At 47.4% G+C, this 112,175-nt stretch overlaps 4 protein-coding genes across 8 annotated transcripts; 2 read left to right on the forward strand and 2 right to left on the reverse strand.

Annotated features, from left to right (window-relative positions):
• Positions 1-298: 298 nt before the first annotated feature.
• Positions 299-6,535, reverse strand: RAD1 (RAD1 checkpoint DNA exonuclease). Its single transcript, XM_045848298.1, has 6 exons — positions 6,400-6,535; positions 5,754-5,989; positions 4,785-4,893; positions 3,169-3,427; positions 1,298-1,396; positions 299-977 (listed from the first exon to the last, which is right to left on the reverse strand). The coding sequence occupies exons 2-6, from the start codon at positions 5,946-5,948 to the stop codon at positions 794-796; spliced, it is 846 nt and encodes a 281-aa protein (XP_045704254.1). The 5' UTR covers positions 5,949-5,989; positions 6,400-6,535; the 3' UTR covers positions 299-793.
• A 23-nt stretch (positions 6,536-6,558) lies between these two features.
• BRIX1 (biogenesis of ribosomes BRX1) lies at positions 6,559-15,675 on the forward strand. Its single transcript, XM_045848297.1, has 10 exons — positions 6,559-6,844; positions 9,920-10,031; positions 11,122-11,165; positions 12,845-12,915; positions 13,181-13,230; positions 13,331-13,404; positions 13,562-13,612; positions 13,751-13,852; positions 14,850-14,978; positions 15,233-15,675. Exons 1-10 carry the CDS (start codon positions 6,686-6,688, stop codon positions 15,500-15,502), a joined length of 1,062 nt encoding a protein of 353 aa, XP_045704253.1. The 5' UTR covers positions 6,559-6,685; the 3' UTR covers positions 15,503-15,675.
• A 3,094-nt stretch (positions 15,676-18,769) lies between these two features.
• On the forward strand, positions 18,770-42,200 carry DNAJC21 (DnaJ heat shock protein family (Hsp40) member C21). Its single transcript, XM_045848400.1, has 12 exons — positions 18,770-19,123; positions 25,568-25,661; positions 27,220-27,343; positions 27,657-27,779; positions 28,141-28,445; positions 29,371-29,522; positions 31,549-31,636; positions 34,235-34,393; positions 35,340-35,382; positions 36,733-36,905; positions 39,628-39,703; positions 40,221-42,200. The coding sequence occupies exons 1-12, from the start codon at positions 19,027-19,029 to the stop codon at positions 40,383-40,385; spliced, it is 1,599 nt and encodes a 532-aa protein (XP_045704356.1). The 5' UTR covers positions 18,770-19,026; the 3' UTR covers positions 40,386-42,200.
• Positions 42,201-57,562: 15,362 nt separating this feature from the next.
• AGXT2 (alanine--glyoxylate aminotransferase 2) lies at positions 57,563-97,451 on the reverse strand. Of its 5 annotated transcripts, none has more exons than XM_045848287.1 (14): positions 97,298-97,451; positions 90,044-90,132; positions 88,455-88,639; positions 84,456-84,579; positions 83,114-83,208; positions 81,452-81,545; positions 80,738-80,831; positions 76,798-76,898; positions 75,783-75,875; positions 71,192-71,324; positions 69,686-69,777; positions 68,162-68,311; positions 65,344-65,442; positions 57,563-59,335 (listed from the first exon to the last, which is right to left on the reverse strand). In XM_045848287.1, the coding sequence occupies exons 1-14, from the start codon at positions 97,389-97,391 to the stop codon at positions 59,276-59,278; spliced, it is 1,503 nt and encodes a 500-aa protein (XP_045704243.1). In that variant the 5' UTR covers positions 97,392-97,451; the 3' UTR covers positions 57,563-59,275. The 5 variants fall into 5 exon arrangements, with proteins under 5 accessions (XP_045704243.1, XP_045704242.1, XP_045704244.1 ...); XM_045848286.1 differs by lacking the exon at positions 57,563-59,335 and adding an exon at positions 60,316-61,218 and having other exon boundaries at positions 90,044-90,129; XM_045848288.1 differs by lacking the exon at positions 57,563-59,335 and adding an exon at positions 60,316-60,608.
• Positions 97,452-112,175: the final 14,724 nt, after the last annotated feature.

Below are 112,175 nucleotides of genomic sequence, written 5' to 3' on the forward strand. Positions count from 1 at the left end.
GTCTAGGTGATGCTGATGGTGTCGGTCTGGGTGCAACGCTGTAAGAATCACTGCTGTAAGATACATTCTCTACTGAGTCACGTCGTACACTTGAAACTAATATAATGCTACATGTCAATTATATCTCAATAAAAATGCCTCATATTTAAAAAGAGAAATAAAATGTGTATTTCCTAATTTAAAAGAAAGCCCTGACCAGTGTGGCTCAGTTGGTCGGCCACCGTCCCGCAAAGCAAGAGGTTGCTGGTTCTATTTTTCAGTCAGGGCACGTCCTTGAACTGCGGATTCGGTCCCTGGTCAGGGTGCACACGAGAGGCAACTGACCGATGTCTCTCTCACATCCGTGTTCCTCTCCCTCCTTTTCTCCCTCCTCTCCCCTCTCTAAAAATACATAAATAAAATCTTTTTTTTAAACAATGTATTTTGCATTATTCAAACTAATAAGCAATACCATGCCTTTGGTTTTTCTAACAGTAAATAAATAAAAGAACATTTCATATATGGCTCCATCAAATTTTAAATTTCCAGACTTCTGAAATGTCCTACTTAAATAGAACAAATACATAGAATTTATTCATCTTGGCTCATATAATCCCCAGGAGCCCAAAGACAGAACCACAGGACGGCCCGGAACGGGACAATCTGTGACTCTGTGACAAAACACGCGGTGACCTGGGGGCACAGGCGCCTGTCCCTCCCGGGCCCCGGCCCTTTGGGAGCCCAGCACGGAACCACGGAGAGCGAGCACATGACCCGCTGCGAACGCAGCACACGCCACAGTGCCGGGTCGTCCTCAAGGCTCGGACTCGGGGAGCTCCTCGTCAGGGCAGCAGTAGTACTCCACAAAACAGACCTGCCCGTCCTCGTTCCTGATCATGTACTGCAGCGAGAGGAACCCCCGGTCGTCCGTGCGGACAGACACCTTGCAGGACAGGACCAGCGCCTTTGTAGAGGGTTTCAGCAGCGAGATCTTGTACCTGCGGGAGCGCAGGGAAGCAGCGGTTATTTGGACGCACTTCCCGCAGTGCTCGTGGCTCCACGGAAAGGACATGAGCCAAGAGCTACCAGGTAGCAAATACACGGATAAAGTCTCATCCTTGTCCAAGTTGCTAATATTTTTCTTCATTAAAAAAAAAACTTATCCATCATAACCCCAAATCCTCAAGTAAACCCAGCATCCCACTATTAACTTTTAAAAATGCTACACTTTCATCAACAGATTGAAAGTTTTAAAAAGTTATTAAAAATCTGGTATTTAACCTCATCACCAATGGTAAGCTCTGCACTAAGAACTGACCTGTTGACCTGGGTCTGATTACAGTGGAATGATTCCATCAAATCAGAGTCTTTGGGATAGTCAAGGTGGGAGCTTCCTGCGTTCCCAAAAGTAGACAACCTACAGCAGAAAATGAGGAAGTCGTTTACTCATTCCAGCAATAAGAAGCCACATTAGAACCCAAATAAAGAGAGCACTTCTGTAAGAAACTCATTTTAGTGAGTGAAACAGGTATGTGAACAAATGTCGACAATTCACTGTAGCAATCGCCCTGACACAGACCCCACAGGGTGCTGTGGGGTACAGGGGAGCTACAACCAGTAAGCAGCGTTGAGAAACACCAGTCTCAGAGCATCCAGGTGTGTGCCTCGATTTCATTACCTTAACCCTGCTCTGATACTGGCCTCCCCTCATCCTCACATCAGAACTGTGCAGGGGAGAGCGAGCTGGAGTGACAGAAGACCCCGATGGGGGTCCTGTTCCCCACCCTCACTGCCACCCCAGGCAGCGACGGCTTCTCTGTGTCTCAGGCTGCTCCTCAGGCTGGCTTATAGCTTTCCTCACTACCGCCGTTTGCACGGGGCGAGCACGACAGAAGGCCCGGGTGCCGGCTTTCCCCCGGACCCAGCTTTTCTCTCTTCCAATGGAACCTTTTCTCTGGGTCCTCTTGTCCCCACCCAGCCATGACGATGGCCCCCAAATTTAAATTTCCGGTCTAGACCGATCTCCTGAGCTCTGTATCTATATATCCAACCACTTTCTGGCATCACCGGCACCTCAGATTTAACAAGCCCAGGAAAAAATCCCAACTCCCCTTTCCCTGCCACCAGGTCATTTCCCACAGTGGAGGCGAAAGGTACCCACGAGCCAGCCAGCCAGCCATGCTGCGGGACAGCCCTCAGTGGGGGTCCTCTGAGATGCTGCTAAAGTGCCAGAACTTTCATTCATATCACTGTTTAAGGGGGTGCCACTAATTTCCATTTTGGTTAACATTTTAACAGACCTTGAACCAAATTTTTAACTGCCTAATGCCACGGGAAGGGCCTTCAGTTCTTCTAAAGTAGATATATTAAAGAACACTTTACTCATTAATATTCTGAAATATTTCAAAAGAGAAGCAATATTTAAATCCTCTCTCTAAATTGATTCTAACCCCAAGAATCTTGCCATTTCCTAATTTGTGGGGTCAAAATATCAGGGGCAGCTTGCGAGCTGCCGATACTGGATTCCCGCTGAGCGCTGCCCTCCCTTGGGACGCTCACCTCCGCCGACCCTTGCTAAGTGCTCATATGTTGCTTCTCTAAGTATCTGTGTATGTATGCTATTTCAGTACTTAATGTCATGCAATTTTGTCTCTCTATGCTGTTTCACATACTTCCCCTTCCCCTTGATTTCAAGCTGCTCTTTCTCACAGTGCCAAACAGAGTAGATACGCACAGGGGAGACCATCAGTAGACACTCAGTGAATGAGCTGTGGATGGAAAACAGCTGCTTCCTGTTACATCCTGTACTAGCTCAAAAGGAAAGAAAAGAGGTACCGTATAATACGAACACTTTTTCTGAAGTTTAAGCCCAGTGTCCGTCATGCTGTAACTGGGTCTGTAACAGTTTAACTAGTACAGCAGTCAAGGACCCCTAGTTTATGAGTTAGGAGCCTGCGCTACTCCTCCAGAAACCAACACTACCTAACTATGAAGCTGTTAGCCAGTGAATTACTCTTCCTGGGTCTTAAGTGTCCTGATCGATAAAAGTGTGAGATATGAGTAAAAGCTCTCCAGAGTCCTGAAAATTCTAGGAACGTGGGCAATGACGAAAGCCGTGCATCCTCAGCAAATGCATAAATACAGAGATGGAGGGAGCCGAGTCGGCGACCAGCGCACTGCCTTCGGTACCTGAAGTAAGGCTTGTCAGGGGACATGGTGATCTGCAGGACCTCGCTGGTCATATCCAATTCGGAAAACGCTTCACGGAGCCCCTCTGACTGCAGAATAATTTTATTGACAACGTTGGTGCTGCAGAAATCGAAATCCAGAGTCTCCTCGGGCTCCTGAGTACTGATTTTACAGACCGTCACCACTCCTCCTTCCTCCAGAAAGAGCATCAGCGGGTAGCCGTAACCTTGGTAGCACATGCGCAGCGCCGTTAAATTCCCTGCAGTGGAAATACATCATACTTTGGACTTCGCTGTATAGCTCTGGGTTGGGCTTACCCTCAGATGATACATAAAACTCCCCAAGAATACTTGAATTCCGCCCAATTTCTAGCACATATGTATGTCTCCCTCTTTTCACAAGGGATCACATCTTCCCTGATGACGGCTTTACGTAGACAACTCCAAAACTAACTGCAAGAAAAGTGGGAACGAAATGTAACGTGACCCGGAAATCGTTTTCCGGCTTGCCAAAACACTTCAAGAAAAAACAACAACAAAAACCAAAAAACCCTTATCGATCATGCGTACACACAACGTGCAGGATGGAGGGGCTACGCGCCCGACGCTGCGGGTCGCTGAGCTGCTGCAGCGGGGGCGGCCCTTTCTTGGAGGCCCCGTCTGGGCGGCCGCGGATGGCTCTGACACTGCCTGCACTGTCGTGTCAGTGTACTCACGGGAAGGGTCCTTCGGGTCTTTCTTACTGGGAGACGTTCTTCACTTTTCCCCAAATTTTAGGATCGAGGGGGAGATAAAGGGGGAACGGTTAGTGGTGGTTAGGGTTTTAACACTGCAAACCACCAGACAGAGGGAGGAATGTGACAGGACACTCCAGCCCCCTCCCTCCCTGAAGGATGGAGAGACGGTGAGGGAGTGGGGGAGGCGGATGCTATTACGAAAAACCAGCTGCATTGGAAAATGTATAATTAGTACTAATGGAATTGTCCATATAATATTAAAATGTATTTTCTAGAGAATCATAACTAAAGTTTCCCTAGCTAATCTCATATTCCTTTCCTGTGAAATAATATTCTGGGAATTCCTTGTAGTTTTATACCCACAGCAACCAAATTCCTGATTTCTAAAACATCCTTAAGAAAATAAAATATATACATATTTTATAGGAAAGCATTTAGAAAAATAGACATAATTTATCCAAAAATAGAAAAGAAAATAATTTTTTGGATGCAGTAAACTAGGGGAGTTAGGAGAACTGGTTTCCCTTTCTCTCTACCACTACCTGTAATTATGGACCTGTTAGGAAAAAGAAGCAACCAAAACATATTTCCACAATGTTAAAGATATTTAAGACATGTTCAGTCTTCTTTTGGTCAGTTCAAATTTAAAAGCTTTGTAAGTTAAAAAGAGATGAATGTAAACACTTTTGCAAAAATAAAGGGAACCACAAGCACCTTTCAATACTGTATAAAGTCAGAATCCATGACTGTAACCATGGAAAAATGATTTTGCAATTCATTTTCTACACAAATGTTTCTATTACTTATACTCTAATAACTTTTCTTTTACTGATCACTCTGGAAAATGTTTTCATGTCATTATAATAATAAAATGGTTCACCTGGCACAGGATTTGATCCAAAAATAGATAAACAGTCTAAAAGGACAGTTAAATTAATTCGAAAAGTAACAGGCTCTTCCTGAACTTTAAACTCTTGAAATATTCCAGCCTGTAGAAAAAAGTAAACATGAAAAAAAAATAAGTATATTGAAGAATGAAACTTAACACAAAAGGTTCTAGATTTCATTTTGTATGTTAAAAAAAAACACATTATACTAACCCCATGAAAGTAATTTCTGATGGTCAATCAACACACCTTAAGCTTTTTCTACGCTCATCCATTAGAGTAACACTACTCAATAGTCGAGGGTGGAACAGGGATGTTGGTCTCATGCAAAGGCTTGCAAAGGGCCCTTCATCTAGTTTCTTGGACCTGCTGCCCTCCATGTGATTCTCCCGCCTCCTTTTGGGGCCATCCCTACAGCACAGGCCATTTGGAAAATAGCCAAACAGTGTGGTAATGCAAAAGTGATAGTTTCCCATTTCTTTTATCCCCGAGGTCATACTGTGCCCTTAGGTGTTAAAAAACATGCTGAATTATATATGAAATCTGAACCATACAGGTATGACTTTGTAGGAACAAAGAGATTACATTATAACCAATACAAGGAAAGTGTTTTTTAATAAGGGCAGTAGTGGTAAAGATCATATAACCTGCAAACAAATGTTCTGGGCTCTCACTGACTGTTGGCCAATCCCTTAAACCTTTCCTCAGTTTCCACATCTGTAAAATAGGAGTAATAACAGAGCCTACCTCCTGGCACTACTGTGAGAGTTAAATGAGTTAAACATATAAAACGCAAGAGTATCTGGACTCTTAATAAATCTTAGACATTATTATTCTTAACCATTATCTCTGTAAGAACAAAAAAAAATTACCTATTGTTTTCTAAGTCGAAGACCTTCGGAACTCACCCCCCTAGGTGAGAAGTACCCTCTGTCCCCGGCTTACGGGCGTCCCTTACGCACCTGGATAAAGGCGTTCGCTTGCACACACTTGGCGTTTTCCACTGTCACCTTGATTCCATTTTTGGTGGCGAAACACGTGGCATGGTCCCGGAAATGAATGGCCTTCAGGACCGTGGAGAGGTTCCTGACGTTGTCGAGGCTGGCCACCAAGCCGCAGTCACTCTGCTCGGGGGCCCGCTGGGGCACGAGCGGCATGGTCCCCGAGCGGCCGGCCCGCTCCCGTGGGCTCCGGGTACCTGGGCGGATGCACAGTGAGACCCCCGCCAGCGCCCGCGAGGCCGCGCGGCGACCGCGCCGGGGCGACGTGGGGGGCCTGGACGTGGCACCTGGCGGACCGGGGACGGAGCCCCACCTCTGCCACTTAACTGCAACTTCAGGGAGATAGCAGTTTCCTCGTCTTTAGTAAGACGACAGTGATACAGGACAAGCTGTGAACCGCGCTCACAGGTAACCAAGGAGGTAGCTCTCCTTGGGGCTGGTGTCGCCACGCCAAACTGGGCCCGGGTCGGAGCTGTCCCGCGCCCCCCACCCCGCCTCTTAAAGAACAAGGGGGCGGGCGCCGAGTCCTCAGAAGAGCCACCTTGAGTCCCGCCCCGGGGCGGCATCTGTTTACGGGTCCCGGGAGCCCAGGGCGCGGAAACCCTACCTTTGCCGTGGGATCTGGACGCCTAGGAACACTTCCCGGCCAGGTCACTGGGAAAGCGGACGGCAGCTCTCGGGGAAACGCGGAGCAAGCGGAACAGCTCCCGCCACTCTTTTCGGATCGGCGGCCCACCTCGGCCACCGTCACCACAGAGCTAGCCGACGCCTAGAGAGGCAAGCGTGCAGCGCCACCGAGACCGGAAGAAGGCTGGAGGAGGACAACAGAGACCGGAAACGGGAGCGAGCGGCGGCGCCGGAAGGAAGGCCCACGGTGGAGGCGGCCCAGCAAGATGGCGGCCACCAAGAGAAAACGGCGTGGGGACCTGGCGGTTCCAGCGAAGAGGCCAAAAAGGAACGAAAAAGGTGCCAGGCCGCCAGCTAAGCAGCGCGAGAAGGCAGAGGACGCAGAGGAAGAAGACAGAAACCGCATCCCAGGCCCGGTTTGCAAGGTACAGGGTGCTATCCCCGGGTTTCACCTGAGGCCGCTGCTGCTTGCGCCTCTCTTGGGATTATCTAATCACGGCTCCGCGGACTGCCGAGTTGCTCGGGTGATGGGGAGGCTGCTTTCCAGCTCTCGGCTAGACTGGTCACTGCGTTTACGTCTAATTTTCGTGCACGTGGCTGTCTCTAGGAGGCGGCCAGCCGAGCGACTGCGCGGGCTTCAGAGCTCTTACCTGGCTCACGGGAAATCGCCTTGCGGAGTGCTCAGTTCTAGTGTTTGGTTTTACAGTTACCCCCACACCACCCCCTTAAAGTTATTTTTAGCTGTTGAACATCGCCCTTAACAGTGGCTAGTTCCCATGTTCTGTCACAGTCCACTACTGTCAGTCAGGGATCCTGAAGCCTGTTACACGGTCCGTTAAAAAGGTACTGTCCTTGGAACTATGACTTGAACTTGTTTAATTTTTAACTCTCAAAGGATAACGGAAGCTAGAGTAGATGATTTGAGTTTTATTTGTGTTCACCAAACCTTTACAAGTGGGCATTCTACGAAGTTCGGTTTCCCCTGCTTTGGGATTGCAAAACTAGAACGTGACCTCTTTTCTTCATCCTGAATGTTGGAGTTTGGAAGGAAACTAAGGATTCATGTAAATTGATAGTCTTTATTCAAAAAAAGGTAAACACGAGTTCTTGGACCTAATTTTCATTCAGCTGAGAGCTTCCTAAGCTAGATGGAATACTATGGAGACGTGGAGTGCGTTTGAGTTAGTGATTTCTGCGTCCCCCCCAGCTTAACTTGATAGTGTAGCACGCAGTCAGCTATAACTGCATGACCCTGTGTGACGTGTTGGCAAACACGAGGAGGGGAGTAGCTCTGAGGAGTGAAAAATGAGTGTAAATTCTAGTCTTGCTATTAATTAACTGAGATTCCGAGCTCTTTTCTCATCTGCATAGTAAGAGGAAGGAAATACGAACTTTTGGTGAGGGATCTAGATTTCCAGTAAATGTTAGTGTTCTCACGCTTGCCTTAAGGACCTAGAAAGAAATAGTGTCAGTGATCTGACTCACGATATGGAAAATTCTACTGAAGTGCAGAAGATACAGATTACTTTTACCCGAGGATAATAGGGTAAGGGATCATGAAGCAATTACTTAGCCCTTGACTGGATCTCAGGGGAAGGGCAGAATTTCGATACTCAAAAATGAGAGTGGTATTTGCAACCGCCTCTGTTCTCTGACGCCAGCACCGCCTCTAGCTTCCGCACTCCAGCCGAAGGAGTAGGGGGTAAGTAAGTAAAGAGGTCTCTGTGCGGTGGTTCCCACAGAGCAAGCTGCCTGCCAATCAGCCTGTTGTAAAGCACCAAGGGAGCGAAGGGCTGCCAAAGCCGCTTGCAGGAGTGCACCCTCTACTGGAGGGGTGAAGAAACCTCATCATTCCAGGACTGGCACCGGGGCACTTTGGGAAATTAGATTGGATCAGAAGTCAACCGAATTTCTGGTTAGCAAACTTCCCTTCTAGTGTCTGGTGTGACAAATAGCTCAGGACTTCAGATCAGATCTGCACTTCCAGAGTGCAAGTGTTGGTGCTTTGCAGGAGGCAAGTGAGGCCTGCCTGGTTGGCCTTCACGAAGACACCAACCTGTGTGCTGTCCATGCCAGAGGTGTAGTAGTTATGCCAAAAGACACCCAGCTAGCACGCAACATACATGGAGAAAGTGCCTAAGAATCCATTATGATGGGAAACATTCTTAAAAAAATAAAATTCTCTTCTTCCTCATCTTGTTATTGGTAGTTTTGAACGTTGTTCTTTTTCCATGGGGTCAAAAGGTACCTAAGGATATGATTGCAAGTGGAAAATAGGGGACAGAAATCAGGTGTTGGCCATTTTTCCATTTTTGCTTCTGAGTGTTTTAATATATATGCAGGGATATGTAGTATTATGAACAAGTTCAGCAGTTTGACTTTATAACAGTATAAATAAACCTGTTAAATTTTTCTGGACAGTGCCAGCATTTGGACTTTTTTTAAACAAGTGAATTTCTTATTGATGTCAACTAAATGGTCTTTGTAGCATTTTTATCATGCAGTAGATTCCATGCATTCATTGTGCTTTTCTGAGTTGTCCTTCATACAAGTACGTTTTTCATGCTGTCTGCCTTCTGTGCTGTTCCTGTAAGTTTGCTGTTAAATACATTAAACTGTAAAAAGAAATGAGAGGGAACAATACAAGGGAGAGGGGAAAACTGATGAGAGGTGTTGAAGTTTGGGAAATTCTGAAAATTTAAAAAATAGAGCCAGATTGGTTAAAGTGTACTGTTGATTGGGATAATATGAGGTGAAAATATAAGTCTATTTTAGCATTCAGTGTTAAAGCTGTGTCATTTTGGACTTTGTTTTTCTGTTTAGAAAATCCTGGGAGTTAGGATGTGATTGGAGCTGCACTTTGAGTTTAAGCTGGTGCTACTCGTCATATCTATTGGAGGAGCTCCTGGCTGGGAGGCTGGGAAGGAGACCTGCAGTTGGTGCAGGTTATACACGGGTCTGAAGGAGGGCAGTGGGAATAGGAATGGATTAACAGTAGTTGCAGCGAGAAACTGACAGCATTTAGTAGTGCTTATGTGAGAGAACAGGGCAAATGGAAGAGTCAGGGCCTAGAGGACTGAAATGATGGTGATATCATCATAAAAATCAATAACAAGGATATTTACCAGATTTAAGGTTTAGTATTCTAGAGAATTTGAGGTTAGTAGGACTGGAGAGAGTTCTTTACCTTTTTGTAGAGCCGATGGTTGAAGCTATGGGCATGATTATGAGGGCTCTCCTGGAGAGAACAGAACTATAAGAAGCTGAGACAGAACCTTAGAGTCAGGAGGGGGAATTGGAGAGATTGAAGGAAAGAGAAACAAAAAGGGAAAGAAGCCAAAGAGTGTTTCTGGGTGGCAGTTGGGGTCAGTGAATGCTACTGACCGAATTAAAGGTTCAGGTGAGGGTGGTGTGGCTTGCTACTTGGAAGCTTTATCTTTAAACAAACAAGGTTCACTTTGCCATTTAAAATCTTCTGTTAACATTTTATTTTTTTCCAGGGCAGGTGGAAAAATAAGGAACGGATTCTCATCTTTTCTTCCAGAGGAATAAATTTCCGAACAAGACATTTAATGCAAGACTTAAGGATGTTGATGCCTCATTCCAAAGCAGGTGCCTTTATGTCCTCCTGTAAAATTGATGTTTCTAAACTTGCCTGTCTATATATTTCCACTTTCATACTTCAGTTTTCCAGTCTTGTGGGGTAAAGAACCACTGCTCTTCCTCAGAAGTGTGGTTTTTTTTGGTGCTAAGATTTGTCCTGTTAACATTTTGTCAGAAGTGCTTTGCAAGATTTATTAAGCGTTCTCTTCCTTAAACAGATGTCATAATTACTGAAACGTTCTTAAAGGTCCAGAAATGCCTTCATTATATGTTCTCAGAGGTCATGCATGGCTTATCTTTTCAATGATTCAGGACTGCCATGTATTGCTTTCCGCATTAAAAACACAAACAAAAACTGTTCTAATCTGAAAATTAATGGCCTTGGAGTAGGATTTCAGGAGGCTCAGTTGGGGCTCAGCCTCCTAAATGCCAGGCTAATCTTCTTAGTGGTGGGGGGGTCCCACCTGCAAAGTGATGGACGTCCAGCACCAAGTTTGCAGTGGGCGGTGCCCTCGTGGAGGCGGAGCTGTCTCTGAGCCTGTGCAGGGAGTGGCTTTGGTTCTCCCCCCCCAGGTAACAGCATCGCTCTTTAGATCGGTGTTCCGCAGACGCGGGCCTGCTGTCTATCTCAGGTCTCTGAAACTAATAAGAGGAATTTTAATTTTTGTCGGTTTTGTTTTTTCTTTTGTTAATCAAAAACAAATTTTTCGAGTTTCCTTTGGCAACTGTGACTCACAATTAAATTTTCATCACTACAAAGTTTAGTTTGAGTGTTTCTTAAACTGGAGTCCTAGAACATGGTATTCAGTTGTGAGGATTTTTCTACTTTCGAAAGGGATGCACCAAATACGTAAATTCTGAGGAAACACTGCTCAGGTCATTATAATTCTTCAGGATTATTTTTAACTGCATATTTTTACATTTAAAGAGAACCAAGATTTTTTTAAAGATGTCATGTGTTTTCAGATCTAATCATTTTGAATGTTAATAAAATCTCATTTAAACTGAAGATTTTAAAAGTAATTAGAAACTATGTGATTTGATTGAAGGTGCTTGGAAATCTTTTGTTTACTTGCTTTTTCTTTTTTTCTTTTTATAGATACTAAAATGGATCGTAAAGACAAGTTATTTGTGATTAATGAGGTAATTTTAGAAAGTAAAGTAAAATATTCTGGGAACACTATTTAGGAACAAAATATTATGGAACATGAAAGCTGCTTCCTTTAAAAAGTCAATTATCCAATGACTTTTTTTAAAAATGAAAGATTTTATTAAATCTTCACTAATCTGCCTTCTAAATTTCAGTAATACTCACTGCATCTTAATTTGGTGCTTCAGATTATATAGTTTCTTGATCATTCTTACATTTATCTTGTTTCAACAAGCATATTGATTGATGTTTCCTGAGGACAAGAACTCTGTCTCAGTCTTCTCATTATGTGTAACACGAACGTATACCGCTAAATGCACACTTGGGTACACATAAAAAATGATCAATTAACAGGTATAAAATAAAAAAATTCATTAAAAATATATTTAATCCCCACCTAAGGACATGCTTCTTGATTTTAGAGAGGGAGAGAGAGAAAGAGAGGAAGAAAAACAAATCAGTTGCCCCTTGTATGTGTGCTGACCAGGGACTAGACCTGCAGCCCAGGCATGTGCCCTGATGGGGGTCAGACTGGCGACCTTTTGGTTCACAGTCATCAAATATTTTTAAAAACCCACATTTTGCCAGTATCAAGTGATGCATGTGGTGCTTGCTTTTAAGGTATTACAAAGCAGTACTGAGGTTAAATTTTTCAGAGTGTTGAAGAGACTGACCTTACATTTTAAAGCAGATTTTTAAAAACTTGTAAGAATTTTTGAAATAATTTTTTTTTGGCTGTTAGACTTTGATTCACTAAGCACATATTTTGAACCGCTGCTATATCATGGCATTACTCTGTGTGCTGTGGAGACAGTGTTTTCCGGGACAACACGCCTGTCATGTGGAGCATACATTCTGCTGGGGGGGGGGGGGGCAGGCCAACAGCGAGTCCTGGAATTTCACGGGACTGCAGGAGAAGTAAAGCAGGGCGTGGGTTTCCAGCAACTGAGCTTGGGCTGGAAAACAGCGTAGTGTTGCTGTGTTTATTCTAAGAGCAGCAAGAAAAAAAACATTGTACCTACGAATTTTTTAAGTTGTCAGGTTTAGAGTTTAGAGTTTCTGAATACTACATCAGAAAGTTATGAATACCACAATAGTACATACTTTATTCCTGCATTGCTGTATATTTCTCAAGTGTGACTTTGTAAACCTTCAAGGTGCTGAAGTCTAATTCAAATTAAAGCACAGAAATGAGAGTATAAATGAGGAAGATACCCCTTAATTTTCTTGATCTTAAGCTTAAAAAAACGGAATAGTTAAAAATGAGAATAACTGCTATAAAGGATGTGTTTGATTCTGTAAGGACTGTGTTTTCCTAAGATTCGTGGGGCTGTTGATGGTGTGCTTCATCCCTGGGCGGTCTGTTTTCATCTCTGTCGTGAGTGCAGAGGACTGGGCGGAGAGGTCCCCGGCAGCCGCAGCCGGAGGTGGTGCTGGGCGCTTTCAAATGCGGGGCCCAAACGAGCAGGCAGAGAGTGCAGTCGGCCTCGGGCAGAACACCTCCGAGGAACGTGACAGTTTTCTTTCTGTGACCAAATACAGTTAGCGAGATTGAGACCTTTGTAGCTCATTAATCTACTTAAATACTTTTGGGAACACGTAGGTATTACTTTTATTGAGTTGCTTTAGATCTCATTACCTACTTCATTTTTCTATACTTTGCTCCATTTAGGTTTGTGAAATGAAAAACTGCAATAAATGTATCTATTTTGAAGCGAAGAAAAAACAAGATCTCTATATGTGGTGAGAGAAGGTTAAGATTTGGGTGGAACTTCTTTAAAGTGGGTTTATGTTCTGTACCTCTTGCAGATGCCTTTCAGCGTTTTTTTTTTTGGAGAAAGGCAGGGCCAGGGGATGAAGTAAACTCAGCGAAGCTGAAACCTTTAAGGAAAAATATACGAATGTTATGAACACATTATTGTGTGATTTAACTATAAAGAGGGAGTAAACATTTACTACATCCTAAATTCTAATTTATAGAAAAAGCTTCCTTTATATTTTTTTTTAGGCTTTCAAATTCACCTCATGGACCGTCTGCTAAATTTCTAGTTCAAAATAGTAAGTTGACTCAATTTAAAATTTTATGAGAAAATTGAAAATTTGGGGGATAACTGTGCCAAAATTATAACTTTTTTTTGTTGTTGTCTAATTTTCCTAGTTCATACCCTCGCTGAACTAAAGATGACTGGAAACTGTTTGAAAGGGTCTCGGCCCCTTCTGTCTTTCGACCCTGTAAGTTTCTCCTTTAGTGTAGGAAATGTAACTTTCTTCCTCTGCGTGGTTGTTTTTCGTGGATATAGTTGTATGCTTCAGTTTAGTTAACATAAAAAACAGTTTTAAACAAACCACTTTGCTATTGTCAAATAATATGTTCACTTTATTTTTATAGGCTTTTGATGAATTACCCCATTATGCTTTGTTAAAAGAACTCTTAATTCAGGTAAATATCTTAAAATATTTCTGGTAATATAGTATAAATGTGTGTCTTCCTTTGGACTTTTTCTTAACTCAGTAATCTAAAATTGAACCATGTTGGATCGTAGAATAGGAGCTAACGTATCTTTTTCTTTTTGACTAGATCTTCAGCACGCCGCGGTACCATCCCAGAAGCCAGCCCTTTGTGGACCACGTGTTTACGTTCACTGTCTTGGATAACAGGATATGGTTTCGAAACTTTCAGGTAAGCTTTAATGAATTTTTAGTTACACTTCAAAATAATTTAGGACAAACAGTGCCACTATATGTTTAGTTTTTGTAAAAAAAAAAAAAATGGAATTGTCTGAAGATCCATGAAGTAATTGAGTTCCAAATTTTGCTAGGTGCTGTAAAGTATATAGTGAAATGTAAGTTTCTCTTATGAGGTTCCAACCTGGGGCAGGGGTGGGTGGTTAAGACTTAGAAAAACATAATTCTGTAGAAGGCGTTTAATGAGAACTCTTAGATGAGTCACACAGTGACTCAGTCAGAAGGGGAGGTGGTTATGGAAATCTGGAAGAAGGAATTTGGCAGGATAATAATAATAAATCTGCAGAGGGGGGAGAGGTGGAAGAGAACATCAAGACAGACTTTCCGACAGCATATGAAGCACACCGGGCTCTTCCTGTGTTGTTATATTGGATGCCTTGCAGAGCGAGTTGAACACACTCCCTTCTTAACCTCTGAGGGCAGGCGTGCGGGAGTGAACAACAGTGTTAGCGTTCAAAGTTCAGAAGTTGCCTCAGTGGGTAGCCATTCAAAAGGCAATTTGACCCTGTACTGTACTTTTATATACCTTTAATTTCTTTTGAATTATGTTTATAAAGACGACTTATGGATTGATTAAATTTTTAAAGGGTTCCCTATAGTTGTGCTTCAATACATTTTGTTACAGTAGTTGCACTTTTGAAAATTTATTTTAACCGCAGGTTTTCAAGAATCCTGCATTATGAGAAGCAAGATATGAATTGTAACAAATTCAAGCTACTCAATTTTAAAAGGATGCACTGAAAAACCTTGGTATTTCCTCTGACAACTGCCTGTAACTAATCCATTTCAGGAAATACTGATGGTTTGGTACTTTCACTTCCATCTTAATTTTATTTTCAGTTTTTTTAGGCATATTTGAAATGAAGTTATAGCCATTATACCTTTTTGGTAGTATATCTAAACCAAAATGAAATACTTCTTTTTTATTAAAGATCATAGAAGAAGATGCTGCTCTTGTAGAAATAGGACCTCGCTTTGTCTTAAACCTCATAAAGATTTTCCAGGGAAGTTTTGGAGGACCAACTTTGTATGAGAACCCTCACTACCAGTCACCGAACATGGTAAGCTGTTTTTGTTGGTTAGCGGTGTACCGTGTCCCAGAACTCGTCTGGGCGAAAATCATTCTGTCAAGCAATTACTGTTCTGTTAACCGTGAAACTGAATTTTGGTTTTGCAGCATACAGTTTTGCAAATCACTTTTCTTTCTAATGGTTTGGGATTAAGAAAATCGGGTTCATAAGTTAATGTACTTGCCATGTATTAAATGTCTATTCGTACTTCAGAAGCATCTAATTTTTTTTTGTTTTGTTTCTAGCACCGGCGTATTGTAAGATCCATGACAGCTGCAAAATACAAAGAAAAACAGCAGGTTAAAGAGGTGCAGAAACTGAGAAAGAAAGAACCAAAGACGGTTCTTCCGCACGATCCCACTGCAGATGTTTTCATGACGCCTGCCGAGGAGAAGCCGGTAGAGATTCAGTGGGTGAAGCCAGAGCCAAAAGTCGATCTGAACGCAAGAAAGAAAAGGGTTTATAAAAGGCAGAGAAAAATGAAACAGAAGATGAACAGTCGGAATGCAAAATGAATCACTGGATAACTAAAGTTTTCAGTTATTTTATATTTATTTTATATGCAGTGTGTAAATAGTTTCATTATTCAGGACACACCTAATTAGTGTGGCATTTAAAAGGAAAAAAACTGAAAATCTTGTGGCTTTAGTGCTGTTTTTCTAAATAAAATATCGCCAGAACTCACCAATTTCTGTCTTTTCAAAGTTTATTTGGTATTACTAATAATAACTTAAAGGTGTAGTCCTGACCTCTTGGATGACAATTTTTGGTTGAGCAAAGCTGAAGTTTAAACAGATGTATTGGGTCATTATTTGTAAAACAAAGCATCAGGCACTTGGAGAGTGTAGACTTGGAGTGTAGAGTGCGGGCTGACTTGTAGGAAGGGAAGCATCTTCCTGAAGTTTGAGTCCCTGACTCACCAGTTAATGAGGCCTTGGAAAAGCCAACCTCTGATCTGGCTTTCTCACTTCCGAAAAGTAGAATAAAAAGTCTTCAAGTTTTGAGAATCAAATGAGTTATTACATGTGTTGAAAGCATTTTATTTTAGAAGCAATGGGTATACATTACTTATTAAATTGATAGTAAAACAAAGAAAAATGGGGTATTAGTCATAGGGTCCTAGAACATTTGAATTTCTCCCCTTATAAAAGTTACTTGAAGCAAAGAGAGCACTGGCTTCACCATCTTAGAGGGAGATTAGTAAGTGATAGAAGGAGAGTGGGTGCCAGTGGCCGTGAGCAGTTAGGTGGCTGCTGAGGAGATGGACAGATTATATGCATGTATGTATATATAACTATACATATATCTAAACTAATAAAATTGGGTCATGCATGTGGTGTTCTGTCATCCATTTACTTTTACACATTTCCCATGTCCATGTTCTATAATACGGTTAGTAATCGCACAGTATTATACTCCATACTCTAGCTATATAATCAGTGCTTTGTTGCATATTAAATAGTAATATCTTTTTTTTCTTACTATAGGTGCTTGCAGCAAACATTTCTATACATAAATTATTTTGTCCAACTCTTGGAATTTCCTCTAAGTGGAACTCAGGTCAGAGGTTGTGAATACTAAAACATTTTGGTTGTTCCCCTAAATAATATACCTCACCAGGGGTTAGAGCCTTCATTTCCTTGTACCCTTGTCAATGATGAAATGTCAATTGGATAGAAAAAAAAAAACAATTTTTCTTTTGGTTAGGGATTGGTTTTCTTTTGTGACTAATCTTTGTTTTGGGGTGGTGGTGATTTTTTTTACTAGTTTGTAAGAGCTCTTATATAGTAAGGTTATTCTAGGTATCTTTAGTTCACTTGCATTTTAATTTTGCCTTTATTTTAAATGTAGGCAGGATGAACAATTTTTCATTATATTTTATTTTCTCTTAATTTTTTGCTGAGAAAGTACATAATGGGTCTATCTTGAAACAGTCTAATGAGGCTACTTGAAATCTAAATGATGCAGGTAATTCAGGTCAGGTTCTGATATACTTGTATGTGGCCAAGGAAGGCCAAATCTGTTCAGCAGGGGAAAAAGCCATTATTTTAGGCAATTAAATCTGGCCTTGGATGCAAATAACTACATTCAGGATGTTAATTATAGGTTATAAACAACCTGAATCAACAAGTTGTAAGTTTGAAGGCAGTATTTTTTACTTAATCTATTTTGATGTGTGTGCTGTAGTTTTCATGGAATTTCTAAGTTAACTTTGATTATCAGTTCCCACATATATATTCCTGTTCCAAATTACTTCCCTTCCATTTATATAAATGAATGAGAATTCCTCATCTCCTACGTCCATGTTCATTTAGAAGCTAATGTGTTTAATAAGGATGTTTCTTTAGACTGAAATTTATACCCAGTGTGATTGTTAAATTTTCTAGGCAAAAATAGATCCCTTTTCCTCAGGAGAAAAAAAGGCAAGTGTCTCAGGTTATAAGCAAAACCAGATGTAGTTAAAGAAGAAGAAAGTCCTTTGTCACTTTCGTCCCCATGCCCCACCTCCCCATTTCCATTCTCAGATGAGGGAATGTTCACATTTTTCCCCTGCATTTAAACTTCTCAGTTACTATGCATTACCACTTTTCAAAACCTTCCATAGTATCCTCCTCTGGAAAACAGGCAAATGTATGAATTCCAAGTAGAGATTTGGGTGGACCGTGGTGTGTGGAGGAACTGGAGGTGTAGAGTTGGTTGGTTTTGATTGTGCAGGCAGCAGGATGTTCGGGACAAAGGGACACTTCTTAAACCTTGGGTACCCCAACGCTGTGCAACTGATGCGGCAGAGCCAGCCTTTCTCTGACCACACCTGGCTGACAGATAGAAGCGCCTAGCTGATGTGTGTAAACATTACACACCACAGTGAAACGTACTGGTGAGTCGATGTATTTTAATGACAGGATGCTATTTAGACACCTGATCAAATTATTTGGAACAGCTGTCAGATCTTCCATCCTGTAACAGTGTATCTGTGAGATCAAGGAAAATCTGTCATTAAACACTATGCCTTAACTGAATTCTTAACTGAAGCAAATTGGGAAGTGTAGGATGAGAGGCCTCCCCCTTCCGCCTCTCCTTCCCCCCAGGTGCCTTACCTTTGCTTTGCCTTTATCCTGAGCTCCGAGGGCCCTTCTGCCCCTGTAACCTGTTTCCTGAGCTTACGCAGCCTGGCTGCCTCACTTCTACTATCTCTGTAATTTTCTAAATAAGCATTCTCTTACAGTTTGAAAAAAAAGTGATGGGTGGATGGGTCAGCACAATTTCATCCATTCTTTAGTATGTTATATTAAAGTGTTGATATTTTCCTCTTAAATTGAGCCAATTTACTTGCTGTTACTCCTCATACATATTGGTCAGAATGGAAGATATTAGAGATCTCATTAAGTGGCAACTGTAGAGAACTGGAGAGTTAAAAAACTGGTGTTTTTTAATTGTTCAGTCCAACCGAATCCTGCTGGTGATTAGTTGTGCAGGCTCGAGCAAACCACTGGCCTGCTTTGGGCATGAGCTGCCTCCTATGTAAAAATGTGGTTCAGTTGAGAAACTACCAGAACCACAACAAGACGTTTTTCACTATTTTCTGCCACCTGTCAGCCTTCAGGACGGCTGACCAGTTGATGCCATTCCCACCGACCACCCTCTGTGCCCCTCATAATGACAAACACTGTGGCCCCGCCTCCCACCTGCAGCGGGCCCGCCCCTCCCGCCGCGGCCCCGCCTCCTGCCCGCGCGGAGGCCCCGCCCCCCGCTGGGCTTTTTCCGGCGGCGCGGAGTCCACCCTCCTCCCTTGCGGAGTAGCCGCCGCTGGCGCCGCCCCCTCCGCGCATCCGCGTGCCGCAGCCCGCACCGCCTGTCTCCGCCGCGCGCCTCCGCCGCCCCGCGCCGCCGCCGCCGCCGCCGCCGCCGCGCTCGCTGGCTGGCCCAGTGCGGGCGCCCGGCTCCTGCCACAGGCGAGGACCATCGGCGCCACCAGCACTTTGACCCGGGCCTGGGTCCCAGCTCCGCCCCGGGCCCCCGCCCCCAGCCTGGCGGGGCAATGAAGTGTCACTACGAGGTGCTGGGGGTGCGGCGCGATGCCAGCGAGGAGGAGCTCAGGAAGGCCTATCGGAAGCTGGCCCTGAAATGGCACCCGGGTAACTACTCTGCCACCGCCGGGGTCCCTCACAGCCCCCGGCCTCGCGACCTTGTTCACCCCTCTTCCCGGAGGAGCTCCAGGAACCGGGCTGTGCCTCGACTTACCGGCCCTGGAGCTTCCCTTGCCCAGGAAACTGTGCCTGAGACCCCGTCCGGCCCAGTCCCTGGCCAGGTGGCCCCTGTGTGTTCCTCCCAAAGCGCGCCCTCTCCTCCCTGCCCGTCGCTGGGCGCAGCCCTTCACCCCCCGGCTTCGCTCGAGCTCTGGGCACTCTTCTCCTTCCCAGACACCCGCCCACCTCTCCCAAAGGTTCGCGGTTTCCCGCACCGCCGCTGGATTGGGAGAGACAACATTCTCGAAACTTCGCTTGCTCCTCCTACCCTTTCGCGAATCCCGGGAGGCAGGGGGAGAGAGGAGTTCTAAACCCAGTCCTTCCTCCGGCTTGTGCCGGGCTCGCGTCCCCTGCCGCTCCTGTTCCTCGGCTGCCCTTACTGATCGCGGCATCCCCGCCACTTAAGTGTAATCTACGCCCCTGTCTCATTGAAAGTACGGCAGTTACCGGGATCACTCTTCCTTGTGAAGTTTGTATGTTTACTTAGAAGTATTCCTCGTTTGAATGTTTCATTTGATTGTAGTCCAGGCCTGTGTGACTTTTGTGCAATAGTATGCTCTTCCAGACTGGGAAACTGAGGCAAGAGTGGCTTTCCTATGAGCACTGATCAATAAACATGTTTCTAGTCTCCAGTATGTGCAAGTCACTACACTGTAGATTCTGAAATGCTAAGGCAGACCTCAGTCTTGCTGGGAAAACATGCCTTACGCGCATGAAAAGTTAAACACAAGTGCCAGCCAAGGAGCTCAGTGGGATGTAATTGGTGATCGGAGTAATAGAATAATTAGTAATGGCCCGGGAATTCAGGAGGAGAGGGAGTTTTCACTGTGTGCTGAGAGGTGGTGAGGCCTTTCCCTGGCAGAGAAGCCTGGGTTGTGGCTGGATCCTGGGGGCGTGGAATGGGAAAGAGTGAACTTAGCCACAAGGGGCAGAGCACGGGGTGGATGAACTAAAGGCAGCCCAGGGCCCGGCTGGACTGAAGGCAGTGTTTGCTGGAAGTCTGCAAACGTGGGTTGAGAGAAGAGCTGTTGGGAAGGCCGGGGACCCAAAGTCAGAAGGTAAAGAGTGTAGTTGATGGGACAAGGACAGGTAGGGGTTTGTCCCTGGAAGTTGTAATGCTGACTGATCAACAGGAACTCGAAAGACCTGATCAGTATTGGAAGGGGAGAGGTAAATGAGCTGACTGTTCATCACGGCAGGAAGGCAGTAGCTGTGTCCACAGTCAATATATCCAGACAATGTAGAAGCGTTAGAAATCGAGTTAGGAGTTAGAAGAAAGTTAGGAATGCGTGACTTTGTGGGCGGAAAGGTGTGGGGAAGAATATTCATGCTTGCGACCAAACACATATGTAATTTTGGTGACCGCACTGAAACATTTTCGAGGAGTAGTTCCGAGATGAAGTTGTAAAGGGCCTTGAATGTCGGGTTAAGGACTGTGAAGTTGGCGTTTGCAGTAATGCAGGGCTGAGGCTGGTTTCATTCAGATGCCCTTGGAAGGAACGGTGAAGGCAGCTGAGAAGACTGACGAGGGGCGGAGACGGAAGTCGGACAGAGTCCGCCTGGGAAGGTGGGGGCCCGGGAAGGTAGGGGCCCGGAAGGTAGGGGCCCGGGCCAGGCTTGGGGTCAGCGGGAGGGGCAAGGCTGGGTCAAAGAGATGTTGTAAAGGGAAAATGACCACATTTGGTAATTTGGTGATGGACTGGAAATCGGTGCAAGGGAGAAATACACAAATATTACTAAAATATCAGTTAACTACTTTGAAACCAAACCTGTTAGTAACTTAATGTGAGTATTTTCTCTGAATGCCATAGTCCATAGCATCCTAAACATCTTTTGGTTTGGAGATGCTTGTACATTTAAGGGGTAAGCACTCTCCGAGGAGATGCATGGTTTTGATACGCTTTCCTGGCTCATTGGCTTGTTCGTCTGTCATTCAACAAGTGTTCGATTTCATGTGCGAGGTGCTATGTTAGATGTTTCTGAGGTTAACCTATGGGCTTGGCTTCCAAGAAGAATGTGTAGCTCAGATAGAAAGGTTGCCCATGTTTCATTGTAGAAAAACAAAAGAAAATACCTTTATTTCTTTTTTTGAGGACCTGAGAATAATTCCCAGTAGGCTCAACAGTACTGCCTACGGAGATCACACCAGCCTCAGTACCGCATCTGACGACTCTTCCCCAGGCCCTTGACTCTGTGGACGTGCCCGGCCTGGTCCCTGCCCTGCCTGGTCCCTGCCCTGCTGGCACACGCAGCCTTTGGGGTGACACTGAGAGGGGACAGGCTACTTTAGGCCGGTGAGATGAGGGCAAACAGAAGGTGCTTATGAGCACGTACACCCAACGTGGATTGGGCTCATTTGTGAGGGGGGTAGGTGTGTATCCCTAGAAATGACATCTAGGTCGAGACCTCGGTGGGATACAGAGCATTCGGGTGGAGGGAGGCAAGAGAAAGCAGGGCAGGGTCCAGGAAGGGGAGGGAGGTGAGCATGGCTAGGCTGGGAGGAGCTGGGTTTTGGAGGTCCTGCTGAACTGGATTGGGTAGGTTGGATTTGACCCGAGGGCACCGGGAAGCCAGTGAAGAGCTGGAAGCAGGCGAGATGGCCGTAGTGGGGAGAGTGGATCGGAGCAGGCAAGACTGGTGGTGGGGAGACCGGGAGGTCAAGAATAAATCATATGGGCTTTCCACTTTTAAAATGAATGCTTTTTCACTTCTTGCTCTCATGCTTTTAGATCTCAGTTCAATCTTTTAGTCAACCAGGTCAAGTATATTTAAGTGAAATAAAAAGCCATACGACCGATTGGAAAAATTATCTCAGAAAGAAGCTTCCGTAAGAGATTAGATCTTATTTTCAGGTGGTACGTTGGTGGGTTTTGTATGTTCAGAGCTTTAGCTTTATTCCAGCTTCTCGGGGAGGACGGAAGGGGGTGGACGACCCGGGACAACAAAGCGCAGTGCTGATGAAAGGGAGAAGCCGCACCACCCTCCCCACCCCAGACGGCTCCTGTTTCATTTGCTGGCGTTTCTGCCATTCTGCTTTCATCCGAATGGTGCTTCTTAACTTACCCAACAAAGTTTCTGTTAGAGTTGGTGCAGACATCGAAATCATGGCTTTTTGCTTGCATTCTCACCTTCAAGACATGTGAGGATTGTGTTTAATCTGCCTATGACAGGGAGCTGGCCATAGTGGCCCCCAAAGTCACTCTACTACCCTGCACAGTATGACATCCGGGGGGCCTGTCTTGGCCGCCACTTGATGGGAGCTTCAAAGAGCTGCTCCATCATCCTGGTCCTTGCACCAAGTGGAAGCCCTTTAGCCTCAAAAATAAGGTGTTTGTCATTTGAGGGGGGGGCTCCACTCACAGAGCCCCCTTGACTGCCATGCATGAGAATAAGTCTACCAAGACATGATCTGCTTGGGGAGGAAAGGTGGCCGATCTCTCAAAGGAGAAGGGCCAGGGGCCTTTTACTCAGTGGGCTTTTATTGGGTTCAGTTTGCACAGGAATACAGGTAAAGCTCATCAATCATTGTGAAGCAGTAAGGATCAAACGATAGATAATACACTGAGAACTCTGAGGGCTTATTCTGAGTCAGGGTCAGTTAGCTAAAGAGCTATAAAACTTTGGAAAACAAACTCATTTCATGCTTGGACCCTTACCAGAAAATTGAGGACATTTTTACCAAAGCAGGTTTCACAGGATTTTATGCATTTATTCCTAAGCCTGATCGCCTAGGGGAACCCACCCTTTCCAGCACAGGACTTACCGCCCTCTGTCATTGTTTCAGGTTTAAGTCTGGCAGGGCAAGTAAGGCAGCCAAGAGATTAGGAGACTTCTAGCAGACAGAATCAGGACTCAGGCTATGTCAAAGCCAAGGAGTGAGGGCCCATCACCTCCTTTTTCTATAGCCCCCCAAGTCCTTTCCTGGGGGGTCCCTTTGTGACCATGCCTGTCTTAGGTCGTCCCTCCGTTGAGGAATCTTACCCGTCATTGGCTAACTGGTCAAGCTCGGGGCAAGCAGGGTGAGGTAAAGGGGACAGAGGCAGTGCCCCTGCCAGGGAGATAAGCTTTGTCTCCTTAGTGGCTTATGATCCCAAGGTCTCTTACTCAGCCTTAGCCATGGGGGAGGTTATAGGTTCTGACACCAGGCAGGGCGGTTCCCAACAGTCACTTATTTACTTTTTGTATTTTATCTGTTATTTATCTTTATTTTTTTATTTTATGTTTATTTTTATCTGTTTATTTGAAGAGAGATGTTTACTGCTCTCTGGCGAGGAGGTGTGGAGGCAGGCAGGTGCGCCCCAGCGCAGCGGGCCTCCCCCGGGAGCGCCGTCCGCATGCTGCTCAGCATCTCTGGGACAGGGGACGGGCACTCTCTCTCCTCGTTCAGGCGGGGGCTGGGGATCCCAGGCTGCAGAGTGGAACGGGTTGGCGGGGGGGTGGGGGGAGGAGAAGTAGAGATAGGTTGTGTGCCACTTGCCTTTTAAGGAAGATTCTTGAAAAGCTGTCATAGAACAGTTTTATGGCTTAGTCACACAGTCATGCCTCAGCTTCACAGCAGACCTGGAGATGGAGTCTGTTCTGGTACCAGGTGCCTGCCCTGGACTAGGGTTCAGTTATCACTGGGAAAGGAGGTGGACTGGCCATCTCTCCCTCAGGCCCACAGTCCACCTGCAGGCATTGTAATGCCCTGGCTTTGGGCTGGACACAGGGGACGGGTTAAGTGCCTACGATGAGTGCCACTAAAGCCTGTCCCTTTCGTCTGGAAAACAAAGCCTTTCCTGGGGACTGTCACTTAATGGGCATGTGTTTACATCTGATTGGCTGAGATGGGTCACCTGACAGCCCAACTTCAGGGAGGTCTGGGGAGGGGAGTTTTTAACTGGGTACCCTGCTGCTGGGAACAGGGTCAGGGTTTTGTGAGGAAGAAGAGAGGAGCTGCTGGGTGGGTGACTGGTGGTATTAGTAGTGTCTGTCACAGAGTGGCAATCAAAATCCGAAATAATGACAGTAGGGCACTGAGTGACCTCTGTTACCTAGAACCCAATTGTCAGAGGACACAACAACATGGAATTTGGGAATATTAATTAGAAATAACAGAAAACCTAATCACAATGGCTCAAATTAAGAGTTTGTTTTTGTTTTGTTTTGTTCCCCCCTCCACCCACCACAAGTGGGCTTGGAGGAGGTGCCACTGGTACTGTCTCAGTAACGTCGCTGTGAACCCCGTGGCTTTTCCTTCATGGGCTCAAGGTGGCTGCTGAACCTCCAGCAGTTACATCCACATACTAGACAAGAAGAAAGAAGAGGGAAAGGAAATACACTACTAGACTTCATCTCATTGGTTGGAACTTGTCACATGGCTGTTCCTAGCAGCAAGGGAGGCTGGATAAAGTAAAATCCTTGCTTATCCAGCCTCCCTAGTAAAGGCTGTAAGAGAAAAAGGGCAGGGGTGCTGGATGATCTAAACATTAGTGTCTGCCACAACGTGGAATAGGTCCATTGTATAGTCACCGATTGGCTTGTGAGCAGTTTGAAAAGCACTGAAAACCTTGTCAGCTATAATTTCAGAATGCCTTTATGTCATGTTGTTGCTAAACGCTAACGTGATTGGCTAGGACGATTAAACTAGAGCGGTGAGAAAAGGAAATAAGGAATGCTGCCTGCCTTTGACCACATGTGAAGTAGCGGTGCGCCGTCGGAGGTGGGCGTGTGTGGTCCAGAGCAGAGGCGGGCCGGGAGGTGGCCGCTGGCTGGCCTCCGATGGGCTGCGCTGCGGAAGTGGATTTAGACTGGCCTTCCCTTACTTCTCGCAGACACCTAGGCTGCAGGGATGGAGATTGTTGTCCTCCTCTTGGTTTGAAGGGACCACGACTCCGAAATAATGCTGAGAGTGTTTTTGTGTTAGAGCATCTTAGCAAAAGGTGCCAGGGTGAACTGCTGCACTTGCGAAAGCACCGTCACCGTCAGCTGTTGCTTGGAAGACCACCCGATGGCGTTGGGACCCGTGCAGGGGACGGACCCACCAGCGGGAGGCAGGGTGCCCTCGAGGGCCCTGTTCTAAGGCTGCTGAGGGGTTTCCGCGTGGATGTCCCAACTGGGTGCTCAGGGAGGGCCCCAGGCTCAGGAACAGGCACAAACTTTCTCCCTGACTAGATCCGTGCGTCCTGACGCCCGCCGGTCATCCAGCGTCTCTTGGCTCTTCGCTGGTCGTTTTTCTTTGTTCTGCACACTCCTCATCTGCTTATGGCACTTGGGACGGGCAAGGTCCCTTTTGGGTTTTGTCCTGCACCAAAATGTTTTGATGACTAAATTTCTGTGGCTTTGTTTCGACAGATAAAAATCTGGACAATGCCGTGGAAGCAGCTGAACAATTTAAATTAATCCAAGCAGCATACGATGTGTTGAGCGACCCCCAGGAACGAGCATGGTGAGTGTCATGCTGTCCCCCATCCCAGCGCAGTTTCTTGGGAAGAACTGTCAGAGGGTTTAAGAAAATGATACTTGAATGGTGTTTGGTGTGTTCTGAGGCTCTGTTACCTACTTGTGACATAAAATGCAGTATTTGGGTGGGAGGGAGCCTTAGAGATGATGAGCCCAGTTCCCTGGTTTTGTAGCTGGTGAAACAGCTCGGCAAGGGTAGGTAGTTTTCACTTCGATACTTACGAAGTGACTTACGATACTTACTTCGTAAGTATCGGAAGTGACTTCTCATCTAGTGGTCCTCTTTGGTGTATGACAGATTTTCTCATGTCAGACAAGGAAGAAAATTGACTGTCCTTAAAAAGCAGATACAGTGTTTTAATACAAGAATGGTGATATTTTCCCTACAATTGCTTTATATGAAGAAATTGAGTTAAGCTTCTACATCTGTGACAAGTACTTTTACTAGTGCTGAGCTGGTGATTCAATATCATTTCAAAATAATTAGTTTGTTGAGAGTTGGGAGTTTGCAGAGTCTTGATGGACTTTTTGCTACAAGGAAACAGGTTCTAAGCCCTGACGTAACTGCAGGACCGTGCTGTTCCCTGCTAGAGCAGGCGGGGGCTCGAGCTGCTCCGCACGTCTCCCGTGGGTGGGCTGCCAAGGGAGGAAGGCTGCAAAGAAAGTTCTTACCAAATCGTCTTTTACGTGGAAGCCAGAGAGACTCCTAAATTTCTCTCCTCCCAAGGAACTTGGAGATCTGGCCTCAGAAATGCTTTTTGTCTTCCTTTGGGAACTTTGAGATTCTTGACTGACTTTCTTTGCTCCAGCTTCTTCTCTAGGTGGTAGGTTGTTTTCTGGTCCCGATGCTTCTCTCGTCTCCCCTGTAAGGCCCTGCCTGTGAGTGCGGCTGTCATCTGGTGGCAGCGGTGTGGCCGGCGGGAGGGGGCAGAGCCCTGCCAGGGCTGGGAGGCCTGGTTTGCCGCTCCAGCTGTGCCGCTCGCTGGCTGTGGGCAGCACGTTGCGTAATGTCACCGAGCCTCACCTTCCTGTTACATGTCGAACAGCAACAACAACTAACTTTGCAGAGTTGTTCAGGGGGTGGTCAGGTGTACATGAAGCTACTGGATTGCTTCTATAGACATAGCAAGAGTCTTATTTGGTACGTGTTGGTAAATTCTTAGATCCCAAATGTGTGATTAGTCTGTGGACACGGTTATGTCCACTGCCATCCTGTTCAGTGATGTTTCTTTCCTGTGAAAATGCAGGTACCTTCCCGGGACAGTCCTGGGTGTTCCCTGGCTGATTCCGTTCCCTTGCTCATGTGGGCTCATGCTGTATAACGCCTGTGGTGTATCAGAAGTTGTCATAGTTTTTCATCAGCAAGTTTGTGAGAGATTGTCTTTTTGTGTTGATTTTTATTTTGTTAAAACTTTTTGGTTGTGGGTTGGACACATTAAGATGTGCAATAACAAACAGCATCTCAGCTGTTTCAGAGTAGGAAGGGCTTCCGAAATCTTCCGTATTGGGCCTCACGGGTGATGCTCATTGTTTCGTCTGCGCAGGTACGATAACCACAGGGAGGCCCTGCTCAGAGGTGGGCCTGACGGCGAATACCAAGATGAGAGCCTAGATTTGCTTCACTATTTCACCGTTACCTGTTACTCTGGATATGGGGATGATCCCAAGGTAAGGGATGGATTCTCTGGTCATTTCTTACCAGGCACGTAAGGAAGACTCAGATACACAGAGAATTCCATAGTAGAATGTGAAACAGTGTTCATTTATGAAAACTAAAAAAAAAAAAATTGCCTTCGTGCTTAAACTAGGAGCACATTTTTAAAAACCTGTCATTGAAACCCACCTGCACTCACAGTGACAGAGCTCGGGGCTGTATGTAACTCCTTATCAGAAAAGGGTCTCATGTTGCATTTTGGAAATCTGATTCTGTGATTAGACTACAAAGTGTTAAGAGTTTGCGTGTCTCATACATGTTCTTTAGGGCTTTTACACGGTGTATCGTAACGTTTTTGAGACGATCGCGAAGGAAGAACTGGAGTCGGCGCTGGAAGAGGACGCGGAGGACTTCCCGGCCTTCGGAGACTCTCAGAGCGACTACGACACGGTGAGCAGGCGCTCGGCCCTCGTGCACGTGGCCTTGAGCAGTGTGTCTTTCCCCGCTTTCTTACTTAAAACGTGGATTTGTGTTCTCAGTCCCATCCTGGGACTTTCTTCCTCTCTCTTCCTTCCTCTCTGACTTTTCCCTTCTTGCTGACCACGGTCCCATCCCATTAATCGCCTTGTTAAATTCCTACCGAAGAGCGATTTATTTTGTGGAAGCCTGTCTCCTCCTCCCTTGATTCATAGTAGTGTTTTATACGCAAAGGACAAAACATGTTTTGCATCACGAACAGTGGCTGCCTTACTTAAAAAAAAAAAGCCTAACGAAAACACACTAGCATGTCACCTGTTGTCCGCGTCACTAGGTGGTCCACCCTTTCTACGCGTACTGGCAGAGCTTCTGCACGCAGAAGAGCTTTGCCTGGAAAGAGGAGTACGACACCCGACAGGCTTCCAACCGCTGGGAGAAGCGCGCCATGGAGAAGGAGAACAAGAAGACGCGCGACAAAGCCAGGAAAGAGCAGAACGAGCTCGTGCGGCAGCTGGTGGCTTTCGTGCGCAAACGGGACAAAAGGGTGCAGGCTCACCGCAAGCTGGTGGAGGAGCAGAACGCGGAGAAGGCGAGGAAGGCCGAGGAGATGAGGCGGCAGCAGCAGCTGAAGCAGGCCAAGTAGGTGACGCGGGGCCGGCCTCTCCAGACCCGGGCCTGGGCTCCGAGGAGGAGGCGTCAGTGGCGCGCCCTGACGTGGTGCTGTGGGGTCGGGTGGAATCCTCGCCCTGGCTTCATCTTTTTAAAAAAATCCAAAATCCTGACATTGTACAGTGGTTTTTCATCTCCTGTGTGTGTGGGGGGGATTGTTTTTGAATTGGATTTTTTTCTTGAGGGCATTCATACTGGAGATCCTTTACAGACCCTGTAGAATGTGATAGTAGTTCACGGTGACCGAGTTCTCACTCTGGACAGGGCTGCGCTCAGTGCCTTTCTCACCGAGGTTCTAGAAGTAAGTGCTGGTTCTCGTCCTCGCTCTCTGTGAGGAAGCGAGGCAGACAGGCCTGAGATCACGTGGCTAGTCAGTTGCAGAGATGGGACTTGAACCTGGGAAGTCAGCCCAGTGCCCTTGCTTTTAACCACCACACAGAACTGCCTCTTTGTCAGTATATAGTGTGTACTCTGGGCCTTGTAGGTCATCTTGATGCCTTTAAACTTTTGTTGTTGTTTTTTTTTATAGCTACTGTAAAAGCATTGTGCCTAGAGCATTATATGTAGCATTCTTTAAAAATCTGCTTAAAAGTTCTATCTGTCCCACCCCTCATCTTTTGAAAATTATCACTTGACACTTATGACTTAAAATTACTTGAACACTTTTAATAAGTGGCTAAGAGTTTCATGTTTCAAAACCCATTCATTCTCTAGTCAAGCAGTTAAAGTCACCACAACAGTGAGCAGGTGTAAAGTGGCTGCCCCTTTCCACTGAGCGCAGCAGGTGTTAAGGTTGTGAGCTTTGAGAGCCCGGGAGGGAGCCGCTCTCTGGGGGACGGACCCTGGGCCTGGGAGTCGGGCGCCCCCGTGCGGAGCCCGTGCTGTCTGTGTCTAGGCTGGCAGAGCAGTACAAGGAGCAGAGCTGGATGACGGTGGCCGACCTGGAGAAGGAGCTGCAGGCGATGGAGGCGCAGTACGAGAAGGAGTTCGGAGACGGCTCCGACGAGGACGAAGTGGAGGAGTGCGAGCTCAAAGACGGACAGGATGGTAACTTCTTCCGTTCGTTAAGAGACTTGAGGAAGTGTTTTACGCACGGGGGTGCACTGAAGACGCTCACAGGTGCTGGTGACGGGACAGGGCGGTGACCCAGGAGGGTGGAGGGAAACCCAGGGAAGACCCGGGTTCCGGCCGGCCGCTGCCAGGCCCGGTGCTGCCAGAGTTCACGTGCTTGTTTGTTTGGTTTTTAAATGAAGCCGGGAATCTGGATTTTTTTTTCATCCTCAACCTGAGGACATTTTTTTATTGCTTTTTGGACAGAGAGATAGGGAGAAAGAGAAACTTCCACTGAGAGAGAAACAGCAGTTCGTTTCCTTCTCATACATGCCCTGACGGGGGGTTGAACTTGCAACCTGGATACGTGCCCTGACCCAGAATCACACCCACGACGTTTTGGTCCATAGAACGATTCCCTGAGCAACGGAGACCGGGGCTGGGAATCTAGATCTTCATGTGCCGTCTCCCAGTTTTTAAATTTGTAGATAATGAAATTGAAAAACCATATTGTATGGGCCAAGGAAAGGTAGCCTGTCGAGGTAGTCTGATTCTGGTCACTGGATCAACACACTTTTTTCTGATCACGTTTTTAACAGTTTGTGCTTCTGGCTGCATAAGTATATTGACACATGGGCATACTGACAGGTACGACCGATGGGTTCTTTCTAGAACTGCAGTTAAGTGGCCGGTCAAGGGTTAGTGGCTCTTCCCAGAGACCTGCTGTCGCTCGGGAGCCTGTGGGTGCCCGCGAACCCTGCCGCTCGGCCCCGACTCCCCGACTCCGAAGGGCCCCCGGTGTGCGGGGACCCTCACTGCCGTGCTGCTTCAGAGACAGACCAGACGACAGCGCGACAGGCTTTTGTTCATCCTGAGTGATTAGCAAGTGAAGTTTTATATTGACGAATAAGAAGTAGTGTGCGTGAAAGTGATTTGAAAATTATGAAGCACTTCCTAAATGTGAGGTGGTGTAATTATGTAGAGTTTTACAGTTTATAAAGTGCTTTTACGTGCAAGATCTTGCTTAATCTTCTGGGAATAGCCCTTAAATGTGTACTTCGCTCATAGCATTGGGTACATTTCACTGATGAAGAAACTGAGACTCCGAGAAGCTGTATCACACCTGAGAGTGTGTGGCCATTTTTAGATTCCTATTTTGGCTTTAAATCCAGCATTCTTTATTAACTGTTCTTTGATTAATCAAAGTTTATTTCATGTATATAGTATATTGAAAGTATACACGTAATTGGAAAATAATGTCGTATACTAAGCATTGGATGTATTTTGATCATCTATAATTTTAATGAGAATGTCTTTCAGAGTCATGTCAACATCACTTACTACAAAGAAGCGTTCTGTAGAATACAGAAGAGCTGCCTTGAGATGTGTATTGGCCCCATAACAAATCCCCAATGGCCATCAGTATACTTTTTTATTTCTTACAAATATGGGGATGTGGTACTATGCAAAGACTTTATTGTGCTTTTTAGTTGCTTAAATTTTTGGACTAGACTGATAGTGATTATTCCATTGTAATGAATCTTCAGGCTTATAAAAAAAAATCTGTAAAGGCAATGTTAAACTTTACATGTAATATGCTATTTTACAACCTAATAGTGATGGAGTGTTGTGAGCTAAGTTTGTTTAAGCATTTAAGAGTAGATTGCAGTTCCAAATCTATTTGTAGAGGCAAACTGAAAAAAACCTTGTGGTGGAATTGTGATAGTGACATTTGATTTTCTGAACTTAGTTCACTCGCAGGGTTTTGAGAATTGTCTCCTAAGTAGACTTAATGAAAAGAACTTGAAAGGGAAAATGATTTATTTACCTTCTATAATTTAGTGCTGCTTTTCAAGGGTCAACTCAAATCCTGATAACATTGGGGTTTCTGGGTAAAGAAGTAAATATTTTATTTCCAGTCTGTGTGCACTTTTAGATCTGTGCTCAGCAGATGCAGTTTGTTAGCGTGTTTTGGTCTGTGCTCTCGTTAAACACGCTTCTTGCTGTGGCGTCCTTCTCGCAGGCAGAGACAGCGATGAGGCCGAGGACGCAGAGCTCTATGAAGAGCTGTACTGCCCAGCCTGCGATAAGTCTTTCAAGACGGAAAAGGCGTAAGTTTCATACCTTCGCACTCTCCTGTTCTTTTGATGCGAAGTGTAACGCTTTGAAAGCCCCCAAAAGAAAATGCTTTTGGGAGCTGCTCACTGGCTCTCACGTGTCATTTGGGGGGATTTCTGTCCAGCGGCGGAGGGGGAATAGTCTGTACCAGCGATTAAGCCTGCTGAGCGGATTCTCAGTCCCGCCAGTATTCCTGTGGAGTAGTTGCTTTGTGAACACGCATGCGGTCTTCAGACAGAAAGGCCGCTTCCCCCACTCCCCCCACCCCCCGTGGCGGGCAGGCCAGACCAGCGCTCATGGTCTCGCTCTGTTGCTGGTGGCAGACTCACTGCCCGCCACCACACTCCCACCCAAGGCCGTTGCTGCCAACCCGGGCACCTTGAACGTGTCCTGCTGCAGGACCTCTGTGCTGAAGTGGAGGGACTTCATCTGATGGGAACAGTGGGGAGGAGAAGTGTTAAATGGACACTGTTACAAAGAGTGTAAAGGTCATGGGGGAAAATGCAGGATCAACAGGGGAAAAGGAGCCGAACACGCGCAGTAGAGAGAAAAGGAGAAAATGAGGGGCGGGGGTCGGAAATGGCCCTCCTGGATGACCCCACGGGAGAAGGCACGGAGCAATGAGAGCGTGGGGGAGGTGCGGAGGTTGGAAACAAGCGAGGAAACGAAAGCCACAGTGGAGGAGATTTTTAAATTACTGTTTGTTTGAAAAGAACGTCATATGTCCAGGCAGGTGGCAAGAATGAACAGAGTGCCCGGTCCGCCCGTCGCTCAGGGTTTCCCCACTGGCGTGTGCTCCGTCCCTCCTGCCACACTCACAGTTTGCCTGGATAACTGAGAGTGACGTAGGTAACGCTCCGTCACCTGTAAATACAGGACTTCAGTATATGTCCTTTGAGAGTAGGGCGCTGCCTTACAACAACCCGAGTGCGGCTGTCACCTGGGGGGAACAGTAACCCGTGCGTGGTGCTCACCTCCCTCACGGCCCGTTTCCCGCTCGCGTCACATGATTCTGCATTCACGTCCCGTGCGGCGTCTCCCTCACCCCGATGCAGGTCCGGTCTCGGGGCAGGTCCTGCACTGGTGGTCTGGTTAATCTGGACCAGTTCTGTGTCTGTGCCATGGGTGTGCCAGCACACTGGCCCTTTACATTTTTCTAGTAGGGTTTTTCTCACTGTGGCTTTGTGTCCTCGTGATCGGGGTCAGGTTTGGCACGCCCAGCCGAGATGCCGCCTAAACGTGCTGCTCTCGGGGTCTCCCACGGGGAGGCACATGCGTGGGTGCGCCCCTCACTGGTGGCGATTGCTTTGTTCTCCCAGCCCAGGGGCTGTCCACTTTGCTCCTGCAAAGTGAGCGTTTTTTCCTACAACAGTTTTTTCTTCCAGCGTGTTTCCCCTGTGGGGAGACACTTCAAAACTGTGCGGACATCTAGTCCTCATCAGAAGCTCCTTCCTAGGTTCAGCGCCCACCGAGGACCGCGGCTGGCACTGTCCTCACGGTGACCAGGCGGTGGCAGCCCGGCGCTCCCACGGCGGCAGCCCTCCCCCCGCTTCCTGCTGTGCATGGGAGCCCCCCCCCGCCCCGCCATCTCCCCGCTGACCAGTCAGTGGTCAGTCTGAACTTACGGGCTTTCTTCAGTGTTTCGTAATTCATCAGTGCCCTTTCCATGCGCAAGTCTTTGCAGCAGTGGTCAGTGCACGTTCCTTCAGCTGGCTCCCGTGGCCTTTTGACGTGTCCCGGTCACATTTGTGAGCACTTACTTAGTGGCACAGGATGTTCCAATTTCTCTGAGGATCCTCGATCTGAAGGAGAATGTGAGTGGCCAAGGAAGTAGCAACCCGAACTAGAAAAAAAAATTTGAGCAGACCCAGTGAAGCTGGCAGACACACAGGCTCCCGCCGTCTGGTGGGTCTCACCTTGCACCCGACGCGGAGTCCGCTCTGTTCCGTGCGGTGCCGCCCAGCGGCCGGGGGAGCACGGAGCTCCGCAGGGCAGAGCGGTGTCTGAGCTCACTCTTGCAGCGCTGGGAGTGGGAAGGGAGGCCCCTCCTGGGGCGGGGAAAGACACCTGTCAGAAGAAGTAAGAAGAGGTGAACTACTCTCGTTCAATACATCAGGGCCGCACGTTGCCACCTCTCAGACGCGGGGTGTCTGTCTTCCCAGGAGAGTCAGAAGGTGGTTTTGTGGTTTCCCAGTGACCCTGCCAGGCCCGTGGCAGGGCTGGAATGCGTAGACACTTAGCGAGTAATTAGTGATGAAGAGAAAACAGCGGAGAAGCCCCGAATTTTAGGACCTGGACAATAAAATCAGTAGTGAATTTGAGGGGAACAAGTGGGAGAACACATGCAGGCGCCAGGACAGAAGGAGGGGAGAGCACGGGTGCAGGAGACAGAATGGAGTGGGGGGCCCGGGCCCCAGGGGCCCAGAGCTCCCGGCAGGTGGTCCTGTCTCTCTGGAGCGTCCCTGACGTGGCGCTGCGTTCACGTTCGCCAGGAGGCAGTGTCTCGGACTTGGTCGCACTTGTCCAGCAGCGCTTCTGGGCACCTGGGATGTAATGCTGTTGTGGTCACTCATGTCGGGTTGTTCTTTCAGCATGCGGAATCACGAGAAGTCCAAGAAGCACCGGGAGATGGTTGCCTTGTTAAAACAACAGTTGGAGAAGGAGGAAGAGCATTTTTCAGGGCCTCAGACGGATGAAAACCTGTTGAATGCTAATTCTGAGGAAGAAATGGAGGATGCACCAAAGCAAAAGTACTTCTAACAATGTCGTATTTATTCTCACATGTTTAAACTCAGTCACCTTCCAAGTGCTCTCCATCTGGTGTAATAGACCTGCTGAGATGTTTTTTTCCACTGCTCGAAACAGTTGTTGAACTTGTCGGTTTTAATGCCTTTTAGTGCTTCTGCCATTTTTTGTTTCACCTCTTCCACATCGGCAACATGGTTCCCTTTGGGGGCTTTTCTCATTCGGGGGAACAGAAGGAAGTCGCTCGGGTGAAGTCAGGTGAATAGGGAGGGTGGGGCACGGGGATCCTGCCATTTTCTGGTCAAAAGCCGCTGACCACTCAGCAGGTGTGAGTAGGTGTTCTCACACATTAACCATCATGCAATGGGCGAACACCGTGAAAGAGTCTTCAAAAAAATTTCACTGGAGCTGAACGCAGCCTCTCACGACAATGCCAGTGGGTCCACTGACACAGACGGGTTCCTAGAGTGCCCACCTAGTGGGGGAACACCTGTACTACAAGGGGCCCGCCCTCCAGAAGGTAGTTCCAGGGGGTTTTTTTGGGTCCCCCCTCGTACTTACCGCCACACTGAGAGATTACATTTAAATGCTGTTTTATCTCAAAGAAATTACTGTATTATGCTCATTTTCTGCATTTCTTCTAGTTAAAGGGGACTTAATAGTACTGAAATGGGTCAAGACATGTCAAATGTGATTTTTACAGATACTACAACTATATTAAAAGAGTTCTGTACCTAGGTAATTGATGTGCTAATTACATCAGTTGAACCACTTAAAATTTTCTAAGGTGATAATATCAACATTTTCTTTTCATTTTAATGCTTTATGACTTATATAATTTTAATATTTTACTTCTCTCTGTATCAGTAGTATTTTATTAGTATTTTTCTTTTAACTACGTAAGTCTTCACAGAGTCAAGTAGTTGAGCTTTGACTTCTGTTTGTTCGTAGGCTTTCTAAGAAACAGAAGAAAAAGAAACAGAAACCAGCACAGGTATGTTAAAATTTTATTATCGTGAAATACCAAGTATAGAGTTGTAGTGCCTGTTTATTCAGTACGATCTCCCTTAAGGAGAGGGACTTCTGCTCTGATTTTATGATGATTGTGAAACAGTTACAAGGAGTTGAGAATATCTTCTTTTTTTTATCCCCCGTATGTATATGTAGCTAATTTATTATTTATTTATTTTTAACCATCTTATTTATTTATTTATTGTGGGGGAGAGGAGAAGGGAGGGGGTAAGAGAAGGAGAGGAACGTCAGTGTGCGAGAGAGACACCGACCAGCTGCTCCCGCGTGCCTGCAGCTGGGCACCAGGTCCTCAGCCCCGGCTTGTGCCCTGACCCGGAATCGAACCACAGACCTTTCAGCTTGTGGCGTGACACCCAGCCTACTGGGCCACACCTGTCAGGGCTGTAGCTAATTGATTTAATTACTGTTGCCAGTGTTTTTAAAACTTTGGCGTGTGGAATTCCCCTGATACAAATTAGCTGAGCGGCCACATTAAATGTCTGGATATACGGCATCGCAGGACTGATCGCTATGAAGTCAAGTTTGCTCTGCCCTCAGCAGAGTTGAAGTTTTACACGGGGAATATGTGGTTAGAAACTCACGATGACTGTGACTACTGAAAGAATGCTTGTTGGTGTTACTCAGAAATTTAAGTAGTTTAAATACTTCATACCTGGCGTCCAAATTCAGGAATTACAGCCCTCCCTCAGTATCTGCGGGACGTTGGTTCCAGGACCCCTGGGTGCTCGGGCCCCTCCCACAGAGGGGCATGGGAGAGAGCGCGCAGTGTGCCCTGCACGTCTCCAGGCTCCCATCCGTGGGCAAGTCCACGGGCATAAAACCTGCGGACTCAGGGGGCCGGCTGTGCTTTTAAATAAAAAGGCATTGTGTCGACACATGTGACTCAATCTTATGGATGTTTTTGAACCTGTAAAAACAAAATGAACTTGTCCGTTTTATTGAGGATATTTTGTGGATCTAAGGGGAATGAAATTGATTTCCATGCCATTTCCATATAATCTAATTATGTTAGCTTGTAGTATTAAATGTTACAGTTTCTTAATAACTGAAAATGTTTTCAAGAAAACCTAGGTAATGCACTAATAATTTTTTCATAGAACTTTAGATTTGGTTTATTTATAGAAATGGTTATAATACATTTGATAATCTTACCTGTTCTACATTCCAAAAATGATTTGTGACTCCAGTTAATCACTGTTAACGTGGAGACTTGGAACTTCTTGCTTCAGTTATAAAACCACATGCTGCAATTGTGCATAACTCGTATTATTATAGTGTTTATTTTGTAATGCATGCATGTTTATTAACCTAGGATTGCGATGTTAATTTCAATGAAAATGAAACTGGAAAAGGACTAAAAGTTGAACCAGAAGATACCAGTTTAAATCAAGAAAGTGCCAAAGAATTAGAAGATAGTCCGGTAGAAAACGTCAGTGTCACCGAGACTGTTGAACTGTGTGATGACCCCAAAAACAAAGCAAAAAGGTAAGTCAGAGGGGCACGTGGTTTTCTGTTCACTTACCACTGTGGAAAGGATACCTTTGCGCATCTCAAACAGAATCCTCTTCGCCACGATGCATGGTGCGGGTTAGCTGCGTCCGTCACTGACGCCTGCGTGCAGCCCCGTGGACACAGATGAGGCGTGTCGGAAAGGGCGTGCTGGGGTGATGTCCTCAGAGACATGTCCAAAACGTGGCCATAGTCAGAAAGAAGTCACTTTGATCCAGTTTTTGTTTCCCTTGTCCTGCTGAGGTTCTGATATTGTCCTGGACCAGTCGTCCTTGACCCTCCCAGGAGGCCGGGGCTGCTGACGCGTCTGTGCCCCACTCACCTGCCGCATCGCCGACCAAGTCTGCAGGCTGGTGCCCGTGGTCGCCCCGTGTCGTGCCCCCCGCCCCGCCGCACCGTGAGGTCATCGGGGATGTATACCCACGGCCCGGGGCTTTCCTGCCCGAGGGAGCCCTGCCGTCCGGGGGCCGCACAGGCTGCGGTGGTGGGCGAGGGGACGGCCTCGCTGAGGGAGACAGCGTTCTCTCTCCGTGACACTTTGGTCCCCGTCCTCTGTTCCTCTGGAGCAGACTAATACTGTGCTCTTGGAGGAAAGGCCTGAAGCATGAGGAGCCTCAGGTGGCTGTCGCAGGACCGTGTAAGAGTGCAGGTGACCGAGGAGAGTGGGAGCCTGCCCAGAAATGCTCCACACTGGGGCCGCTGCTGGGCAGCGGAGTGTCCTCGGGCCTCTCAGGGCTGAGTGGTGGAAGGGAGGGAGCCCCGGGCAAGGCCCAGAGCAGGGCTGTGGCTGTGAGGGAGACGGCCGGGACCGCCCCAGACTGGGGGTGCGGCAGCGCAGGGGGGTTGGAGCCCGGCAGGGGCAGTCGGACACCACTCTGGTGCCTGGTGTTTGTTCCCGGTTTGCAGATGAGGAAACTGAGTCTCAGGTAAGTGACTTGCCCGGGAACAGAAGCTGGTAAGGGGAAAAGCTGGCATTTGATCCCTGTCCGCCTGACTCCTTGCAGGGACCCAGGTAGCTGGCTCCATGGGGCCTCGGTGACTTGGGAAGGTCCCTTGGGGGCTGCTTGGTGGTAGGCGGAGGGATGGGCCGGTGGGTGGGGCTCCAGACCCCTGCCCATCACCTTCATCTAGAGCCCGAGTTTTCTCATTTGTTTTCCATGTTACTTCTATGTGGGAGTTTATTGGAGGAGAAAAAGGGTTCTCATTGCTAAAAGTAAGACTTCGATTGAAGTGACTTCTTCACTGCTGAGGCGTGTCAGGCAGGCCTGGGGTATACACACACACACACACACACACTCTCACAAACATACACTCACACTGCTCACACACACACTACTCACACACTCTCACAGACTCACACACTCACAGACACTGGTGGTGTCCGGGGCCTTTCTGTGGGGCGCCGCGGCTGCTGCTCTGCAGCGCCCTGCCGCTGGCCGCCTGGCGGGAGGGTCTTCAGTAAGAGCCGTGTGAGCGTCCAGGGTATCTGTATATAAATACAGCTCTTAGACACGGGCTCCCGGGATGAGCTGCTGTCTTTCAGTGTAGGATAGAGGGTTCTCCAGGAACGTTATCCCAAGTTTCCTTGGGTGCATTTGCGGCATATCCGATGATATTTTGTAGTTTAGTGACTGTTCATCTGTAGCCTTTTATGCCATTATGTCCTTTTCGTGATGCTGTCAAAGCTGGCCGAAAACCACGTGCTGCTGTGTTTCCCCCTAATCGGCGCCTTTCACACGCGCGGGCAGGCCTCAGAGGGGGGGCAGAGCGAGTCGTCGTCTTTCTGCCGGTGGAGGGTCTGCCTTCAGTGTGTGCGAAACACAGCATCCGTGGAGTGCAGTAAAGTGAAGTATGCGTGTGTGAGCCGTTTAACTTAATTCCGACTCTAGGTTTCTGCCCGGAAAGGATTACGGCAGCATTATCATAACGCATTCCTTATGTGTAACCCGCCCTGTCTGTGCTGTAAGTACAGTTGCACTCAGCTTTGACCCTCAGACTCTGGTTGGCACAGCGTGGGAAAGGACAGGACAATTGAGGAGAGTTAGCGTGCTCGTGCAGCATCGAGGAGAGGAAGGTTCCGGCGTTGAAGCCGCCGGGGAAGAGGCTGTCGGCACTGGCTGGCGGCCCAGGAGAACACCCGCCCGGTCGGCGGAAAGGGCGTAGTGTGTTAGTAGAAGAAAATGCTGTATGTTGGACAAATTTAATTTCATGAAAAACACATTGCAGCATCTTTATTTTTCTCATTGCACTTTGCCGTGAAACTGCTGGAGTGTGTGTCATAGACCACATCAGGCTCAAGAAGTTGTGTTCGGGGGGATCACATCAATGCCAAGGCCGCTCGTGAGTGGGGCTGGTTGGCTGTGAGGTGGTAGGCATGCTTCAGTAAACGCAGTGTTAGTGCCCTGCTTTTTAACAGAAACACAGAGTAGAGAGGCTCAGAGGGGTCTCACTTTAGCTTGTGTTTCAACTCTTTTCAGTAAATTTCTTAATTTTTGTGTCAAATTTGATGCATAATGTGATTTCTAAAGTTACTCTTTAAAGCTGTCTGTTTAAGATGTGAAAAGTAACGTGGCCGTTAAAGTTAACGAGTTGACCTTTCAAGTCCATGCCATTCTTTGGAACCCTCCTGGGAGCAGAGGACAGTGAGAAGGGGTGCGCGATTACTGGATTACTTGGAATTCTTTCCTTTGTTTCCTAGTGTTCCTAAACCCAGAGGAAAGAAAGCCAAAGATACGAAAAAACCCGTCAAAGTGCCTGCTGAACCACAGACAATGGTAGGTCAGACTCGTGCTGACGTGTGTGCAGGGCCCTGGTGCCGAAGCAGTGTCAGCGGGGTGGTCCGCCCGCTTCTGAGAATTGGGCGCGTCCGGTGGGCCCTTCCGCGCCCAATGCAGAGGTGCGGGCCCGTCGACACTTTTCCTTGACAAATGTAGAATTTATATGTGTGCTGCTGTCATTTTTTTCCTTTAAAGTTAAAAGAAGCACACTGGACATACCGCTTTGTATGAACAGTTACTATCCTGTTCTCCATTACTTTGAAATCTAAAGCCGTGGTCTCGGCCACGTGGGGCACGCGGTTGAGGTCCCAGAACTCTGAAGGTCGATGGTGCTGCTTAGTGAGGCTTGACCTCCAGGCAGGGTCTCCTCTGTGGAGCCCGTCTGCCGGCTGGCCGGCCGTTTAGTTGAAAGGTCTTTACTTTTCAGCTGTTTGGTACTTAATCTCCACGTGAAAACGTACATCACTGCTCTTCGATAACACTTGCTTTCATTTATGGTTTCTTCTTTTCTCAGAGCGACGTTCTTTTGAGCTGCACAACCTGCCATAGTGAGTTCCCTTCCCGGAATAAGCTCTTCGAGCACCTGAAGGCCACCGGTCACGCAAGAGCACCTTCGTCGTCACCTTTAAACGGGGTCACCAGCGGTCGGAGCAAGAAGGAGAAACGGAGAAACAGATAGACGCTCTGCCGACCCGTGCTCTTCCCACTCGTCTCTAGACTTGGAAACCAAAACTGAACTGACGTCATCTAAAGAGTTAAAATTCCAGTGGTCTGCAGCTTATTGCATTGTAGAAGATTATTTTTATCTTGTGAAAACATTTTCTGTTTAATATATATATTTTTAAACATTTCATTAGTGATGGAATTTTACTTCTGCCTCGGGAACCGACTTGAATGTCTCAGAGCAGGTGCCTGTTGTGAGTGCCCATGCTTGACTCCGTCGTCTCGTGTGGACAGAAATGTACAGGGAGAATTAAATTATTTTGAACATACAAATGCCCCTTTATTTTTATACTGTGGATTTCCCATGAAGTATCTTTATGTGATTCGGTGCTTTTTTTCAGTGACTCCAGATCGTTTTAAAATCGTCACAGGTTTTTTTTTTTCCCACCTGATACCATGGCTCCAGTAACCCTCTGAGTAACCTGCTGTTGATTACTGTGTTTTTTCCCCTCAAGGACAATGAAAGGAAGACACGAATTGAACATCTATGGTTGTGTTTCAAGAATAATGTCTCTCCAGGATATCATTATGTTCATTTAATTTGAAAATTTTCTGGTAATTATCAACAAGATGCATCTTGGTTTTCCGCTCTGATTGGAGTCGGGGAGGTGGAGGCAAACCCGTTTATCTGGCGCGTCCTCCTTAGGCACCGTGACAGCTGCGCGGCGTGGTGGGCCGAGGTGGCGGATGGCTTAGGGTTTATACCGACACTTTAACAAGGGACAGTCCGCCTTGGGGTTCTTTCTCCACTACTTTCAGAAACTTATTTTTCACATCATTCAGTGGAGAAAAACTTTCTTAATGAAAGAATTTTTAACACAGCTGATGTTTATGCCATCTGTTCACAGTAGCAAAGATGAGTATTAAATCCAAAGAAATACGGAGAATGATTATAAGTGAGTGTGGTCATATCCAGTAATGAGTTCATTTTTAGGATAGATTAACTAGGCATTTCTTTTTATTGGTCTTAAAAATAACTTCTAAACTCACTAGCTTGAAATATATACTTTCCATTCAGTGAAGTTGTTTTTCTCCAAACACCCTTGAATCTTCAAAGTTAGGAATCTTCAGTCATGCATGACCTTGAAAACGTGAGTCCCTGATGTGAAGGTCATTTCAGAAAGCCTCCTGTGTGGTGTTCATGTGGATCATCCTGTGACCGACTTGCGAATGTGCTTCTGTACCTTAGTTTTCAAATGTTTCCTGTGTCATTTAGAGATACATATATTTTCTTTACCTTCGTCCCTTCCTGTGTCTCACTTCCTCCTGATCGTCTTCTCCCCTCTTTCTTGGTCCCCTCAGGGGAAGTACTAGTCAGTTTTCTGTCTTTGGTCTCTTCTTCCCGGGCTCCATCTGAACACTCCGTCTTCCACTCATCCGAGCGAGATGAACTGCCCATAATTATGAAATAGGAATACTAGTGGATAGGCAGGTGTGCTAGTCACATGTTATTATACAGTGGAAGTACGAAGTCATCTTGAAGGACAGAGTGTCCTGCGAACGCCCTTTCACCCTCCCTTGCTTTGCGTTCAGCCATGCAGGTGTTTCGCTTGTTTCCACTTCCTGTGAGGTGCCGTCAGGGTGGCCGGTCACTTTCATTCTGATCGACAAAAACCAACCATGATTCTTAAGGGATCTTCATCAGTTGTGATTGGAAGTCAAATCTCACTTCTAATCCTGTGTGTGTGATGCTGCAAAATCATTCGGCTTCTCTGACCTTCATTTCCTTTATCTCTAACTCAGTTGTTAGTATAATGACATTGTCCCCGTTTATCATCCAGGATCATTCTGAAGGTCAAATGAAATAGTATATATGGAAGCGCTTTTTGAGTACAAAAGCTTTATACAGAATGTTGAGTTTCAGTGAGTTAAATCTTTTTCAATTAAAATATTTGTAGACAGAAGTGTACATGTTGAATTAAATGTGCATTAAGTTTTATAGGAATATCCTTTTTCATCTATTTCTGAAAAGGAAAACATTATGTCAAAGGTAAAAAGACTGTTGTTGGCGAATCACAGGTATTTGATTTCACTTGTCTAAGGAAAACCAGAATATTCTGAAGTACCTAAGCACGCATTTGACACTGGTCTCATTGAAGGGGAAACCCCATTTGCTCTCCCTAGTTCCTTCAGGGCTGCCACAGCTGGGTGCTCTGGAAAGTCCGGTGAGACTTTCCCTCTTTCACAGCAGGAGCAGCATCCCCAGCAAGGTCACAGCACCACAGTACACCTCTGCAGAGCAGGAGCCGCCATGAACAGAAAACAAGCCCCAGACCGGGGCGGGGGGGGGGGGGCGGTGGTTGTTCACAGTACACACAACTGACAAAGGGTGAGGACCTGCCTGGAATACTTTCCTTTTATTTTTTTAATTTTTAAAAAAGATTTCATTTATTAATTTTTAGAGAGGGAAGGGAGGGGGAAAGAGAGAGAGAGAGAGAGAGAAACATCAATGTGTGGTTGCTGGGGGCTGTGGCCTGCAACCCAAGCATGTGCCCTTACTGGGAATTGAACCTGTGACACTTTGGTTCACAGCCTGAGCTCAATCCACTGAGCTATGCCAGCCAGAGCGAATACTTTCCTTTTAAAGAACCTCCTACAGATCAGTGGCCAGACGATAGCCGTGCATCAGTACAGCATTTTACAAGGTTTTTGGTGTCAAGACGCCTCTGTGCTCTTTGAGAACCCAGAAGAGGTTTTTGTTTTTGAAGATTTTATTTATCTTTAGAGAGAGAAGGGAAGGGAGGGAGAAAGGGAGGAAGAGAAACATTGATCAGTTGCCTCTCACATGCCCCCTACTGGGGACCTGGCCTGGAACCCAGGCATGCACTCTGACCGGGAATCGAACCGGCAACTTTTCTGTTCGCAGGCTGGCACTCAGTCCACTGAGCCACACCAGCCAGGGCTAGAGTTTTTACATGGGTAGGTTATATCTATTAGTATTTACTTATTACAAATTAAAATACTAAAGCTAAAGAATTTATTTAAAAAGTAATACATGTTAAATGACAGTTATGGAAAACAACTATTTTTCAAAAACAGTTTTAATGACAGGCTTTGTTGTGCAATTTTGAAAATCTCTTTAATCTCTAGCTTAATAGGAGACAGATGGATTCTCATCTCTATTTCTGCAGTCAGTGTGTTGCTCTAAGTTTGGTTAAAGTATATGAAGAAAACCGAGGTTCACAGGATAGGAAACAGAAAAGGGCATGACCTTGTCTCCCCACCACTGTCCCAGGTTCCCCGGGGTCCTCAGACCATGCTTAGAACGACTGCATTTGAAGAAGGGTTAGAACACACGAGCAGAAGAAGCCTAAATGGTCCAACATTGCGGAAAGGTGGTCATTGTCGCCGACGATCAGGAAAGCTGGGTTCTGTCATCCTCTCCTGCTTTCCGATGGCAAAAGGCAAAGAGCCTCCTGAGATCAAGTGTTGGTGAGGACGGAGGACGGACGGGGAACACATCGATTTCTTCGGGAGTGCAGTGGGTTCCGTTTGACACTTGACGGCAGCTGAAGATGGTGAACACTAGGACCCAACACCTCCTGCCGTCCGACCCCTCAGAGTGTGTGCTGCAGCAGAGAGGCCTCCGCTGGGAGTGGGGCAAGGGGTGCAGCCCCGAGGGCCCACCTGCTGCATGCGAGTCTGTGGGTCCAAAGGTGTCTTGGGAGGGTCACGTGCTCCTTAAAGCTTGAGAAGCAGCACTGTTGGGACCCCGAGTATATGGGTGCAGGGAGACTCACACAGGTGTTCACAGCTGGATTGTTTGTATCTAGGAAAAGCGGGAAATACCCCGAATGTCTCTGAACAAGAACATGGATAAATTGTGGTCTATTTATAAAATGGCAAACAGCCAAGCAGTTAAATTAGCGAACTTGACCTGCAGGATCAGTGGCCAGCCCTTGGGAAAATACTGAATGAGCCGTCAGAAGATGAAATGGGTGCCATTTATGCAGTGTTAAAAAAAGTTTGTAAAGAGAAACTACAGAAGCATCAATGGGAAGCCCATTCAGAAAAGTAATTCTGGAAAGGGAGAGAGGGAGGCAATGGGTGTCAGCAAAAGCTGACGTTCTGAAAAGTGCAAGTTACAACGTTCCACTTCCGGCACCAGAGGGCAGACGAAGGGCTTCCGCTCCGCTGTGTGCCCAGCATGTTCCAGAAGCACATTGTGGCAAAGGCCGCTACTCGTCTTTCTCAATATCCATTCTCCCCCTTTCTTCAGATTCTGATTTTTAGCTGGGTGCAGAGCCACCTGGAATGTTGTCACCTTCCCAGCTGGTGGAAACTGCCTTGCAGGGCTGTGACCCTGACTGTCAAAGGCTCATTGGAGCATCTGCCCAGATACTCGGGGCGAGACTGTGGGCCCTGCACCATCAGCGCCCTCCCAGACACAGGCGCTGTCTGAAAACAGGGAAGGCTCAGTTTGCCCTTCGCCCTGCTCGCCGTTTGAACACCACTTAGAGTTTCTAGCAATTTCTAAAAATGAAAGGTCATAGTATCTCTTAGCATTTAGATAAAATGGGATATAGTTTATATATGGGTGCTTTTCTTACTTTCAAGTTTAGTAAGAACTCCTCCTTTTCTGAGTCCAAAGGTCACAGTGGTCACAGCATGTTACGGAGCAGAACCTCCAACCGTTTCCTCATCCATACGGTCAGTGGGAGGTGCAGCAGAAGATGCCTGAACCGGACGCCTGGACTGGCAGTGGGGAGACCCCCTGGGTGACCGCAGGGTCCTGGGCCGGGATTGTCTACCTGCAGTTCCGGAGGAGCCAACAAGCGTGGTGACATTGAGGCCTCCTGGCCAGCAGCCCACATCCCTCCCCCCCATGTCCACCTGTCGCAGCCACTTGGGTGCACTTGGAAGCTGTTTCATTGGCCACCTTGTTTTCAGGACGCCTCTGTGTGCACCGGTTTCATTGTTCTCATTTCCCACAATGCTCCTCCCGTTCTGACCGGCCAGACCGACAGGGAGGGAAGCCCCGCGTGCGTGCGTGCGTGCGTGTCTGAGAAGCTGTGCTCTTGGATTGCTGCAGGGCTGCCAGGGACAGGGTGCCCCGTTCTGCTTTGGAGTTGCATCTTCATGGTTCAGAAAGGGGCGGCAGTTTTTCAAAACCTGATTTCACTCTAGTTTGAAAATTGTGTGTTTTAATAACGGAATCAGAAAATTCTCTTTGGGAAGCATTCAGAATAATGCAAAGAAGACAAAGTCTGCCTGGCATCCCCATGCACATGGCCACATTGTCAAGTTCACTGCCAAGACCATTCCTAGGCAGACACTTTTCAAGAAACAGCCTGTCCTCTGGGTACTGTTTTGTAACTTGCTTTTCCACTTAATATGTGCATGTCCTGTGTCAACTTAGATAATTGGTATCATTTCAAAGGCCGCAGGACCTGATTTTATATAGGGTTGGTATATGTGGCGGTCATTTAGTTTTTTCACTATGATATTTTAATGGCTCTCCTTACACAGTCCTTTATGCTGCTTACGTTTTATTCCCCCGCTTGGGAGGAATCCCTAGAAGGGGAAGGGTTGCGTCAAAGGGACTGCTGTGCCCAGTGTCAGTCCGCAGGGCCAGCTGGACGGCCCACGGGCATTCCAAGGCATTCTAGTCGCTCAGCTCATGTCCGCAGGACAAGGCCAAGCTGTGAGTCGTCCACAGCCCATCCTAAATGTAAACTTAAACTTGCCTATGCTGGAAAGAATGGAAAAGCGTTTTGAGGGATGCTGTTTTCCTCTTAACAACAAATAGGCTTGTGCTTGCTTATCTGCAGGGAGGGCGGGCTGCCCTCTCTGGGACGGCCGCTGTGGGCCTTTGGTCGGGGACAGGGTGGGGGGGTGGCAGGTCCTGTCCCGCTGCCTGGGGCGGGCAGCTGAGAGCCTCACGCATCGTCACACCCTCCACGACCAGCCAGATGTTCAGGCCTTTAATGTAATTCCCGGTTCTTTCATTAATATAGATGACAAAATAGTTTAGTCACATCAAGCTTTCATCTGTCCATTTTCGCTGCTTTTTGGACCTTCACTGAAAAAAAAAAGGAACAAGTTCGCATCAGCCAATCTTGGAAACCCCTTCCGAGGGCTGGGCCTTGGTGTGCTTCCTGCTGCCGCTGTTCAGCGGAGCCGTCTCGGTCCTCAGGGGGTCTGGCCAGGCAGGTGGGCGAGGCCGCTGCGTGGGGAGGGTGGGGGCTCAGAGTCAGAGTCCTCCCGCCATGAAAGTTTTTACAGACTCAGTAGTTCTGCGTGCACCTGCATCTGCTTTCTCTCCCACCTTGAGTTGTGGGTTCGGGTTTTTGCTTTTTTTTAAAGATTTTGTTTATTTTTAGTGACAGGGTAAGAGAAGGAGAAAGAGGGAGAGAGAAATTGATTGGATCAGTTGCCTCTGTGGACGATGCCCAACCCACTGAGCCACGCCAGTCAAGGACTGAGTTCTGTTTTGACATGAGCAGTGCTGATGCACACGGCGAATCCCTGGGAGGAGTTTGAGGAGGAATTTGAGGAGGAATTCCCGTCTGTGTACAGCCACTTGTTAGCTGAGCTGTGTGTGTGCCTGGAGCTAGGCCCCGGGGGAGCAGCTGTGGTGCTCTGCCCTGTCCTCTGCAGATAATTAATGCAGATAATTAATTCAGGGCCCCTTGCCTCCCCGAGGCCAGTGCCCTCAGATGGCTGGAAGTGGGCCAGAGAGATGGTCTGGGACACAGTCCCCAGGCCCTCATCCCAGTGGCTCCCCCCTGGGCCTCTCCTGGCCTCCCCGGGACCTGCTGCCCATGGACCCTGCCCTCCTTAGGGGAACTGAGCGAATCCTCAGAGGGGAGGGGGAGGGGCTGGCATGATACAAATGGTTAGAACGGAGTCCTCCTGCTGGAGACTTGGCAGCAATCCTGCTTGGGAAATGGCATGGCCTCCCTGGAGTCCTCAGCCAAGAATAGAGAGGTTTCAAAGCCAAGAAGTGTCTGTTACTTTAACACTGTGTGGTGGCCTGTGTGGTCCTTTTTTGGACCTGCTCTGGAGCAGGACCTGCTCTGGAGCAGAGTGGAGGGCTGTGGACGAAGAGACGAGACCTTGGCTTTGCACGTGAATGGGCCTGGTCTGCGTCCCAGCCCTGACATGCACCTGCTCTGGGACTGTAAGCACTTAAGCTCCCTGAGAACATGGGGGGCGTGGTATCGGGTGGGTCTCCTGCAGCTTCTGTAATGGGTGACCACAGACTTGGTGACGTTACACAATGGGTCTCACTGAGTTACAGGGAAGGCGTCCTCACGGCTGATCCTTCCGGAGGCACTCGGCAAGCATCTGTCCCCTTGCCTGACCCAGCTTCTAGAGGCACCTGCATTCCTCGCCTTGCAGCCTCCCCCGCCCCTTTCAGAGTCGGCAGTGGGTGCATCAGGAGTCTCATCTCTGACTCTGACCTCCTCCTCCATCCGGGCCCACCTGGATGATCCAGGCTAGCCTTCCCATCGCACGGCCTTTCCCTGATCACCTCTGCCACGTCCTTTTTGCCACATGAGGGCACACGCCCAGGTCCAGGGATCTAATTACCTGTCTCTGGGGTGGGAGGTGAATCGCGCTGCCCACCACAGGTGCCCAGCCCAGAGGCGTGGTGCAGGGACCGATGCGATGTCTGTGGAGCACAAGGCACGCAGCCCGGGGCACGGCTGCCCTGCTAATGAGCCTTGGGCTTCCACTAGACTAAATGAGGGTAGACAGGAGTCCTGTCCTCCTTGCCTGTATCCCACCATGGCCGCCGAGTGCTGGAACCACTGGCCGTGCCTGAGAAGTCCCAACAGAGCCGAACTGCAAGCCGAATTCAGAGGACGCAGAGAAAGCAGGCTGGTCACAGAGCTCCGGCCACTCATTGTGTTGCATTCTGTGGAGATAAATGGACATCAGCAAACCACTGGTCGGGTACCGTGAGTGCTGAGTCCCAGCGGGGCGCCACCTGTGCCTGTGTACTCAGGAGAGCCGCTTCCCGGCTGTTCCCGCAGCACAGAACTGTCTCACGAGAGCGCTCTCCCCCTGGACAGAAGACAGGCTCTTGCTGGTTCTCCGACCTCATGAGCAGTCGGACCACTGCAGCCCCCTGACAATGCAAACCACGAAGCTGTCAGGCTCTGCACGGAACACGGCTTCCTCCATCAGTACGGACACGGCCCTTGTACCGTGAAATCATGCAGCTTTGGGGCTCAGGGAAGCACCCAGTTCAGTTTTCTTAAAGAAGAACATTTACTAGCTTTGATCTTTCCCCCAAACCTTCCCATGTTTTATAGGAGACAGACTCAAAGCAGCATTATCCTAGTACAAATTGTGCGTGTGATTCACTAATCTCGCAGTCCCGCTGAGCGGAACTGTCCAGCCTGGCTCTGCCCCTGCACTCGGCTTGCCCTAGGGACAATGTGGGGTTATTTGATTGGTGGGACCTGGAGAGGAACTGGCGAGGGCGGCTTGGCTGCCTGCCTCTCTCCTTTGGTGGATGCGAGTGCCCTCGGAGTGTCGGTGCTCTGGTCCCACCCAGGCCTGAGTTGAGGATGGGGGGCGGGGCTTGGCTGTACAGGGCTGCTGTGGTTGGCTGGCTTGTCTCACCCCAGGGGTTTGTAATAGGAAGCAGCCTTTGCGTTTTCCAAGATTTTGTAACGAAGCTGCAAACTATATCACACCTGTACAAAAGAGTTTTAATTGCAGTCTTTTTTGTTTGTTTGTTTGTTTGTAAAAGCAAAATAGTCTAAGTAACCTAACTTCCCTAATTATGGTACAAACTACAAAATGATCTGCAAGATATAATGTTAAGTGAAAAAAAAAAAGATTGAAGGAAGGTGAGCCAGGTGGATACGGCTGTTTTGTTATTAAGTTGCAGGAGCTCTCTGTATATTCTGGCTATCTAGTCCTCATCAGAGGAGGTGAGGCCAGACACTTCCTTTTCACTGTACACCTTTTCGCACTTCTGGAGTTTCATATCCGCTGCACACAGTGTTTATTTGTGGGATATTGTCTGTTTTGACCCCATGATGCATTTTCAAGTGGAAACTTCAGCTTGCTATGCCCAGGTCTTATTTTCTTTAAAATTTAATTAATCTCAAGTTTAATTCTTTGTCATCCTAACAGTATTAGTGCAGCCACAGCCACACCTTGGGAAAGACTGCAGTAACTCCCTCCCCGAAAGTTATCACTCTTGGGGGGGGGCTAATAATACTTTAGTAAAAAAATACTAATTTATGTTTGTAAATTAGTCTATTTTTATTTTTTTAAAGATTTTATTTATTTATTTTTAGAGAGGGAAGGGAGGGAGAAAGAGAAAGAGAGAGAGAGAGAGAGAGAGAGGGAGGGAGGGAGAGAAACATCAAGGTGCGGTTGCTGGGGGCCATGGCCTGCAACCCAGGTGTGTGGCCTGACTGGGAATTGAACCTGTGACACTTTGGTTCGCAGCCCGTGCTCAATCCACTGAGCTACTCCAGCCAGGGCAAATTAGTCTATTTTTAAATTGTAGGAATTGATTCATTATCCCTGTGGAAGCTTAGTACCTAAACCAAACTTCCTTCCTTCCTTCCTTCTCTCTCTCTCTCCCCTTTCTTTCTTTCTATGCATGGCCGTCCTGTTCAGTGAAATTTCCCCTTCATGTGAATTGGTTATCATTTGTGCTGTGCGCGCTTCCCCACGCGTGAAGACCACTGTGACCTAGGGGCAGACCGGCTGGGCGAAGGCTGAGAGACCACAGCCAGCGCCACACATTCAAAGAAGCCAGAGGCCTCGACCCCGATGCCTTCAAGGAAAGAACGTCTCCCACGTTCCCAGGTCTGTGAGAGTCTCTCCAGCTCCCACGTCATCTGCACAAACTCTGCACCCCACAGCCACTTGGGAACCCACCCATCTGCCCGGAGACTTGAGAGCTTGGCTGAACCGGCCTGCCCGCCGTCCCCATGCTCAGGCCCTTCCAGAACTCACCAGCTCTGTCTGCAGCAGAGACCACCTGGGGCCCTCTCACTGAGCCCCGCCGCTGCTGTCAGATTTCAGAGCACAGCAGGATGCTGGAGCTGGCACAGGCCTCAGAGTTTATCAGCCCACTTCGACCCGCTCACATTATGGATGAGAGCACTGACTTCAGAGGGGAACTCCCCTCTCGGGTGTGCTGATGGGGCTCAGGGCACAGGGACCCCAGCAGCGGCCGCCGCTCGTCCTGCCGTCTTTCAGGAATGTGTTGGTGCCTTTCCTCGTTCCCAGAAGGATTTGACATCAACGTCTGGTATCAAGAAACCACATATGAGGAAAAGATGTGAGTTCTCTGTGCTACAGTGAACGCCTTGTCCTCACCTAGGTCGGGAGACGTGCTTACTTTAAAGTAACTCACTGTCCCTGTCATTACCTTCACTTGTGCAGCCTAAGTCTCTGTATTCGTTTTGTTTTTCTTGATGGAAGAAAGGCTCCCTTACACAAAGACTTTCTTTTCAGAAATCTTAAAAATTGTTGTAAAATTATCACTTTACTCATTTTCAATGCACAGTTCACTGATGTTAAGAACAGTGACAGTGTTGCCCAACTACCACCGCGATCCCTTTTCAGACATTTTCATGACTGTGACAGAAACTGCCTCCTAAACAACGTTTTCCCGTGTCCTCTTCCCCCCACCTCTTGGTGCCTTCTATCCTACTTTCCATCTCCGTGAACGTGCCTCCTATCGGTGCCTCATGTGAGTGCAACCACACAATATTTGTCCTTCTGTGACTGGCTGATTGCACTTCGTGTAACGTTTTCAATGTTCATTATGTTGTAGCCTGTCGTCAGAGTTTCCTTCCCTTTGAAGACAATGCTATTCCATTGTACTCATGTATGACGCATTTATTCAATATTCATCCAAGACAGCGGTTGGGTTGTTCTTCGCTTTGGCGGTTCTGAATCATGCTGCTGGCATGAGCACAGTTGTACAGTATCTGCTTGAATACCTGCTTCCAATTCTTTTGGGGATACACCCAGAAATATTTCTCTGTTTAACTTTTGGAGGAGTCAGCATTCTGTTTTCCATAATGGAAAACATTCCTACCAGCAGCGCACAGGGTTCCAATTTCTATATATCCTCACCAATGCTTGTTTCTGCCCTTTTCTTTCCCCTCCTTCCCCTTCCTTCCCTTCCTTTCCTTCCCTTTCCCTTCCTTTTCCCTTCCTTCCCTTTTCTCTCCTTTCCTTTCCTCTCCTCTCCTTTCTTTTCCTTTCCTTCCTTTCTCTTCCTCTTCCTTTCAAATAGACATCCTAATGGTATAACTAATGGTACAAGTGGTATCTTGTTGTGGTTTTGATGTTCATATCCCTAGTGATCAGTGCAGTTGAGCATTTTTTCACGTGCTTATTGGCCATTTCTATATCATCTTTGGAGAAATGTCTCTTCAAGTCCTTTGCCCATTTTTGAATTGGGTTGTTCCATTGTTGTTGAGGTGTAAGAGTTTCTTCTGGATAGTTAGCCCTTATCAGACATATGATTTACAAAATATTCTGTCATACTATCATTTGACTTCATGTTCTTTTTTTTTTTTGACAGGAAGTAGGATTTGCTGGTGGGTGTTAAGGTGGAAGCCGGGGCTTATGGGTGCAGAGCCCACCATTCTCCCAGGGGACCACGATTAGGGATGTATTTGACCCCACTGCCATCTGGGGTAGCTGCTTTTCAGCCCCCATGTGACTTCATTTTCTTGATAGTGCCTTTTGATGCACAAGTTTTTAAATATGTCCATTATCTATTTTTTCTTTTGTTGCCATATCCAAGACATTGTTGTCAAATCTAACATCACAAAGATTTTTTACCTATGTTTTCTTCTAAGAGTTTTATATTTTTAGCTTTTGTGTTACTTCTTTTTGTATATGTTATAAGGGAAGTGTCCACTTTCATTCTTTGGCATGTATATATCCAGTTTTCCCAGCCCCATTTGTTGAAAAGAGTATTCTTTCTCCATGAATGGTCTTGGCATCCTTGTCAAAAACTAACTGACCACATATGCAAGGGTTTATTTCTGGGCTTTGTATTTTATTCTATTGGTCTATATGTCTGCCTTTATGTTAGTACCACACTGTTTTTTTTCATCCTCACCTGAGGATATGTTTATTAATTTTTAGAGAGAAGGAGAGAGAAATATCAGTGTGAGAGAGAAATATTGATCAGTTGCCTCTTGCACACTCCTCGACCGGGGATCGAACCCACAACCTAGATATGTGCCCCGACCGAGGATCAAACCCGCAACTTTTTTTGGTGTACAGGATGATACTCCAACCAACTGACCCACCTGGCCGGGGCAATACCACACTTTTTAAATTACTATAGCTTGTACATAGTAAGTTTTGAAGTCAGGAAGTATGAGTCCCCCAACTTTTATTATCAACATGCATTTCTGAAATGCATTTTTAAGAATAGTACAATATGAATCTTCCAAACTTTAATACAGTAACTAAACTATTTTCTTCCCCTTTCTTTGGTACACTGAAAGGGTACAATGAAAATGCTCTTGCTTCCTTGCACCGAGCCTCACCATCTGTCTCCACAGTCCCTGTGGGAGGGTTAGGGCAATAAGGGAGGAGCTGGCTTTGCGTGTAAAGAATCTGCTCGAAGAAATATGAGGAGAGGGGGACAGGTGGAGGAGAGCAATGCCCCTGGGCAGGGAAGGAGCTCCCTGCTAAAAAGAGAATAGGGCATGGGAATAGGGGGTGCTTTAAAAAAGGAGGCAGGGGCTTTGCTGGAGATGGTTCCCAGGGTCTAGCAGCCGATTCCGGGGATGTTACCACGAAGGAAGAGGGCCGCCCGCCCAGGTGGGTGGAGCCAGCACAGGAGCCGCCTTGGCGCAGGGATCAGGCCCTGGCGCCAGGTCCGGGTGGGCGGTGGTGCCGGATGGAACCAGCTGGAGACCAGCTCAGCCAGGACACTGGTTTTTAATGCCACCTCCACTGGAGTTCACATACTGTATTGATGTTCTTCACCCCCACCCTCCCAGTACTATTCCGGGAAGAAAAAGAAATCCTAAAACGATTTTATTTCTGGTATAATTTCTACTCTTCCCTCCTACCTCTTGCTTTTTAAAAATTTACTTCATGTAGCAAGCAGCGATGCCTGCAAGTCGGGCTCCTGGCTAGAGCAGAGAGATAACAAGGGCAGTACGGCTCAGCTCTCGCACGGGTGAGGGGCTTGCCTGGTGGTCTGGGCAATGTGATATGGAAGGGAACAGGGCAACAAGAAGGACAAGGGAGGCCCTGAGTGTCCAAGAGCCAGCCATGCAGCTCCCACCAGTCATGGCAGCCAGGCCTGGGGCAGTGAGAGGAGAGAAGCAAGCTGTGATCAGCCCGTAGGTGGGGCAGCTCAAGAGATGGCAGGGAGGCGAGAATCTGAAGTTTGCTCGAGAATGGCTCTGGTGAGTGGGGGAGTTACTGGCACCCGGCGCTGACAGAAAGAAGGTAGTTGGTCCATGTAAGACTTCCTGAGGCCAGAAGAGCACGTGCGCTCCAGGAGGGACAGGAGAATGCAGTGGGGACCCAGGGGAAGGTGTTCAAGACGTTCCGTGGGCCTGGAGGCCAGGGGAGCTCGCCCTGGAGGTATGTTCGCCAGTCCTCAGCATGGTTCATCCAGATGGTTAAAGCCATCATAGATAATGGAGGGAATCACCCAGGTAGAGTATGCAGGGAGGGGAAAACAGAGGTCAAGGTAAAAATCTCTGTGGCTCACCAGCGCCAGGGAGCCAACTACATAGAAACCAATGCACGTGGTTTTTATTTTATTTTTATTTTATTTAAAAGACACTTTTTAAAAAAGATTTTATTCATTTATTTTTAGAGAGAGAAGGGAGGGAGAAAGAGAGACAGAGAGAGAAACATCAATGTGCAGTTGCTGGGGGTCATGGCCTGCAACCAAGGCATGTACCCTGACTGGGAATCGAACCTGCGACACTTTGGTTCTCAGCCCGCGCTCACTCCACTGAGCTATGCCAGCCAGGGCTTGCATGTGGTTTTTAAATCCCTAAATACATACCTCGTTTTGTATTACATGTGCTCCTGCTTCTGAATATACACACACGCACTCACATAAAAAAGGCGTATCAATGGCTGATTGTTTATCTCAGACGGGCTAGATGCGGCCTTCAGCTGTTGGTGACACTGTGGCAGCTACGAGTGACACACCCACAGCGCCGTTAGGAGTTGGTGTTTGCTCTCCTGTGAGGAGCCCCGAGTCAGGCCCTGAGTTCATGAGGACGGAGAAGACGTTCAGAGTCTGGTGAGGGAGCAGCGGGGGACACACAAGAATAACCATTGTCCCAAGAAGGGGTGAACCAATCGCCAACTAAGGAAGTTCTGTGTCAAGGGGAAAAAGGGACACTAAGGAAGTTGATTGAGCAGCTGTCCACGTATTTTCTTTCTTAAATCCTGACGAGGTTTCCCTGGGGGGATAGTGCCCTCCTTCGGGACCCCAGGAAGCTTCAGCTCACAGAGGTTTGTTGGCCCAGAACCACACGACTGGAGAGCAGGTGCGGCTCCCTCCAGCCTTGCCCCATCTAACCACCAGCTGGCGTTTTCACCAGCCGCTCTGTGCAGTGCCCCTCCCAGCCAGTTTCTCATTAAACCGCGTTTCTGTCATCTCTCTTCGCTGCTGCTCTCCTGCCTGGGTGGCCAGCAGGACGCCTTCTGCTCCACCGAGCGCTCCTTGCGTCTGCCACCAGTCGGCCCAGCCGGCCTGCTTTGTCTCGACTAAGCCTGAAGGGACCGGTGGGATTAGGCTCCGGTTTCTGTCTTCACCCCTCCTATGTTGGGTGGACCTTTTGTTTTTGGCGAGGGAGTACTTTGCGGTCTGGTGGGCTATTCCCACTTTTAATGGGCGAGTCTGCGCCTTTCTTCCCATCTGGGCCTCAGCTGGAGGCAAGGCTTCGGCGCGAACTGACCAGGGCAGTCTGCCAACGCCGCAGGGCCAGCAGCCGCCTTCTGAACTGTGACATAGGTGCCCAGGCATGAACACTCAGGGGAGGGGGTGGCAAAGCTTGTGACAGTTTCTAGTGTTCTTCCACTGTTCTTTGCAGCAAAGGTGGGACTTCAGTGGGACTTACAGGCGGAAGAGGAATTGAGTCCTCCAGACTTCTTGAAGGTCGCTTGAATGACTGGAGAGTTAAAAACTACACTGACATACTTTTTATAAAGGCGGAGTTTTCTGACGAAAATAACAGCATGGTTTATCATTGCACTACCAATTACAAGTGTTATTTTACATCTCTTCATAATCACTATTGTTCACAGTATAACGGAAGCTCGATGTGATTAAAAAAAGTTTATCTCCTCCTGAGTGGGTGGACACCCCAAGGGTTTAGCTGCCAATATTGTAATGTTACATTCTGATCCCATGGTTAACTGTCAATATGTGGACAAAAGTTTACTTGAGCTGAGTGTTCATTATCTTCACTTTAGGCAGTTTTAACTAGAAGGGAAATAAAGCCCTGGCTGGCATAGCTCAGGGGATTGAGTGTGGGCTGCAAACGAAAGTGTCGCAGGTTCGATTCCCAGTCAGGGTACATGCCTGGGTTGCAGGCCAAGGTCCCCAGCAACCGCACATTGATGTTTCTCACGCTCTCTCTTTCTCCCTCCCTTCCCTCTCTAAAAATAAATAAATAAAACCTTTAAAAAAAAAGAAGGGAAATAAAAGAGAGTTTGGAGAGAGTTTGGCAGGGATGTGGGCTCCCTGCCTTATATAAACTGGCTTCCCTCCCACCTCCCGTGGGGAGAGCAGAGAGTGGAAGGGGGAGGCATGGCGGCGCTCAACTCCGCCCATAGCTCCCAATGGAAAGAAGCAGGAAACCATCGTGTTTATAAACCAGTTGGTGAAAGAAGTACATACAGGCTCTGAGGCCACCATATGGCCCTTCCCGCTCCATGCCCCTGCTGGCTGACGCACAGTAAGTCCTCAGCAGAGACTCCAATAGAGCTGTGCAGCCTCGTGGTCAAGAACGAGACCCAGGACCTGGCTACCTTCCGGTATTCCATCGCTGAGTGCTGCTCTGCAGCGGCCCCCGGAGGGGAGAGGCGGTTAGGTACACACGGTTAGGTACACGCCGGATCCTGCAGGACTTGGGAAGCCACAAGGAATGTGTTCTGTGACTTGACTTGACAGTGAACCTCAGCCCCCTTCCTCCGGAGACGATGTCCTAACGGTGGCAAGGACCTTGGCCTCAGCATGAAAACCTCTTTTGTTTTCAGTTTGTTTTTGTGTCTTATTAAGTGAAATAAGCCAGTCAGAGAGAGCGAATACCATAGGATTTCATTTATCTGTGGAATCTAATGGGCAAACTGAACTAACAAGCAAAACAGAGACAGACTCACAGATGGAGAACAGAAGACAGCCAGTGGGGAGGAGGTTAGGGGGTGGAGGGAGCGAGCAAAAAAGGAAAAGGACTCGCGGACAGCAGGGTGGTGATTGCTGGGGGGAGGAGGTGTAAGAGGACTAAATGGGAACGGAAAAACATAATGAAGATTATATATTTAAAAATTTCATGTTTCATTGTTTCCTCTTCATAGTTTACTAAATTCCTAAATGGTTATCATAAATATATTTTAATGTTCTTCCCTTTTCCTTTATCTTACAAAAAACATTGAAGGTGGAAGGTGGAAGAGCCTTGAAGAATAAGTAGGAAGTAAGGGCTGGCTTTAATCTTCCTGACCCCATATTTCCACTAACAAAAAAACAGGGAAGAATGTTCCAGGTAGAGGGAACTATAGGAACAAAGAACTGTCGTGCATGACATGGGAAGAGTGGCTGGAGTAAAGATGGAATAGTGGTTTGGGAACAAGTGATGAAGGCCCTTGGGTACCACAATAGCTGGAGTTTGGACTTCGCTCCACAGGCAATGGGGAGCCTTCTCGGGCTCTGGGAGACAAGAGATGTGATTCCATTCATCCTTTTAGTAAGTGACTTCGGTGTCAGTGCAGAGGGTGGGTTAGGAAGGAGTCCAGGAGAGCAGTTAGGAGGCAGTTTAGTACTGCAAAAATAAAAAAAATAGCTCAGGAGATACGGTGATGGTCTAAATGAAAGCAGCCTGGGTACATACGATTGGGCCACATTGGAAAGATCATGTTGTACAAAGTATTCATGGGACTTAGCCATATGAAGGGCAAAAAGATAACTCTGTCGACATAAGAAACATTCAAACCTTTATTTGCGCCAGACTGATGACAATCGCCAGCAAGCAAAAGCCCCAAGGACTGAGGAAGTGCTCCAGAGAGTGGCGGTTCTGCACTCTGCTTTGTACGTAACAACACGTAAGTGGGCTGCGTGAGAGCCTTTGGTGCTAGGTGAGGGAGCCCGGAGCAAGCAAAGCAGGGAGACCTTCAGGATTGGATAAAAAGTAAAATGATAGACACATACTTTTTTTTTTTTTACGTAGGTGGGTACAGGATAGTTAACAGACAACAATTAGCACGATAATAATAACAATGGGGATTTGCACTCTCTGCTGTGGTATATGGTATCTGTGTTTTGAGGGGTGGGGTGGGGGGGGTGGAAATTACTCTGACACACCAAAGGGATGCTATTGTAGATGTGAAAAGACAATAGACAGGCTTAATTAAGGTAAAGATGGACTGTTTTCGGGGAAGAGCCTCACCTAGGGCAGGACTACCCGAGTAAACTGCTTTTATTTAGTTAGTGACTTTTAATCGCAGGCCATCCTGTGTGGTCACTTGAGGTCTCTGCGTCTGTGAGGCTGCCGCGAAGGCCGCTCCTGAGCTGGTCAGGTTAGTGTGTGGCCCTGATAGGGGACTCAAGACTTGTAAAATTTTAGCTTCAGGTAAAACATTCTAAGTCTAGCAAGTAATGTGTGTGTTAAGCTTTTGTTTCAGAAACTGCAGATAAGGCCCATCCTGGCTCCTGGGAAAAGCAGCCGACCTCCTGGGGCACTGGCTAGAGATTACCACCTGGGGACCTGTTGGAGGCATCTGGGCCTTTTGTGTGCCCCCCACCCCCACCTTGGGAACAGCTAACTGCGGAGAACTGGAAGGCTGCAGCTTCTCTCACCTAATCCTCCCTGAGTTTCAAAGCCCTCCCCACACCTTGTTTGTCCTCCCCCACCCCCTTATAAAAGATCTGGCCAGGAAAGAGAAGGGAAGATGGTTTGTTAGGATATGAACCCCCCATCTTCTCGGATCGACGGCCATCTGAATAAAGCGCCCATGAAAGATTCAATCACTATCATTGCTTATTGGATTTGGTAGTGACAGGCAGCCTGAACGCCGGTGTCTTTTCCGGTTTCAGCCCCTTTTCTCATCCGCACTTGGAGAAAAATAGTGACCTTAAGTGTGAGCCCGAGACAAAATGGGCACGTTAGTCAGGAAGAGACTCCTGTGGGGTTGGGCTCAGAGAAGAGGTTGGGACAGAAGACGAGTATTTGGGAGTCAGTCATGCAGGAAGAAAGGCGACGTCCCGAAGTGCCCCCAGGGGGAGAGCACAGCCTGGGAGAGGAGAGGGCCCAGGGCAGAGCCTTCAATGGGGGAGTCGCCGCGAAAGGGACGGGGGAGGAGCCATCTGAGGTCCAAGGCCCACATGGCAGGAGCCAAGGAGTCCTGGTCAAGAAGGAGCAGAAGTTTAGGGAAAACACTGGAAGGAAACACTACGTTTTGGCCATAGCGCAGTCCCTGGTGGGCTTTCGAGAAGGTCATTTCCAAGAAACAAGAGGCAGCAATGAGGTCCTAGTGGTTGAGGCACAAACAGCGGGCAGGGAAGTATAAACGAAGCCCCCAAACTGCTCTTGGGAGCCTATGCAGTGAAGGGAAGAAGAGACAGGTAAGCTGACGTGGAGAATATTCCATCTGCGTAGCTCATGAGTCTGCAAGGCACTTTGACATCCGTTACCTCACTCAGCCCCCAAGACAGCTCAGCAGGTGGGAAGGGCAAGTCTTGCTGTGCCTGGGGACGAACTGAGGTTAACAAGAGGTTAAAGGCTTGCCCAAGGTCATCTAGAGCAAATAGGTGGAAGAATTCCACTATGTTTAGAATTCAGGTCATTCAGCTCTTAATTCAATGATCTTTCCACCAAACTTTCTCTATTTCAATATTGGGTACCAGGGGACATGGAGTTCCTTGTTCAAGGGGTTTTGATTTTATCCGGGGGACAAAGGGGCGCAACTGGAAGGTTCTGTGCCCAGGAACACCATATTTAAGGCAGTGCTCGAGGGAGACACATCTGGCAGGGAGTGCAGGCAGTGTTTGTGGCACAGACAGTCACCGCAGAGAGCAGACAGGCCCTTAGGACCCGGCTCCCCATGGGGGCACAGCGGGAGGGAATGCTGCGTCGCACTTGAGAAAGTCATTTCCCTTTTGGTTCTGTGGATTCTTTTTTGTTTGTGTTATGGAGAGGAGGCGCTTTGCCAGTATTTTTTAAACACCCTTCAAATAACTCTCTAACTTCCGTTTTGACCAAAAAGGGAGCTCGCCTCGGGTTGAGAACGGCAGTGCTTAACTGGCTCCAGCCAGACCCAGCCAGAACTGAATTGCATTGCTTTGTGTGAGCTCTATTTTCATGATGCTCCCGGTTTTGACAAGCAGTACTGACTTTTCCCTTATTGTCATTACAGAAAGGTTACTCTCCAGTACCCCTAACTGAAAAAAGCCAAATTAAGGAAAAATAATACGTCGATTCAGAGCCGGGCGGTAAACACACGCGGGAGAAAACCCAGTGAATGTGCATTCTGGTGAAGGCAGTTTGGGCAACTCTTGGACTGGAGACAGTTGCGAGAGGAGGGGCGAGGCCTCCGTCCAGGGTGGGATGATGGCAGTGGACATGCAGAAGTCTCTGACGGACATTTTAAAGGAGATAAAGGAATTTGGGTATCTTCTGCAGCATTTCTCAGGATGCTTCACAGCTGCAAAAACAGAAGGCTTAAATAAAAAAGGCTCGTGCAATGCAATGAGTTTATTACCTCACGTCACAAGAAGCCTCGAGGTAAGGTTGCCCCAGACTGGCTGCCAGTGGCTCACTGACCTCACTAAGGGCTCATCTTCCGGACACCTTCCGACGTCAGCACGGAGCTTTGGTCTCACGGCCCCAGAGTGGCCGACGTGGTTTGCGCAGGTACCATCAGGACATACTGTGCTTCAAGGCAAGAAAAGCTCTCTCCTGGTGGCGAAGCAGGAAGCATGCAGAAACCGTTCCCTAGCGGCGCCCGCACCAGCATTTTCCTTCAGGGTTCACTGTTCCAAAGTACGTCACGGATCACACAGGAGCCAGTCACCGCAAGGGGGAATCAAGTGACTGTAACTAACCAGGACTAGTTAGGATTTATCCTCTGAGCTAGAGAGAGAGACCCTTTCCTGCAGGGTTTACCAACATATCGGGGCTCTGCTAATTAACAAACAGGGCTGGCAGGCAGTCATCCTTCACGACTTCCACCAGGGGTTCTGAGATTCCTCGTGTTAGCTCTTTTTTTTTAATGGAAATTTTTTAAAAAGATTTTTATTTATTTATTTTTAGAGAGGGAAGGGAGGGAGAAAGAGAGAGAGAGAAACATCAATGTGCAGTTGCTGGGGGCCGTGGCCTGCAACCCAGGTATGTGGCCTGACTGGGAATCGAACCTGCGACACTTTGGTTTGCAGCCCGAGATCAATCACTGAGCTACGCCAGCCAGGGCCTTGCATTAGCTCTTGAACATAAGTGGGAGGTTCCTGAGGCTTGTGGGTTTTTATATGTTAAGTCTTATTGAGCTCTTCTCTCCATGTGTTGGATCACCGCACAGCGAAATACTTCCACGGCAAAGTCAACTTCTGGTTTGGTGACGCACATGGAGGGCGCAATGCGGAACGTCTGAGGAGACACGGGGGAGAAGAGAGGCGCCGTGGGCGTCGGTTCACACGCGACTCTGAGCAGAGGCGCTACACTGAGGCTCTGAAACTCTGTGGTGATGGCATCTCTTGTGTTTCCCTCATGGGTCGGTCTTTCTCTCCACTGCTGATCCCGGCCCATTCACCCCCCGGTCTTGTAAAAATTCTGGCACCACCTGCTGCGTCCCTTTTCCTTTCTGTCATCTGCTCACCTCCTGGTCCTTGCACCTCCTTCATGAGGTCATAGGTACCCATCTACACCCCACTTCTGCCACCACCCAGGGTGACCTCCAAGCCCGTGCGTACAACTTAACAAACACGCTTCTTGGTTCCTTGTTTGCTGCAACTCCCAGAACCTTCATCTCTGCTTCTCCGCATCCATCCATTCACCCCCACGGCCAGGGCCACGAGCCGCCTTTTCCCTAGGAACAATTCAATTTCTGATTCCCATGGCAACTGTCCTTTTCATGAAGCCTTCCGTCTCCCCATCCCTCCATTATCTTCAGACCTATCACCCACTCAGATCTCTTCTCTGTTCTACCCAGCCTGGAGCACGTGGTTGGCTGTCTGAACTACTCTCTCACCTGCCCCCTCACTGTGCCTGCATCTCCTTCCGCCCTCTGCGGCTGCGCCCACGCCCCGAAGTCCCAGCCCTGATCAAAGCGGTAACTGAACTGCTTTGAGCCAGCACAGTAGCTCAGAAGGGGTAACGATCGTGCTGCTGGGCTGACGGACACCACTGGACAGGCGGGGTCTCCACATTCTGCTGTTCCCCTAAGGTTTTCTTGTTCTCTGTCCGCTTGCTTCCCTTTTCATTCCAAACCTTTTTCATTCCTCTCAATTTCCTAGCTCCACTCCCACGCCTCCCATTCTATTTCATAGCCAGCCTTGCCTCGTGCTTTTCAGAAGCTGTCAGACAAGATCTGTCTATGAACCTGTTTGCTCCCATCCCACATCCTTGTACTGGGACTGAAGGTTCAGAGGTTGAGGTGTCTCTTCTACTGAACTCCAAATCATCCACCTGTGCCCTTGGCCCTGGATACGCCCATCACCGTCCCTCCAGGAAACGCCCCGTGTTTTCTTGCATCTTCAGCTTCTTCTCATCTTCCCCTCAGCCTATGCACACAGCAGGACCATTATAGCTCTCGTAGCCCCAATCCAAACCACACCAAATAAAACTCTGTTGGTCGCCTGGTCCCTTCTAGCTACCACATGAATGCTATCCTCTTCTTTCATGCAAACTTACTAAAAAGACGGGTGGATGATACTTACTGGCCATTATTTTCCACCCTGCCTTCCCTCTGGGCACATCCGAACCCACTGCAGTCTGGTTTCTGCCCCACCAGCCTTCTAACACCGCTCGAGCTAAAGCCGCCAGGGACCTGCGAAGCATGGAACCCTACAGCCTGTCTCTGTAGTTGCCATTATGGTTCTTCCTTCTCCCGGAACCTCCGCACTTGCCTGCTTCCATGCTCCACACTGTCCTAGCTTCTCTCACATTTCTCAGTCCTTGTTTTGTCGCCACGCGGGCACCCTCTCCTGCGCCGGCCCTTGAAAGGTGGGTGTGCAGGTGTCTGGCCTCGTCTCACCACATTTTTGATGTAGACGCATTTCCCGGGAGGTGTCCTCATCTCACTACTTATGTGCTGGTGGCTCCCGCACTGTGACATTTACCTTGATCCTTTCCTCTGAGCCACAGACTTGTCTGCAGAAATGGATGTCCCTAAGCCCCTCACATGGAGCCGGTTCAAAGCTGAACTCATCTTTGTCCTGCCTGAACCGACTTAGACGTGAGGCATCCCTCCTGGACTCCCCCTCACTCGTCACGCCCAAGTCCTGTGCACTTCACCTGCAGCATTGTCCTCTGAATCCCCGCCCACCACAACGGCTCCTGCTCCAGTTCGGGCAGCATCACCCATCACCCCCACCTGGACACCCTGCCTCCAGCCTTGGCCCCTCAGCCTCGCCCTCCTCAGAGGGCAGACGCAGAGACCAGACTGCCTGCGTTGGGATCCTGGTTCTGCCACGGACTGGCTGTGGGATTGGGGCACTTTACTCCACCTCACTGTGCCTCGCTATCTTCATCTGTAAAACACGGATAATAAAAGCCCATATTTCATAGCCTTGCTGAGAGCGTGCCACAAGTCAACACCTGCAGAGTCAGGCTTGTTGTTATTGGCAGTCACCGCCTGAGCCTCAGGCGGCAGCCGCACCAGCGTGCGTGTACTCTGCACACTGCGGGGGTCCCCCTGCGCCTGGAGCGCTCCTCTCACTGTCTGAGGCTCTGCTTAGCCAGGAAGCCTGGCCTAGGAGTCCCTGTTCTCTCTTCTTACACTCCTCCTGTTTGTTTCTCATCCTCACCTGTGGACATGCTTACTGATTTTTAGAAACAGGGGAAGAGAGGGAGAGAGAGAGAGAGGGAAAGAAATATTGATGTGAGAGAGAAACATTGATTGGCCACCTCTCCTTTATGCAGTGAGTGCTCTGACCAGGGACTGTGCTGGAGACCTGGGACCGAACCCAGGATGTAGGCATGTGCCCGGACCAGAAATCAAACCTGCGACCTTTCGGTGTATGGGATGACACTCCAACCAACTAAGCCACACTGGCTAGGGCTGTGCTACTCCTTTTTATAGCTATTAATGAGCTTACTATATTGCATAGTAATTTTCAGTTGATACATCTTTCTCTCCTGCCAGGTCCAAGAAGGCAGAGACCAGACCTTATGTATTATTGCAGCTTGAGCAGCCAGCACAGCAACAGCTGCTTTGCATGTGTTTGCCAGGTAACTAAGGAGTAACCGAGCGAGTAAGCAATCAATTGTTTCTTGTCTTTATAGGCTGTGCATCTTAGGATTTTTCATGGTTGCTCTGTTAGATTGTGCTGGAAAGTCTTTGAGAGCAGGGTCAGAAAAACTCACAAGTGTGCCCTAGCAGAAGTGCTCACTCTGGGCTGGTGTGGTGCGGCTTGGTCTGGGCCGGGAGAGCGCCAGACCTGTTGGTTGACAGGCTGAGGGGGAGTTGAGGAAACGGAGAAGTTGCAGGTACACGGTGTGAGGGACGGGAGCACCGGAGGGAGATGCGGGTCGGGACAGCAGTGACACCGCGTGCTCGAACCTTTAGGACAGCAGGTAAGAAATGGATGTGGGGACGGACGAGTGGATAGAGAACTCTTGCCTAGCAGCGTCCACCCCCTCTGAGGAGTGCGGGGGGCAAGAGTGCTCCCCGAAACAGAGTGAGAGGCAGGAGCGCAGCGTGGGGCCGGGGAAGAACAGCCAGAGTCCATCGCGGGAAAGCGAGATGACAAGGACAAGAAGGAATCCGGGGAGGGGCAGAGGTTGCCCCAGACCTTAAATCTCTGCCCCAGAGCCCGGCCCTGGTGAAAGTCCTGCTGTGTGCGGGGTCCAGGGGCAGAGCGCTTTACTGACAGCACAGCCCATGTCCTCGGAGCGGGCCACACCTGTCCTGACTGTGAGGACACACTTGGCTTTCCCAGCAGGTGGGGGAGCAGGAGGGCCTGGGTGTCTGCACCCCCTGCCTGAGGGTGAAGGGTGCTGGGCGAGGCCGATTTGGATGTCTGCATTGGGGACCTGGCCTGGCTAGTCCCCCACCTCTCCTGCAGGGTCACCTGGGCCTGCCAGTGCTGTTAGGTTGCTCCTGGGCACAGGGGTTACTAAGTCTTAGCAGTTTTAGGGTCCACAGTCAGAGCCCAGGGCTCAGTTAAGAACAACCAGGATGGCTCTTACAGGGCTTACAATGAACTCATACATGAGACAAAATGTTTACTGTACGACTGTTACAGCCTGTACTGTGGTTCGTCCTCTGGTCCTCTGTCCTCTGGTTTGTCTGTGCATGTCATCTACGCCTTGTTAGACTGTTCTCTATCTAATCCTCCCAGAACCGTGATCACAAACCATTTGAACACACCGCCCCCTAGTGGCCCCAAGCTCACTGCCACTTTCTTTTGACACTATCCAAGCCCTCTGCCTATGGGAAGTGAGGCTAGGTCCCTCACTTAATGCACTCCTTTAGAAGAGTGACCAGCATTGGGACATCAGGGAGATAGATGCCTGCCTGAGGTGACAGGTAAGCAGTAGCCTTTCTCTTACCTGAGAAAAAAGGCCACCTCTGCCAATGATAAGACCCATGCGTTTGCAGTCCTCGTGGATCTGACTGACTTCCTCACGGGGAAGAGGCTGGCGGCTCGTCTGCAAACACATTCACGACACATTTCTGTTTGCTGCTTGAGTGGTTACAGACACTATTTCCAAGAGGAAGAAAAGCAACGGAAGCAATCGATGTTCTTCGCTCCCTCTTAATCTCTGTCTTCCCCTGTAACTGAATAAAGCTGTTAACTGGATTTGGGGGGAGGTGGTTATTGAATATTAACAACATCATTAATATTTAACATTATTAATAAGAATTAATATCATTAACACAACCGTATTAATATGAATAATATACAATATTTGATTTTGATAAATGTTATAAACATTGACAATATTTTTTTATCCCAATTTATTTCCAAATTGCTAAGGACAAAATGAAGTTAAATGCAGACAGCCAGTGAAGTTTGGCTGCCCTGTGAACGTGGTTCTTTACCTGCTGAATTTGGGGTCTGCTTTAGTTTTGTGGAAATTCTCCTGGATTCTCTTCACTTTGTTTTGCCCTGTAGAGAGCTCATTCCAAAGCCCAGGAAACGGCTGAGGTTTTGCTCGAGTACACGAACAGCCAAACTTCCCCTGGGCCGCAACGGCACCTGGGCAGCTGGGCGGGCGGTTGTCTTCCTCTGTCCCGCGTGTGAAATTCGCTCTTTCCCCTCGAGACTTTATCCTCCAGGGTTAGGAAAGGTAAGCGCTTTCAGGGCCAAGAGGCTGTTGCAGGTCCCTAGGCATCGGCAGCAGGTCCCTACCCGTAGGCCCCGGACATGCCAGCACCCCTGCGGAGACACGGCGGTGGGGGTCTGTCCCCTTTCTGTGTGTCCCCTGTGCTCGGAGTCTGTGAGTATAAGCGTCTCCTCCTGGGTCATTTCAAGTCGGTGGGTCTGCGTGACCTGGAAGTTTTGGAAGTGGATATCTGGGCCTCGCATGGGATCTATCAAATGAGGACATTTGTGGCAGGGGTCGGACAGCTTTACTGGCAAAGGGACCCTCAGGTGACAGGGCCAGAACTACGGCTGTGACCCTCCTATCTGGAGCGCTGAGGGCCATCAGCTGGGCTGCAGCAGCTGCGTGCACGTCGGCTCCGGCCCGGCTCGGGTTTCCTAGGCACAAGACGTGCCCTTTCCGTCCCTGTGACGTAGGGCGTGGGGCGGGGCATCGAGGGCGCCCCCTGCATTCCTCGCCTCCGGGCTTCCTACCCGCCCTCCCTCTGGGCATCAGTCTCCGCCTCCCGCCCTGACTCTCTATCCAGCTCAACTCCTGATCCAGCTCCTTCCTCAAGTCTTCCATTCCTGGAGAGCCATCAGACCAAGCTCCTGAAATAGTTCCCATGCTTGTCTGCCTTAAGGCTGTAAGATAAGGAAAATGTTTTTCATACTTCCAGACCGCTAGATGACGGAGGACCTGGGATGGGGTGGGGGAAAGACTGGGATCTTCTCAATGATCCTAAAGCGTCACCGTGCACCACCATTGGGAAGGATTCCGATGTTTTGCCAGGAAAAATCAAGTTCCGATGAACATGTTTATTCGCCCATTTTTGACCGTGAGCCTGCAGAAGTTGGGTTTGGAACAGTGGGGAAGGACGCAAAGCCTCCTTGCTGGTTGGACTTAAGTCTGTGGAGTCTGGACTGGGAGGCAGCGACAGTCTTTGAGGGAGCCCCTGGGCTGGGGACCTGGGTGGACTTTCCTGAGCCTTCCAACAGCCCTTGTGGCCTAGTCTCTTATTTTTCTTATTTCCCTGTTTTCTTCCCTTAGCTTTAACATCGTGTTAAAACCAGCTCTGTTGTGTGGCTTTTATAAAAGAGTCTTATATCCATGGTCTGGTCTAAAGATGGAAAGAACTGAGCGTCAACTCTCCTAAACGAGATCAAATAGCAAGAAGTCACTTAACAGGAAAGTGAATCCCTGTGGACAAGAGTTAGCACAGAGGGGTCGGTCTGAATATTCCCCCTGAGTCAAGATTCTCCTGCCATTGCTCTCCTCAGATGATCGAGGCTTTGCTTTTGTTGACGGGGCCAGGGGACAATTTCCTACTCACGTGGACTGTGGGGGCAGCAGCAGAAGCAAGGGGAAGGCTTTGAGAGACAGGGCAGACAAACGGTCTGCAGGCCCTGACGTTAGAAATAAGGGGAGAGAGGGAGCCGCAGGTTATTTTGCGGTGTTGAGGCTGGGTCACTGGGAGAGCAGTGGAGGGTGAGAAACAGGAGCAGTGACCTTGGGAGGAATAACTGGTTTGGGAGAATGCTCAGTTCAGTTGTTGTCCTGTTGAGTTTGTCACAGTGGGGAACGTCATCCGAAAGTCGTGTTCTTTCCTGGTTGCTTGGGAGACTGAAATCCATGCAGACACACGTACATGAAACCTCAGAGATCTTTTAAAACTTCCTTACCCCTAACATCCTTCTCCCTTATTTCCGTTAGTTCTCTGGACCACAGGCCCCTCCCCAAGTAATTTCCCCCTTTCTTCATATTTGTAATTCTAGCTATTCAGTTATCACTGATGCTCTTTGCCTAGCCTGGCAAGAGTAGTACCAGTTCCCTTTTCCAAATCCCCACTGTCACCCTCTGGAGCTCTTCAGGGCCTGCCGGCATTGGGCTCATACTCAACACTCGTGCTGTCCTTGGGGCTCCCTCCCTGAGAGCGGATGAAGCCAGCGTTAGGCTGATGCTGCTGCTTTGGCTCTTGCTGCCCCAAGAAGCCAGAGAGAGAGAGAGAGAGAGAGAGAGAGAGAGAGAGAGAGAGAGAGAGGGTGTGGAGGTCAGAACCTACCTTATCCTTCACCATTTCTATGCCTATCATGAGGCCTTTGCCACGGACGTCTCCAATAATTTCAAATTCATCCCGCAGCTTAGCAAACTTCAGTAACATGTAGGTGCCAACTTCTTGACTGTTCTCCTGTAGATTTTCCTCTTTAATCACCTGTTGCAAGAAAGCCCCAAGTGCCCTTGCATTACAACAAGTTCTAAAATCGACTGAGAAACATCGAGAGGTAAGTGGATCTGGCCGTCTTTACAGAAACGTGACCAGACAAATGGAGCCCCAAGTCCAGCGGGGCAGACCGTGGACCACAGAAAGATTTTCTGTAAGGAGGAAGAACGTTTTGGGCACAGAGGATACTCCCCCTGCTCCTTGCGCATCTTTAAGGGAGGGTAAGGATTTAGGAGAGAGTAGGAGATGAGGCTCAGTGCAGTCTGGAACACAGATGCCATGACCCGAGGTTCAGCACCATCTGGCTTTGCTGAAACCCAGTCTACAGCAGTGGCGGAGGAGACTCCGAGGAAAGGCACGCCACAGAGGCTTGCCCTCCTGGGGGCTTGTAGGCCTTTGTCCGCTGCTCCCAGCCAGATGGGCTGTCACGGACTAGATACGGGCAACACACTGCATTCATGCTTTGCTGGTAATAAATGCACAGCTCCCGGCAAACCTAGCAGTTTTCAAGACCTGTCTGTTCGCCTAAGTCCTCTCTCCCTTCTAAACAGGTTGAGGTGACGCAGCACTTTAGATACACGTGTGCAGTGTCCAGCAGTGAGGGAAATGACCCACCCTGCCCACACTTGCTTATCTCAGGGTTCAATCACATTTGAAGCTACTTTTTAATTAGCCAGGACAGCTTTCGCTTACTTGGCTTTTTATTTAACAATGCTTTCAAATGTGAGTTTTTGAACAGGAGACTCATGTGCCTCATTGAAAAATCAGAAAGTGTCCCTCCCCATAAACAGCTGCTGTTATTACATTCTTGAACAGTCTTTCAGAAATACAGTTTAAACTTATTGAAGCAAATGCTCTTATGTGTGTTAGCGAGGGCACTAATTTTCTTTTTTTCTGCAGAAGTGACCCCAGGCAAAATCAATGGAGTGGGGCCAAACCAAAGCTGAATTACCTATTTGTAAAGTTTCCCTTTAGTCTTTAAATTTATGACAGTGCAAAAAAAGGAAGAAAGAATATGTCAGAAAGAGCCAAAATTAAACTTAAATCAATGATAACAATCGATAACAATCCGTAAAATATCACTCAAATAACAAAGAAATTTCAGTGCTCCCAGCTAGCTAGGGGAATGGTTACATTTCCTGTGCGTGTGAGGTTGTCATATATTTCTTCCTCAACGCTTGGAGCACTCAAACTAGATCATTAAAAGAAGGTGGGGCAGGTGTCAGAATAACAACTGGGGATCTAACTGTAAGTCAGTACTAATTCTTCAATAACGCAGTGTGACAGAGACGTGAGAACGAGTGTGCGGCCTCGAAGCAGTCATTCTGTGAAGCAGGTGACGCGCACGTGGCGGCGGGAACGCACCTCGAGCACGGCCGATCCCACGGCGCAGGCCACTGGGCTCCCTCCGAAGGTGCTGAAGTGCAGCACGCAGTTGGCCAAAGACCTGGCGATCTCTAGGGGGAGGAAGCAGAGGTGGATACAGGGAGGTACCTTCCTATCAAAATCTCTCAACTCAACATTTGGATTGTGTTGTAAACGACATCATACAAAATTCATTCTCCTCTCACCAGTTAGTGGGTATTTTGGATGGAATTGCGGCCCCCACCCAAAACCACGCGTTGAAGCCCTAACCCACAACGTGGCTGCATTTATAGCTACAGCCTTTAGGGACGGGCATCATCCAGGTTCAATGAGCCTTAAGAGTAGGTCCCAATCCAACAGGACTGGTGTCCTCAGAGGAACAGACGACAGGGCTCTCTTGCTCTTGACCGAAAAGGGTGTGTGGGGACAGAGAGAGAAGGAGGCTACCTACAAGAGAGACCGCACGCCCTTCTGCGGGCGCCTTGGTCTTGGATCGCCGGTCTTTGAACTGCAAGAAGATAAATGTCTGTTGTTCAAGCTGCCCGCCTGCAGTGTCTTATGATGGTACCCCTAGCTGATATGGCGGGTAAGGAAAGACAGCTTATTTACTCCATGAAAAGTTGGATGACAAAATCTTGAATGTGTTGTGAAAACCGAAAAGTGCCTTAAGACTAGGTTTATGGAAATTTACTTGGAACCTTCATAAGCTAAAACCTTTTCTCTGTCTTTCACATTTGGGACCAAGCAAGGAAGAAAAAAAATCCCGCATATCAAGGACTTAATAACATAATTGTGGGATCGTTTCAGGGTGAGTATACATTCAGTTCCTTATACTTGACCTTCTACATCCATATTCTTGCACCTTACGTCACTTAATAAAAACACTGAGCTTTCACAATGCACTTCATTAGCCTTCAGTGCCTCATCAATGTGGGAAAGGCACGTTTTAGGAATTTCATAAAAATTGTTTTCTGTACTACCTCACTCAAATGAAAAATTCAGTTAATTCTAATGCTCTGGCTAAGTGGCACTGGGCTATGTTTGGCTGTGTTGTGGGTGAGACATCACAGACAGGTCTCTCACTCTGGACCTTGCGTTGGCAGCTTCTTGGTGTGGCAAGACCGAGTAAGAGTGTCCCCCCAGCATACGAGCCCTCGGGAATTTCGGGGCTGGCGTCAGGTTGGTTCACAAGGGTCTCCTGTGCCGGTTTCGTCTCTGTGGCACGGTTTTCCAGAGCTGGCCGGTGGGCCTGAGCCCCGCGCTTCCTTGTGGGGGCCGGAGAACTAGTCCGGCCTACAGCAGGAGCGAAAAGGGCTGGCTCTCTCCCCTCTGTGCCACCACCTGGCAGGCAGACTGTTTCTGCTTCATGTTTAATTTTTTGTTGCTCGGGAAGTGCATGCGTGGTTCCCATCACCGTCTCCGACCCACACAAGCTCCCACGCGCGGGTTTTCTCCATCGCGGGTGCAGGAGCCCAGAGGCAAACCCGAACCACCCGCGGATCCTACCTGGAGTTGTCACGACTGCTGCCATGGGAAAGCCGTTCCCGATCCCCTTGGCCATGGTGACAATGTCTGGCAGGACGCCGTGGGTTTGGAAGCCCCAGAAGTGAGAGCCCAGCCTCCCAAATCCTGTCTGCACCTGCGGGGGGCAAACCCACACTCACTGGGCACCTCTCGAGAGATGCCGGTTCTCCGGACGCTGACCCCCCGTCACTTTCCTCCCCTTCCCCCCTCCCCCCCACTTCTCCCTTCCCCCTCCCCATCCTCCTTCTTCCTCCCCCTCTTCCTCCCCCTCAGTACCATCACTCTCGGCCATTGTCATCACCATCTTTGCACTCATACTGACGAGACACCGAAGCTGTGACTGAGCTTTTAGGTACCGAGATCTACTGACCAGCTTTGTGTGACTCTGGATGTGTTTCTGAAGTCCCTCGGCACCTCTGCTCACTCCATCAAGCAGGAACGCTAACCTAGAGCGATGCCTTGGTGGGTGGGGTGCGGAGAGGAGGCGGGGGCTGCCCTTGGTGGACCAGGCTGGGGCCCCTGCCGCCCGGCCCAGACAGCAGGGTCCCCCTCTTCCCCGGGACTCCCTGTTCTTCCTCAGAATTCTGTCACCCGGAGGACCCGCTGAGCCACCTAACTGCAGGCGGAAAGTTGGCCTGAGCTGTTTGGTTCGTGTTGTTCTCCTTCTTGAAGACCCTCTCCCTGCCTCTTCATCTCACTACTTTCTCTTGTCCTAGAAACGCAGCTTCGTCATCATCATTTGGTCAAGATTTTCCTGAGCCCTAGGACCGTCCCCAGTCAGGGCATCTGGGCTTGGAACCTCTCACCCCTGCCCTCAGAACCCCCACCCCTGCCCTCGGAACCTCTCACCTCTGCCCTTGGAACCCCCACCCCTGCCCTGGGAACCTCTCACCCCTGCCCTCAGAACCCCCACCCCTACCCTCGGAACCTCTCACCCCTGCCCTCGGAACCCCCACCCCTGCCCTCTGAACCCCCACCCCTGCCCTCGGAACTGCCCACCCCTGCCCTTGGAACCCCACCCCTGCCCTTGGAACCCCCCACCCCTGCCCTCGGAACTGCCCTTGGAACCCCCACCCCTGCCCTCGGAACTGCCCTTGGAACCCCCCCACCCCTGCCCTTGGAACCCCCACCCCCTGCCCTTGGAACCCCCCACCCCTGCCCTTGGAACCCCCCCACCCCCTGCCCTTGGAACCCCCCACCCCCTGCCCTTGGAACCCCCCCACCCCTGCCCTTGGAACCCCACCCCTGCCCTTGGAACCCCCCACCCCTGCCCTTGGAACCCCCACCCCTGCCCTTGGAACCCCCACCCCTGCCCTTGGAACCCCCCACCCCTGCCCTTGGAACCCCCACCCCTGCCCTTGGAACCCCCATCCCTGCCCTTGGAACCTCCAGCCCTGCCCTCGGAACCTCCCACCCTAGACTGTTGTCATCACCGTACATGTCTGATGACGGGAACTGAATCTTGTTTCTCTCTCTACCCAGAACACCGAGCAGAGTGCCTGATAAAAGCAGACACTTGGTATTTATAGAATGAACACCAAAGTGGCAGAAATGCCTAACTGAATCAAGCCACACCAGCATTTCCATGCAAATTTCTGCCAGTGCCTTTCTGGTGAAGGTTCCGGCTCAGTCCCTTGGTCTGTCTGTCCATCCGTCCATCTGTCTGTCTGTCTGTCTGTCTCAGTTTCTCTGCACATCCACACATTGCAGGGCAGGGATGGAGGTGTGGAGCTGCTGACACTGAGATGCCCTTGGAAGAGCATCCTCGTCCTGGCTGGTGTAGCTCAGTGGATTGAGCATGGGCTCTGAACCAGGCATCGCAGGTTCGATTCCCAGTCAGGGTACATGCCTGGGTTGCAGGCCACAGCCCCCAGCAACTGCACATTGATGTTTCTCTCTGTCTCTCTTCCTCTCTTCCCTCTCTAAAAATAAATGAATAACATACACACACACACACACACACACACACACACACACACACACACAGAGCATCCTCCCTGGGTTTCCTTCCCGTCTGCCCGGCTCTCTCCAGGGTGCTGCTGCAGAGGCAGACGTCAGGGTTCAGGATTACAGGACAGCAAACAACGTAGGAGAAGGGCTTGGACTTAGGAGTCAGGCAGACCTGGGCTCGGGTCTGGGGGTCTCCCACTTCCCAGGTGTGGGCCTCCGGGCAAGCCGATGAATTTGCCCACGTGAGATAATGCAGGAAGAGCTTGTGAAAATCCACTCATTTTGTCTTCTCGCCTTTCGTTTTTCCCTCCATCTGTCTAAGTATCGTAAGCAAATGGTGAAAACTCAGGTGGCTTGGACAAGGCAGGAGAGACTCTCTAGGGCAAGGGGCCATGTCTGGTTACCTAGAAAGTAGCACTTTCACAGAACCTTTCGGTCGAGCAGGGATGCCTCATGCTAACTTTCATAAACTCAGAAACAGGCCAGACCAGTGAAGACGGGCTGCCCAGCTGGTCCCAGAGGGTGGCCAGTCTTCTCTCTTTGGTTCCAGATTTCTCATTTTAGAGAGGAGAAGACCGAGGTTGGCTACTTAGGATGATTTGTGTGAGATCCCTCGGTAACCGCACTGGCTCCGCACCAGGTTCCCCATCCCTGCTTCTTCTTCTGCCACCCTTCGCCTTCCACACCACTGTCCATGCTCTGATTGACAGGCAGCCTGGTCCCGTGGGTAGTGTGGTCTGGGAGCCCGGGTTTGAGTTCTGGCTCTGGCCCTACTAACTGCATGACCTTGGTGGAGGATTTAACCACGCTGGACTTCCACTCGGTTATCTATAAACTGGGAATAGTAGCAGGGGGCCACACCTTATGGAGTCGCTACCAGCATCAGCATGCAAAACACTGCAAACAGTGCCTGGCACGTAGCCTGTGCTCAGAAAGTCCCAGCCATTCTTAGCTTCCCCGAGTTTTTAAGACTGTCCTTAAGGTCACCTGGGGTTAGTTTCCAATGATGTTATTGACAATGACAAAACCACATGTCTTAGAAAATTCTGAAATTCATGTTTTCTCTGAATTCAGTCTACCTTCCCTCTAATTAGTGCAACTGTGGCAGCTGCAATTTCTGCTGATTCCAAAGGTGAAAGCTTCTTCTTGTCACTGATGTAGATAATTGCAAACCTGCTGAATATAATTTTCTTCTTCTTTTTAATAACAGATTAACTTTTTTCAGCTAGGACTTTGATCAATTGATGCTCCTTTAACTTATTTGAGCAAGTTGGGGAAGGGGGGATGGGCGTGGGAGGGAAACTGGTTCATGCCTCCTTCTGCATGCAGTAGACTGGGGGGGGGGGCGGGGATGGGGGAAGCGGGTTGGTCATCCAGTCCCCCTGGAGATAACAGAGGCCAGGCTGTACATGTAGAAACTGAAAAAAAATCTTTTTTTTTGAAAGGGAGCCCAATGTCTGCTATGGGTTGTCCAGGTGAGAAAAATGGTTTGGCAAAGATGGCAGGTCTGAAACCGGCGTGCAACGGCCGAGTTCTCCACCCATTCCTGGCGGGAGTGACCATCGCTGGCGGAATGGTGCTGAGTGGGCTGGGAGCACCGCGGGAGGCCTGGCCACCATGCTCTGGCCTTTGCTCCTGGTTCTCTTCTCAGCAGGCAAACAATTGCTTTCTTTCACGCACTCCAGCAGGAGGGATGATTGTAAGTAAACTGATCACTTTTAAAAACGCATGGGTTCAGTTCGTGTTCACTGAGCCAATGAATATTCCTTTTAAAGCCGTCCCTTTGGAGACACTGTAGGCTATTCCAACAAGGGGTAAGCTATTTTAGAATTTTTTTTGAAGCTAGTTTTTGAATATCTGTAATGGTGGCCCTCTTCTTTTTTTTTAAAACCCTCACTGAGGACATTTTTTTTTATTGCTTGTTTAGAGAGAGAGGAAGGGAGAGAGAAACATTGATGTGAGAGAGAAGCATTGATTGGTTGCCTCTTGTACTGCTCAGGGGATGGGGCTCAAATCTACCACCTCAGTATGTGCCCTGACTGGGGATCGAACCCACACCCCTTTAGTTATGGGAGTACCTGCACCCAACTGAGCCACACCCGCCAGGGAATGGTGTCCCTCTTCTAACTTAGAGGCTGATTTTTTTTTCTTTGTTAAATATCATTTCTAAACAAGTTTTGTTAGCAAAGTAAGGTGAATGCTGCTGTGCTGGTTAACACTATTTTGGCAAAAAATTACTTAATAAAGACTTGTTTATGGGACTAAATTTTTAATGTGGTTTTTAAGTGGCCTGTGGTGAATCTCCATATAGGAATTTAGAAATATTTTGAGCGATGGCAGTATTACCTGTGCCTGTTAGCAACTTATGTGATGGACTTCAGTTTGCACGTTGACATTCTGCTGTCTGTACCTGTTACACAGACTAACTAATCCACCAATAAACCAACCAGCCAACCAGCAAAGGCTTCATTAACTTATGCCCACATCTTGGAATTCCCATACTAGATGTTTTCTGTCCGGAATACAGGGAAGTGTTTGGAGAGGCCCCGCCCCGCCGCGCCCCACCCTGCCGCGCCCCCGCTGTCCCGGAGGCACTGCTGTGCACGAGTCCCTGGCCACTTACTTCGTCCGCAATGCACACGCCTCCCCGCTCTCGCACCAGCTCAAAGGCTTCCCTCAGAAACCCCTTCGGGTACTGGACGACCCCGTTCACCCCCTGCAAAGGACCAAACCAGGAGGACCTGTCATCATAACAGCATAACAGCACGGCCCTTGGAAAGTATTTAAGAAAAAAGATAGGTTGTCTTCGTTAGTAATGCTGACAATTTTTTATACTCAAAATACAATTTTTTTTTCAGTCTCGACGTGTTGTCTTCTTTATATCCTTAGTTACAGCAACTTCTGTTCAGCGAGGCTGAACTTCAGCTGCTTCTCCAGGTCGATTGTTCTGTAATTTAGTGTAATTGTAATGTGGTCACGGGCGGGGGCGAGCACAGCGTGTCCTACTCTGCTGTTTTCACTGGAATTGCAATTCCAGCAATTTTTAAAGAGGCTCTGGAATGATTTCAGCCATGGGTTAAAAGAGAGACCCGTTCCCCTCAACACCACATTTTCTGAGAAAAGAATGCAAACACACGCTTGTCTGAGGTTAGAATACAAGTAGATGAAGGGGATTTCGTGAGATTATACAGGGCGGGGCTAAAGTAGGTTTACAGTTGTAAGTATGCGAAACACAGAATTTATTCCTGTGTTACTACTCATTAATGAATTACTATATCACTTCCCATAAGAACAACTGTAAATGTACTTTATCTCCACTCTGTAGAAAGGCCTCCCTCGACGGTGTGGGTTTTATGTAACTAAAAACGGCTGGGGTTTCCTTTTCTTCAGAATATTAGGGATCTAATAGTTTCATCTATCTACCTGTTCGGTCCAGGAATTTGGAAGATGGCATTTTTATAAGCCAATTGGAAATCAAGGGCTTGCTTTTTTTTTTTTTCCGAGGGGGCTAAGACAATGAATTGAATTTGGAGAGGGACACAGCCATGGTTCAGTAATGCACAAATCCTCTAGAATGCCTGTGTCAAAACACTCGGGTAACCTAAACCTCAGTCGGTGGTTCCCGCTAATATACTTACCTGAATTGGCTCGGCAAAAAATCCAGCAATTGACTTGGCCACACACGTGTTCAGAGTATCTTTGAACTGTTCAATATACTGGTCTTTAGCGTGGCAGCGGTCTGCAAACAACAAACAGAACCCGGTATGTGGAGGTGGGAACATGGCATCTAGGAGAGCGGGGAACAAACAGCGCAGGGAAAAAGGGCAAACGAGGTGAGTAAATTGACTCGACGCCCTCGCAGCACAGGACACAGGATGTGAGGACATTGATTTCTGAAGGGGCAACGTTCTGTCAGGGTGACCTGTGCTTTGGCCCGAGCGCACTGAGGCGGCCGCAGAGGCGTAAACAAACCGCCGCGGCGGCTTCGAGCTGGCGGAGGAAGGCCCAGACGCGCCACCGAATGCGGTGCAGAGCGCTGTTTCACCCACGGGCGCCCGTCCTCTCGCCTGGGTAGATTGGATTCAAATGTAATTGGCGTGTGTGGATTTAATCTGCTTGCAAATAGCTCTATTTACCTTTTACTGACACTTCAGTGGATATACAATTTTAAAGCTACCAGGTGCCTCGGTCCTTAGAGTTAGTTAATACGTTTATAGAACAACTAGACATCAGTCTAAGGAGGAACGTGCTGGAGCCAGACAACGGCCATCCGTGGTCGCAGAGAAGAGGAAGCTCCATCCTCTGACACAGCCAGGGCCCCGGACCGACTGGGCCCACGCATGCTGCACCTTCAGAGTCTCTATTCGCACCTGCAACTTGGTTCTCAACAGCACCACAGAGTCTTTGGGCGTGAACCCACATCCACGAACAGCAGGAGGGCTCACGAGGGAGCTGCGGCTGTGACAGAGGTGGTGGTGGAAGTGGTCTGGGAGGCGACTCACGCCTTACCCCGTCCTCACACTCACTCAGAGGCCTGGCTGGAGCCCCGCCTCCTGGGGGCTGGAGACAAAGAATAGGAACCCTCAAGAGGGAAGTGTAAATCTGCTTTACACTCCAGCCCCTCCTTAAACTCTACCTGGCCCCAAACTTATTTTTAGGCCACAAGTGGTGTTGGGAAAGCTTGCTGTCCCTGACACCTCTGATTAGTTAGAGCTGGGGACTGGGGTGTGAAGAAGGAGATAATGAAAAGGATAATCAAAAGCAGAAAGCACATTTTTAGCATCGGTTACATTGTTTGACAGGCAGGATAAAGTTGACAGATAAATCTATGCCTCTAGAGATTAAAATTTTCTATGTTTTCCCACATTTTTTATTGTTGTTCAAGTACAGTTGTCTCCATTTCCTTCCCCACCACTCCCCTCCCCTCCCTCTGAAATTTTCTACTTTTAAGAAAGGAAGAGAAAACCGTGTAGGATGACTGTAATGGATGGATTAGAAATATGGTCAAAAGATACACGTAATTCGGGAACTTAGCAAGCCCATTTATAGCTAAAGAAACCAAAGGGCAGAGCAAAATCAACTCCAATGGCTAACATTTGGACAAAACTCAAACCCAGAGAAGGTTCTGCTTGGCTCTGTGCTCGTCCTGTCTCGATCTCCTCCCACTGCCCCCACGTTCCACAACGAGGGGGGTCCTCCACGGCCGCCAGCATTCCACTTCACCTCTCTTTTCCTCTGTTGGCTCATTGCTGTAACTGCGGGTCAGGCTGCCTCTGGAGAGCGACCTGGTGCAGTGGCATCACCATGACAACGTCCAGGTGGTACAGAGGGATGCCCTGCTGGATGCTATCCAAGCAACAGAATAGGGAAGGAAGTGTTCTTATTTTAGCCAGGGGTGTAGGAAGAGTTAAGCAGAGTGAGGAGTCAAGGAAGAAAAAAAATTAAGGAAAAGGAAATCTATTTTGCAAAAGGTGACGAAGAATCACACGATCACTACCAGGTTGGGAACACCATGGGAGCTGTGGGTATCGAGAGGTGAGTTTCATCACAGGTGAAATCTGAAATTCAGGGCCCGGGATAAACACTTGGGAAGAAAAGTTCCCGAGGAAGGGGTGATGGGAGATGATGAAATCTACCACACCACCATTTCTTTCAGGCTCACAGAATGGACCACTGCTTAAGCCTAGGTGGGCAGCGATGGCGCCATGGTGAGGCGAAAAAACTTCTACCAGGATTGGCACCTGAGGGAACCCTAAGAGGATCCTGGCAAGGGCAACCTTCCACGCCCAAAGTACTTTAGATACTGGAATGCTTTGGTAAACATATATGAATGAACCTTATTACAGCAAAGACCAAACACTTCCGAGGTCCTCAAAGCACTAGAGGAGGATGAAGTATTTTGTATTCCAGTTCTGTTTCAAGATACAGTGTCAGCATTGCCTCTTGGAAACCTGAGCTAAGAAAACAGCTGGCTTCAGCTATGCCAGAGACAACAGTTCGGAGAAGCAGACATGAACATCTGTCACTATCATCTAGCCTCCAGTTGCCACTAGAGGTGTGGCCGCTGGGTTCCGGGAGATTCCGGTTGGCCTAAGGCAGAGGAGAAGGCTTCAAAGAGGGAGAAGGCAGAGAGAATGGAGAGAGAGGGGGACACTGTAGGGAGGGAAGGGGGTGACTATCTCTTGAGTGCTCCGCCCACTCGGCTCTGTGCAGGGAGTTTGCAGTCCCATCAAGGTCTGAGAGGCGCACACCAGGGAGTTGGGTTCTTGATGCCTCATGGATGAGATGTGCAGGTATGGCTGTCCTTGGCGTTGCTGTTATCTGCCTTCCTCTACAAAGAGCTCTCTTGCCTTCATCCCATGATGCCTTGGGATAAGAGGTCAGGGAGGCAGAGGTTCTTGTCTCCATCTTGTAAGCGAGAAAACAGAAGCAAAAATGGAGCTTTCTTTTCCTGGCTGAACCATGGTAGGGCTGGGGGTGAGACCCATGTGTCTCTTCAATCCTGGCCAGCAGCGCAGGAGTTACTTTTAAGCCCGAGTTCATCCTGCTGGGACATTAGTGTGAACAAGGGTGGTCATAGGTTGGGGGCTTTGGGGTCAGAAGACTTGGGGTCAAGTCCTAGGTCTCCTGCTTTCTAGATGTGGACTTCAGTTTCTTCATCTCTAAAGAGTTTGAATGACGGCTATAAACTTCCTTACGATTTTAAGTTCTGTGACGGTGACATCTTGTTCCAAAGCTCCCTCCTGCATCTGTCTGTCTCCAACTGCCATCATCCCGTCTGAATTTTAAGATGGCTGAGTTTTCTTCTTTTTAAGACCACTCTTAAGGACTTCCATTTGCATTCCTCCTGTCAAGCCAGTGACACTTCCTATTCTATTAGACATCATTTGGCTGGAAAGTCTAATTCTTCCCTTCAGCGCTACTTAGGAGCAGCTATTCAAAATGTTCTGAGCTATAATGGCAAATGCAAGGGGAAACTCAGTGATTAGCAGAGAACAGACACCATTTCCATGCCTCTTCGTCCTCATGTGTAGGATGCAAATAGAAATTCAATCGGTAAATAGATACTTTCCTTGGGAGAAGGCCTTCAAACCATTGGCAAGACGTGTCAGCAGCCCTTGGGAATGGCCTTAGGTTTTGACAGATGCTCTCATTTTGACTCGCATCCTGAGTCCCTGGAGGAGTTTCTGACTGGCGTTTTGAGAGTTCTAAAAGTATTCTTTTTCCTCTCTCTTCCTTCTGTTGGAAATTGGGAAATAATTCCACCAACTTTGTTTCCTTTGAAGATCAATAACAGAGCTATTGCTCATAGAGGTAACAGAGCTTCTTTAATGAACTGCCAGGGGACAGCCTGCTTTCTGCTTAGCTCTGATAGCATGAACGCTTTTCCTAACAGCCAGGCAGGCCCGCGGTGCTAGGCCTGGTTCCACAGGGGGCTGCTTTCTAGCTTTGTTTCCCTTGGCTTTTTCCTCCCCCACTTTCCCAAATCTCCGTTCACTCAGGAGTGCATCCGCCTTTCTCCAGGTTCTGACCCCTCCCGCCCTTCCCCCAGGCACCTCCCTCCCTGCCCGGCGGGACCTGGGGCACAGCTGCATTTCCTTATGGTTTGCACGGGAGAATCCCGACAGTGGCTTCCTCCCCAAGGGCCCCGGAAGACGTCTGGGCACATTGTCTGCAAACGACAGGAGAAGTTTGTCAGAGCGCGAACTGAAGACAGGCACTTCGGGGGAGCATATGGTACTAATCAAGGCAAGAGGGTTTCTTAATTTGATGCTGAGATTTCTCTCCCACTTGGGATGAAAATCTAATTTTCTGCTTTGAAGAGATAATGCTTTCTTAGAAATAGTTGTGTAGGCACTCTACAAGGGAAACTGATTTCACGGTCAGCCTGGTAACAACTCACTCAGGGGTTTGCAGGGTAAGGGCATCTGAAAGAATAAGAATAATTAGGCATCCGATGCTGAAAAGGTGGGTACCAGGACGCCTCTACAGCAATTTTACGCATTCAAAAGCTTTGAGAACTAATTTCAACGCATTTATTGCAATTTACTTGATTGTATTTAAGAGCAAAACAAAATTTAAAAACCCTATCATTAATTATTACTCAGACTCTGAAGGCCTTTCTAAGAAACATTTTCCTCAAAGAGTCTTCAGTACAATTAAGTCAAATTGAGCTCCTGGTTAATGATAAGCTTTATATTAGTTTCAAATATGAATACCTGGAAAATCTGATCAATTGTTCCGCACACCCAGCGGCCTGTAGAGAAATAAGACAAAAATCTCCAAACTCACTGATCGGCAGCCCGACCCACTGGGGAGAGTCATCTTGAACAGCCCCACGTTTGACAAGCTGCAGGTGTAAGGACTGCATCCGTGGTAGGCTCCTCTGTGGAGGAAAGACAGGGCGGGTGGAGTTTGGTTCATTGCTCTTTGACCTCTGGCCTGTGGAACACAGATAGGACAACAGAGAAACAGAAAACCCGAGAAGGCCGTGGAGATGAAACGGAATGCTGTTAATGGGGAACTCCAATAGTTTCTGAGAAATCTTCTAAGTCTATGCCAGGCAAATGGACTTATTTATCTTTCCTGTGGTGTCATAGATTTGAAATCGTGGAAGAAATTGGAGACCATCCAGCCAAGAACTCTGACCTCAATACCTGCCCTCCTCAGTTACTCTGAAGTAGTGAGACTCATCTTACAGCGACACATCAGAAATGATAGAGTCAGCGAGTATTTGTCTGTGAACCAGTCACCTTCCGAAGCCAGCTATTTCTTCCTGCTGTGGCTCCACCCTTTTGGGAACTCCTCTTTAAGTGTCTTAACAGCCATCTTACTTGGCACAGAAGAAATACAGGGCTTGCTTCTTTTTGAACCTGAAACAGTCTTATTTAGTATATACCATCCTAATCACCAATTTTGGTTGCAGACCAGTTTGACCATTTTTTTTTCCAAATCAAAATCACTCAGATTGCATATTTAGGACTATGCACTGTCCTAAGGCTATGTGGTAGGATGACACGTATCTTGAAAGAGGAGACAAACACGTGTTGAGTCCTGGGGGCACCACGACTGCTTGAACAGATTAAATACCGGGGCACACATCTTCTGTAACGTTTATTTAGGTAAAATATCAACCACAACGCTTTATAGTATCTCTGAGAGCAAATGTTTGTTTGTGCCTGTAGTCACTATGCATGCATTTTATATGGATGGGCTTTGGTAATCAAACTTTGCAGGAATCAAATCTTCTCTCAAATCTAGACAGAAATTATGGACATAGAGGTAAAAGAATGGGAATAGTTTTTCATTCCGTCAACTTTTACTATAACTCACTCCTGTCTTTCACATAAACATTATAAGGGTGTTTAAGCGTGCAACTGTAAGCAAAACTCTTAGCTTTCTATTACTTTGAATGCTACCAACGTAGCCATCAAGGGTTTATAGTTTACCTATGAAACGATGGTTCTCAAAAGTTGCCCGTAGGACAGAAATATGCAGGGTTCCATATGCATCTTGAGAATTCAAAAAATAAATAAATAAATAAAAGGGAAAACCTGATGCAGCTGGCGCCTACGCCTGAGCAGAGATTAAGTGGCGCCAGGGTCCTATGGGAGGGTCCTGAGCTCCTGTGAATGGAGACCAGCAATTCTCCACCTGGCACAGGTCACAGTCAAAGCACATCTTCAAAGTCCAAGAGCTGTGATGTGACCTTTCATTCCACAGGCGCTCTACGACCAAACCAGGACTCCGTGCTGTTTGTCACCCCAGGCAGGGACCAGGTTAGTTTGGATGTGGTCATCCCATCACACAATTCATTGGACAGATCTTTTCTTAAAATCTAAAATTAGAAACCGACCCCCGGGGAAGCCCCTCCAGCCCTATTTTAAAGATAGACCATGTGTAGTACAGGGTGAGTCAGCGTTATGAAAGTCGGGTGTCCCCAGGTGTGGTCACCTGAAGGAGATGATGTCCGTGTTCTTGGAGTGTGCTCGGGCCATCATCATGGCGAGGTCGTTGGCCTCGGAGCCGCTGTTCGTCAAGAAAATGACCTGGAGGGAAAACACAGACACGTGGCCTTATACTTCAGTTTATTTTCTTATTATCCTGTTGATTCAGACTTGCTGCAGGCTGTGTGTCCCAGCCTCTGATTATTGTGGAGACTTACCTTCAGACCAGTAGTCACCACATTTAATTACTGTGTTAAATCTACAGCTTTGCATGGAGCAGCGGCTAAGTGCTACGGGTGCCACAGTGGCTCAGGGAGGGTCCCAGTTGTGAAACATTCCAGACTTTCACTGGCTTTATTCGCTGCTCTGCAAAGTGCTAAGCAGGGAGGCTTGCTGACGTGTGTGCAGCGGTGAGTGGCTGAGTGTGGATCCGAGTCCTGGTCTCCTGGTTCCACTGCACCTGGTCTGCACCTGGTCTGAAGGCCTGGGACTGGGCAGGCCCCCTGATCCTTTAGCCTCAGGGACAGCCCAGCCTGTAAGTTCAGTGTGTGTGAATGTTGAAAAATCAAGGAAACCAGGAAAAAAAAAAGCAGTTCACCTTGGCCGCAAGAAAGGGGAGAACTGAAGGGCCCTGGGCCTCCGGCATGGCGCCAGCAGGCATGCGCTGTGCCCTTCTGCTCTTCCGCACACGTGACTGTGCTGAACGCAGGCCGCAGCTACTCCACTGTCTTTCTCTCTTCTAGGTGCCAGAGCACATAGTGTGTCCAGATCATGCCGTAAAATAATACTAATAGTGAACACAAGGTACTGTTCTAGGTACTATACATACATCAATTCATTGGATCCCTAAACGCAAATCCTGGCCAACGTTTTGACATCTCAATTCAGTTAAAAAAAAAATTCAGTCCTTCCAGGTGCAGAAAAAAAAATCTCCTTTAGCAAAAGAATATCTAAGTGCATCTTAGACTAAATGAACTGAATGGTAGAATTTATTTTATTTAAAAATGGCCCTGCTCTTTGCACAGCAGCTATGAAACAGAGAGATGAGAACCTCTTGGGGAACACAAAGGAGGGAGTGGGGCGGGGGGGCGTGGAGTGGGGGGGGTCGTGGAGTGGGGGGCTGTGCAGCTCCTGCGGAGTGATTCCTGCAAAGACGTGCCAGCGAGGTTAGCGAGGAGAGGCGTGGTGCTGATGCAGCGAACACTGGTTGGTTTCACCAGCGACGTGAGAACTGCTTTCTTCTCGATTGCGATTAGCTCACTATTTCCGCTGTTCAATGCACACGCCAAACCCCTGCCCGTATTCCTGCTCCCTAGGACTCCCATCCCTTGGAGCTGGGAGCGTTATACCTTTAGAGGTTCAGGAAGAAGTGCCGAAAGCTTCTCCGCATATTCATGGCTTGGTGGATGGAAGAAGAGGGGGCTTGTGTGCCACAGGCGGCCGAGCTGCTTTTGTGCCGCTGCGTTTACCTTCCTGGACAGACAGGAGGGCAGAGTTAGTTATCCACGCTGCAGGCAGGTGTGCCCCTCCCAACGCACACGCCGGTCGCCGAACTCAGAGTTTCAGGAGGCCGATTTCATCCACACGCGAGAAAGCTCTCTGACCACCGGAGGTGTCTGGCAATGGCGTGTGCTGACCCAAAAGGTAATGAAGGAGATCAAATGAGTATCTCATAAGGATTTTAGAAAAGAAGTTTCTAGTTTAGGAGGAAGTCTGGACTTCAAATCTCTTCTACCTAGGTTTTCTTACTCATTACGCTTTAAATAGGATACCAGGGGCAGCAAGATGTAAGCCTGGGTGTCTTATTTTTCTAAAGGACTGTAGGCGCATCAAGCACTGGTACACAGAATCAGTATTTTTTTCCTTCAAAGGAAGCGCCACTCCCTGGGCCTTAGTAGTGGGGAACGTGGAACATTGTGTAGCTGTGAACACGCTCCGTGGAGGAAGGTTCGTGCCGAGGGGTCTAGGGACTCCGGTGGACGGACGTGTAGGTCCTGGCTTGGAGGGTCCCGAAAAGCCAGGTCCAGGCATCTGATCTCGACCTAAGGACAGCGATGACGGAGGTGTGTTGCACCGCGATCCGCTTGTTATTAATACCTGCCACATCATAAACTCAGTGCAGTGGCTAAACGACTTGGAGAAACGCCAGATCGACCGGATTTCTTGACTGCGGGGCTTTTCGGTGCCAGCACCGTCTCAGCGCTCCGCTCTCTCCAGGAGGAGGGGCACTGCGAGATGCTTCCGGAGCTCGTTTCTGCACGGGGCCTTTGCCCGCACGCCCCTCCTGCGGTCAGTTCAGTTGCATGGAACTCCAGTTAGAAAATCTCGGAGTTCCAGAAACCCTTTTGTTTGTCTGTTCAATTATATTTATTTATTTTTTATTAAAAAATATTATATTGTTCTATTACAGTTGTCCCAATTTTCCCCCTTTGCTCTCCTCTGCCCAGTCCACTCCCCTCCCCGCACTGCTCCCACAGTCAGCCCCCACACCGCTGTCCGTCTCGGCCCTTCATACGCGTTCTTTGTCTAACCCCTTCTCCTTCTCTCCATTGTTATCCCCCTGCTCCCTCCCCTCTGGCTGCTGTCAGACCGGCCCGGGTTTCCACACCTCTGGTTCTGTTGTGCTCATTAGCTTGTTGTTGTTGATTAGGCTCCTCTCATAGGTGAGACCACATAGTGTTTGTCTTTCGTCAACTGGCTTATTTCACTAAGCGTGATATTCTCCAGTTGCATCCTTGCTGTGTTAACAGATAACAGTTCCTTTTTTTTCTTGCTGCTGCATAGTATTCCATTGTGTAAATGTCCCACAGTTTTTTGATCCACTCATTTACTGAGGGGCACTTAGGCTAGTTCAGCACTTGGCTACTGTAAATACCACTGCTATGAATATAGGGGTGCATAGGTTCTTCTGAATTGGTGTTTCAGGATTCTCAGGGTATAATCCCAGCAGTGGAATTGCTGGGCAAAGGCAGCTCCATTTTCAGTTGTTGAGAAAATCTCATACTGTTTTCCACAGTGGCTGCGCCAGTCTGCATTCCCACCTGTTGGACCCAGTGCACTAGGGTGTCCTTTTCTCCACATCCTCACTAGCACTTGTTGTTTGTTGCTTTGTTTATGATGGCCATTCTGAACTGTGTGTGGTGGTATCTCATTGTGGAAACTCTTAAACAACAGAGACACTTGACAAAAGCATTGTTCAGCAAAATCAACCTGAGAGCAGCCGGAGGGTAGAATGGAGGGGGAGGAGAGGGTACTGGTGAGGCCGGCTAGGAGGGCAAGGTGGCCTCCCAGGTGTGGGAGGAGGAGAGGGGATGGGAGGAAAAACATTCAATGGCAGGAAAACAGCCCCTTGGTGGTTATAGGGAATGAGAGGCAAGAAAGAGTCAAAGGTGACATCAGCATTCTCGCTCGTAACACAGGGAAAAACTCAGGATCCACTGAGAAATGCAGCCAGTTGTCCAGCTGCCCAGCTCATAGCAGGGAACTTCTGTATAATAGTTGACTCACGTGAATAGAAATGAGCATGTGAATGGAAACAGCATTGTGGAGCACGTGGTGGCTTTAGTCCTGAAAATGTTGAGTTTCAGCCAATAGTAGGATATCATGGGGCAGGGGAAATATGCCATCTGATTTCCATTCTGGTTTATTAGAGTTATTATCATAGCTTGGCCGAGGCCGAAGAGATAGAGTTGGGTAAGGCTGCTGAAAATGTAGCAATTAAATGAGCAGAGGTAGGGACATAAGCTGGGGCCCGTTCTACGGGAGAAGTAGTGAGACTCGAAGGGAATAGAGAGGGAAGAGCAGGGTGCTACGGAAAGAGGCGGCACCGCCCGGAGTGAGGAGGTCAGAGGTCAGTGAGGAGGTGCACAGAGGTCATGAAGGTCAACAAGAACAGTCAGTGAACAGGAACAATCACTGTTGGGAGGGTTCAGTGGGAGTGTTAAAAAATTTTCTCTACCTCATTTTTCTCTACTTTCATGTGTGTTTGTCTTATTTTATTTTATTTTAAAGATGTCTTATTTTGATTTTAGAAAGAGAGGGAGAGAGAGAGAAACATCAATGTGTTTCGACTTTGCTCTTAAACATTGATGTTTGCTCTGAAACATCAATGCTCTTCGACTTTGAAGATGTGCTTTGACTGTGACCTGTGCCAGGTGGAGAATTGCTGGTCTCCATTCACAGGAGCTCAGGACCCTCCCATAGGACCCTGGTGCCACTTAATCTCTGCTCAGGCGAAGGCGCCAGCTGCGTCAGGTTTTCCCTTTCATTTATTTATTTTTTTGAATTCTCAAGATGCATATGGAACCCTGCATATTTCTGCTCCTACAAAAACTGCTTTGTTTTCCCACTTATGCGTTCATTGGTTGTGCCCTGATCGGGGATTGAACCCTTAACCTTGGAGAATTGGGACAACACTCTAACTGTTTTAAATTTCACTGGAAATGTGTTTTTCACGCTCCTCAGGACCCCGCAGAGGGCCACTGCTTCCTGAAGGCGGAGATGGAAAGGAGAAGGCGACAGGAGGAGAAGGCGAGGGCTGGGCCCCGGGGTTGAAGCTCACTCCTCGCTGCCCGGCAGCTGCTGGCAGAGCGGACCCCTCACCCGCACTTTGACGGAATGGCCTCGACCCATTCCGTTTATGTAGACCTGCTACTTTATTTTTGTCCCACTTGATGTGAATTTTATTGGCCAGATTATGAAAGGCATGAGAATACAGAGATTAAAATAAGATGGCTGGACGGAACCCTGAAGGACCACAGAAGGGCCTGCACAGGCATTGGTGTGGGCAGGGGGTCACCAGGCCAGCAGAGAACTCAAGGCCACAGGACCCACACATTCTTCATGTGAGTTTCCAGCCATGCTACATCTTTGCCTAACTGTCCTTTTTTCCCTTATTCATGGGTCAGAGTAGCCGATGAAGGTCCTCAGGCTGAAACAGATTTCTCATCTCTCTTCATCCCCTGCCCCCCACACCAGCCCCTGTGCTCTGTGAGAACTGCCTGCCTTTCTCTTCTCTCTGCCTTTTCCTCCTCGGTGCCTTTCCTCTCTTTGGAAGCTGTTGACACAGCACAGTGACACGCGTACACACGACAGTCCGATTACACAGTACACCCCACACTGCAGGTACAATGGGAAAGACTAAAATTTGCCCTGTCAAGCAAAAAAGTGCAGTGGTGAGATTGTTTTGTCACCCAGGAAATAGGAGGGGGCCCCCCCTCCATAACCTGGGCTACGCCTAAGGAGAGAGCGGTTTGGTTAATCAGGGTCCCAAGTCACTAACGTGACCATTAGCCCTTTTCCCATACATCCTTCTGGAGTGAAAGCGCCGGGATTTTAAGGATACTCACGGGTGGCAGTGACCAACACTGACGGTGACAATCCCAGAAAAGAAGTCCAGGTATCTGTTTCCCTCGTGATCAAAGAGCCACTCCCCGTGGCCCTGGTGGAGCAGCAAAGGCTTGGAAAAGTAGGCCGTCAGCACGGGAGAAAGGTGCTGCTTGTGGATGTCCAGGACGCGGTCGTAGGGAAGGGACTGCGGACAGACAGCAGCTTGGTATTAGAAGAAACCTTCCTTTCCTCGTCTCCACGGTGCTCCCGACAGCAGGTCCCTGGAGCAACACCTCGCCTCTCTACTGACCCAGGGTAAGGCTGCCGCCCCGTGCTCAGTAGCGGATAAACGTGCCGCTGTCTCCCATGCTGGGCCCCCAGCCCTTCCTCTCCGGTAGGGGGCGCCATTAATGTGGCCCTCTGAGCCCTTTGTAGATGGAACACGAAGGAGGGAGTGGACAGTTTCTGCCTCTCAGTGGAAACCCTTGGCTCTGAGTTTATTTTAGCTGTGAAAAAAAAAAAGACTGCTCTGAGTGGCATAGCTCAGTGGACTGAGCGCGGGCTGCAAACCCATGTGTTGCAGGTTCGATGCCCAGTCAGGGCACATGCCTGGGTTGCAGGCCACGACCCCCAGCAACCGCACATTGATGTTTCTCTCTCTCTCTCTATCTCCCTCCCTTTCCTCTCTAAAAATAAATAAATAAAATCTTTAAAAAACTAAAAAAGAAAGACTTTGAAAGTAAATGTCTGAAGTAGCAAGTCAGGTTTTAAATCTTTTTTTTTTATTTTGCTGCATGTTTTTTAGAATTAAAAAATATGAGTGCTGGTGATGTTCACGTCCATGATTACTAAACTTGTCTCCTCTGCTTCTCTTCTTTGTGGGTCCCTCCTGACTATCTATCAGTTCCACAGTTTCTAACCTGTGAGTATCATGTAGACTAAAATTTTGGGCAGAGAGATATATTAATTAGCCTGAGAGCAAAATGATAACTTGATATTTTTTTTGGTGGAGAAGTCAGGGAAACTGTCAAATTCAGAACATTTTTTTAAAAGATTTTATTTATTTATTTATTTCTAGAGAGGGAAGGGAGGGAGAAGAGAGAGAGAGAGAAACATCAATGTGTGGTTGCTGGGGGCTGTGGCCTGCAACCCAGGCATGTGCCCTGACTGGGATTCGAACCTGCGACACTTTGGTTCACAGCCCATGCTCAATCCACTGAGCTATGCCAGGCAGGGCTAAAATCAGAACATTTTGAAAGTGAACGTGCACCATCCCATTTTGTGATACCTGTGTTTATGTACGTGTGTATAGATCTGAATCCCGGTCCCTGGGGTACACCATCACGGACAGTCCCTTCCTTGCACTCTCCGTCTGTCTCCCTCTCTCTGTCTCTGCCTGACTCACGCGTGTGCACACCAGTTCACACAAGGGCACTGAAGAAAATCAGAGGGTTCCGATGGTCCCAAAGATCTAAAGGACAGGCCATCTGCGATGGGATGGCCCAGTGACAGGCAGGGACATCTGTGGCTCCTTCTCGAGGAAACAAGGGACTCAGCCTTTTCTAGAAGAACCACCTCTTTTAGGTTTCCCTGAAGCTCTCACTCTTACCTGGTATCTCTCAGGGGTGAAGTCACATGGAGGCATCCTGGGCTTTGTATGAAGACCGAGCTTGGTCCCAGACCCCCACAAAGCACCTGCTAAGAGTGAAGTGAGTTAGTGTCCTCAACTAACCATCACACATGCCTGTTTGTATAAATCACCTATAGTTACCAAAATCCATAGGCTCTTTAGTTCTTCCTGTTGATTGCATTTTTTTCCATTACATTTATCTCCCTTATACCCCCTCCCCCTCATAATCACCCTGCTGTTGTCTGGGTCCATGAGTCCTTTTTCCTTTTCTTTCGGTCCCCTGACCCCCTAACTACTCCCTCCCCACCCATAGCTGTCAGCCTCTGTTTATGGATCTGTCAGGATATTTTATTTCTTTTTTTTAAGATTTTATTTATTTATTTTTAGAGAAGGAAGGGAGGGAGATAGAGAGAGGGAAACATCAATGTGCGGTTGCTGGGGGTCATGGCCTGCAACCCAGGCATGTGCCCTGACTGGGAATCGAACCTGTGACAATTTGGTTCGCAGCCTGAGCTCAATCCACTGAGCTACGCCAGCCAGGGTGTAGGATATTTTATTTCTTAGTTTAAAAAAATCAGTCTGTAGTTTGGATTTAAAAATTGAGGTATCTCAATAATGAATTTTCTTGAGAAAAAAAAGATGGTTCTTCTCAAATGTAGTCAGGGGAGGTGTGGGAAGTTGTGGTTTTTCCCATCAGGGTCTTCCCAAGCTTGGAAACTCCTCCCCACCTCGGAATAGTTACATGTCTCTCTCCAGTGGACCGAACTTCCGCTGGTGCTGTATGTTGCTGGAATGTGTCTTCTTTGTCAGTAGAGGAATCTTCTAAGTGTTCGGTTGCCCAGGGCCTGACTCCCCAGTACCTGTCCCAGCTTCTGGGTCAGGGCTGGCTGATAATAGACGAGGAATGAATGACTCTTGAGTTTTCATACAGGAATGAAGAGAGAGAGAGGTGCCGGGAAAGGTGCGACATTCAGAAGTACTGCATGCGAACAGATGAGAAAGGCAAATCCTCCCTCCAACACACGACACGAAGACCACAACAGCACAAGACCGTGGACAAGCAAAGACAGGCTGAGCCCTCGGGGCAACTGATGGACTACTACTACCTGATGGACAACCGTAGTCATTAAATATTTGGGGTCAGAATGGGACTTTAGATTTTTCTTTCTGGGTAAAATGCTCGTTTTATCAGTGACTAAACCAGTCTGGAGTGGTGAATTAGTTTAAGGTCACCAAGGTGGTTAGCGGCAGCACAGGGTAAAACTCCAAGTGGCCGAGTTTCAGCCCAGTGCTTTTTTCGCTCACTCGCTGGCCACCTTTGGCCTCTTGCTTCCAGCACAGATTCTAATGGGAGAATGGGGCCAGGGAAGAGCGGCACTGGGACAGATGTCTAGAGACTATAAATATTCTCGGACCACAATGCTGCTACTTTTGAAGGTTCAGTGTCAGTCACTGAGATAACGTTACAATGTTACAGGTGAGCATGCGGAGGCCCCGGGTTCTCTTGCTCAGCCCGAAGGTTTAAGTCCGTGGGTGAAATGTCGGTGTTTTGTGTGGCTGTGAAGTCACGGTCCCGAGGAACACACTGAGCAGTTGTGTTTTGAAAGGAAGGTGAAATTTAACAGCACTGAACATGTTTTCTTTCCAAGAGCTCTCACTCACTTTTCTGTTGCAAAGAATGACAAATGTCTTTGATTTGCTCTTACCTTAAAAGCAAGTGGCTTTTGGCTACTCATGCATAAAAACAACCCCCCAAAATGACAGTTTAAGTTTCCTGAGAATTTCACCTTTGGAAAAGCCTTTCATTGTGTCTCTCTGCATTAGTTACTCTTCTGAGATGAAAAAAAACCATTCTGGGTGTTTCTAAGAATTCAAATTTCCTTCACTCCTTCAGTCTGTTTTTCCTGTTTGCTAAGTGGGAGTTGCCCATTGAGATGGCTGTAAACTCTCTTGACTTCAAGGTTATAGGAATTGTGAAAGTGGGCTGAAGGGAGAAGAGAATTGGAAAGAAAGATTTGATAGAGGAAAGTCTGAATTTCAAACGAAGCAAATTCATTCATTCATTCATTCATTCGCTCACCCAACTGATAGGAATACAATGGTGGGATGAGGGCTCCAAATGAAATACATAAAATTTCTCAGGAAGGCCCTGGCTGGCGTAGCTCAGTGGATTGAGTGCAGGCTGTGAACCAAAGCATCACAGGTTCGATTCCCAGTCAGGGCACATGCCTGGGTTGCAGGCCAGTTCCCCAGTGGGGGCCATGTGAGAGGCAACCACACATTGATTCTCTCTCTCCTTCTCTTCCCCTCTCTAAAAAATAAATGAAATCTTAAAAAAAAAAGATTTCTTAAAAAAATTTCTCAGGAAGAAAGGAAGGAAGGAAAGAAGGAAGGAAAGAAGGAAGAAAGGAAGATAACAAGCAAGTAGGACAAATTAGTGAAGTGAAATAAGGCCAGATAACATTTCAAGTCCATTGCCTTTTCATGCCTCCTCTCTCACTAAAGAACCTAAATTCAAAATAAGAGCAATAATGCTAACTGATGGACAACCCCCCCAAATGCTTCAGTTTGCATTATTTGCTAGAAAAAATTAAAATCTAAATATATAAATTATTCTCTGTGTTTTTTATTCAAAGTAGCTTCTGTTTTGAGGATGACATGAATTGAGGGTTAATAAAGCTTCCCTTGGGTTCTTAGAAATTCTGTGTCCATGTGCACGCATGCTTGTTAGCATGTGCGTGCACACACATGCATAGTGTGCACACACACATGCCTGTTAGCATGTGAGGCACATGCATGTCCATTGGCAAGTGCAGGCACACACATGTCTATTAGCGCATGCATGCATGCACATGTCTGTTAGTGTGTGCGTGCACATGGCTGTGTGGGTGTGGGGAGAAACATTGAGTCCCAGGTTTATTTCTGTATGGGCATTTTTTGTTGCTTTTAATCATTTGAACTGGTCTGATGTTGCCTTTTTAGGCCTCATGCTAAAAACCGATGACAGCTAATGATTTTCATCCAGTTCACAGATTTCCACTTCAATCCACCTGGACAATTCAAAAGGTGTCCACCCCCCTTACATAATACGTGCCAGGTGGGGAATTCAATGTGATTTTCCAACTGCCTGATTCTCACGGAGTTCCAGAGCATGTAAGTCACTTTAACTTTTTCTTCTTTCCCCCCAAATCATAGTGTTAAAAAGTGAAAACCAGTTGGGCCAGATCAGTGAGAGAGATCAATTTTCATGCGCATTTGAAAATTCTAGGGGACATGCTTCTTTGTAGTGACAAACATTTTTCTGACATTTTTCTAACCAGCTTCCAACACAAAGGGGGCATTTATCAAGTGCTTCCTTACTCTTAAAGAAAGGCTGCAAAATACTTGAAAATACATAGTAGATACATTTGACAGAACATTAATGTGATTTATTAAAATGCTAATTATGCTTTACTTCTGCTAGCACAGCAGGTAACTTTAAAAAAAGTGTTCCCCTCGCTGGTGTAGCTCAGTGGATTGAGTGCGGGCCTGGGAACCAAAGGGTCACAGGTTTGATTCCCAGTCAGGACACATGCCTGGGTTGCGGGCCAGGTCCCCAGTAGGGGGTGTGCAAGAAGCAACCACACACTGATGTTTCTTGCCCTCTCTTTCTCCTTCCTTTCCCCTCTCTCTAAAAATAAAATAAATAAAATCTTTCAAAAAAAAGTGTCCCTTTGGGTATCTCATCTGATACCTGAGTGAGGAAGATTTTATCACTCACTTTAGAGCTGGAGGTTGGGACAGGGTTGATGTGAAGTGTGTGCAGTTTGAGGGCTGCACCCGCCTCCCCCAACCCCGCCCCGGCCCCAGAGGGTTGGGGGCTGGGATGCCACCTCATGGAGACCTGCTGAAACTAAGGCGAGGTCTGGGTGAGGCGGGGGCAGTGCTTGGCTGGGGAGAAATTTTCTCTCCTCTGCTCCCGGCTGAGCTGCAGCCGCCAGCTCCCAGACTCGAGAGGGGCTCCCTGGTTTTCACAAACGGCTCCCTCCACAGTCTGCAGGAAGTTACCGAGGACACTTGTCCCCACCCGGCAGTGCCATCTAGTCCCCCCACCATGACAGGCAGCGCCTGAGTCTCCCTGTGGGGAGCCAGCTTTGCAAACGTCGGGCTAACGTCGGTTTACTGCTGTGAGTACGAGAAACTGAGTGTCTTCTTGGACCCTTGTTTGTTGATGATCGCATTGTTTTCCATATGAACAACTGTAAGCCAACGTTTGCCCCTGCCTGTATATCAGACGCCTGCCTGCCTCCCACGGGGCACACCCAGGGGAGGGGGTGAGGCCTCTCATGGGTGCACGCGATGTCTGCTCCGTGGGACCTGAAGTGCTGTGCAAATGGCCAGATGGCAGGAGTAGCTGGGGGTCCTCATCAGAGCCATCATGTGCCCATGGGAGACATCCCTGCTGGGCATCTTCATGCCCAGTCGTGCCCCTTCCTCACCCTCCCACTGATTCCTTCCCCTCCCTCCCTCCCTCTCCCCCTCCCTCCCCCTCTCCCTCCCTGCCTCTCTGCCTTATCCTTCCAACAAATGCCCTTTTGCTTAAGCAAACGAGGGCCAGTTGTCACTGTTCACAAGCAAGAGCTGCGCCCGACCCTGAGGCTGGCAGGTGGCCCTTCCTTTCGGCACCTGTGGGAGCAGACCTTCTCTGAGGCCGCCCCTCTGGCCCTTGGCCGCATGAGGACTGCCTGGGAGTGGTGCAGGCTGGGAACTTCCCTTTAGGGCCAGTTGTCATGTTTTTTGTAGAAAAGGCTTTGCAGGAGTCTCAGGAAGTTTCTCCTGGAAACGGGCATTATTTGCCGTCCCCCAGCCCCGGGGCACCCTCCCTGTGGGAGAGAAGGCAGATGACAAGAAAATGGTACATTAAGCACATACCCCACCTTCCCGGAAATGTTACACATTGAACAATTATTAGCTAATTAGTAACAAAGAAGGCACCACTGAGTTATTTTCTGCACTCTTCTGCACTGAAAACAGATCGCTTCCGTGACTTTGTGTCCGTGTGCACCGCAGTGTGTGCACATTAAACACAGGTAAGGCCTAGCATGTTACGCACACAGAGATCACACGGTAGGTGTCAGACAGGATTGTGACATGTTGATTTTTGCATATCTGACCACACCTAATGCCTGGTGAACCCCCCCTCATTTAACACAGCCCCTGACCCCTCTGCCCCATTTCATTTTCCTGTCCCCTCACCCTGACTTGGTGTTATTCGTGGCGGGTATCTGTACTAGACCTTTTCTTACACACATTCCCTTGTTCACCTGTCTGCCCTGAGCCTCCTCCCTGGGGCGCACGGGGCAGGGGCTTGGCTTCGCTCCCCGAAGCTCTGTCTACGGGACAGGTACACGCTTAGGTGCTCAAATGCTTCTGATCGGATGGATGTTTTGCGCAGAGCAGGTTCTTAAGAAGAGTGTGTTCAATGAGTGTGTGTTCGGATGAAGCAACACGAGCAGACATATATCAAGGTACAGCAGGTAAGAAAGTAGAAATCAAACTCCAGGATTTGAAAAGGCCAGGTAAAGACTACCGCATCATGCTCACGTGGTAGGGGCCGGCAGGGTTACTTCGCCTCTGTAGGGGAGCTACATTAAGGAGTCCTCAGGGAGCAGATCAAGACCTCCGGCACTGAGCCTCAGCTGCCATTTTTTTTTAAAGATTTTATTTACTTATTTTTAGAGAGGGAAGGGAGGGAGAAAGAGAGAGAGAGAGAAATATCAATGTGCGGTTGCTGGGGGCTGTGGCCTGCAACCCAGGCATGTACCTGGCTGGGAATCGAACCTGCGATACTTTGGTTCGCAGCCTGCGCTCAATCCACTGAGCTATGCCTCAGCTGCCATTTCTAAGGCACCCGTGGCCACTGTCAGCCCCTCTCCACACCGGGCAGGGGTGAGGGGAGAGAAGGGGATGGGGCGCAGGGAGGACACTTCTTCTTGCTTTGTCAGCAACTGGTACGTTCAACATAGTGTGCTTCTTATTGAGCATAAAACTCTGGGTATAATTTGAGCTCATGCTTAGAAAATGTTGGGGGTTAAAGTGATGCTTTGGTGAAAGATTTGTGACTGAGAGGAGAGAGAAATTCAAACGGGATTGGAAGAAGGGCAGGTAAGAAAGGGTCTGGTGGGATCACACTGACTTCGGAGTCACACAGACCTGACTCTCTGGCTCTGAATCCCGCCCTCCCCCCCCAGCTGTCCCCGCTACATTTGTGCCTGTGACCAGATTTCTCCATCATTCTGTTTCTCCTGTCTCCTCGTCTGGGACATGGGATGATGGTACTCACAAGTCTGGCTGAAGATGAAAGGCGATAATCACTTAAAGCAGCAGACGTTAAAAGCATCAGACATTGCAATGAAAAGAATTGCAATTGAGGGGAATAACAAGCAAAGAGGGGAGCAATAAAGGATAGAGAAAGAGGAAAAATAAGGAGAAAATGAAGATAAAATCGATGGTACTGGGGAAAGAAAAAGGGTTTCCTATGCCTCATTCGAAGTTGTGAGGCCCAGGGTCCCACCGTGGCAACTAAAAGCACTGATGGCTGCTCATTCTCGTGTTTGTGGGAGGGACATTACTGAGGGCGTGGTGCAGTTCTCGTGGGACAGGTTACGTGTGCACATCACAAACACATAGGACATAACACATGAAGCCAGCAATGGCCGGCTACCCTGGGTCCTCTCCCAGTTTCCGCTGGAAAGAGAAGAGAGTTGAGTGGGAGAAGAGGACCAGGGTCGAGTCCCAGTCTCCTGGGAGCCACGGGGTTAATGACTGCACTTCTCCGAATCTCAGTGTCCGTGTCAGTGATGGCGGGGCTGGTCCCGCCTCCGGGGCCACAGTGGCAATGTGTCTGTTAAAGTGGTCATACTTGAGCATCTATATAGTGCGGTTAATATTTTCTTTTGAATTGCTTTCCTCTTATTTCTTCTTTATAGTATAGCTAAGGTAGCATGTGGTTTTTATTTTGAAAGTTATGTAGTCAGTTTCTATTGCCTAGGAATTTCATTTTGGGACAAAAGGGGCATTGGCAAATCCTGGGCAGGAGAGGGGGCATTGCGTCTGGTAGGGTGAGACCCGCGTCGAAGGTCCCACAAGGTCTAACGTGCCAGGATTCCAGGCGACAGGCTCCAGAGCCTGGCCTTCCCCCTCTCCCTGACGGTCCGCAGCACCCACCCCCACCGCTCCCTGGTGCCCACTCACAGCTCAGGCTCAGGGAAGGGCACGTCTTAGGAGTCCCGCGTGAGGAAGTCTGCAGGTGCAAAGTTCTCGCCACAAGTCTCCAGGCCAGAGTCATCTCTCCTAGTCAGGAAGTAAATCCCCGTGGAAGCTGGTCAGAGGAAGGGCTCGGACTGCTCACCCCCAGGCTGGACTTTGAGATTAGGACGGAAGGGGTGGAGCTCCGGAGGAGGGGAGTCCTGGGGAGGGGACTGCCACCACTTCCCACAAGCCCAGAGCTTTTGGGGCTGGCAACAGTGCCTGAGGGAGAGGGGACAGAAGGCAGCGGGAGCAGGGAAGGAGGGAGAGAGCAAAGGGAGAAGGCAGGCAGGCAAAGTGAAGGTGTTCCGGACCAGTTTTGTTAGTTTTGTGTTTCATCAGGGTCTCATGGGGTGAGCTTCTCTCTGCAGGTGGCGGTGGGTGTGGGGAAGGCTCGGAGACTGAGAAGGAGGAGTGCACACAAGAAAGAGAGAGAGGATACAGTGCATGAAGTGAATGAAAAAAGGAACTGGTTTTGGTACTGAGGCTCTTAGAGGAAGACCAGAGGGATGAATAGGGGAGGGGCATCCAAGGGGAAGGAGGGGGCACCCATGAGTGAGAGAGGGCTCTGGGCAGCTGGACACCCCCTTAGGTGTCTGAGTGAGGCAAGAAGTTGAGAGTTGAGAGTTAGGGGGCTTTGTTTTTATTGCATTTTAATTTTTAAAATTCCCCCTTGTCATCCTTGCCTCCCCCTTCCCTAATCTCCCTAAGCAGTTATTTAGTGCGTTTAAGATGTATCTTTTTGTCAGTATGCATTCTTGTTACACGTGTGTTGTTGCTGGTAAATGCATTTTTAGTTTATGTAAATATGGGTCCTTTCTGCCCCGCCCCCCACTCAGCTGCGTTTCTGAGACCCATCCGGGTTGCTCCGAGTGTCTTTCTCTCAGGTTTCCAAATGCTGTCGGGGAGAATGACTGCGCCTTTGCATGGTGTTGCCAAAGGGGGACAGTGACAAAGGCAGCTGGGGCTGGGGGCTGTGGGGGATGATGGGAGCTCACCTGCCGTGGGAATGACCCATGTCGGGGAGGCCAGGGGTGCACACCCTCTTCCTGGGGTGTGTAACCTGTCACACTCTTGGACCCAGGTGAGGAAATACTGAATTCCTAAGTCTTGCATCTGCTCTTCACCTCCACTGGGCTGTGGTCAGCTTTGTCCTCGTGACCTCTTTAGGCTGCAAACTCCTTTGACTTGAGATTTTTCTTGGGCTGTAGCTTTAGCCACCAGTAGAGGTGCCCAGTGGCTGCAGTGGCTGCCTGGGGTGGGAACCCAAGCTACTGCCTTGCAGAACTGCACACCCAGAGGGTGTGTCTTCTTTATTGAACAGGAAAGGATCTATTCTGTTTACCATAACAATATATGGGATTTTTGTGTGTGAAAACAAACACACTCAAGTCTAGAAAAGCAAAATCAAGAGAGTAGAATCACAATTAACCTGACCATTATATTTTAGTAAGGACTCTATCAGAAATCTTTTTACATATGTGTACCTATGTGTATACATGCCATTGAATAAACTGTAGTCAATGATGTAGCTTTTCATGCAAAAGTAGACTTTTTCATAAAAATAGAAACCCGAGTCACCTGTCCTAGTTTTTTCATGACATTCCATTATGTATTTAATTTTGGGATGTCCTTGGCCATTATTATCTCACCTGTTTTGTCTCTGTTTTTTCTTCTCTTTCTGGTATTTCAATTACACATAGATTGTCCCTTTTCAAATTGTTCCAGTTTTTGAAGGTTCTGTTGTGTTTCTTTCCTGCTCATTTTTCTCATTGTATCTTAGTTTGGGAAGTTCCATTACCTGTCTTCAAGTTCACTGACCCTTTCCTCAGCTGTTTCTGGTTTGTAAATGAGCTCATTGAAGACAGTCTTCATTGTTGTTACAGTGTTTTCAATCCCAGTATTGCCTTTGGATTCTTCCTTCGAGTTTCCATCATTCTGCTTACATTACCCATTTGGTATTATATACCATATTTTTCGGACTATAAGATGCACTTTCTCCCCCAAATTTGGGAGGAATAATGGTTAGTAATGCTACTGTTGAGTTTTGCTTACATTCACCGTGGTGAAATATTATGTTACTTATATTATTAAATATTTTGCCACATTTTTTACTTCAAAAATTTTTTTTCTTATTTCCCTCCTCTAAAACCTAGGTGCATCTTATGGTAGAAACAAAAACATGGTATCTACTTTTCTCATTACAGTCATTAGCTTCACTTATAGTTATTTTAAATTGTCTGAGGCCTCCAAAATCTGTGTCATATCTGAGCTTGGCTCAAATGCTTACTTTGTCTCTTCAGACTGTGTTTTTTTCTTCCCTATAATTTTTGTACCTCTTGCTACTTTTTGATGAAACTTGGTCATGATGCATTGGAAATGCTGAGAAAAGTAAGGCCTTGGTGTGAGATTTTGTGTTACTCTGGTTGGGAGTTTGCCGTGGTCCAGCCGCAGCTAGGTCCAGGGTATCCTGAAAGGTGGGTAAGGCGTCGGCGATGGGAGACAGACGACAACACGCCTCAGAGGACAGTGATGCTTTGTTTATTGCAAGTACAAGCAGGTTTTTATACTTTCATTTTTAGCAGTGATTGACATTTGCGATTAGGTAAAGCAGAAAAAAATTAATACAAAGGTAACCAGGAAAAATACAAAAATTCCCATAGATTCAGTTATATTAAACAAAGATTATTTTAACCAGGAGAGCCATAAATCAGACAATTAGAAATAGCTGTACGTATAGAATTTGAATGTCTTATTGTTTATTAAAATTCTCAGAATTTGTCATGGGGCAAAAAGATACGCTAATTGAATAGAGGTTATAGGAAATTTATTATAAGGCCTTTGTGATGTCTAACTTACCTATTTACCTTTTCTGTCTAAAATATTTCTCTATGTACCATGGACTCTCACTCCCTGGTAACTGTTTCTACGTGCTTAGTTTGTAATAGTTAACCAGCTTTTCTTATTTCTTTGCCTGTCTAATTCTATTTGATATATATTCCTATTCAAGGTAAAGGCGGGGCTGTTACTCCAACAACTTTTAGACACTCAGGGGCTATTTCATTAGAGGGGATTTTATTCTTTGGTCAAGAAATTATTTTATACAACTTCATTGGAATTATGCAAATCAATAAACCTGAGATACAGATATCTAACAATCCCACCACCTTTTAATCTCCAAAACAAACAGGTAAGGAGAGATAAACAGGAAATTCAGCTATAATAAACTCTTTTTATTTCTTAGTTAATAAACACCAGGGAGGTCTGCTTCGAGCTAGCCTTTCCATGAAATTTAGACTATTATAAGGCACTTGAACTTCATCCTTATTGACCATTTTAATGCCACCCTCATTATATGCTCCTGTATAAGGCAATGGGAGATCTGGAACCCTCTGGAGACCATTAGCTCCTTTTGGGGGATACCATAATTTGCCAATAATCTAATATGCTACCCAGGGATATCCCTGGGCTGTGGGTAAGGGTCTATATAGTTTTTTCTTGTTTTCTAGAAAGACTCTTTGTATCTATGGGTAAGGAACAGGCATGGGAAAGTCTGCCAATAATTCAACCTATTATAACTGATTTATGAATTCTTTTATGGGAACAATCGGGGATAATTTTTTACTCAGGTTTATAAACTCCTTGTTTAAAACAATCTGGGCATGATTCAATAGTCTAGGGAGAACTAGTTGTCCCTTCAGAATTTCCCTCAAAATCAATCATTGACTCTTTTCGAGCCTCTTTCTTCTCATGTCCTGTTCTTATGGGAATCAGGGTACAAAGTAAGACCATGATTAATATTAGCAAGGAAATTATTAAAAGCAATCCCCAGAAAAATTACCGCCCCCCTTTGTATGCCACGCTCTCTTCCAGGAAGATGGATTCCTTGAATGCCCTCTTTCCATGTTCAGACCTTGTCAAAAAACATGGTTGGAGGAGGGTGTGGCAGGAGTTGGGTGTATTCAATGTTTGCTGTACTTGCAGGTGCCAGAGGATTCACATTCCCTTGGTGTCCTTGGGTTTGTGTCCTCTCTTGTCTTAGGACTTTCCTAAGGTTCCTCCTTAACCAGAGTCCTTTTATTATGCGGGTGCCCTAAAACCTTATGACTGGACCTCAATCTTTTGGTCGGCCTAAGTCTCTGGACTCTGACCTTTACATGCATTTCTCCAGCAGTTTAGCCTAAAAAAAAAATCCAACTATCGACACCCTTCTTTGGCTTCAGTTTTTCCATGTATTTCCTTGAAGCCCTTATCCCTGTTGAGTATGTTTTTTTCCCCCTTTTTTAGGTGAGACAGGAAAACTAGAGGGAGCTTTGGGGGATGTCCCTCACAGAGCTAACATGGGGCTCAGGCAAAGTCATTTCCCTTGGAGAACAGATCTTTGTTAAAATGAAGGCTCTGAGCACATTTCACACCGATGACTCTTCCCTTTCCCAGCCAGAGCAATGGAGGGGTCATCGTCCTGAGAATGGTGATGCTCCTCTAAGTATGGCCCATAAAAGCTTAGTGTCCTCCTAAGACTGTAGCAACCAGAGAGTTCCTCATTTTCACACTATTCCGCACCAGCCCTCCAGCAATTTATTAGAATTACTGTTTAAGAAGTATCTCTACCAGTTATGGCTCGGGTGACTTTTGCTGCAGGTTAAGCAAGGCTTGGCTGAAACTCTCGGGACTTGCCTGTATCCCTAGATCTCAGAGTGACAATTCACTCTGCAACCTCACTCCTTGGGTGGACTAAAAAAAGTCATTGGTTTTCGGTTTGTCCAGCTTCATTTTGTAAAAATGGGAATGACAACTTGCAAGACTGTTGCATGTTGAAGATAAAGCTGGAAGTCTTCATATATTTTATGCAATAAGTCCCTGTTGAAGGAAAGTTTTATTTTCTGTCACATCCTGGGGCATAGCATTTTATGCACTGTGCTAATTATGCTTTGCTTTGGGTAAATTCCTTGAAGAGAGATTTCTAGGTCAAAGTGTATGTACATTTTATTTATTTACTTAATCCTTACCCAAGGACATATTTGTTGATTTGAGGGAGAGAGAGAACATCGATTGATTGCCTCCCATACAAGCCCCAACCAGGGATTGGGCCCACATCCTAGGTATGTGTCCTGACTGGAGATCGAACCTGCAAACTTTTGGTGTGCGGGACGATGCTCTAACCAATGGAAACACTCAGCCAGGGCTGTATGTGCATTTTTAATGCGCTCCAGTGAGATGGCATCAATTTATAATTTAACTAACATTGCACAAAACTGTTTTCCAAGATATTGGGTCTTTGGATCTCTTTAGAATTACTACGATATCCACTGAAACTGAAAACCCAGATGAGGAGGAAACTTAGATTCCCTCCAGAGTATCATCCTCAGTCTAGGAGTCGCTTGACATATCACCCAAGATCTCTTACCATAGGCTCACAGAAAACATTCCTATTAAACAGCTGTTATCTGTCAGTAATAAGAGACTTTAATAAGAGACATGTGCTATGGGTCTTTTTCTTTTCTTCTCTCCAAGCAGATCAGGTGTAATTCCCTCCATTCTACATAAAAGCAGAGAAGGTGGGGACCTACACCAGTTTATAGGACTGGTGACAGGCAGGGCAGGACGCCAGTCTCTTGCCATCTCAGTTTCCCGAATAATGAATTACTGTGAAGGCACAGAATGTATTTCATCCGGTAGGGAAATGTGGGAACTTCTTTTTGAAAAAGATCATTGGAAAACGGGAAAACAGGGAAATTCTGTTGTCATGTTAATGATTATAGGGGAGTTTTTTCTGTTGTTGTACACGGGTTAATTAATGATTTATCAGTTAAGTCCTGAGCAAAACTGAACTTCGCTTTATGCCCCCAGTCCTTCACCAATGAAAGAACAGGGTCTTGTAAGAGTTCCTGAGGATAAGTAAACAGTTTTTCCAAGGTGATCCTTTCTGTTTCTTAATTCATTTAGAAGTCATGAATTGAAGGGAATGGAAAAGCTGGGAAGGATTTCAGATGAAACCCAATTTACAGAAAACCTCACATTACAGCAATTGCCTTTCACAGTGAACTAACTGTGAGGATGGTGTGCACAGGCTGTTGAGACCAAGGTGCAGAGGTGGCAGGTGTGTGCGAAGAGAATAATTGCATGAGGTCGTGGCTCAGATGTTGATGCTATAACCTGGTAATCAGCTTCATGTAGTCACAACTGTCTTGAACAATGGTGCCAAATCAAAGTCCTTTCATTTATTTATTAGGACAAACCCTATGGGCAAAGCTCATCTGCAGTTATTGGACTTAATATTATTTAAAATCCATCTGTTGAGACCTCAGACACATGTTATCTCCGTCTTCCCACTACACTCTAGTTCCCAGGAGGGAGAAAGTCTGCCCAGCACACATGTACATTAAGTGTTGTTCAACAGTGGATGTGGCTGAGTGACTGACAACTTAACTGAGGAAGACTTGTATTTAAAAGAAGGGTCATGAGAAATCTGGTCAAGATGGTGGCATAGGTAAACACAGCTCATCTCCTTGCACAACCACGTCAAAATTACAACTGAAACATAGAACACCCATCACACAGAATCATCAGAAATCAAATTGAATGCAAGTCTGACACTAGGAATTAAAGAAACCACATCCATACAGACTGGTGGAAGGGGCGAAGATGCAGATCAAGCTGGTTCCACACCCTCATGTGGCGGATAAAAACTACAGAGGGATATCTCATGAGTGGGGAGCCCAGCCCCACACCAACCCCCTACCCCCAGCCTAGAGTTCCAGTGCCAGGAAGATTAGTCCCCATAATTACTGACTTCAAAACCAGCAGGATTTGACTCTGTGGAAGAAACTACTGGAGTTCCAAGCAGTTCCCCTTAAAGAACCCACCACACACAGACTCACTCAGACTCACTCATTCTGAGCTCCAGCACTGGAGTAGCAGCTTGAAAGGCACCAGAGGCAGTGAGGAGAGGGCACTGAAGCATCTGGTGTCAAGGTGAGAGCTTCAGGACAGCTTTTTCCCAGACAGACAGGCAGGCTGAGGCCATTGTCCCTCTCCTGAGCCCTCCCACTACAGAGCCACGGAACCGGGAGGCAGATACCATATCTGAGACTCCACCAATCTGGGTAACACTATTTACCCTGCCTTGGGGATTCTCTGAGTATCCATCCCACCCAACTTATGGCCCCCCAAAACTGTTAACTGTGACCTTTCCATATAAGTGGCTGGTCTTGGTTCATGCTTCAAAATTTTCTAAATTCTATTGAACAACCAAGAGCCAGCCTGAGTGAGGCCCAGGCCCCATACCCTCCTGCTAAGAGGTACCAGGCTGGGCACTGGCAATAGCTAGCCTAGATTTATAGCATGGCTTTACCCGGTAATCTCCAAGCCCAGCATAAGTAGCAGACATCTCAGATTGCTTTATACCTCAGGCTGGGTGGCCCTGGGAAAAATACAACTGGGGGCTGGCTTAGGTCTGCACCACCTGGGAAATGCCAGAGCCTGCAAACTCAGGGAACAGCTAAAGACCATGCTGGAACACCACCACCCTGTCCCTGCACAGCTGATCTTTCACAGAGGGTGGAGGTTGGGGGTCAGTGTTCACAGCCACACCTTGTAGCTGACTGGCCTGGGTAAATCCTTCCCATTGACCTGCCTACAGCAACCAAGGCTCAACTACAAGAGGAGGGTGTACTCAGCCCACACAGTGGGAGCACCTGGACTACCCAGCTTGAGTGATAGGGAAGGCTGTGCCACCGGACCCTACAGGGGGTGCGCCACAGGACACCTGCTACATTAGGTCACACTACTAATTCTAAATTATAGCTTCACTGGGTAGAGCTATCTTGGCTGTAGGTCCCTGCTTTTCATGACTTTGAGTATTTCTTGCCAATGCCTTCTAGCCTGCAAAGTTTCTTTTGAGAAATCAGCTGACAGTTTCTTAGGAGCTGCCCCCAAAGTAACTACCTCCTTTTCTCTGGCTGCTTTTAAGATTCTCTCTTTATCTTTAATCTTTGGCATTTTAATTATGATGTATCTTGGAGTGGGCCTCATTGCATCCATCTTGTTTGGGACTCTCTGTGCTTTCTGGACTTGCATGTCTATTTCCTTCACCAAGTTGGGGAAGTTGTCCTTCATTATTTTTTCAAATAGATTTCCAATTTCTTGCTCTTTCTCTTTTTCTGACACCCCTATGTTGTGAATGCTGGACCTCTTGAAGTTGTCCCAGAGGCTGCTCATACTACCCTCATTTTTTGTTTGTTTTTGGGGGGCTTTTTTGTATTCCTTTTTCATCTTGTTGTTCTGCTTGGTTGTTTTGTGCTTCCTTATGTTCCGTATTATAGATCTGATTCTCAGCCTCATCTACTCTACTGTTGTTTCCCTGTAAGTAAATTGTTCTTTATTTCAATTAGTGCATCCTTCATTTCTGACTGGATCCTTTTATGCTGCTGAGGTCCTCACTAAGTTCCTTGAGCATCCTTGTAAGTAGTGTTTGGAACTCTGCATCTGATAGATGGCTTATCTCCATTTTATGTAGCTCTTTTTCCTGGAGTTTTGATCTGTTCTTGCCTTTGGGCCATGTTTCTTTGTTTCCTCATTTTGGCAGCTTCCCTGTGTTTGTTTCTATGTATTAGGTAGAGTTTCTATGACTCCCTGTCTTGGTAATGTGACCTAATGTAGTAGGTGTCCTGTAGGGTCCAGTGGCATAGCCTCCCCTATCATTCAAGCTGGGTACTCAAGCTGCACCCTTCATGTGGGTTTCTTGAATCCTTATATTTTAGTTGTAATTTTGATGTTGTCACTATATCTATCTGCGAAAACCTACAAGAAACATTATACTTAATGATTAACTGTTAGTAGCATTCTCTTTAAAGTGAAGAACAAGAAAGAATGTCTACTACGCTGCTTCTATTCAACATTGTACTGGACATTCAACCCCAAAAAATAGGTCAAGAAAAAGGTATAAGAAGTATAGGGGTCAGAAAATAAGGATCAAAGTTATGTTTTAATGATACAATTATAAAAATGGAAAATGTGAGAAAACAGTATAAAAACTAATCATTGAGTTCTATGAAGTTTCAGGACACAGGGACAACATTAAAAAGTCTGTGGTGTCTATATTCAAGCAATAACCACTTGGAATAAGATAAAATTTAAAAAGATATCATAGCAACATAAATTATATGGCTAAGAATGAATGTAATAAAACACATAAAGAATAACATGAGGTTTTATTAAAGACCAAAGTAATTAAAGTGATAATGACCATGTTCATGATTAGGAAGACACTATATTTTTTAAAAGATATAACTTCTTCCAAAGTTACACAGAAATTCAATTAACAATCTAATTGGCAGTACCTCTTTAAAGGAAAGTTCATAGGTTTATCTCAAAATTCATATGATGAATAAATGGCCCAAGAATAGCCAGAATAAATTTTAAGAATGTATGGAGGTACAGGAATTTAAAAACTCTACCACAGGGTAAATTAGACTGCATAAAGCCAGGGTAATAAAACCGGGACCAACAGGGTGGTGATAGAGAGACAGACCACCGGTTTGGGTAGGGGCCCAGATGTAGGGCTCGGATACAGGCAGAAACTTGGAGGATTACAAAGACGGCGTAAAAAGATCAGCAGGTGAAGGCTGAGCTCTTCAATATGGAATGTGTTCCTCAGAACAATGAAAATTCAAACAGCAACAAGATATCATTTTATGCTGATCACATTGTCAAAAATAAAAATATCTGACAATACCAGGTAGTAATCAAGGAGAGAATGGAAACTCTTACACTGCGGAGTAAGGTATACATACATTGGTGCAGCTGCTTTGGAGAACAATTTATCAATATTGAGGAAATGTTGAGATACATGTTCTACGTGACCCAACAATTCCACCTGTCTATGTGTATCCTAGAGAAAGCCTTGCAAACACTCAAAAAGCGAGATGCATAAGAATGTTCATTATAGAGTCATGTATAACAGTGGAAGTGGTGAATTGATGGATAGAAATAATTTGTATGCATGTATATAACTGCTTCCAGCGGATGAAAACAAGGCACTGGAACTATTTGAATGTCAAAACGCCAATGCTGAATGAAAAGAAATCAAGGTGCTTAATAAGGTGCACTGTTATCTATGCAAGATTCACAAACACAGGATATTTATGCATATGGTTTGTGAATGCATATATGAGGCATTTTAAATTTTTATTTTATTTACTTAGTTTTGATTCTTCAGATCTTTATTATTAGACTATTTTGATTGCATAGGCAGCATGTGCACAAGTATAAGTGAAGTACATTTTACATTACTATGTAAGTGGATGGTTTTAAGTCTCTTCCTAGACAAGCAAATCAGACACACTTTACATATGGGGCATTTTTTGAATGGTTAGGAAGATTATACAACAGCTTCAGGATTGTGGTTACCACCAGAGAGAAAGAGAATTTGGTTATTGAGGGGTTTGTATTACTGCATCTGATATTTCATTTATTTTTAAAAAGTAAGGAATAAATATAATAAATGTTAATGTTTGTAAAATTTGAGTGTCGGCAAATGGATGTTTGTTATATCATCCTTCATAGTTTTCAAGTATGTACAAAATATTTTATGCAATAAATGAAAGATGGCAAAATGGAAGATTAAATCACAACTAGAGTTTTATGGGAAGATGGAAGATAATTCTAGGAAGGAAGGAGTAAACAAAAGAAATTGTAAATCTTTGGCACTGAGTTTTATGGCTTAAGTTTCATTTGGGAAAGTTAATTGTGTATCAGATTTGGAAAATGTCCTTTTGGTTGTTCTTGGTTGTTCCCAGAAGGCCCAAGGAACTTCTGGGTGCTTCCAAGGATGTTTGTGTTTTTAGGCTGGGGTCTGGCAAGTAAATAAAGACGGGAGGAAAGGGAAGATGTAGAATTTAGCTGGCTTGGATGCAAGATGTCAGTTTTGATTTAGAATTAGTAGGAACATAAAATTAGAGAATGTGTTGAGAGATGAGCACAAAAAAAAGTGTGCCTGTAAAAAGTGCCTTGGATGAGTGTTTTAAGACAAAGATTTTAGCATGTGTCTATGATTTTATCTCCAGGGAAGCTGAGGATGCTGTTTTCTTCTTCTTCCTCCTCCTCTTCTCCTTCTCCTCCCCCTCCCCTCCCCCCCTCCTTCTTCTTCTTCAAAAAATTCTAATAAAGTTTGTTGAAGTGAAGAAAAATTTATCAATGTTATATTTTTTCACGGAATACGTGTTTCATATGTATGTAAAAAGAGCCTCCAGAAAGCATGGCTCAGGAAGTAATTTGTTGATTCAATTTAAACTCAGCATTGCTGCCAAGGCAAATAGCTGGTCCAAAAATTGAATTGAAAAACGCACCAGGAGGGTACATGGTTCAGTCACAATGTCAGTAGTGACCCTGTGAAATAAAACCACTGGCAAATCTCATCTAAGCTCATCTCTGTATTTGAATTACTTGTGGAGCGAAGTGAAGGTGTCACCTTAAAAAGGTACCCGTGACATTGGCAAATTCTTCTGGACACATTTATAAATACAATAATAAAAATTCCTAAGCTCCCTTTTCTTATGCCAGTGTTTGCCAACAGACATCCTTGCGGTGTTTTATTTGACCAACATTCCCTAGTCTTTCCTTAACATTTTTAAAATCACATTTATCACATTATCTGCGCTTCAAGTGAGTTTGTAAGCATATCTTTTGACGTGAACCTGAATATAACAAGAGAAGAATGCTTACCAGGGCGTTCTCACGGGCATCGGGAGCTGAGGGGTGAGGTGGGTGGGGCAGGTTGTGGACGGAAGAATGGCAGTTTAGCATACACTTCGCAATGTCAAGAACAGGTTCCGTTTCATCTGCATGATTTGGAAAGGCTCTCAAATGTCAATCAGGAAGTCTGCCTCTGTGGCCAGGAAGGTCCCTGTTGGGGGGTTTTCAGCAGCCTCATTTCCTTTGTACCCCTCTCCAGTTTCACCCTCACGGCACCCTCCCCCCCCCCCAAGACTTCAAGGTTTCTACTAAAAGAAAGTTGTATCTCCCAGTTCCTTAGAAATAGAGATTTAGAATGTATAAAGCTGGCCAAGCAAGTCTTAGGGAGTTGGGTGGGGTTAAAGTTTCAAATGTGATCCTGGCAAGATGTGGCAATATATGATTTCTGTGTTCTTTCAGAAAAGCACATGCAGTGATTTTGGAAAACTAGCTACATAGTACTTCCCTAGCTCCTTGTAAATCATATGAATGCTGTGTCTAGTGGCTGACACTCCAGCTTTTGCAGTTTAAAAGTGAAAGTGTGCCCCAGTATTAAAGACAGATGGTGCCGACGTAAGCACGGGAGAGTCCGTGATTCTTTGACCGAGGCCAAAGAAAGAGTGTGGTGCCCAAGAAACGTTATTTTGTCCTCACCCCAGTCCATTTTTTTTTCATTGCTTTTAGAGAAGAGAGGGAAGGAGAGAGAAAGGGAGAGAAAGAAACATCGATGAGGGAGAGAAACGTCAACTGGTTGCCTCCTGCCCATGTGTGGACCAGGGATTGAAACTGTAACTTCGGTATGTGCACTGATCAGGAATCGCACCCACAATCCTTTGGTGTACAGGATGGCGCTCCAACCCAATGAGCCACATGGGTCAGGGCATCTGCAGGAAATGTTTCGTTGTCCTGTGACACATGGCATTAGAGAACTGGGCGGCAGAGAAGGGTTTGTAAAACAAAACCCTGCACCGTATCCTAATTCTGTACCATAAGCATGAATAGTAGATGAAGGTTTCTAGATCTAGAGTCGTTAAAAGTAAAAGGTTATCCTTTTACACTCAATCTGATGGATTTCATCAGGAAAGATATTAGTAATGTGGAAGATTCATGCTGTTAAACAATGTCTTTATTATTACCTTTTCATGGTTTAGCCCTTCGTTTATTTCACATCTGAATGAGCTTCTTCGATTTCACCCCCACCTTCACAGTTCCATCTCACTTTAGTTTTAGCAGCTTTTCGTGTGAAGAGGATGGGTAAAGGGGGCCATTACCTTTGCAATTGTACGGAAGGTTGAAGATAAAGGCAGGAGACTGTTTTAGTTCCACTTACACAAATAATTTCTGGATAATAAATCCTCTTGCAGCAGAGTCTTCAGGAACATGGTTCCAACCACATATGTGTTATCCTGCTCATTTCCACGTGAAATAAAAAACAATGCAGGGAGGGTAGGCAAGGGAAATAAACATTTATTGAGCCAGGCACTGAGCTGGGAATTTTCCATAACATGAATAGAAATAGAATGACCGTATTGTACAGGGATACGTAAGATTTGTTTGTCAAGCATTGCTTTGGGCGTGCAGCGAACATGAAGATGTTATGATAACAGCAGTTAGCATCATCTCCCACACTGCTGACAAGGATGCGACCGTCCACGCTGTCTCCTCCGGAAGGAAGGAGATGACCAAGTCCATGGCAAACGCAAGGCACAATGTGCAATAACCAAAGATTTACAGAACTGAAAATGCAACATAAATTGGATGACTATAGTCGTCTATAATTCTTTAAGACTAAGAAGAAAAAAGTGGCATTATAATAAGTACATGTAGAAACAAGTTTTGTAAATCAAAATAAAATTATTTCCGATATATGATTGATTTTTCTCATATCAATATATACGTTGTCTAAAATCAACTCAGGAATAGATGTATTTCTAGGCGAGATTAGGGAAATCAAATTGCAAGAGATACCATCATCTTGGGCAACAGGTGATTTATAGTTAGGAAAATAATCTGCACTCTGGTTTTGTGGGTTTGCATTGGTGACTTACCATGTGTTCTTTCTGGTCCTTATTCTTTATCCAGTTTTTATTAAATGTAAAAATGGCTATTGAGACAACCTAGCTTATAAACCTGCCAAGTGGTAAACTAAAAGATGTACTGTCATGTGAAACAAACAAACAAACAAACAAATAAACAAACCCATCCAACAACTCTTGTAACAATCACTTCTAATTTCCCACTTAATGCTGAAGGCTTTGCTTGGCATTTTCTAGGGAAGAGAAAAAGCAGAGGTAGTGGTAGCTTTGAAAATATGAAACCTTATGCTATTACATAGTCTTTACTTCAATATGGCTTTTCAGAAGACACAGCTCACTCAACAGGCTGGTTCTAGATTGCTTTGGCTTCCACGTGAGACTCTTACATTTTTAAAAATGAATGATCAACCACAACAGCAAGCCTCATAGTGCAGATAACACTCAAGAAGTATCAGAGGTTACATGAAGCAAAGCTGAGGGGGTGGCTGGCTTTCAAACAGTCATTGATGGTACTTTAAACACTTGACACCCAGGTCAGCTGTACAATTGGCACATGACACTAATTCCAGACAAAGGAAAGGAAAAAATTAGTACATTCACGGCTTCAACAGAATCCTATGATTACGTATTTCCTTCGGGTTTGTCTTACACACATAGACACAATCATATTGCAACCACATATGAATAGATTGTAAGTCACTAAATAATTATCTTCAGTTGTCTTATGTGAGTTTCACAATGTGAGGCATGATCATATATTTCAATGTGTCCTGTAGTTTTTGAACCACATAAAGCAATGCAATATAAATACAACAGTTACTTTAAAGTCAGGAATGTCATGTGGTAAATAGGATGAATGTGCCACTGAAAACAGTCAAAGCACGAGACGTGACATCCTTCGTTCTCCATGACCAGCAGCTTTGAAGACAAGACATTAGGACAAGAAGGGGAGGTAGTTATTCTGAAAAATGCAAAATCATTTCATCAGGAATTTGATAAAACAACTTTTCAGAGGTATCTCTGCCATGTAGTTTTTCAATTTCAGATAGCAAACG

Source organism: Phyllostomus hastatus, unplaced genomic scaffold, assembly GCF_019186645.2.
Source record: "Phyllostomus hastatus isolate PE091 unplaced genomic scaffold, TTU_PhHast_1.1 phas_contig_58, whole genome shotgun sequence".
Lineage (NCBI taxonomy): Eukaryota > Metazoa > Chordata > Mammalia > Chiroptera > Phyllostomidae > Phyllostomus > Phyllostomus hastatus.

What these genes read in the sequence shown, in the direction of transcription:
- RAD1 (XM_045848298.1), bottom strand. Translation starts at nt 5,948, where the DNA reads ATGCCGCTCGTGCCCCAGCGGGCCCCCGAGCAGAGTGACTGCGGCTTG. An exon ending in AAGCGAACGCCTTTATCCAG is followed by an intron (nt 4,894 to 5,753) that starts GTGCGTAAGGGA and finishes TTTTTTCTACAG; the next exon opens with GCTGGAATATTTCAAGAGTT. An exon ending in TGGATCAAATCCTGTGCCAG is followed by an intron (nt 3,428 to 4,784) that starts GTGAACCATTTT and finishes TTTCCACTGCAG; the next exon opens with GGAATTTAACGGCGCTGCGC.
- BRIX1 (XM_045848297.1), top strand. Translation starts at nt 6,686, where the DNA reads ATGGCGGCCACCAAGAGAAAACGGCGTGGGGACCTGGCGGTTCCAGCG. An exon ending in GATGCCTCATTCCAAAGCAG is followed by an intron (nt 10,032 to 11,121) that starts GTGCCTTTATGT and finishes TTCTTTTTATAG; the next exon opens with ATACTAAAATGGATCGTAAA. An exon ending in AGTTATTTGTGATTAATGAG is followed by an intron (nt 11,166 to 12,844) that starts GTAATTTTAGAA and finishes TGCTCCATTTAG; the next exon opens with GTTTGTGAAATGAAAAACTG.
- DNAJC21 (XM_045848400.1), top strand. Translation starts at nt 19,027, where the DNA reads ATGAAGTGTCACTACGAGGTGCTGGGGGTGCGGCGCGATGCCAGCGAG. An exon ending in CTCAGAGCGACTACGACACG is followed by an intron (nt 27,780 to 28,140) that starts GTGAGCAGGCGC and finishes CCGCGTCACTAG; the next exon opens with GTGGTCCACCCTTTCTACGC. An exon ending in GAGGATGCACCAAAGCAAAA is followed by an intron (nt 34,394 to 35,339) that starts GTACTTCTAACA and finishes GTTTGTTCGTAG; the next exon opens with GCTTTCTAAGAAACAGAAGA.
- AGXT2 (XM_045848285.1), bottom strand. Translation starts at nt 97,391, where the DNA reads ATGACTCTGGCCTGGAGACTTGTGGCGAGAACTTTGCACCTGCAGACT. An exon ending in AGCAGTCGTGACAACTCCAG is followed by an intron (nt 69,778 to 71,191) that starts GTAGGATCCGCG and finishes TCCTCCCCCTAG; the next exon opens with AGATCGCCAGGTCTTTGGCC. An exon ending in TAGAAATGGTGAAGGATAAG is followed by an intron (nt 65,443 to 68,161) that starts GTAGGTTCTGAC and finishes ATGTGTTTGCAG; the next exon opens with ACGAGCCGCCAGCCTCTTCC.